Here is a 144,179-nt window from a genome sequence, read left to right on the forward strand (position 1 = left end):
GAGAAACAGATGGACTACAGTCTGTAACTGTAGAACTACAAAGTGCTCCTATATAGTAAGTGGAGCTGATAAAATGGACAATGAGCATAGAAACAAGGAGGTGTTATGCCTGATCGGTGTATATACACACACTACCATATATATATATATATATATATATATATATATATATATATATATATATATATGTCCTCATTTAGGCGTGTATGTGTACACTTCAGGGGGCGGTGCTCGCTCACATCACCACGCGCTCACAGCCACAGCGAGCAAGCAATTAACCTTGATGCACAAACTCGGAGAGAGGGAGATAGAGAGAGAGAGAGCGAGTGCCCGCGTGCAGGTGTACAGGGGGACCCATAGCTCATTTTGGAGGACGAATACGACACGCACGCGCGCCGCTCAACATGGAGTGAGTGAGCGAGCGCTGGGCTGCAGCTTGCTCCGCTGTGGAAGAGTCCGGAGCGCGGTCTGAAGCTGTGAAGGCGTAGTGGTCTCAGTGGTGTCAGTGGGGGGATCTGGAGCTGGAGGCGGGGGGGTTAGAAACGCAGGCATGCAGAAGTGAGGGGAGCTCGCGTGCTGCTGCTGCTTTTGGGCTTCTGTCATTTCTCTCCCCCAATATTCGGCGATGAGGACCGCGCGCTGAAGCCCACGAGCACATCCGTCCACGAGCGCACACGACAGCAGCAGCAGCGGCAGCAGCATCATGACCGTCTCGAAGAAAACCGTCATCACGAGGCTCTTCAAAGTTCGCAAGAGGCGCGAGCTGCTGCTGGCGCAGGCGGGCTGTGTGTGCAGCGTGCTGTGTGTGGCGTGGTGCATGTCAGCCTTGCTGACCGAGGCAGGTGAGTCCGGAGAGAAAGAGAGAGGACAGAAAGAGGGTGCATGCTGGTAGTGGTGGTGGTTGGCTGGTTGCACGGGTTCTGCAGTGCAGCTCTGCATGCATGCACGAGACACCGGTGTTGTAAAAACCCAGCTGTCTCGGCAGTGCAATGCAATGCAATGCAATAGCTCGTGCGTTTCAAGGACACGCACGCACACGGACCGAATGCACGCAACGCGCTCTTGAGATTGGAGCACACGCAGAGCTGTCACGTTTTTAAACCTAACGTGCGTGTATATATATATATATATATATATATATATATATATATATATATATATATATATATATATATGTTTGCTCTGGTTGATTGAATGCCTCTGCACACCTTTGATGGCCTTGACTCTGGAGATATGGGTCAGGGTTTGGTGTGTCCCCCCATTACCCATCCCCTTGCCCACCTCCTTGCCCCCCCCACCTCCGTTTGCGTTAAACCCTTCATGCCCCTGTATGTCTGTCTGTGCATGCCGCAGTGTGCAAAAGGTTTTTATGCACCTATTTGAACATGGCACATGGTGAGAATTGCATCTCTGCAGGAGAGAGATTTCTTGTTTGTTTTTTCCCCCTATGTTTGTTTTTGCCTGTTTGTTTGTTGCTATATACACACGTGTATATTTTAAAGGGTTCATATCATGGAAAACCCTATTTCTCCTCACATTTTCGGAATAAGCCCTTAAAGAAGTATGAGAACATGCTGTGCCGGTTACTCCCCACTCCTTAGAGCTCATAAAGGGAAAATGAGCCTGTTTTGAACTGACTGATTTTGTGATGTCACAACACCTTGATACAACTCCACCTATTCTACAGCACTTTAGCCCCGCCCAAGAGTGTTTTAATGCCAAATTGCTTTTTGCATGAAGCACAACAGAGGGCAGCCAATCACAATAGAGGTCATTTAAATATATCAGTCTTAAAGGCAGAGTAACAAAAACAGCCAGATTAATGCTGAGGGATAAAGAGGGGTTAAGATATTATTTATGACTATAGAATGAAATGCAAGAAAGAATAAAGGCCCTTTAAGATAATGCTGTTCATGTTACATTACCACCAAATGTACGACTGTATTGCTTGTCATTTTGTAATTGCATTGGCTGTGTTGCATGTAAAGCAGCCGAGATGTGCCAATAAAGCCTAGAGAACTGAACTGAACTGAACTGAACTGAGAGATTAGGTTCCGTGACTGGGCCACTGTACCGGCATCACCAGCTCTCTCTTGTGGGCTTCATGCTGTTATTCAGCCATAGCATGACCACACTGAGCAACAGAGCTGCCCGTTTTCTTTCTTTCTGTTATTTAGGACAAAGTATTAGTTGATCAAACCCAGCTTTGGTTGACTAGCATCTGCCTGCAGCAGGACTCACTGCTCAGCATTAGTTCTTTATAGTACAGTGTTTTTCATGTGGGCTGCACGATATGGATGAAATGGCATATTGTGATTATATTGCAATTGGCTTCTACATGCTCCGCACACAGATGTGTTATGTCATAGCAGATGTGGTGTGGTTGGCCAAGCTTTACAGAACGCTGTTCAAACAAATGAAATTAGATTGGAGTTTAGAGTCACAATGTAACACTGAGTTTCTAGTAATGAGGAGTCAGAACTTTCAAATAGTCATTAAAGTTTTAAAAAGGTGTAATTTTTATTTATTTATAATTTTATATACAATATTTCTAATATAATGTATAATAAGATAAGATAATCCTTTGTTACTCCCACAGCACGGAAATTCACAGAGCTACAGCAGCAAATGGATAGCAAGGTTAATTACTTAGCAAGGTTACAGTTTGTTACTTATTGCTGTATAGACAATACATATAAAACTAAAGATAAAAAAATCTGAGATAATAATATAAATGCTATCCTTCAGATAAACTCTGTTCATAAAAATTAACAATATAAACATTGTAAATAAAAAAGCAAAAAAAAAATTACATTGTAAGGATATTATATAATAGTATATATATAATATATAATAGTCATGAATTAACAATATAAACATTATAAATGGGAAAAAATATATAATTTAATATAAATGATCAATATTAATATAATTTATCTTATCTCTAATGTTACAGCACAAGAACTATGGGCCTCAATCAGGGCTGAACAATTATGAAAAATATCTAATTTTGATTTTTCTGATCGTTATTGCGACTGCGATGTAAATTGTGATTGTTTGCTGTAAATTAAAGTTTTCTGTAAATTAAAGTCCTGTTATTTTGGTGAGTAAGACTAGAACATCTAGTTTTTCTGGATTGAGACTTGAACACTGAACATGCCAAACTGCCAGTTAGTTGTTTTGTGATGTCACAGCGTTTAGTTGTTTGGTTGCTTCTGATTGGTCTGACTCATCTGCAGGCAGTTTACAGCTCTGATATTAGGTTAATGTTCCCCAATTAAGACATCATTGCTAATAAAAAATGGCTCTAATTAAATTGCACTCTTTTAAATTGCGATTTGCGATGTAAAAATGATTCATCTTTCAGCCCTAGCCTCATTCACCAATATCATCCTAAGTTTTTTCTTAAATGTGTTCTTGACAAGGGTCTTAAGAAAAAGTCTACGTCAGATTCATGACCTGTTCTTAAACCTCAGAACTGTTCTCATCTTTGTGCTCTGAGTATGTAGATTATGTTCATACCTAAGAACAAATCCAAAATAAGAAAACACTGGTAAATGTCAGAATACTCATGAAAAAAGAGCGTTTTAAGAAGAAATTTCTTCGTAGGAATGGTTAGTAGGCCCTATTAGATGTCTGAACTCTCCACCAGAGGGCAGTGTCGAGCCTGCTATGTTTTGGTTTCTTATCTCTTTGGTAGTGATGCACGACACAACTCTCAGCTCTTGCTGCTGGAATCGATGGAGTCGACTCCTCGTAGGGGACAAGATGAAACGATGTATTGAAAAAATCAATACATCAGTCTTAATGCTTTGAAAATGAACATTATTAACCAGAAAACCAGTTTTAAAGTAAAAGTTTTCATTCTGGAGCACGTGAATGTTATCGTCTGTTTCTGTTTTCACAAGACTTCTTGTCCGAGTTTTCTGTTCCATCTTGAACGATGCGGTGGTTCCACAGGTGCCAGAATGTAACTGTAGCACTATTTAAGGTGGGATGGAATATTTGAATAAGAAGCCAACTTTATTCCCTCCAGTGTTCTGTGAAAATATTGTTTATTTTTTGTTTAATTCCTTGAACCAATTCTAGTTGTGTTTTGCGACCCTAATCATGAAGAAAATGAAACTTGGTGATTAAACAAACTCACGCTATTGAAACTCTTTCCTGAATTACGCACACCTCCATCTAAATGCCCCTTGAACCAAATACGAAGAAATACACAGAATTAAAGAGTCAACTTCAAACATTTCAACCCTCCAAGTCATTGGCCAAGAGTTGACCCCGACTACCAGACATTTTGGAGCCAAAGAATCGACTCTCTTGGAATCAACTCCTTGTCACTACTCTTTAGTCCAAAGAAAGGAGTGTAGAAAGACTACTGCAGCCGTGTAAAGGCCAGACAAGCAAGCTCAGGTTCATTTTACGCTCTACTCCTGTAGATTTAATGGAATAAAATTTTCTGCATCATTTAGTGAATTTACATTGTTTGGTATCAGCTAACTAACTCTTCACAAACTCTCTCTTTTCCAGCTAAAATGAGTGAGGTGACTCAGTTAGTAGTGTTAGCTGTGGAATTAGTTGTGCTCTGCTGTTTCTCATTGGGTGTGATGGGATTTTTGCTAGTGTTCTGTAAAGCTTTTCCAGCCTCGCAACAGTAGCTACAAAAGTGCGCTTTCAAACAGATTTTCTCCATAGTTCAGTTACTAAAAGTTACTAAGGTAACTTTTGTTGGATTACATGAAACATTAAAATACTGCACACAGTGAACATTTTTGGGATTTATCAATATGCTCATTTGCATATTGCAGACTTTTGCAAATAATATATATAAAACTTGAACATGTATTCACCTGTCATGCACATGCAGTCAGTCCAGTGACACGAACTGGGTCTGGAAACATGAAGTGTTTTTTTTTGAATGAGCTGTTGGCTATCTTGTGTAAATTTTACTGTATGTGTGGATGAACATATAGATTTGAGGCAGCACACAGACTGATTGACTTTATCGGTCGATTGTCCTCTGGCTTATTGATTTTTATGTTCAGTTGCAAAATAAAAAGTAAAGTGTCTTCTGAAAACTGTAAGAAAAGGGCAATGTTAGATAATCTTTTATTGTTTGTGACTAAGTCCACTCTTTTTTACTTTTCGATGATCCCTGAGTTTTTCGAGTTGGGCAAATAACAGTAAAAAAGTATTGGTGGCCTTGTTGGTTTTATTGTAAGCTGGTTGTATTTCAGACTAGAGCTGATCAGCACATACTCAGCCAGACTGAGAATCAGGGTTAAAATCAGGATAAAAGTGGTAAAGTTGTGGAGTGTTTAAGTGAGGTCCTTGCGTGACATGCATATCAGTTTGTTTCCTGTGGGTGTGTTTTGGTTGCAGCACTGTAATTTTTTTGAGACTCATCTGCCCCCTACAGGTCACACAGTGGTCTGTGTTTGATTATTTTGCGTGTTAGCTGGACGGACCTTTCCCACCTAATGCCGTTACGGTGTGGAAAGCAGGGAATGGTTACAAATCCAAACCCAGAACTAGGGGTGGGCAACATGACAGTATGTTCTCGTGATAAGTTATCTCACAATATGAAGACTGTCCAATTTGAATGTCCCTCAGCTCTTTTCCGGTTGGGCAGGCTTGACTTGGTTTAAGTTATCTAGCTAAACTGAGAAATCCTGCTTTGTGGAATACCCCCCAGTCATTAACCTGTGTCTTTGAGTCTTTGAGTTCTCTCTAGTAGGGTCATGTGAATTTTTCATACAAATCTAGCAAACAACAGAAGCAACAGTGGAGGAGCTTTACATTCTGATTTACCTTTTACTCTGCATTTGGTTTTATGTAAGAGTTACAGACAGTGATTCTGACTGGCTAGTGTTTTTTATTTTAATGGTGCTCAGCCGACTCTTGTGAACATGTGGCAATTCTGTTATTTTGTCCAAACAATCATTGGTTTGCTCCATTACCAGCTCCACCCATATTTTCTAGGGGTGGGAATCTCTAGGCAGCTTACAATTCGATTATGATTCAGAGGGCTGCGGGGTCGCTGTGTCAGCAAAATATCTTCGAGACGGGACGCTGTATCTCGGCTCTAAAGTGGGCAACATAGCGCGAAAGCCTGAGTACAACTCAGTACAGACGCAAATTCTTGGCAGTAAAAGTTGCGATAGAGTTTGTAATTCGCTTCTGAATTGGGGGGAGGTTTTGACATCGCTTCCTCGATGGTCCTCTGGTTGGCAGCAAGTACAACCGGACGGAAAATGGGTGGAAACATGTAATATGGCTCCTCATGTTTGTCGTGTTTCCAAAATATTTTAGTTTAGTATGACACAACTTGCATATAGTATGGCTCCTGTCCAGGTCCCTTTTCCCCTTCAACTCCATAGAAGCCAAAGTGCTTCCATATGTTAGCCCAGGGGTCGGAAACATACGGCTCTTTTACTGCCCTGAGGCAAAGTGAAAGTTTGAAGATGATCATTTGAAGACGAATGAACTTATTTGCATTTAAAAGCACTGCAATTGGTTTCCTGGTTTCCTAAATCTGCAACGAGAGACTGTCAAACTCTAAAAAGTTGCGTAGATGAAGTCTCTTTCGGATTTTCCACCTTAAATGGTGCTGCATTTACATTCTGGCGCCTCAATTTAAGGTGGAACGGGAAAATTCGAACAAGAAGCAGGAGAATAAGATGCGACTTCAGCAAAATGATTGTTGCCCTTGATGATTGCAAAATGGCCCTTCTTAACATTTGGGTTGTCGACTCCTGACCTGGCTTTTGATGCAGAGGGAGCCGGTTGGATTTTTTGCTCATCCATTTGTGTTTTTGTTATGTGCCGTCACAGACTGTCCAGGCGCTGCACTTCCACACTTCCAAGTTCCGCCTTTTGCATCCCATCAACATTACGTTATCAATTAAAATTTAGAAAATCTTTTTTTGACATTTCTCAATCGATTCAGAATCGTCCACGTCCGCATCGTGATGCATCTAAGAACTGATTTTTCCCCCCAACCCTAATATGTTCCCACTCCCACTTGTCAACCCAGCAAGAAGGGGAGCTAAAGTCAGCACAGGTACTCAGGTACAGTACAGCTGACTTGGCTGTAGATGATGACAAAAGGCATGTAACTGTAACTGTAACCACATCACCTGGTGGGAAAACACCATAGGTGGGTGGATCTTTACCATGTTGTGATGAAAGGCATCAGATTTTCTGGCAAGAGGCAGAAGTCTGGCCTGCAAGACAAATTTAAGCCATTCTCTAAGATAAAAAAGAAAAAAAAGGTTCAAGCCTGTATTAGTTTACATTAGTTTAAAGCATTCGTTTGCATTAGTTTCTTTTCCTTTTTTGCTTTAGCTTAAGGTCAATCCAAAGGTCACAAAACTCTGTTGTCTGTTTATCCTGGTTTAAGCCCAAATTGAAGGCCAAAGTTGTTCGTTTAAGTCTGACTCTAAGCTCAAAAACCATATTTTCTCTTTTAAGTTCAAACCCTGTTTTCATGTTGGTGAAAGTCAGACTGAATTTGGGTTTGATAGTTCGAAGTCTGCTTTTAAGGCCTGTTTCAGGTCTGTTTTCTGTTTAGTGTAAACTCAAAATCCCTGCTTTCTCCTATTTAAAGCCCTAACCTCTTTTTTCTAGATATTACAGGATGTGTCCTGTATACCTGATCTTCGTCCCTAAATTGTCTCTGACCTTCAGTTTCCGACTCCCTGCCTCCCTTGGCTTTTCTGCCCTGTGGCCACCACAGTCGAATGTGTAGAGCCATAAGTGGCCTCCCGTATATCACAGAGGCAGCCACAGCAGGGCTTCTATTAATTACATTAAAAACAACAAGAAGCTTAAAAGATTATGCAGGGGATGATATGGCAGAGAGAGAGAGAGAGAGAGAGAGAGAGAGAGAGAGAGAGAGAGCGAGAGAGAGAGAGAGAGAGAGAGAGAGAGAGAATGGTAAATCTGCTATCTCGCAGGAGGAAGCGGAGGCAAAGCTTTTATTGTCAGTAATGGCCCCCTCTCTTTTGTCTAATGACGGTGGTGACATGATGAAAGACCCTGTTGGTGTGTGAGCAGTGCTGATGGCGCTCTGCCGCTCTCCTGACCGCACCCGTAATGATCCGAGAGAGGATGATCAAAGGCAGGAGAAACCACCATCACTTCTCTCTCTCTCTCAATCAATCCAGTCCTGTCTGGATGGTCTTTTTTGTATCTGGACAAAAGGGAATAACTCTAAATCATCCATGTACCCTCCGTGACTTCCATCTGATTGATGGCTGTGTGAAGGGCACCGCCAGCAAAGAGCTAAATCAAACACAACTGCCGCACAACAGCTGGACGAGTATTTCTGCCTCAGACAGGCGGAGATGGGTCCTGCTATAGGCTTTATGGATTTGTGCACAGCTCTCCAGGCCACTAGGGGGCCCATGTTAGCATCTGACAAAATATCATAACTGCATTTTCAGGTTATGCATAGCCAAACAGAAAACAAACTCTTGTTGTTTGACACTAAACAGCAAAATGAGTGGTGAAATACAGTAGTAGGTGGGTTTATGTGCTAACTATAAACTAGAAATTGCAGAACATAAAACAGGACAGGACAAGGTGTTGCTGCTATTGCAGATTGATTTCCAAAGTTCCAAAATTTCATACTGTAGTTTTTTTTTATTTAGTGAGTAAGTATTCCAAAGTATTCTCCTAAAAATATAAATAGTAACTGTATTCTGAATACTGCCTTTAAAAAATGTAAATTGGACTGAATATAGATGCTTAATTTCTGTATTTTGAGTACACATTCCCAATATTTGTATTCTGTTACATCCCAACCGCGGTGGTCCACCATTGTGGCAGGCTTAGGTGGTTTAGGCTGCTTCAGACTTGTTGAATGAATCTTTCTTTCGCACTTACTTTCCTTGATCTTGGCTGACCTGAAGCCCAAGGTCTCACTAAATATGTTTGGAGAGCTGATTAACATGTGGATCTACACAACTACCAGATTACCAGAAGTTTTACTTTTCATGCTAAAGTGTACTATGTGAAGTAAGTTACACTGTGACTGGGCTAGCCCTGTTAACTAAGCAGTTAACTGTCAGATGATTCAAGTTTATTTACACCGATCAGGCATAACATTATGACCTTACATTATGACCTATATATCCTTGTTTCTATGCTCATTGTCCATTTTATCAGCTCCACTTACTATATAGGAGCACTTTGTAGTTCTACAGTTACAGACTGTAGTCCATCTGTTTCTTCGCATACTTTGTTAGCCCCCTTTTACCCTGTTCTTCAGTGGTCAGGACCCCCATGGACCCTCACAGAGCAGGTACTATTTGGGTAGTGGATCATTCTCAGTAACACTGATGTGGTGGTGTGTTAGTGTGTGTTGTGCTGGTGTAAGTGGATCAGACACAGCAGTGCTGCTGGAGTTTTTAAACACTGTGTCCACTCACTGTCCACTCTATTAGACACTCCTACCTTGTCAGTCCACAGACGATAGCTCATCTGCTGTTGCACAGTTTGTGTTGGTCATCCTCTAGGCCTTCATCAGTGGTCACAAGACGCTGCCCACAGGACACTGTTGGCTGGACATTTTTGGTTGGTGGACTATTCTCAGTCCAGCAGTGACACTGAGGTGTTTAAACACTTTAGCAGCACTGCTGTGTCTGATCTACTCAGACCAGCACAACACACACTAACACACCACCACCACATCAGAGTTAATGCAGTGCTGAGAATAATCCACCACCCAAATAGTACCTGCTCTATGGGGGTCCATGGGGGTCCTGACTACTGAACAGGGTAAAAGGGGGCTAACAAAGTATGCAGAGAAACAGATGGACTACAGTCTGTAACTGTAGAACTACAAAGTGCTCCTATATAGTAAGTGGAGCTGATAAAATGGACAGTGAGCGTAGAAACAAGAAGGTGGTTATAATGTTATGCCTGATCGGTGTATCTGTCCTTGAAAGACTTTAGATTGACTGCCTCTTCTACATAAATTTTGTGGGTGATTAAAATTGTGCAGTACAGTAACAGTCTCATTAGTTTGCTAACTAGCCAGACAAACAGCATTTGCTAAAAGTCTACCTGCCAGTGGACCAGACCAAAACTGAGCGAAATGCGCCATTAACTGAGTTAAATCAAAGAGTGTATGAATCCTCTCTGGTTAAATATGCTAGTGGATGAAACAAAAGACATTTGTAAACTGTATATGGGCTTAGAGTGATTTGAAAATCTTAAAAGAACAGACATGTCATCACCCTTTACATTTGTTTCAATTTTAAGCATGACAAGCCTGAAAAAACTGGAATAAAACATCTCTTTAGGCTGTCACACTGTACGTAAGTATTAAGAATGAAGCCTGCCAATATGGCGGAACGATACCATAATGCAGTGCAATGTGACATACATTACAAAGCTTATAAAAAGGACTTGTCCTTAAATAACTTGTGACACGACTCTTCAGTGTTTGGGAAAAAATTATAAGAGAATAAGACTCTAAATATTTGAAAAATACATTTCTATACTTACACGTATTCTTTATCAAAGCTTTCAGTTACTAAAACTTCAGCTGAATTAGCTGTTATGCTAGCTAGCTAGCACATATGCTATACAGACCATTCAACCATTTCAAGTTGTTCAGTGTCTTTGCTTTAAATGCAGGTTTCACTGCATGTAGTGCTTCAGTTTTGTCTTTCAGACTCATGTTTTTTTTCTACAATGAAAGGTTCAATATTTGAAACTGTGTTGAAGCTGACAGGTTTTTAGTTGTGTTTACTTTTGTACAGTGCAGTCCCTGTTGAAAAAAATAACAGACAGACAGAGAAAAATTCTGTGCTGGTCTAAACTGGTTTATGCTGGTCTAGTGCTGATTTGGTGCTGGTTTAGCTGGTGACCCAGCATGGTCATACTGATTGACCAGCATGCTGACATCCAAAACACAACATAAACTGAATTTGCTGGTGACTAGCCATGCTGGTCTATGCTGCTTTTTCTAGCAGGGGTGTGTGGAGCTAAAAGTCTCACTACTAAAGACTCGAGTCTCGACTCTGACTCTCACCACAGAGACTCAAGAGTGGACTTGGACTTGGATGAAGCAGCTTGTCGCTGTTGTCAGAAGAAAACCTTGTATCTCCAAAATGATAACTTTAAAGGAGAAGGAAAAAACCTACTTTACTTTTAATGTAAGTCAATGGAACCAGACTTTTCTTTCCCAGTAATTTTGGGTCATTTCTTTTGGTCCATTCTTCGTGAAATTTACATACAATGTAAAGAGCAACAGGCATTTTCAAAATATCTCAAAAACTGAAAAACGACAAAAATGGAGATACGAGGTTTTCTTCCGACAGCAGTGTTAGCTAACCAGCTAACATTACTGTGAGGGTGAGCAGTACCGTTAGCAGCAGCTCATGGGCTTGTTTTTTTTTTCATTATGTGAAATATATTATAATATATTGGTTTATTGTATTAATGTATTTCAAACACTGTGTGAAGTAGAAAAAAATGTTCATTTTCTTATCATAATGTATTTTGTAAATACTTTTTAGATGTATTTATTCTCTGTATGGGGATCTAGCAGCCTGAAATCACAGTGTATAGCAGCTATACTGACCAGAAAAGTTAGCCAGGTAGGGAACCTAAAACTTGGTATCTCTGGCTAGGCCATAAGTGGAGTTCGGGCTTTATAGAGAGAAAAAATGTTTATTACTATTTTTTATGCACTCAATGCAGACACTGACAGCAAACACTGAGACTAACATTACATTTAAAACATTTCACATTGCACTTTTGCTTTATATAATGTAACAAATTACTGCCATTATTCCAAATATAATACTGTAGTCCATGTTTATACATAATAGTGTGTTATACAGTATCAGAAACCACATATGCAAGTCTGTTAGAGATACTGAACAGCTCCACACAGTTTGAGGCAGCTGTGTGATGATTTAGACATGCAGTTAGCACCATGAAAATTGGTGGAGTATGAGCATTACTTGCCATTACTTGTTAGCTACATCAGCACACTTGTTAGCTGCAACCCAGCTTGGGAGTGTTCTCTTGCTCTTGCTAAGGTGATGAGGGAGGGGAAGGGCATCAGGAAGTGAAGGTTATGACACACAAAATAGCACTGAGTGATTGATGGGCGTCTGCAGAGCAGCCGTTCGTTGTACCTGTCATCGTTTAATTGCCCCATTAAGGCTGATCCATATTCCGTGCCTGTGTCTGAGGGTGTTGAGGCTGCTGGATTGAGACTGCAAACGTCACATTGGTCATTAGCACATACGGTTCACAAGAACACAGGCCATATCGTTGGCCTCCGGGGCATATCGGAAGTATTCCAGTCAGCATAATTCTCATTTTCACTGCTCCTTGTCCGTCTTGATTACACTGATAATATGGATGAATTGTTTGATTTTCGTTTGCCATTCACTAATAAATTCAAATAGCGATGAAATTTTAGTAGCACATAGTGAGTTTATTTGAATTATTTGGAGATGGTGATGAGATACAGCTGAACACAGATAACAACACAGCAACCACAGGAACTTTTTATGTAGTGTGCTGACCAGTTAGGTTGTGGAAAAATGGACGAGAGGGAGATAATTCTGTTGGTTAAAAAATGTACGTTTTTAAAAACATTTTAGGCCTCTTTAGGGGACAGAACTAACCTAGAACTGCTACCAGGGGGGGAAGCATCAAATTGTGAATATTTCAACACTGCTGTCCATATTTTTGAACGCTCTTCAGCTCCTGGCTTTCTAACAGTTCTTCATGTACAGTCATATTGTCAGTGAATGTGAACCTCTTTACTTAGCCAGTGAGCATTTTCTCATGAAAGCTCCATTTACCCCCCATATATTTAAGAATCGCTCATGGACGCCCTCTAGCATTTTGACAGTGTGTGATTGTTTTGATAGGCATCTGAAGTCATGGTGTCATTGCCCATTTAAGGAACTCTTGCGTCTGTCATTTTTCTCTATGGGGGAAAATGAAAGACGTCCTTGAAAATTGCAGCTTTAGGCTTCTACAGGGGGCAGAACTAACCTATAACTGCTGCCAGGGACATAGCACCAAATTTTGGGCCCCGGGTGCAGTAGTGTGACCAGCGCCCCCCCCACTCACAAGAAAACAAAGGAAAGGGGAAAAACATAGTTCATTTATTTATTATGCTGTATTTCTTTTATGAAGTTGGATGATATGCATTTAAGGGTTAAACCGCTGATGGTCAGTAAGGTAAATTTGCTTTGAATCATGAATCTTCCAGCAGTTCAGTAAGAGTCAGAATAAAGTTTATTTCCTGTTCAAGAGTAATCTTAGGGATATTTGTAGGAAAGGAAGGAAAGAAGGAAAACATTTACTGTCGATTTTGCTGAAACTGCTCAGTAAATGGTTTCTAGGATGTTGGAAAACATATTAGCTGACCTGCCTACTTTAGTGTCTCATGTATTCAGTGGCATCAGAAGAAAGTCACATTCCCAGTCCTGTTGGACAATAAAGTTGTATTCCAGTACATTAACATCAGTTTTTCTTACTGGGCCTTTAAAACGAATACAGTCATGCACAAAAGTTTGAAAACTACTAGTAAAAAAAAGGAAACATGCAAATAAGTTAACACATCTGCTACAAGAAAACTAAATGTAAATATATCATTTTTCTGCTAATTGTAGTGCCCAATTCAGCTTATTTGTTGAGATAAACAAATTGAAAAAAAAATAAAGGTATGGTAATTATGCATTATAATATGTGGAAGTGTTTTCTCTGTAGAGAATTTTCACTTAGAAAAACAACAAAAACATACTTTGACCATTTGCATATGTAAATGAGCTCTGTTCTGATTGGCTGACCTGTAGTGCACCTCGTTAAAAAAATCATGCATTCACGCATATGTGTTCATGGTTGTTTTCCCTGTTTTTCCAGGTCATGGCATGATCGTGGATGGAGGATCACAGAATCATGAACACTGGGGGAGGAGACTGATGGCCTCCAGAGCGGACAATGACACAGAGGAGAAAAACTGCACTGAGCCCGGTAGGAGAGGGGAGGTCTTTACTATGTCATGCTAAAATTTCTCAAAATTACAGTCTAGATGACTTGTCATGGAGAATTTGTAGTGAGGAGATCTGCCACTCAGTAGTGTTTTCCGAATTGGTCAGACTCTAGAGGGCGCTCCTGAGAGAAGGTCCAAAAAAAATGGGTTCCTGTGGAGCTTTTGTGCAAAACTGTAGTGTGAATGGTTCATCATTTTTATACAGACACATGGACTTGTTTTCTCAACACAGAACAGCATAAATATTTCAACGCTGCTGTAAGTGTTTTTGAACCCTCTTCAGCTCCAGGCTTTCTAACAGCACCTCATGTACATTCATGATGTCAGTGAATGTGAACCTCTTTACTCAGCCAGTGAGCATTTCCTCATGAAAGCCTATAAATGTATTTAACGGTCATTTATATTTTTAGCCATTTAGCTCTATTCACCTCCACTGCGTTCACAAATCGCTCATGGGTGCCCTCTGGCATTTTGACGTTGTGTGATGTTTTTGGTGTAATACACCTCTGAAGTCGTGGTGTCATTGCCCATTTTAGGAACTCTGAGTCATTTTTCTCTATGAGAAAAATGAAAGATGTCCTTGAAAATTGCAGCTTTTGCGCCAGATTGTAAACAAACATGCAAGCTAATGCTTGTGTGTGGTGACTTGACATCATAAAACTGGCAGCCTCACCAACATCCCCCACAAAAACCAGCAAACTTTTTGAAATATGGTTGTCAGTTGGCTGTACTGGTTTTAGGCCCAATCCCATTTCTTATTTTGACCCCTACCCATTGTTTTTCGAGTGTCACCTTGCCTCTTGGAATGGAGTTACAAGTAGTAGTGGTTGAAATCTTCCCCTACGTACTGGAACAACCCTCAAATAAAAAGAACATTACTTCATTAACAGGCTATTAATGGTGCTCTGTAGGCGACCCTGCTATTCTGCAGTGACAGCAGAGGAGGGTAAAGTTCAGCAACCTCACTGCTGGGCTTCAGTTACCTTCAGGGAATCATATGCCTTCAAAGAGGGGGGATGACAATTATTCATTATCACCCACCCCTAATTCTTGAGTGATATGAAGCTAAAGTCACCTATTCTCCAGCCTCTCTCCCATTTAAGGTGGAACATGAAATATATCTAGCTGGCTACCAAGACATCAGCATATTAGTATAACTATTTTTATGCTTATTTTGAAGAAAAGGATCATAATACATCGAAACGACATTAAAGATAATACAATGGTTATTGTAATTTTTAATGGAGAAAATACTTAAATTTGTGGGTTTCTTTGGTCACTTGCATAGCCGTCTTGCCGGTTTTTCTTTTTTGTCCTCATAACACTCTGTTTGGAGTGTGTTTCTGAAAAACCTCCATTTGGAGGGCCATGTAGCCCTAACACTTCACGCTGCCCCTCTATCTTAACAAAAATCAGGACACCCTACCCCTAGATGTGAATGCACAAAACAGAGGGCTAAATACTAAATGGTAGGAACAAGGGGTGTAATGGGATTGGGCCTTAGTCTTCAGATTGAATAGCTAGTGTTATATAATAGAGCTATTATAACATCTATATCTCTGTAAGCATAGTGTTCCTAAAATGCGCATAAGCCAACAATAGATGCATGACTTCAGGTCTTTGGGAAACTCCCCCTCTAGACACTGTTGAGATGCTGGCTGAGGCGCTTGGTTAGCGTGAGGGAGGTACATTTTGGTGTGAATAGGAAATCATAACACGTTTATCTTCTGTACTCTGACGTATTTGTGAGTGATACATGGTATCAGGGAGGGTCTCTGAGCTAGCTGAGTGTTTTCTTGCTATGATGGGTGGGGGAGTTGTGGGGGAGCTGGGGGAGGGGGAGTAAAAATGATCAGAATGCTGCAAAAAATTATTACTTGGCAAGTGAAAGCTTCTGAAATGCAGGCGACACAAGCCATCTTACATATCTTATTCTTATCGCTGCTGTCGGAACAAAACCTTGTATCTCCATTTTTGTCATAATTTGAAAACGCTTTACATTGTGTGAAAATTTTAGGTTGAATGAACCAAAAGAAACAGCCCAAAATGACATGGAAAAAAGTCTGGTTAAATTGACTTACATTAAAAGTAGAGTATGTTTTTTTCCTTCTACTGTAAAGTTACCATCTCAGACATACGAGGTTTTGTTCCGACAGCAGCGATGTATATCTTATGTTGCTTATTTCAAGTGTTATTTCTTGATACGAGCAAAATTGTCAGTCTTTGTCACACCCATAATCCATTATTTCCTCAGATAAGCAAAATTCTCTTCATTATTTCTCAAAACAAGTATAATCGTCACTAGATAAAATTACTTAAATAAGTAAAAATGTACAGAAATAGGTGCAATAATCTTGTATTATTACCACAATCTCATAATGAGAAATATTGGCTATATTGACTATATTTAAGTTGCTTTAACATACCAAGATATCATGTTTATGCAGTGTAGAAATAAGTTAAAACACTCTTATACAATTAAACAATTGTAACAACAATCTAATGATGAGAAATATTATATATATATATATATATATATATATAGACTGAACTTAGAAATAAAGATACTCCGCAGGTATATTTTTGTTCGTAAAGGTACAGACAGTGTAAATGTTCCCTAAAAGGTACAACAGTGTTTTTATGGCCTGATTGTGAACCTTAAATAAGTGTTTCCAGGTGAAAAGTTCGTATTTGTACCTTTTGATAACCCAATATTTTAAAACAGAACAATAAAATAAAAAGCCTGGAGACGAGACGGGGTGTGTGGAGTCAGTACAGCTTAGAAAATATCATTTCAATAGATAATGATACAATTATGTTCCCTGACTAAAGGTACTGAGAGGTACCTTTGAGGGTACTACCTCAGTGACAAGAGGGGTTCTGCCCCAGTGACAGTTTAGTACCTTTATTTCTGAGAGTGTATGAACTTGGTGGCTGCAATATAATTATATATCTATATGTATCTGTGTTGAGTCTGTTGTTAGTTTTGGGTAGGTGTTCTCTAACAGTGCGAGAAAAGATGACCACACTGTTGAGGGGAAACCGCACTGGACTGTGAGGAAAGCTGACCCTCTCTGCATGAGCTCAGATTGATTTAGTAATACATGCGTAACAGCAGCTGTGGCGTGGATCTGAGGGGACACATGGTGAGCGTGGTTCAAACTGAGGTAAAAGCATTTGGAGTAATTTGGAGTTAGTGACGCTGACCGTTATGCTTATGCGTACGTGAATGCATACGCCTCACGGCAGTACATTACAGGCTGTGCAGAGAAACAGGGGATTTTTCATTAGGACTGAAGTTTGTTTTGCTGCTTGTCAGGCCTTTCGCTGTTGCCTAAAGCTGCTGGCTTGTGAATTCGAACAGAAAGTTTCAGGCAGCCAGTTTGATGTGTCCTGCAGTAACTTCGCTGTGCTCTTGAAGCATTTTTAATCCAGCTTAAGTCCAGCCAGGAGACGGCTGATGTGCTGGCGCTCTTTTAGCCTCTCTGGAGTTACATCGATGTTAATTTGGGCTGCGGAAGCATTTGCATTGATTTCAGCTGCTTGCATTAGGGACGTTTTTAACTTTGCTGATATCATTTTCCAGTTTAAATCGTAGGCAAATTTGTTTTCTGAACCGTTTGAGAGTAAAGAGTTGATATGCTACATTTTTCTCGTTTATGTTTTCCCTCTGAGGTCCCCTTTTACTGTTTATGGTACAATATTATGCACAAAAAAAGGTTATTCATTTTTACATGACCATTTTCCAACCTCTAATTATCTCTTTGAATTAAACAGGCTGTTTTTGTTACTGTGCCTTTAAGACTGATATGCAATGAAGCACTGTTCAGAGGAGTCTAAGCTGAAACACTTCTTAGAACTTCAGTGTGAGTGGGTGGAGCTAAATTGCTGTAGGCTGAATAGATGGATACAGATATTTGTGATGATAATAATAATAATAATAATAATAAGAATAATAATGTGTTTTATTTATAGAGCATCTTTCATACACAAAGCAGCTCAAAGTTTTTTCAGTTGAAGAGTAAAATTAGTTAAAAACAAAAACACAACAAAGTAAAAATAGCAACAGAAAAACTAAAACTAAAAAATAAAAAATAAAATGAGGTAAAATGACAAGTAAATAAAATGAATGACAACAATATTTTAATTAATAACTAGTTTAAAAAGATACATTTTTAAGTGATTATTAAAAATGTGAACTAAATGTTTTGGTTTGTTAAGTAAATGTGTTTGGGTTGTGACATCACAAAAACAAGGACTTTAAAATAGGCTGTTTTTGCCACTTAATCTCCACATATTGACTGGAAAGTGAATATTTTTTAAACTTTAACAATGTTTACATACTACATTACATTATTTTATTTAAAGGGCCCATATGACGTCATAGAAAACTGATTTTCCTCATTTTTAAAGATTTTGACGTAGCAAATAAAAATTGTTAAAGTTTCCAAATGTACTGTCCACTTCTCAGTCCATTCAGTTCATAAATGGGAACTTAGCTAAAATTACAGCCAGTTTTAAATTCATTGTTTTTGTGATGTCATGAACATTAGTGCGTTTGTGTGCCCGCCAGTTCAGCCTACAGTAGTTTAGCCCACTGATGCTCGAGTTATACAGAATGTTTCAGCCTGTTTTTTCAACACAGTACAGAACAGCCAATCAGAACAGAGCTAATTTATTTATATCAGTCTTAAAGGTGCACCTGTTTAATTTTAGGGGGTAATAAGGTTGAAAAAAGGTCATGTAAAAGGTCATCTTTTTTGGGTACATAAATCCACACAAATGTCATAAAAGGACCTAAAAGGGAAAGAAAAATAAAATATAAGGAAGTGTAGGGTATAGACCTTTAAAAAAACAAGGAAAATAAGTAAGTTTTCCATGATGTGGATCCTTTAAAAGTGGAATTCAACAAATTCAACATTCAAATTCAATGTGAATTCAAAATAATCAAATACTAAGAAAGTCGTTTGAATTTATTGTATTGAAGTCATAACTAAAAGTTAGTACTAAATGTGCTGCATATTAAAAACCTTCTTTTCAGTTTTTGGACTTCTCGCGGTTTGTTAGCGTTCGTATGAAATGCCTGTGAAGTAAAACTTGGATTCTAACACTGCGGAGATATTCTCATCATTTTCTTCTTTCATGTTTGTGCATTTGGTCTCAGCATTAGGCCACAGATGATTTTAGCTCTCCGCTGCGTCTGGCTTTGCTGCTCAGAGTTACTCTGTGTACCCCATTAACTTTTCAAGCTCTCCTGAAGAGTGCCAGTTGACAAGATTACACAATCGAAATCTTGCCTGTAATCTCTTGGGATAACCTTTTTTTCCTCTCTCTCTCTCTCTTTCTCTCCCTCTCTCTCTCTCTCCCTGCTGAGAAGTCATGCAGAGTGCAGGCTGCACTTCTTCTCTACGCTCCTTTTCTTTCTCTGCCTTATGCCGCCTACTTCTGCTGTATAGGCAAGATACGATTCATGGCTTAAATCATGCCTTTTCCATAATGACTGGCTCATTAGTGAAAGCTCTTTTTCCAGGAATAGACTCTGAATTGCCTCCTACCTTTGCATTTTTTCTCTCAATGTTGCATCTGATGCAGGGTCATGGCCAGAAATTTATTATAGGGCATCCTGATTACAAACTGTAGGGGCTAGCTGGCTAGCTGACAAGCAGTGTGTCCCAGAGATGTTGCTATATTGCTGTAGTGAGGATGCAAACCACCCGCTAGCCTACTGATTTCTAGCTCATTAGAGTAAAAAATGTGCACTGATTTTTTTAATGGCTGATTTTGATTTAGTCCACTAGCTGATCAGTCATTTTTTTAGCTTATGTGCAAAATCGCTACTCAAAACGGTTCTGAAGGCAGCGTTGCCATCGAGGTAGAACGAACATAATTGGTTACCAGCCAGCAGGCGGGGATGAATGTGATTGGTTAAGCAGAGCAAATTGGAATGAGAGATATACTACGAGGTTTGGACAAATATAGAGGCCCCTGTGTACTTTGATGTGTTCATAATTCACGTCACGCTGAAAGCTTATTATTACTATTACTTTTATTACTAGTTCATCACAAAAACATTGAATATATGCTGGTGCCATGAACGCACAATGTGCATGTACTACAATAATACGCTTAAAATTTAAACAGATATGATTTAGGCACGGAGAACTTGACCACAGCACAGTTTGCTAGAGGTATGTCTACAGTTCCAACATGTAAACGCAGCATTAGTAAAGAAACTGCTGACGCTCATGTTTAATAGCTAGCATTCTTACTAGTCTACTTACATTACTTTGCTAGCTAACGAGCAAGCAGTTAAAGAAGAAGCTGCTTTAGAAGCTCGCTAGTTTTCCAGGCAGGTTTCTGAGAAACCAACACCATGTAAAAAGAATTTCCTGAAAAACAAACACCAGAGACTAAATTCCATACCTTTTAATGCACTGCATCCACGTTAGCAGCACTGAGCAACAGAGAGATGGTAGAAGTCCCGCCTGTTGGGTATTTTAATTGGTTGTTCTCTGAACCAATTACGTTCGTTCTGCCTCAGCGCTGCCTTCAGAACTGTTTTGAGTAGTGATTTTGCACATGAACTTTTGTTTAACCTCAAAGCTCACACTGTGTGGGCTAAATGAACACAAAAACTCCAGCACATTTCCATTACTTTCTATTAGTCAACATGCCAAAATAAATACGATTTTATTTGCTTTTTAATGAGCCAAAATGTCATTTTAAAGCTGTGCTATGTAAGGTTTGGCGATCTGGAGACCTCTCTGGTAGAAATGTGTAATTGCACATAATTTTGTGGAAGAACATTTTGTAATGTGAGTTGTTAAGACTAGGGGTGGGCAATATGAAATAATCTTTAATATCTTTTTCGGACTTTCAAAATTCTCTGGCATAAGCATGAACCTTTGGTGCTCTTATTGAATCCCAGCACTTCCATCACTCATCATTTTTGCACTGCGAATAAAGCAAAGGACATTTTGAAATCCTATTTCAGCAGTCAAAGCATAAACTGAGACACATCTGTAAAAGGGTAAAACTATCAAAAGTCTGTCCAGACTATCAAAAAACTCTGGATATGCCAAAAATCAGATTTGGCCTGGCAGTCTGAACAAGGCAGCTCAGTGGTTCAGGCCTGCTAAGAGTTGAGTTTATCATATTAAGTTTACCCCGAGCCTGTTGGACGAGTATTACTTTAATTTTAACTTTAAATTCGTAAATGAAAAATTTGTTTAAATAACATGAATCAAATAAAGCACTGCACTGACAGTAAGGGGTGAGTGGCTGTTTAGCACAATGAGTTGGTTATAGTTATGCTGCAACATTTTAGTTCGGGTGTATCAGCAGCATTCCAATACAGTGTGAGTGCTCTGACCTCACTCACCTTATTTACCTCATAAAACTGCAGTACAGATCGAACAAAATCAAAATAAAGTGGTTGATTGCACATCGCATGCACCCCTTAAATTTGAAATATGGCTAAAATTAATATTTAACAATGTTAGATCAGAGGTCAGCACCATACGTCTCTGTTAGATTTTAAGGTAAAAATAAAATAACCCCTCTTTTAAGTAAAATAAAGCTCCACTGATCATTTTAACACAGTTTTAACAATAAATGGTCTTAAACGCTGGAGTTAATGAATAACTGCTAATTCACCCTTTAACCCTGAAGACTGGTGCACAGACTGCTGGTCACCATAGCAACGCAGACAACAGTCTTGCCTAGCTAGTAGCTAACAAAACAGCAAAGACAAAGATTTAAGACGAACATCAGTGATTAAGAGATGAATGGACTTATTCATGTTTAAAATCACTCCAGCTTGTTTCCTGATACGTTTAATCTGCAACAAAAAAACTGTGAAACACTAAAAAGTTGCGAAGCTTAAGTCAGCTTCTTGCTCGCCAGCTTCCTGCTGCACCATTTGAGGTGGAACGGAAAAATTAGAACAAGAAGCTGACTTCAGCCTCGTAAAAAATCAAAAGTTGAGAGATTTTACAAGAAACTGTTCTACTTTTGGAAACGTTTCCTGCCGGAGATGTGAGAAAAGTGGCTATAGCTGGGCTGAAGCTTAAAGCTGAGCAAAGTCTGCGTTTTTGTTTATATTATATTTTTCAGCCTATACTAGCACATTAGTACATACTGAGACATGTTTACAGCCAAGATGGTGAAATGGACATAAAATGATCCCAAGGTGGTTTGATTTTTATTGAAAGGACAAAAAGGCTTTTCTTAACATTTGGGTTGCCGACCTCTGTTTTGATTAATTTAGTAGTTGGAATATCAGCAACTGGTAAATGCTTGTTAACCACTATAATAAAGCACACATGGAATTCGTGCTGGTCTGCTGCAAATTAATTTCACTAGTAAGATCACCTGACAAGCTCATATTTTGCATGTGTTCATTGGCAGCTGAACAACGTGTAGCAGCCAGTTTATTTCTTTTCTGAGATTATTTATTTTTTATTTGTTTTGAAGCAGAAATCTAGGGTTAGCTATGCTTCTGATCCGCTGCCTAACAGCTGATATAAAGCTCAAATGGGAGCTTTTCCAACGTTAACCTTATCAAACAAGTCATCCAGGGCCAACCAATTCCCCAGCATGCAAATGTGCTGTTTATCATACACCACATGCAAATACAGTAGACTGTATTACAGAGTCCGCCGATGAGAACGCTCACTTTGATTCGGTTTCCTTACGCAGTAACAAAACCAAAAAGCTAACTACAGCCCGGGTCCAGTGTTTCACACTTTTTGGAACACACAATGTGTGTGGAATTGTTCCCGGGTGCTGTGCGTTCGGGTGTACGGGTGGTATTACGTAAGGCTTTTCTTCCGCCATGTGTTCCTCACGTCCCTAATGGTTCTAAATGAGGCCAGATTTTAACAGGCAAACAGACAGCAGTGGTGGCTCTGCGTAACGGGGCCTCCGCTGTTCGGCGCTTTTAGCTTTGTTTGTTGTGTACGCAAGTTTTTTGCCCTCATTACATAAAAGATCACATTTTGGAGCAGTTTCATTTATTTATTCATTTATTTACTACACTTAAATGAAGGCAGGCGGTTTATTTGAAATAATATTAACATCACACAGTTTGCTGACATGCAATAGATGATGTTCCGTTTGTTCATGTTGAAGAAAAAGAAGGAGTGCTGCTGGGATGCAGGCAAAATCGCTTCATGACTCCGAAGGACTGTTTATGTTCCTTATTGATCCGTTCTCTTCAGAGGAGTAAACCGCCTCCACATTGACTGCAGTGAAATAACAGCTTCTTTTTTGTTATTAAGGACAAAATGTGATGCAAAAGCTGCTGAACAAGGCCTGCTTTAAATTCTGCAGTGCATTTATGTGCAGGAAGCAGTTTAAAAAAACTGAGAGCATTTAAAGGGCCTGGAAAAATGACTTTTCCTGACTTTTTTTTAAATGAAAGTTTCAAAATATGCTGTTCCCTCTCCGGTTTATATATGGAAACTAAGCTAAACCAGCCTGGTTTGAATACATTGTTTTTGTGATGTCAATAAAGACATTTACATATACGCACCTGTTCAGCCTACAGCAGTTTAGCTCCGCCCACTCACTCTGAATTCATAAGGAGTGTTTCAGCCTGGACTGCTTTTTGAACGAGGTGTAATACATGACAGCCAATCAGAACAGAGCTCATTTACATATATCAGCCTTGAAGGCACAGTAACAAAACAGATACAGAGAAGTTGGATAATGGTCATGATTTACACATTATTTACAATTCTAAATGATATAATTGTTAAATAAATGAATAATTCAAGATTTTGAATCTATATTATTACTATTATTATTATTAAGAATAATAATTTGTTTATTTTTACAATGATCATTTTCAGAAAGTAGTAACTTAACTGCAGACTGACTGGGAAAGTCCTGGGGTGATCATGTTTATGTTTCTATGTTCCCAGGGTCCCTATGTTCCCAAGTCCCTATGTTCCCAGGGCCCCTATGTTTCCATGGCATCTATGTTCCTAGGATCCTGTTTTCCCAAGCACTACATTTGCTTACCTCTTTAACATGATTGAAACTGTACGTTACTCTGGATAAACGTATTTGCCAAAATGTAATGTCAGCATAAAAGGAGAAAAGTTGGTATGATTAATGTATGTTTATGGATTGTACTTCTTTGTTAGCTTAACTAAATATTTATTTTAAGGCTGACAACAGAATGTCAGTCAGTGTAACTAATTAGTTACTTAATATTACTCTACTATGACATTATTTATATGTTCAAACTGGGCTTTATGTAGTAAACCACTCCATCTGTTGCTGATGTAAGGTTGTTACTTTACACTGCTAGCTTGCTATTTAGCAAGCTAAGGTCTACACAGCTGGTAACCACAGAAAAGGACAGTGCAACCTGCTTAAACCACACAAAGCAATTATTGACAATATTGTTTATGAATACTACAGTCAGACTTCTCAGAATACTGTTAGTATTACAAAGTTGGCTAAGCTAGCTAATTAGCTCACTGCGACTAACAATGACCTAAAGAACCTTTTTATGGGTTTTCTTAATGCTGGGGTGTCTGATTCTGGTCCTGGAGATCTACCACCCTGCAGAGTTTAGCTACAGCCCTGATTTAACACACTTGATCAGGGTAAAAAAGGCTTTCATGGGCATCTGAATATTAAAGGCCAGTGTGTTGGATCTGAACTCTACAGGGTGGTAGATTTCCAGGATCAAGACTAAGCACCCCTTAATGTGTTACAGTGAAGTAAGATGTATCATATATAGAGCTGAGAGAGCATAGGGCCCTGAGAATGTAGAGCACTGGGAATACAGGACCCTGGAAACTTAGACGTCAGGGAACTTAGGTCCCTGAGAATGTAGAGCTCTAGGAATGCAGGACCTAGGGAATGCAGAGCTCTGGGAATGTAGGGCCCTGGGAACACAGAGCTCAGGGAGCATAAAGCACTAGGAATACAGGGCTCTGGAAATGTACAGCCCTGGGAATGTAGAGTCCTGGGAATGTAGAGCTCTAGGAACGCAGGTCCCTGGGAATGTAATACCCTGAGAATGTAGAGCTCTAGGAATGCAGTGCCCTGGGAATGTAATACCCTGAGAATGTAGAGCTTTAGGAATGCAGTGCCCTGGGAATGTAATACCCTGAGAATGTAGAGCTCTAGGAATGCAAGGCCCAGGGAATGTAGGGCCATGGGAATCTAGAGCTCTAGGAATGCAGGGCCCTGGGAATGTCAAGCTCTGGGTATGTAGGGCCCTAGGAACACAAAACTGGGAATACAGGGCCCTTTAAATGTAGAGCCCTAGGATTGTAGGGCCTTGAGAATGTAGAGTTCTAGGAATGCAGGGCCAATGGAAGTGTAGAGCTCTGGGAATGTAGGGCCCTGGGAATGTAATGCCCTGGGAAAGTAGAGCTCTGGGAACGTAGAGCTCTAGAAACATAGGGCCCTGGAAACATATGTACGCTTATGTCTTAGAGACTGGTCTGAGAACCTAAGGCCTAAGAAATTAGCCATCTAACTTCGATTAGCATTTACGTTCAGTGTTCCAGCGTTGCTCTGCCACATCATCATTATAAACTGTGTCTTTAGCTTTGATTTGTTTTTAGCTGTGTCATTTCCATTGATCAGTCGGGCCAAGCCTTTTGAAAGATTTCCAGCTCACTAAGCTTTCTTTTCCAGGCCTCGCTCATATTTCATTCCCCTGCTGCCCCGCATGACTCCGACCGCTTGTGGGTCTGAGTATACTTTGTAAAGTGCGGTTATGGTGGACCTTGTAATAGCTCTTTTTTAGCAATCGACTTTCTTTTGTTGCCTTCTTCTTGGCAGAGATGTAGCATTCTGCAAAAGCACAAAGAGTTCGTTTTTGGCTCAGGAGGGCATGGTGATGATATTGAACATTCAGACTATAGCTGTATAAATGATATGCTTATGTGCTATTAGGGCAGACACTTTTCACAATAAGGCAAAGGTTTAAGCAGAGCTGTGCTGGTTTGTGTGGAGTGCTAATCCTCAGGGATTTCTACCCTACCACACCGGGGCTGAGATACTGCATCTCAGTAATCTGATGAAGGCAGAGGATGTGCATTTCTGTCCTCATGCCTGTGGAAGACCAGAGTGGTAACTAGTTCCGTTTACATGTCCTTGAGTAAAACTATGCAGGATTTGTACTTTACTGATTATTCTTAAATACTCAAGGATCAGGCTGTCATGACTACTTGATTAAAATTATGCAGTTTTCATGATGGTGATGCATATTTTGAAATCTCCTGTTACTCTCCCTTACAGTAAGAAACAGTCATTATTTTATTGAAGTACTTAAGGACAGGATTAGGCTACTCTAGGTCCATCGAAAATTGTCACGTCATCACAATGTCTCAACCAGCTCTGCTTAAGTGCACATAAAGCAGCTTATCCTACTCAGCGTATTATCATGCTACACACACTCACTGGCTGCTTTATCAGAAACCTCTCTCTTGTAGCTCCACCATGCTGGTGTTCAATGAGAGACTATAGCTCATCTGTAGATGTACAGTTTGTGTTGTCCATTCTCTAATCCTTAATCAGTGGTCAATTTCTGACCACAGAGCTGCTCTTGTCTGGATATTTTTGGGTGGTGGGTCACTCAACCTAGCAGTGACACAGACGTGTGTATAAACTCCAGCAGCACTGCTGTGTCTGATACACCGCACACACTAACATATCAGTGTCACTGCTGTGCTGAGAGTGGAGCACCACTCAACCAATATCTGGACATCAGCATTCATGTGGTCACAAACTGACCAATGATGTCCTTCTACACTGTGAAGTGCCATCCAAGCATTTGGCTGAATCTGAGAAGATAATGTAGTCCTATACATAGGGCTGGATGATAAGACATTAACGATTATTATTGCAATATAACTTTTCTCGATAGAAATATAAGAAATGGTTGATAATTGTTTGATATAATAAACCATTCTCACACTTCCACATTCTAGTGACAGCCCTGGTAACGTTTTCTACTGCAAGGAAAGCACCACTACTTCCAAGGTTTTCGACATGGTCGGGGGGGTGTCAAAGAGTGAAATGATTCGCCAAATATACTCTGAAACGAGGAGTTATATATTGCCTGTTTGAGTGGAGCGATCTGCGATCTGTTCTCCTGTGACCAAGTGTGAGATGATATAAGTGGTGTAACTGTACTGTGCTAGAGTGAACTTACCTCTTTCCTTACATCCAGCTTTAGCAGCGCTAAATCGTGTTTGCTTCTCACAACTGAAGTGCTGTAACAGTGCTCAGACAGTCATATTTTAGTATTAGTGCATTCCCAAGCAACAAAATTGAAATAAAGAAGTGGGTTAATGCAGTTACAGCCCTGATTTAAACGAAAGTAAACTGAGGATGCTGTGTGGCACTGGAGAGCGGGCTAGCTGTTTTTGGCAGCTGGCTAACTTTAAGAAGTGCTCTGTCACTCGCACAACGCGGCGAATTGATGTTACTGTATATTGAACAAGACAAAAAAGTGCTGATTTCAATTTAAACAAACCTAAATGGAGCACTCTGTTTGCCTAGTGTTAGAGAATCACACTGCAGTTAATGCTTTTACACAGCGACCGTCAGATGTATCGCAGTTCACCCCTCAAACTACTATAGAGAAATCCAGATGTCTGCTACGGATGCAATAGGAGTGATGGCAGTAAGGCGGTGTGATCCATCACTGACGTACCAAGCCTGCTAATGTTTGCTGTTCGTATTACGCTGACGCTGTTGAGAAACTAAACAGTTTAACACTTGTAACCAAATAGCCTAGCACTCGTCACCAGACAGCTAAAAACAATGTTTTCTTTCTTGAATTAGGAATATTACAAAAACTGCAGCTGTGCTTTTCCAGCTGGTAAAAACAGTTCACCAGAAACTTTCTCCTACTCTCCACTGACAGATTTGTGAAATGTTCCACTGTTTGACAAGTGTTTGTCATGTTCCGACCATAAAGGATGGTTTAAAATAGCTATTGACCACTCACTGAGCAAAACTCATTTTTTATAATTTATCGCGATATGTATCGACTGATATGAAATTTGTTTATTGTGATTTTGGCCATATCGCCCGGCTCTACCTATACACTTCAGAATTCATCAGCAGCTAAATGATCAATAAATACAAGGGAATCAGTTCTATTGCCAACTGTACATGCACATGCTATAATACTACCTCCACCATGCTTGACAGATGAGGTGGTATGCTTTGGATGATGGGCAGTGCCTTCCCTTCTCCATATTAATCCATCATTCTTGTGCAAGTTGATCTGTCAAAAAGATGTTATTCAAGAACTGAACAGGCTTTTTTGGCAGACTCTAATCTGGTCTTCTTATTTTTGAGGCGTACCAATGGTTTGCAGCTCTGTATGAACCCTCTAGTGAAGTCTTCGTGATTGTTGACTTTGACACAGATTGGCTCATCTCCTGGAGGGTGTTCTTGGTCTGGCCAACTGTTGTGAAGGGGATTTTCTTCAGCAGGGAAGGAATTCTTCCGTCATCCATCACAGTTGTTTTCTGTGGTCTTCTGGGCCTTTTGGTGTTTCTGAGCTCAACACTGCATTCTTTATTTCTAAGAATGTACCAAATAGTACACCTGGCTACACCTAATGTTATTACTGTCTCTCTGATAGGTTTTTCTTGATTTTTCTCTCCCAAAACGTGCCCTAAGCCTTGTGGTCCTATTCAAAGTCCACACTTTGGTGATGTCATGTGTGGTAGAGAGAAAAAGAAACCTTGGGGCTGCAGGTAGGGCTGAACAATTGATTGTTTTTTTTTTTAAATAGCAATTTGAAAAATTCTGAAACTGTGATTTTATCCTATATAATTCTGCATGGTGATAAGTTTTAGTGTTGCACAGATATGATATCGTAGTATTGTATCAGCGATGGAAGTACATAAACGTGACTTTCACCACAAAGCAATTTCTGGAAATCTGTAACAGCAGTATTTCATGGCAAAAACACACTAATGGGAACCCCTTACCTGAATGGCTAAACGAGGCTGCCATTGTGTAGTCAGTCACTTACAGTCTGAGATAATGCAGAGATATTAGTGTTAGAAAGTTAGAGAGTTAAGGTTAGTCCAGGTTGATATTGAGGGAGTGGAAGGATCTGCCAGACTCTTGGCATAATGATAGCATTTAGCCTTGATTTAGGCTTTATTATAGCAGTCTGCTATCCAGGCTTGTGTGTCCACTAGCCCCACCTGTGCCACTGCTGGTCAGCTGTATCACTCATCAGTGGGGTCTCGCTGCCTGTTGCTTCAACCAAGCCAGAAAGACTGCTGAAAGTTGCTGCTAATGACACATGAACAATGATGATTTTTACAGAACTCCAGTAGAGTCTGATGCTCTGACATGTAGCACACGTGAACGTGACCCATGTATGAGACAAATGACTGAAATTTGGACGTGAAACAACACATTTCGCACCATTTTTGCTGAGCTAGAGAAGCTGCTCTGTACTTTTGTGTACAGACCACAGGTTTATCTATATATTGTTCACTTCTGTTTTGAACTTTTTTGCACAATAAAGATATTTTACATTTCCTTCAGTTGTTAAACATAGTTCTTTACTTATTACATAACAGTAAGTACTACATATATATAAGAAATAACCAAAAATAGGGTTTCTTAAGCATCTAATATATATAATCCAACAAGTAGTATGTTTTATTTGTGACAGAGCATAGATTTTACCAAAATAAAATATTTAAAAAATGTATATTGTATAAATATCAGGATTTATAGGTAAGTTAGGTTAAGTATTAAGTAGAGTGAGTGTAAGTGTTCTGTATCGGCCCATATTTAAGGATCAGGTATCGGTATTGGAAGGGAATAAGTGGTATCAGTGCATCTCTAGTAAGTTTTAAGTGGGGAAATTCAACCCTACAGAGCTCATAAACAGGCATTCTGGCACACTACATTCAGCTTTTTCAAAATGAGCTGTAGTTTATAGAAAATTTAATTTGAATTGCAATTACAATATTAGTCAGAAAAATCGCAATTAAATATTTTTCCTAAATCTTTCAGACCTAAGTTCTGGGTTTAAAAGCATGCATTTGGGACAGACTCATGCATCACAGGCTATACATGTACTGTACACAGTGAGCTACTTTGCTTATCTAGAGTGGCTCAGAACAGTTTACAAGCATGATGCAGCTCAATGACAAGGTAAATTAATAAACAAGTGCAAAAGTTTACACTTATGTTGATCAGACTGCCATGTTGATCAGACACCTGTAAACAAACCCCTCCACGATGATCGCTCCTCACCTGTATCGCAAGCAATTTTGGGTATAAGGGGCCTCGAGTGAGTTTGCATCAATGCAGTCCTCACCTAAAAGCACAAGTGCCCCTTTAAATGCCAAACCCCATCCAGCCTTGCAGGCCTGTGCAAATGAGCACCTCCGGATCACAAATAAATCAAATAATAAATCTAATAGTGTTTGATCTATAGAAATAACCGCAGCCCTAGAAGGCTGATAGTTGAGGGCTGACTGAGCCAGATGTCAGCGGGTGGGTGCGGGACGCAGTAATGGTGGGACGCAGGTTTGTCAACTCTGTGTAAATGGCAGAAGGAACCTTTTTAAAAGGGATTTACACGGATTAAAGTTGCTGTGCATTATGGAGGCTGACCTTGCACTAAGGCTGCTGCACACTCTGCACACTCACTCAGGCCTCAGGGACTCTCATACTAAACTCTACATCCTCACACCTCTCACTCTCCCTCCATCAGAGACTTTATCAGAGGAGCAGGCGGTTCACTGCTGGAAACCTGAATGCAGCAGCTTGTAATGCTCAGCGTGGTGGTTCTATTCAGGCCCATCCTCCAATAAAAAGAGCAGCCTTGTTGGTAAAGACGTAAACCTAGCTTTTTCTCTGATTACCACATTCTTACATTGATGTAAGCACAGACTTAGAGTGCTGCTGTTTTTACGACAGCTGTGAATATAGTGATGAATATAGTGGAAACATCTTCAGAGCTGTAACCATAGAAACAACCAAAAAGAAGCTTTTCTTGGTTATTTGAGCTCAAGATCATAAACTATACCATTATTTGTCCAATTTTATCCATTAACTTAGTACAGCCATATGACACATTTTGTTATCCATGGTATTGGCCTTTGTGATACTAATATCTCTAACCTCCAACCAGTCACAGTGTTTTTCTCTCTGTGCTGTGAGCATCCTGACAAGTCACAGTACTAGATGAGTTTCTGTGGGTGTTTACATGATTCAAGGTATTAGTGTTATTCAGCAAATGTAAATGATTTTAGTCAACAATCTTGAACCATGTCACATTATTGATTCACCCATGCATACATGTATATATTTATTTACCAGTTAATAACATAAAGTTTTTGGTTAAGTATGAGCCTTCATAGTATGACCCTTTAAACAATCTATAGTAGTGCAGGCTGAATCCCAGCTGCTATAATAGAAACTGCAATTGCTGCTCTCTTGTTTAGAGCTTTGAAATGGCAGGATGGCGCTTGCAGGAGAACTATAGATAAATCAGTGAGCAGCAAACTAACAAAAGCAACAGCAGAGTGTAAAGCTTCGGTTCCCCTCATGTATGTATATGTATATGTATATGTATGTATGTATATCTTTGTGTGTGTATATATATATATATACACACGTATGTGTGGGTGTGTATAAGTGTATATATATATATATATATATATATATATATATATATATATATATATATATATATATATATATATACACACACAATGAGTGTAGAATCAAGGAGGTGGTCATAATGTTATGCCTACATATATATATATATATATATATATATATATATATATATATATATATATATATATATAGGCATAACATTATGACCACCTCCTTGTTTCTACACTCATTGTCATTTTATCAGCTCCACTTATTATATAGGTGCACTTTGTAGTTCTACAATTACAGACTGTAGTCCATCTGTTTCTCTGCATACTTTGTTAGCCCCCTTTTACCCTGTAGATGTAAAGACAGAGACGAAAGCTCATCTGCTGCTGCAGAGTTTGGATTTGTCATCCTCTAGTCCTTCATCAGTGGTCACAGGACAAAGTGCAACTATATATTAAGTAGAGCTGATAAAATGGACAATGAGCATAGAAACAACGAGGTGGTCATAATTTCATGCCTGATCAGTGTGTACATGTATATATATATATATATATATATATATATATATATATATATATATATGTGTGTGTGTGTGTGTGTGTGTGTGTGTGTGTTTGATAGCTTGGCTCTCAGTGTGGGGTTTATAGATTTGTCTCCACTCAGATAAATGGATCCTGGTCTGGTATCAGTGAATGATAACTGCCTGGGGGCGATTCAGAGACAGCCACAGAGTGGACAGATGTGCCTGTAAGGACTTCTCTCCATCCTCACACTTCTCTCTCTCTGATTCATCCCTCCTTTTGTGTAGTAGGGCATTGTGTGTTGACAAACTCCTGCAGTTTTACACCCACTAACGAGCCACAGAGCCCAGATTCAGACTGAATATTTGAAGGTCACAGGTCGTGTTCCTGTTTGGGATAGGTATAGCTGTAGATATTAGTGTGCGGTTCTCTGTGTTTGATTATGCTGTCACAGTTGAAAAGGCACCTTTCAGTAGTGTTTAGTGTCCGTCTGCTGTACAGCTCTTAATGTAGGGTGTAATTGTGGTGATGCTGTGTAGCACCTCTTCTCTTTTTCCCTCTATGTTGACGTATTTATGAGGAAACTAATGTTCGTTTAGTTGAGTTTGATGAGTTCAGCTGCTCTTTTATTATATTATTATATTATTTGTCTTTCTGTTTTCCTATCTCTCTCTCTCTCTTTCTTTCTTTCTCTCTCTCTTTCTTTCTCTCTCTCTCTCTCTCTACCTCATCTCTCTCTGTCTTTCTCACTTTATCTATCTCTGTCTCTCTCTCACACTCTATCTCTCTGTTTCTCTCTGTCTCACTTTCTCTGTCTCTCTCTCACTATCTGTCTCTGTTTCTTTCTCTCGCAATCGTTCTCTCTTTTTCTCTCCGCCTCATCTCTCTCTCACTCTTTCTCTATCTCTGTCTGTCTCACTCTGTTTCTCTCTGTCTCTCTCACACTTTCTCTCTTTTTTCTTTTTCTTACTCTGTCTCTCTCTTTCTCCACCTAATCTTTTTCTTGCTCTTTGTCTCTCAGTTTATCTCTGCCTCTGTCTCTCTCTCTCTCTCTCTCTCTCTCTCTCTCTTGCTCTCTCTCTCTCTCTCCCTCTCTCTCGCTCTCTCTCTGTGCCTCTGTCGCTCTCTCTCTGCAGGCTGTAATCTGGCTGTAATTCTTCATTATTCACTCATCCAGTGTAAGCTGCACTCACTGAGCAGAACTCAGCCTCCTCTCTTCAGCCGCTGTATTCAGTGTTCAGTCACTGTCTGCTGCTTTGTTTGGGTTTAAACTGTCGTCAGTGTCTCACACCTGATAAAGCCTAACTGTGCACACAGGGTCGGTAGGTGACAGCTGTATTGATAAAGCTGACTGTCTCACTCTGGCCAGACTTTGGACACATCACTGGCCAAGAGTTTGTACATCTGCATCAAGGCAGAAGGAGGACGCACTTCTGAAATAACCTAAAATCTGAGATTTGTTTAACACTTTACAGTCTTTTTTTCTAAAATCAGTCTTTTATTCTAAAATTTTGAAAAAAAAACTTTGGAGCAGGTGTGTCCAAACTTTGGTACTGTACTTGCGCGCAGGGTCTGAAGACATGTGATAGTGTGCTATATAGTGTATTACAGTGTGGTGAACATTGGTATGATGATAATGATGATGATGCTAGGCTATTGCACAGACACAGCCTGTGTGCTGTTGATCTGTAGAGTTTATGGGCTGCAGTGAAGGAGGTGATGGTTCGGGCTAATGAAGCTAAGCTGGCGTAATCGGTTGTTTGTACAACTGCATGATATGGACAAATTACCACTACAGCAATTACATTGACTCATATTGGCCCTTATTTTATCAAAGTTGCATAGATAAATCTCATCATAAAATGAGCACACCCAAAATTGATTTTATCTTTGGCATCTCTGTACAGTCAATCTCATATCTGGTAAAAGTGCATGTAAATTTGAGTGTAAACTTATAACAACCTGGTAAAATGCTTGATTTGTGGTTAACTCACCAAAACTATTGACAGTATCATCTATAACAACAATGGCAGGAATAAAAACAGAAAATAACAATAATACTAATTATTTATGCTTATGGCCAGCCAGTACAAAAGTGAATGTACTTATTTTACATGCACATTGATATAAATAAATATACCACATTCCATTTAAAGATGTTTTACACTGGATCACACCACAATCACATCTTTCTACTCTCTTATTTGTTTATTTCACATTTTTCTTCATTCTTTCAAGCAATTGTAATTTTAACACTATAAAGTTTGATCAGTAGGGGGTGCAGTGCACTCACTGACCTCAAACTCCGCCTACGAGCCCAGCTATTGGCTCACGAGCTGCAGAATGCTGTTGTTTTATTGGCTCCTTACTAAAACATCTGCATGAATTTGGGCGGGATTCATGTAAATGATATGTAAATCAGGTGATGGTAGGCTGGCACTTGATTTCACGCGCTGAAGCTGATTCATCATTTGTGCTCAAATCTCTGCTTGTTTCATTTGAAGCGTTCATAAATCAGACGCAGAGTAGTTCATACATTGTTAAAGGTGATCAAATCTGCACTCTTTTTTTAAGCAACTTTGATGAATAAGGGCCAAAACTGATTAGTAAGTCTTAAAATATATATCAGTAATTTTGAACTGTTAAAGACGTAATTTTGACCAAAAATTATTTTATTTACATAAACATTTTGATTCATTTAAAACACCCAAAGAAACATTTTGATTCATTTAAAACACCCAAAGAAACTCTGCAGGAACTGTGACCGGTCAGGATACTCACTGCACACAGTAAAACATTTACATGTTGAGTTTTACAAAAGCCAGTGCTGTGGTAGCATTTATCAGTCAACATACTGTACAGCTCTGCTCTGTTCCGCCGCTCTCAAACTGTGAATGAGTGAGCTGATATGGTCTGATTCATGACTAACGTCACTGTAAGGACATTGTTGCTGCTGTGATGGAGCAGAGAGAGTGAGCTGAAAACAGTTGGTGTGGTCTATTGTCCATGTGGAGGGGTTAAAGGTCAGTGTTGTGTGGCAGCTTGTGCTGCAATAAAAATATTTGACAAATTCAATAAAATATAAGGAAATGGAAAATACATTTGAATAACTGACACGTTTACCACCTTTATTAATCCAGCCACTTCTGTGTGGAAACAAACGTTTATCAAGCCCAATACTTGCTTCCTACCAGCAGCACACAGTTGCAGCCCTGCACACCATGTGGACTCAGTGTGGATTCCTTGATTTGGCACAGCTTGTGAGACTCTCTCAGTTCCAGGTGACAGTATCAATTTAAGTCTAGGTTCAGTCCAAATATGTTTCCTGCTTCTTCAGATATAGCTAGCTAGCGGGCTCTCAGTCTGTTTGTTACCAGTGAGAACATGCAGACTAGCTGGCTGTTCAGACCAGCTGCTTTACCAGAAAGTTGTTTTTATTTTTAAGATGCTGTTTCTATTTTTCAGTGCCGCTCACTGCTGTTCAGAGCCAGATCAAGGTTGAAACAAATGAATAAAATAAACAAATGTAGTTTGTGCAAAAGTAAAAACAATAAGGACTTTTCTGTTCAGTTATGTCTTTTGTTATTGTTCTAGTATATTCAGATATTTGTAGAAGGTGAATTTTTTATTCATTTTTATTGAATGGAATTGAGTTTGTATTTAAGCTTTGCAAATATTACAATACTGCTCTTGTTTCAATGTTAGATTTTATAAAGAAACAAGAGTCAATTTCTTGAAACACCGTTCAGAACATTGGCCAGTCAGGAATTGTTATTCTCGTGGTATCTATGTAGATTGTAGCAAAGCGAGCTCTGCTATTGGTTAGAACTTCAGGACCTGAACCAAAGGCCAAACGCATTAGATTATCCACCAGCATAATTATAAAGTAACAGAAGAATCACGTTTCGATCTCCAGTAGGCAGGATCTAGTCTGGGAGGAAAGACATCACTTCAGGCCTTCTGGAAGTTCTAGATACATCACTGTGAATCTGCTACAAGGTACAATATATGCTAATATGTCTGTCAGCTTCAAGTAAAATATAGACTCTGTAGTCAGTGTTTAATCTAGAGCAGCCAAAAAATGTTCATATGAATCGCCATTAGCTTGGCACTAACGAACTACTAGAAAGTTACGATTATCGTAGAAGTATGTGGGGTTTTTCCCTACATGTTTAGGCCATGTTTTGTGAGTTACGGTCCAAATTGTAGGTCAAGCTCTAAAAGTCACGGTTCACCACTGAATATTTGAGATTGTGCTCAATAGAATGATGGAAACTGATAGTTGACACCCCTGTTAGCATGAAATGGATGATACAGTTCATTGGAGAACATTTCTCAATTCACAATTCTCAATTCACATTTCTCATAGCACAATACAGCCTTCAACATACGTGCTCCCCATTGTGTAGTTCGAACTCATAGCTCATTCAAACAGAAATTCTGTGGAAGTCCGATTCTGCCCTCTGATTTTGCCCTCTCTGTTTCTGACAGGAGTATGACTTTATCTCAGAATAATTTGACCATATCTCAAAATGAAAGTTATTTTCTGTAAACTTTGACTTCCTTTGTCATTTCCACCTATGCTGAAACTTTCTGAACATTTTAGAACTTCAAGTCAAAATTTCATTTTCACATACGTCTTCATAACATCACACCCCAAACAGTGAACTTCCATAGCTTCAGGCTTTACTTTATGTCCACTTTATCTTCCCTGCAGTTCTTTGGAGTGCTACCTCTGTTCCTAATCCTAATTCTAGTTTTTTAATAACAGATGCCATTCTATATTCTGCTCTGTTAAGTAATGGCTCACATACATTTGAAAGATTATCAGATTACAGATTAATTATGCTGCATTATGTGCTGGGACAGAATGAGGAGAACAGAGTGATGAGTGTAGTTTATCTGACCGTCTGCTGTGTGAGCAGCAAACCCAACAGATATATTTTTCCTGGTATTATACTGAAAATATCAGAATAACCAGGAAACTGGAATCACTTGTCATATGGATGATAATTTGATTCAACAAAAATGTTAACAGTGTATGATATACATTGTTAAGTATTTTTAGATTAAATAATATATTGCAATTATATACACTATTTGTAGTCATTGCTTGTCAGATCATTTCCTCTAAGGTAAACATGAGCCGATCTGGATATAAATTTTATTAGATTGGATCTTATTTTATTAGATTTCTCTGTCATTTTAGGATCAGCAGGACACAACGTATCTTAATTATTTACAGATTCCTATTAATTTTATAAGACCAGTACTGATGTTGAGTAACAACATCATATTAGAATCATTTTATCATCTGCAACCAAATTCGTTTTATATTATTGAAAACATGAATTTGAAACTTTTGAATGGCTTACATATAGAATATCTCTCAGATGTCTGAATATAATCTTCGGTTCTGACCATGGATGTCTACATATCTGACCTGTGTGTGTGCATTCAGAGAGATCAGTGATGTAATCAGTAGTTATGTTCTTGACTTTTGCACAAAGCAGTTTCTACACAAAGAACCAAGCTGTTGTCTTATTGCTCCTGAGGGTTTCAGTGTGAAACATCAAGGGGTTGCCCCCTTTATCTTCTCACTGACCAAGTTGGAAGATAAAGAGGGGCAAAAGGGGGCTAGCACAGTATGCAAAAAAACAGATACACTACAATTTGTAATTGTAGAACTACAAAGTGTTCCTATATGATGAGTGGAGTTGATAAAATAGACAATGACTGTAGATACAAAATAGGTGGACCTAATAAAGTGACCACTGAGGATAACATACTTCATGCAGGAGACAACGAGTCCTCATCAGCTTTCAGTGTCAGACTGGTTAGCTCTCTTAGCTCATCTGAAGAGGCAGCATCCATTACTCCTCCATTACCAAAGCTTACTCATTTCCCTTGGCTAATTTTAAATAAAACACATGCTTTAGATGAAAAGCTGCATTTACATTATTTTTGTCTTTTTTTATTTTCTCAGTTGTTTTTCCTTCCTGCGGCTAACTGCGTATCCGTCCGTCCGTCCATGAACTCTTACTGATACCTGAATATCAAAATTAGTCAGAAAGTGCATCACTAGTGTGATTGTTCTGTTAGTGCAAGTGAGATCGCTGCCGCCTGAACCCTCATGTGAACCAAATAAGCTGACAGAGACTCCCTAAGGAGATCTATCTCAGCCCGCTTTCAAAAGAACCATAGTTTCCTTGCTGCATACCTTCTTTGGTATGTGTTTTGATACATGGATGTGTTTTATCTTTTCTTCATGAGCTCTGAATTATAGAGCATAAAGTTTTATTTAGTTAAAATGAGCTTGAGGCGCCTTCAGTGCATTATAAAATGCTTGATATATGCACATTGCACCACATACATCAGTTACATTATGTATTAATGTATGTTTGATAAAAGGAGTAAGACACTTGAGGCTGTATGTTACAGTGATTTCACTCTGCTTGGCATTGTAGGAAAACTGTGGTAACACACAGCCTCTTATGGCAGATTGCTTTAAGATGGCAGATTTGCAATCCAGTAATTTTTCCAGGATTTGTCCATAATTGAATAGTTAAGAAGTAAATGGTCATTCAGAGAGGTTTGGTTCTGTTCTGAAGAAACCTACAGAGACAGAATTGTTCACAGTGGTGGTGATAAGAACCAGACGTCCACCTCTAAATGCTCCCTCACAGAAAGTTATTACATGAAACTTGTTTTATGATAAAGATTTTAAAAAATAATTTAAAAAATCCATTCATGGTGGAGGGGTACATGCAGCGTGTTGTGAGGCAAAATAGTCCCCAAAGAAAACTTATTCTTTCATGTTCATATTAAAACTCGTTCCATATTAAGACACGTGTAGGTTCACTGGTGGTTTTGGATAGTAAATAAAATGTCTATATTTGTGTTGTAGTCATGGGTAACCCCTGGTTCCTATCACCACCACTGTAAAGAAATCTGAGTCTCAATAATTACCCAATTCACACCTAACCAGCTCAATTAAATTGAATTTTGCAGAAAGTTAAAAAAAACAATATAAATTCCCCTTTAAAATCTCATAAGAAACATTAGACAGTAAGTTCAGTTAGATCAGAGTCAGCATAAAAATCATAATATTTGCCCAACTTTTGTAAACTGTTTGCATCTTTTGATTTAGTGCCAAATGTGTCACTGGAAATGATAAGCGAACTAGAACTGAAATACAACAATATATTATTTTCTACTTTGGTCTGGACAAAAGAACAACAGATAAAAACACACTCTTAGTTTTGGATTTGGGTTTATTGGGAAATGTTCCTGAAGCCCCATCCAGTCAGCAGAAGCTGCAGGTGCTGTGATGTACACTGACTCTGAGGATGGATTAGCAGGCAAAGAAAGGAGATGCAGGACAGAGGGAAGAGACAGATGAACAAACATGCCAGCAGTAATTTCCTCTGTGATCATCTCAGTCAGGTGTCCAAACAGAGATGTATTTTTAATCCTTTTACATCTGAGATTCACTTCAGCTGCTTTAGACTTCCTCAAAATTCAGTACAAAACAAATGGCTAATGTAAAACGTTCTGCCTGGACGTAAAGTTGGTCTTTGTTTACAGAGTAGAGATGCAGAGATACTGAGACAGATATCTGGAAAGTCTTCCGAGCTGCTGGGTTACTTTTAATGTATACAGTGCGTTAGAAAATTGGAAGTCAGATTTCTGAAGTAGTCGCTACATGACAGTTCATTATTGAACATGGTTATTTGGCTCTTATCCTGACTCTGAAGGGACCGCAATGAATGCTTTTAGTTCTCTCCCTGAGTTGACCTTTGTCTGAGGAGATGAGGATGGAAATTTGATCATATTTTAATACCAAATGGTTCCTATATGGAAAAGAAGTACATTTTTATAAGCGAGGTACCTTCCAAACTTAGTGTTTTGTTCCAAAGTGCATTTCAATCTCAATACATTTTTGACTATTTTCAAATGTGTTTGGTAAGTACAGTTTACATATACGGTGATGCTTGAAAGTTTGTGAACTCTTTAGAATTTTGTAAATTTCTGCATAAATTTGACCTAAAACTTTTTTTCAGATTTTCACACAAGTCCTAATAGTAGATAAAGAGAAACCATTTAAACAAATCAGACAAAAATATCAGACTTTGTCATGTAATTATTGAGGAAAATGATCCAATATTACACATCTGTGAATGGTGAACCTTTGCTTTCAGTATCTGGTGTGACCCCCTTGTGCAGCAACAACTGCAACTAAGCATTTCCGATAACTGTTGATTAGAGCTGCGTATCAGCTTGGTGGAATTTTAGCCCATTCCTCTGTACAAAACAGCTTTAACTCTGTTATTTTGGTGGGATTCCTCCCATGAACTGCTTGCTTCAGGTCCTTCCACAACATTTCTATAGGATTAAGGTCAGGACTTTGACTTGGAACATTAACTTGATTCTTCTATAACCATTCTTTGGTAGAACGACATGTGTACTTAAGGTCATTGTCTTGCTGCAAGACTCTTGAGCTTCAGCCCACAGACAGATGTCCTGACATTTTCCTGTAGAATTTGCTGGTATAATTCAGAGTTCATGAAGGCAAGTCATCTTGGCCCAGATGCAGCAAAACAGGCCCAGGCCATGATACTACCACCACCGTGTTTCACTGATGGGATAAGGTTTTTATGCTGGAATACAGTGTTTTCTTTCTCCAAACATAACACATTAAAAAAAATCTAGTTTGGTCTCATCCATCCACAAAACACTGTTCCAATAACCTTCTGGTTTGTCCATGTGATCTTAAGCAATCTGCAGACGGGCAGCAATGTTTTATTTTGGAGAGCAGCGGCTCTCCCCCTTCCAACGCTGCCATGCACACCATTGTTGTTCAGAGTTCTCCTGATGGTGGACTCATGAACATTAACATTAGCACTATGAGACGGGCCTTTAGATACTTAGAAGTTACCCTGGGTTCCTTTGTGACCTTGCGGACTATTACACGCCTTGCTTTTGGTGTGATCTTTGTTGGTTGACTGGGGAGTGTAACAATGGTCTTCAATTTCCTCCATTTGTACACAATCTGGCTGTCTGTGGATTGGTGCTTTTGTCACCTTTTTCAGCCTGAAGAGCATCAAGAACTCTTCTTCTGAGGTCCTCAGGAAGCTCCTTTGTTCATGCCACAATACACTCCCACAAACACGTGTTGTGAAGATCAGACTGTGATAGATCCTTGTTCTTTAAATTAAACAGGGTGGTCACTCACACCTGATTGCCATCCCATTGATTGAAAACACCAGACTCTAATTTCACCTTCAAATTAACTGCTAATTCTAAAGGTTCACATTCTTTTGTCACTCACAGATATGTAATACTGGATCATTTTCCTTAATAATTAAATGACCAGGTCTGTATTTTTGTCTCATTTGTTTTATTTAGTTCTCTTTATCTACTATTAGGAGTTCTGAAGTTTTGGGTCTTAATTTACGCAAAAATATAGAAAATTCTAAAGGGCTCACAAACTTTCAAGCACTGTATTTCTCTTCCATTTGGGTTTGAACCAGGAGTGCACAAACTTTTTTCTAGGGGCGGGGCTAAGGGCAGAGGGCCGAAAGACATAACAGTATACAAAGTTTTAAATGCTTTATTACTAAAAATAACCTTTGGTTACTAAAATACTTCAAAATGCAATTTTAAAAGTAAAATAATAATTGAATAAGTATCCATTAATATAAGAGTGTTTGTTTTGCTAGGCTAATAACAAGTCAATTTTACTAGTCCAGTGGCCTCATTTACCCACACCAAATTTCTGCTAATTGTTAGCCGTGTGGCGTTTCAGTTATAAATAAACTTTGAAGCCAACTAAAGGATGTGTCCTAAATCTTGAACTGACCCTGGTGTTTACTGAGTGAAAAAACAAGGCTGCAGAAATGTGTGACTCTGAGTCAAAAGCTAAACGCTAAATGGCTGCTTGTTGGAATGTGTTGAGTAAGGCTGGGCTGACTGGCCTAAACACTGACCTGCTGTGGTCAAACACAGCTAAGCTTCAGTGAAGACAATACCATCAGCTCTAATTCGCCACTCTCACTACATGCCATTCATATTTCTCACGCTGCGTAGAAGCACTGACGCCTCACATGATCAGTGTTGATTTGAGGGTTTCATCATTTAGAGAAGTGTTTGCATGATTTAGATGTGTGTTATAGACAAGTATGCTGAAACAAGGTCAATACTGAGGGTCAAGGTGGTCCTAATTTAATATAATATTATTAAAGTATTAAAAATAATTGCTTTTGTAACATTGGCCCAGTTCTATAACGTCTCTCCAGCTGTGGGCAGCTTTGGAGACGTGTTACTAAAACCAGGTTGAGGTGCAAGGAGGGAAAAGTGTATGCAGAGCTGTTCTGAGCCCCAAAGAAGCCTAAAATTGTTTTTTAAACTTTAAAAATGATCTAACATAATAAAGGCTGGCACTTTATTGTCAATGTTTTTTTCAGCTTAAAATGTTAGTACCCCCAACTTAAAACACCTTCCCACATCCCTGCTTCAGACTTTCAGGCTTTCAGGCTTTCAATTACTAGAAGAAAAAGTGTTACTGTTGTTATGTTGTTATTATTATTATTATTATTATTATTAATATAATTATTCTTATTAGTATTAGTAGTAGTAGTACACAGCACTGTAGGTGGCGTTTTGTACAGGCGTGATATCTGTCTTACGCACTAAGCGTGTTCAGTCAGCACAGTTGCTGCAATTCTAGAACAGTCTCATCTATGTTAGGTTCAATAAACATGATATTACAGTAAGATATGATGTCACAACAAAAGTTGAGTTATTTTTATTTGTGGGAATAGTACTGTTGTAGCTATATTTACGTAAAATAAACCAACTCAACCAACTCGGCTCACTGGTGTTTTCTGTTTTATTTTAGTAAATAATTTCATTTCTAAGATTTTTCGTTTTGTTATTACTTGTTATCTGAGTTGGTTCTTTAAGTTACTTTTATTGTGTCTTCGTTGTGTATTTTATTGCTGTTTTATGTTTTATGTTTATCATGTGAGCTGTTATTCTTATTTCTTTATAAATCTTCTTGTCTTGCTGATTTTCATTTGTTTTAGTTGATTAATTGTAACTTTTTCAATCCCCTTTCAATTTGCTCAGCTACGTTGTAAATGAGGGTCACCCTCAATGCACTTCTGAGTCGAAATAAAGGTTGATTGATTGATTGCTTTTGAAAAGGTGTTAAATGAGTGTTTGCCGGGGTGGTTACCGTGGTAACTTAGTTAGTCATCATTGGACACAGGCCTGTTATACAGCATGAGCTCTAAGGAAATCTGTCTGTGCCAAATGTTAATATTGGCCCATTTTATTGTCCAAACGATATATTGGTTGGGCCCTACTATGAGCTCTGCTGTAAATACTTGGTGAAGTTCTGGAGTCTGTTTCTTGCTTTATTGATTTAGAAATGATTCTCTTTGGTGGCCCAGCACTTGCAGAGTCTCTGCAGTCTTTCCTCTCTGTAACCTGTTACCCGTGCCTGTCTCAGGCTCCAGAGGTGGTGAGACACTCACACAGCATGTATGATGAGCTCTGGTTAACGATGCTGTTGGCTGGACTGGTGCAGAAGTCACCTTGACCTGCTTGATGCATTAATCTATACGGTGCTATTCTTAGAGCAGCGTCAGAGGAGCCGTCACCACCTTCTCACGGTTGTGCATGTGCTGCCCATTTTAGGTTGCTGTGGGGTTTGATTTTTTTTCTTGGTGTTCTAACTTGACACTGACCTTTTGTAGACTGTGCATGAATCTTTCCCTTGCTTTATTTGAAGAGTTTGATGTAGGCATTGTTTCAAAAACATTCAGTTCCCTTTCCATGTGGTCTGTAACCTCCAAAAACAGCCTGTTTTGAATTCATCATGGTTGTGACATCACAAGCCTACCTATTCTGCCTTCAGCAGTTTTAGTGCTGCCCCTTTCCTGTTGAAGTGATGCAGAGTGTTGTTCCTGCAGAGAGTCTGCAGCAGTTACTGGAGTGGAAGATGATTAAACGTTGTGCTGCTTCTGACTGTCAGGAAGTAAACAGGTCATAACAGCGTTCCAAATGAAATGTACATCTAAAAAGGAATGTCTGAAGTAATTATTCCCCCATGGCCTGGAGAATTTCAATCTTGACTTCTTTTGGAATGAGGCACAGTACAGGGCATCCAATCAGAACAGAGCTCATTTACATATATCTGCCTAAAAGCTACAGAAAATTTAAAGTCTAATTATAAGTAGATGTTGTGTGCCAGTCTGTGAGCTCTGCGTTATTAGGCTAAATTTCCTCATTTAAAACTTGAAGGGGAATTCCACCAATTTTTCAAAACTTCTGCATAATTCGCTGGTTGAGTTGTAAATATCACCTTTCAGAGTGGTTTGATGTGAAATGGTTCATTGTAAAGAAACTTACTGTCGCAGATGTCTTTGCTGTGGTGGTGATAGGAACCAGGGGTCGCCAAGTCTACAACACAAATATAGCTATTTTACTTACTATCCAATACCACCAGTGAACCTACATGTGCCTTCTGAGTTTTATATGTAATGTTGATGATGGTAAAATAATGATAAATCTGATAAATTCTTTGGGGACTATTTTATCTGGCCTTACAACGCCCTGTATGTATCCCTCTGCTGTGAATGGATTAAAATAAAGCACATTTTAACCTAATTTAGGCTCAAAGGCAAAACTTTATTGCAAAACTGTAGTGATCCTGTGTCTCAGTCATTAAGCAGTGTATTACTAAACGTATCATGTAATAACTCTCTGTGAGGGAGCTTTTAGAGGTGGATGTCTAGTTCCTATCACCACCACTGTAAACAATTCTGACTCTGTTTCTCTAGAACAGAGCATTTCACACCAAACCACTCTGAATGACTATTTACATCCTAATGATTTAATTATAATTAAGCTTCAGCTGAATATTGTAATATAGCATGTAATTAAAATTTGTGACTTAAAAATTTCACTCGCGAATTGCAATTTTGATATAGAAATTATTAATTGGTTAGTCCTAATTCAAAGAGGTTGGAAGAGGTTTAGAGAGGTTGGAAAACTACACAAATGTTATAAGTGGACTAGAAGTGAACTTAAGTAGGAAAAAAATAAATACAAGAAAAAATCGTGAGACATGGGCTTTTTTGCCACTTGCTTTTATCTTTTATGCTCTGTCTTTTTCCAGGTACTGTTTTGTGGAAATTCCCAGTGGTAGACAGTAACAAAGTAAATGTAATTAGTAGTTTTTTGTGTATCTGTACTTTACTGAAGTATTTTTTTTTACTTTCACTCCACTACATTTCAAAGTTAAATATCTACATTATGCAAAATCTGTCGTTCCTTTTGGCTTATGTGTGTATAAAAACGTAACATGTCAAAACGAAGGAAAGGTGAAGCAAACACACCAATCAGGGTACAGCGGGCACTTTGTTTTGAGCTTGTTTTGACCTGGTGCAAGCATACAGTTCTACGTCAGTGCAACAGCGTAAAATTTTGGGAGTGCCTATTCCTACATAAATGATGGAACTAACCTAACTTTGTGTAAATAGACCACAATATAGAAATATATACACATATGCAGTTGTGACTGGCATGTTTTTGTTTTCTGAATTTATACAAACACTGTTTCATTTTATAGTAAATTTGTTTTGGCTAGTTTAACAACAGTTCTGAGAGAACCTGGTGCAAAACTAGACTTTTCCACCTCATCCAAGCTTAAATGTAGGCTTTTTTTCATATTTTTGGTCTTTCCATCCAGTTTTGTAATGCACCTTTTCAAATTTCACACAGGTGAAAAAACAGAAAGCCTTGTACAGTGGCAACTCCTCAGTCTTATAAATTATGTGCTTTGCTCTTAACCTCTAGACGCCTTTAATAACCTTATAAAGCCACCAAGCAGTTGAGGAGGGGCCAGTTAATAAGTCTGGATCTAGTCCACACACTTTAAAAAGAGCATGCAATGAAAGCAAAACCTCTGTCTCTGCTTATCTCCTCAGAGTCTGTCTGATGTGTTTATTTTTGCTCTGCAGGTTCAAAGTGCTGAGGAGCACGTCTCCTTTTTAAATTCCCATCACTGTCCTTCATTAATAAATCATCAGATCTTTTGCCGCTGACTCTGTTATCTGAAAAGTAAATGCACTAATGGTCTTATTCACATTTTGCTCTTATTCAGAGGCTGTTTGGCATCACCTCACGAAAGTACGACCAAATGACTCGCATAATCATTGAAGGTATTTATAAAGTGACCATTTGGAGAAAAGTCCAATTTACACAGTCCTCTCCCTCACTCTAAATGTAGTCGATCAGCCAAGACATGTTTGGCGTCTGAAAGTTGCTTCTTTGGTTTTAACACTGGAGCTATGAGGCTAATGCAGCTAACAAGTAATGGAAACTTATACCTCGCCAGTTAGTATGGTGCCAACTGCATGCCTAAATCATCAAACACTGGCCTCAAACCGTGTGGAGTTGTAAGGTAATCTCTAATAGACTTGCGTATGTGGTTCCTGATGCTGTATGATGTCTGCAATTATGTACAAAGGTACATTGCATATAGGATGACCAGATGTCCCTATTTTCCAGGGACAGTCCCCATTTTTGCTGGCCTGTCCCAGGCTGGAGCTGTTAAGTGTGAATTAAAAACACACTGGAAAGTCCTAATAAAGACCTGCAGCAGAACAGACAGACAGACGTCTTGTGTTGTGCTTGTTTTGGCCAACAGAGGGGGTCGCTGCTGCTATCAACTAATCACTTCTGTGGCTCGCTCTCCTAGTTTCAGAGCCTATGTGTCTAACACAAGGCCCGTGGCACAATCCTATCAGGCCCACAAAATTTTAAATTCCTATTCATATTAGCCCCTTTTGCGGTGTGCTGCACTACAATCCCCAGCACACGCTGCAACAGGAAGTGTGCTCCATCTCCCTCCCCCCAACAACGATCTATAGGGTAGCAGTTACACCTCAATCCTACTACACTAGTCACATCACCAAACACACCAGCTGCGTTTCAGCTGCAGTCCAACCAACATACACACTTAACCCAGCTAGCTAAAAAACACCTAGTTTGCAAAAAGTGAACAGTGGTGATTTCAAGATGGGTGGGAGCTCGGATACCTTTTTACTTCCATTATCTGTCTCGTTTGTAGAGATCTTGTGGCTGTAATGAAAAAATACCACATTAATTAGCGTAACGAAACACAACACTGAAGAGTTGGATAGACAGCAACAGAAAAATAGCAGTGATGAAGAAGAGCGTTCTCTGGCCCACAGATTTGTTGAGGTTTTTTAGTATGGCCCTTTTAGCGATTGAGTTTGACACCCCTGTTTTAGAGAACACTGCTGTGTAAAACTCAACCAGAAGCTAGCAAGTGTCAAGTGAGTCCACAACATCACCACAAAAGTCTTTTCAAGACACAAGGGAATCCAGAGTTTAAAAGCAGTGGTGGATTACAGGACTTGAAACCAGGAGATAGGTAGCTATCAGATTTGACAGCTTTCTGATTTTTATAGGCATACAATCTACTTGAATGTAGGCAGACATGTGATCTACACACGCATCATTTTTTTAAACTGCGTCACTTTCTCAGCCATCCATACATGACATATAGATAAGGTTCATAGCAGCCATCTCTCTCTCTCTCTCTCTCTCTCTCTCTCTCTCTCTCTCTCTCTCCAGAAGTAGAGCTGCCTAGGTGGGTGTTTAGGGTCTGGTAATTGGGCTAGAGCTACGGGTGTTTTTTCTGCAGCAACGGGTCTCTTTTTAATGCCAAAATATTTAATGGATAAAATGAATATGAATTATGGGCTCATACAACCACTAAATCTTTTGTGGTAAACATACCCTGCCTCATCTCTGCCTGAGCCGCTGGACTTAGTGACTTTTGAGACCATTTTTACTCAGTGACTCTATTTGTAAAAAGCAACTAGTGAGAAATCTCATGAAGGGGGGAGCAAGACGTACATTTTTATAGGGATCTTTTAAATCTTTTATATGATCAGCTATTGTATGATTTTCTGACACTGTTTACAAGGTTACTTAGTTTGTACTCAATTTTATCAGTTGGCCTTCACCATAGTTTATTACAGTACAGCAGTGCTCAAGATACATGAAACTGGAAATGTCCCCGGGTTTTATTTTTCATAAATCTGGTCACCTTAATCACATAGCCAAAAACAGTGGCTGCCATCTTAAAGCCTGTTTTTTCTACCCCTTTTTTACCCCAACCCCTAAATTTACACTTGTGAAAATAATGCTTACATTTTTTAGAGATATTTCTGTTTGCATTTAAAGTGAAGTTGTAAGATTTAGATTTTTCATGAGTAAAATTTTTAAATGAAAAAAAACTTTATTCACAAAACGCTGTCCCACATTTTCGTGTCACTGCTGAAACACAGTGTTTTTTGTCCATGCACAGAGCCTTATTTTAGCCACGACCATGCAATTTAAAGCAGAAAGTGAGACTGCATCCCCACTCTGTATCTGAATAAACTTCAGAATCCATTATGTGTCCCGGTGTGACCAATGAGATAGGGTCTGATTTTACTTAAAAGCACATCAGCATTTGCATTGTTATAATATTATTTTTCCCCGCCCACTGGTGCACAAGGATGTAATCAAAAATTAGAAGGTGTTTCAGAGGCTGGCAAGGTTTACCCCATTTTGATGAAATGTATGGCACCAATCTGATACAAGGCTCAGAATCTGAATCTGAAGAAAAAATGCTGGTTTCAGCATGATGGCCTACTTTTAGATCCTTTAATCTTTGAAAAAAAAAATAGTTGAATAAATTAACAACCACTACATCTGTTCTAAACATGCCCACTCACCTCCCACAGTGCCACAGTATACTCTAGAGTGAGATTTTCCAGTTTAAAGCCAAGGAAAACCCCCTTCTGATAGTGGGAGGAAATTTTGAACAACGGCAAACATTTAAGGTCAGATAGGATGGCTTTGGAATGTTGTTGTTGTTGCTGTTGTTGTTGTTTTCCACTTGCTGGCTGAATATCATGTTTGTATTTGTTAGCCTTAATATCATTGCATTTCTTTATTGCTGTGGTAAGATTCCCAGTGATTGTATAATGTAATTGTGCAATGCATGATGGTATTGTAGTGAGAGAACACTGATGGATGAAAACATAAAAATATATAAATACTGCCTTGAAATCCTCTTTGGAAGTTCTAACTTAAGACTTTGGTGGTCATACGTCTGCCGTGACCAAAATTGTTTTTGGTCAGAATCACGATGGACGTGCTGGGAAAAATGCTTTTTTGCTTTACTTTTGTTCTTCTCTCATGAAGGACGGTAAGTTTGCTTTGCACTGGTGCTGTAAAAGTTGCAAATGCTGTAGCACAAAGTAGTTTTTTCTTTTAGCACTGAGATAAAAATGATTTTACAAAGTATTAACCTCATAAGTGTAACAAATTGTTATTGAACTGTAGAAAGCAGCGTGTAAATAGTTTGTATTTTAATGTTCATTTTGTGAAATATACAGAATTAATTTTCTCCACAATAACTCAGATTTACCACAAAGGGGCACTGTTTACACTGGTAACAAAATAGTTTAATGCCTAAAGGTAAGGCTCAGCGTAATATGGTATTTTTTTAATTGAACCAATTAAAGCAACACCATGTAGGATTTGGGGATTTGGAGACCTCTCTGGTGGAAATATGTATTTGCAGGCAACATGCAGGAGAATATTTTGTACCGTTGGTTGTGCCTTTTACGAGCATGTTGAAAGAGTATTCAGTCAAAACCTGGTGAAGAACGTGTCTTCAGAGAATGTGAGGAAATTATGTACTATTGCCATCATATATATTTACGAGTATAATGTTGATTTTGCATTTGAGACCTAAACATCAAGCTGGCTCTTCTTTTTGAGATTGTTCGTGTGACATTAATACCTAAAGACATATGATGTGGCTCTAAAAACTTCCACCAAATTCGTCCCGATACCTCTGACTTTTAAAAGATTATTTGAGACTTTACAGAACAGCTCACAGCAGTGCACACTCACCGTATTTTAGTTCTTTTTTCCAGTTCTCAGTAATGCTACTTCTTTTAGCTTTAACAAAAAATGGCGTAGTGCTGCTTTAATTCCCTCAAAACAGGCTAAAGATAGAAAGACAGTAGGTGTGGTTTGGGATGCAGCTGAATACAAAGATGCATTTAGGAGTACATTTTCAAACTGTAAACTCTTAAATCATTTCTGGTGACATTACAGTTCTAATCTAATCAGCTTATTCGGTATTTTGTACATTGAGAGGCTCTTTTTTTCCCACAAACATCTAAAATCGGTTTGTATTACCTAATGAACTACAACTACTGTAAACACTAGAACTAAACCTGCATCGCAGCTCACATGACTATGCTAGAGCAGTCGGGATGTGTGGGACACCCAAAATTGAACAGCTCGTATTACTATGATATTGACTATTTGACAAAATATTTGAATGGAGGTGTCTTTGAATTGAGTTTGATTCATGTGGCTGTATTCTTCTGTGTTCAGACTGAATTAATTGTTTTTTGTTGACATGCCCCCAACTCAGAAAGTGATTACAACATTGTGGTCGCAATCGTGTGTGCTCATCTCGCAAATACGATATTTCCGACACAGCCTGATTGCAGTATGTGTCGTGAAACCAATGATACTGAGGGATATAATGTTGCACTACAGAATATTACATAAAAACATGAAAGTTACAGCATTAAATATGAGTTTAAGGCAAAGGAAGCACTTGATAATATTAATAATAATAATAGCTCATTTTAGAGTAGCAGCTTTCAAAGTAAAAATATTGCATCAGTATTGGCAGATACTTAACATTTTCATGTATCAGATTTCAACATATGAGGAAAAGATTGTGACTGGAAGATTACAGGAAGACAAGAACGTTATCTGTTATTGATAGCTGATATGAAGAATGGTGTTGTTACGAGCAGAGACCTGAACTAACATGATAAAAATAAGATCAAGTTGACTATAAGGGTTAAAATGTGTGAATATCTGTAGGGCAAAAATAGAAAACAAATAAAATAATTTTTGGGTTTCACTATCAGGTTCAGACTAAACCAGAATGTTTGTAAACATAACGGTTGTATATTGTTGTTGTTGGAACCTTGTTCCAAAAACAAAGTGTCTCCAAAATGATCACTTTACAGGAGAAGGAAAAATGGACTGTGTTCAGTCAGCATGCAAGTTGCTCCATTATGGTACAATTCATAATAAATTCAAACATAACCGACAAAGCAGTGACAATAATGTAGAAATCCTCTTGTGTTTGAGGCTGTAATGTCAAAAATAGCCAAGTATGTAATGGACTTTACTCACGTTTTTCTGTTTTCCAGCTTTCTAAAGCAGGTAGAGCTGCTATAGATAGTACTAAACCTACTGAGGATTCTTTGTCTTTGCTAACACTTGCAGCTGAAGCTCACAACAATTTAGTGAATCCTTTACTTTTCTGGGTGAAGATGAAGTTGCCAGTCACTATTACGTGACCAGTAAGAGCACCACAGTGTAAATTAGGACAGTATGCTGATGTGCTGATTTGCTATTTTTAGAGTTATTACTGTGTAGATAGTTTGACATAAAGCAACATAATCTATTTGTCAAGGTAACGCTAATAGTATTTATGCTAGCGGCCCCAGAACAATTTTTTTTGCTCATTTTTACGCCTGACAGGGAAAAATATCAGCTTTGTTTCATTTTACACATGATTCTCTGTAACTGTAGACATTTGTGTAAGTGTGTGCACAGAACAGTACACAAATCATCTCATATCAGCCAATAAGTTAAGCTAAAGGTAAGTAAGGTTAGCTAAATTAGACACATTAGGATACTTCAGAGACGTTATAAAGGAGGATACTTGTTGAAATATAAATAGGAAAGCTTGTAACGCTCAACATCTGCTTGTGGAAAAAGCCCTAAAACGAAAAACGCGTTTTTGTGTGTTACTAAACCAAACACTGCAAACTATTTATGAGGTTTTTGTCGGATTTTACCAGTGATAGCAAATATGTTTTTGAAACGCTAATTCAGCCTTCAGTTTTGCGTATTTTGGTCCCCATTCGAAGAGAGAGGAGCCTGGTCTAGTATGGCTGGGAAAAACTGCCTGGTGATGTTGCAAAGATGGCCGCTGAGTGTACAGACTTTGCTATAAGGATTTTTGTATACGTTCACATTAGGAGACAAGAAGTTACTAATGTCGCCTCAAGTTTGTCTCTTGTGGGTGTGTTCGAGGCTACTCTAGTTGTCATGTGAGGGTGGGTACACTGCCAAGCTTCTGAGAGAAAAAGAGAAAAAGTAAAAATGCACTAAATATATATTGTCGTTTTTGTTTAAAATATGAACAGCTGTTGTAAGTTTATAAGGTTAGACAGCAGAGGCTGGGGTCTTTAGACCCCCATATCTACGATAGGGCTGAGGATTTTGTTGTAGCTGATCCTTGCTCCTCCTCATCATAGTTCTTATTGGAAGTTGAGAAAATTTCAACTCTATGTGTCACTTCTGTGTTCTGCCACTTGTTGCCAAATCATGGCTACAAATTGTGTACTCCCATAGGAAATGACTGGTCACCTGTCACTTTGTCATCTGCTAGTATGAACAGAGTGACATAAAACACCAATAAAAAGACCAATAAATCTTAAATTGTGGTTAGTATAAACAGTTCCATTTGTCTTCTGAACATGTGGGAAAGGAACTAGAACCAAGTTCTGTTGAGTCATATTTGGGTCAGTTCTTGTTTTTGAACGTGAAGTGGGAAAAGCTTTACATTTACGTCATTTGGCACATGCTCTTATTGAAAGCGCCTTTTTTTTACACAGATTTTGTTAGAAGTCTTGCCCAAGTGATATAGCATAGGGTGCCTGCCCAGGCGGGGCACTGAACCCCAGTCTACAGCAAGTGTGGTCAAGGTGTTACTCGCTACAATATACCAGCCTTATAAAGTGAATGCTTCTTTATTAAATGACTAAATTTAATCCACACAAAGTTGTGAAGTTATTGACCTGGGAGGCTCTTTTAAAGAAGTGTTTGGTTTTTCCAATATCTTGGTTAAATTCTCGGGATTGGGACAAAATCCTGTTTGATCACTGTAGCACTGCCTGCATCCATCTGAAAGTAAGTTCTTTGCTCTTGTGATGTAATGCCGATTTGATATCAGTGCCGTGAAAGAACAATAGAAACTTCCACAGTCTGCACAGGATCTGACTGCATACTGAACAGTGGCGTATCAGTGGCGCTTTGTATTCATATCACAAAGGGCTTTATTTATGTCACAGGGGACTTAGCTTCTACTTGACCTTTTAAAAGGAGCCTGCATTAAGCAGCCATGCTGAACAGTAAGAGCAGATTGCTGCATGTTCCCCAGCAGGCTTTCTGAGCGTATGTGTGCTGGGGAGCCAGATGCTGTGGAGTGTGTACAGGGTGGTGTGAAGGATCAGGCTGTGGCCCAGCTGGGAGTGCATACGGCTGGGCAGAGCAGATCGACAGAGATAGACTGAGAGAGCTGTGTTCATACACATAGGGCCAGCACAGCATGCTGAATACCGGGGTGGGCGATATGACGGTGTGATATCATTATCGTCATAAATTACTTCACGATACACTTTCCTGAGCATGTCGTAGGTATCATTAGTATCTCCAGAACTCTAGCCAACTTACCCATGTTTGTAGCAACTGTTGCTAGGTTTAGCAAGCTTTACAGAACATTTGCTAAAATCTGATTTTGAAGGGAATCAGTCACGCAATTAAATAGCAACGATCCATTTTCCAGCACTAAATAAACATTGAGAACAAAAATTGACATTTTGCTGTGTAGCTGTAGAACAGAGGTGTTAAAACTGTTTGTCATTGGGGGCCAAAGTGCAATGTTTGTGGTGGGCTGAGGGCCAAAAAGACAAAACAGTAAAGAAAGAACGAAGGTATAAAAGTTTTTTAAAAATGTATTTTGTAACACTAAACTATAGTTACATTAACTATCACCTGATACCTGCTATCACGTTTTTATACTATGTGCTAGGACTGGGCTATGTCTAGAAATAATTTGCACAATATTTTCTTGTTAAAAAAATACAATTATCAATTATAATTCCCCCCAACCCTGCTCCCTCAGCTTATACCCTCAGTCTGCTGCAGCTTAGACACACTTTCTTTTAAAATATATACAGCTGTTATAAGTTTACAAGTGAAGACAGCAGAGGCCCCCATGTCTACGATTGGTCCAAGGATTTTATTTGATCCAATTGTTGCTTCTCCTCATCATAGTTCTTTTGAAAAAAGTTGAGAAAATTTCAACTTGACGTGTTTTGAATGTGCAGATGGGGAAAACTTTTACATTTACAACATTTGGAAGATGCTCTTACTGAGAGCACCTTACAGTTTTTTTATTGATTTTCCTTAGTTAACATACAATCAATATTTTCTGCATACCAAGAACACAAAAAGGAAAAGGACCAGAGTTGGGGCTAAAAAAAGAAAATGTATATATATAAATAAGTAAAAAAAGAAAAAAACTAGATAATATTTAAAAGTATTTAACATAAGCAGGATGTCTGTGATTACAGAGTCTTAACATTGTTAATGGCATCAGTCCAAAATCGAATTGTTGCTGCCTTGGCATTATAGAATCTGTCTGCCACTCGCTCCAGAATAAGAATGTCCAGAAAATATAAAAGCACCTTACAGTTTGATCATTTTTTACACAGGTAGGCGAGGGTAGTGTTAGGAGTCTTGCCCAAGGACTCATACTGGTATAGCATAGGGGACTGACCGAGTGGGGCATCAAACCTCAGTCTACAGCACAGGGAGCAGAGATAACACCTGCTTAACTATACTGCCTTTTAAACATCTTCATTATATTGCCCTATCACCGAGGCTTAACGTGTCCCACGTTATTTGAATAGCCCCACAGAGATTATCTGGTGAAACCTGGTTGGTTCTCAACAGTGTTAGAGTTGGTTTTGAAACCAAGGTTAAGGTTAGGTTTTGGTTTTGGGTTAAGATTGAGATTTAGGCTTAGGCAAAGTAAAGGTGAATGTAATGTGTGGTCAACAGGCCTCAGCTTGTAAAATTTAATCTATCCGTTCTGTAATTACCGATTCACAGCGACTGAAGTGAATGATAGAACGAATGATAAAACACAAACAGCATCAGAAAGATGACGGTTCATTCTGTCTTTTTTCCATTTAGTTGTCTCAGTTCTGTGCAGTGTTCATACTTTAAAGCGAACTACACAAGATGTTTTTTTAAGTGAACCAAGACCACCTGCTCAGAGTGTCTCAGTCCACTTATTTGGTGCACCAGAGTTTGGATGTCAGTGTTCTCACTTGTTCTAATGAACTGCGCTAACGGAACTATCGTATCAGGGTTCGTTTTAATCGATCAAAGTCTGAACACACACTGCAGAAATAAAGATGAATACAGGTTTTATTACTCTTAACCCCCCAAACTACAGTTAACAATGCAAAGTAACCTGTGTGTGTTTGTTTCAGCCGTCCATGAGTTTCCTGACGACTTCTTCACCAACACTGAGAGGAAGAGTGGAGCAGTACTACTGCACATCCTAGCGGTGAGAGAGAAACCTGCTTTATCTCTCTCTCTCTCTCTTTCGCTCTCTCTCTCTTTCACACACACAATCTCTTCACCACATATTTCCCTCATCTCTCCCACTCTCTCCTTTATCTCTCTCTCTCTCGCTCTCCCTCTCTCTCTCACATGCACACACACTATCTCTCCACCACTATCTCCCTCATCTCTCTTACTCTCTCGTTCTCTCCTTTCGTCTCTCTCTCTCTCTCTCTCTCTCTCTCTCTCTCTCACTCACACTCACTCACACGCCTACACACACACACACACACACACACGCACACACACACACACACACACACACACACAATCTCTCCACCTCATATCTCCCTCATCTCTCCTTTCTGTCTCTCTCTCCTTTCTCTCTCTCTCTCTCTCTCTCTCTCTCTCTCTCTATTCCTTCCTCCCCACCTTATTTCTACACCGTTGTCATATCATACCTCTATCTTTCACATCTATGTCTCTTTCACCTCTGGCTGTCTCTCCATCTTTGCCTCATTTCTCATCATTCAAACTTTACACACATGCCTCTCCAAACAGTCCACGTGGACCTTTTAGGTAGACGCCTTAAGACAGGCTTGTAATGTAGGGCTAAAGTAGATCTTCCAAATGAGTGGAAGCTCATGTCTGATGGAATGTCTGTGGTTCTCTGACCATAAGCCTGATTGTTCTGTTAGAACAAGTATTATTCACCAATATTATAAAACTAGTGCTCCAGTGCTAATCCTGTCCTAGTAACACTCCCAGCTTAACCTGATTGACTTGCTCACGTTGGCCATTTGCAGCACAATCAGAATCTGCTCCTGGTTACGTAACGTGTTGTGTGACTCTATAATGTATTGCTATGTATTGCGTTATTTAAACCTCGCTTGTTCCGTCCTTGTCGACTCTAATTCAGACGCGCTGCATCATTTCCAGTCCGATGGCTCCCCCTGTGGACAATTTCTGTTACTGCAGTGGCTGCTTCTGCTGCAACAAGAAGGCCGATCCATAATTTATTCATCAGAGCAGCTTCACAGAGAGCGGAAGTCATTTTTTATGTTGGAGGAGCGCGGAAGTTATTGATTATTAAATCTTCAGGAAAAGTGCTGCCTCCGTTAGAGCCGTACATGAGTCAATCAGCGCTAGTTAAGGAGGAGTTCATTGGCTGGTTTAAGTTTATGGTGGCTATCTTTCTCTCTTATGGCCTTTCTGGTGCTTGAGCACTGACCACTTGAGGTTTATCACCTTTTCTCTGACCAGGCCAGGCTGCTTTTGTTTCTGAGGTGATTTACAAAAGCAATTTTATGTAGCTTGGCTCCTATTTAAAAGCTCTTGTTTTTGGATAGAAAAGCAAGAGATAGGGCTGAACAGTGGAGAGCATCACACTACAGTAGTTTAAGTGATAAATATTACAGTATTTGAAAAACAAACTTAAAATAGCTACATAATTAAATGGTTAAGATGTAATCTGAGTCATTCAGAGTGGCTTGATGTGGAATGCTCTGTTCTTGTGCCATACAGCAAACATGAGTTATGTCATCTTCAGGAATTTCCACAAAACAGTAGATGATACAAAGACAGATTAATTCTCATTTTCTTTTGCCAGCTTTTTGGAGATTCGCTTAAAATTTGCAAAATATTTAAATGGAGACAGAGCATAAAGGAAGTAGGCGGTAAAAGACTTTAAAAAAAGCCCCATATCTCACAATTTTCTTGTATATAATTTATACCCCCTAAAGTCCACTTATAGTCCACTTATGACATTTGTGTACTTTTTCCTACCTCTCTGAATCCCTTAGAATTGGGATTGACCAATTAATTATTTCTATATCAAAATCTCAATTTGAAAGTGGAATTTTTAAGTCACAAAAGTTGCAATTTTAATTTTATTCTACATAACAATACATAGTTCATTTTTGTGATTACATTTTGGCCTAATATGTATTGTAATTTATTTATTATCTCCATTTGCAATGGAGAGGTGCATGAGGGGGAAAAGGAAACTTCATTTTTCAAATTTAGCACTATTTTACGATCAACATTACATATTAAAACTTGTGTAGGTTCACTGGTGGTTTTGGATACTAAATAAAATAGCTAAATTTGTGTTGTAGTCATGGCGAACCCTGGTTTCGTGTTTGATAATCAAACTATAATGAAGTTTAATAGACTTCATTATGTGGTGTCTGGTACTGTATGATGTACTGTTATCTATACACATGGACAAAAGTACATTTTATAGCTAGTAGCCATCTTGAGGCCTCATTTGTCACTTCAGGTTCTCAAATTATTTGTCACAACCAACTTAAACCTTGAAACTCCAGGCCCACAGACTCACAGACGTTAGACCTATGTTCTGTGATGTTCACTGAAGTGCTCAACGCCATCATGTCTAATCTGCGAGGCTGCAAGTGCTAATGTGAGGGCACTTAAGCTCGAGCCACCGCAGTTGTCAATGTTGACACCAAAATCTTGGACTGTGTATCATGCACATTGGGAGACATTCATTTTTCAGCTTCTCATTCGCCAGCTTCTTGTTCAAATTCTCCTGTTCCACCTTAAACGGTACCTGAGGTGCCAGAATGTAACTGCTACACCATTTAAGGTGGAACAGGAAAATTTAAACAAGAAGCTGCCGCATGAGAAGCAACTTCAGCTTTGCGACTTTTTAGTCTTCGTCAGTTTCTCGTTGCAGATTAAACGTATCAGGAAACCATCTGAGTGATTATAAATGCAGTTAAGTCCATTCGTCTCCAAATCATCGATGTTTGTCTTAAATCTTTCTCTTTGCCGTTTCGTTAGCTACTAGCTATGCAGGACTGTTGTTGTTGCTATGGTGACCAGCAGTCTGCGTGCTGACCTTCAGGGTTAAAGGGTGAATTAGCAGTTATACATTAACTGTAAGATAATTTATTGTTAAAACTGTGTTTGAACGATCAGCAGAGCTTTATTTACTGCAAAGGAGGATTATTTTATTTTTACCTACAAATCTAATTCTGCTGTGGAGCCACAACAGGGCTGTAAAAGAGCTGCGTGTTGCCGACCCCAGCCTAGACGAATGCAGAATTAGACGGGCCTCTGGCCCTGTGGATTTTATAAGTAATGCACACTTTAGTTTCTACAAGTCTGGAGAAGACCAGAGTTTTAAATCAGGCCACAGTCTTCAGTTCCCCAAGGTTACGAGGGTCCTTCTGATGATCTCTAAACATGATGAGCTGAATTATTTGAGATGATGTACTTTGCAATTATGTAATTGCTATTTATTGCACTGAAGCTACAAGGCTAACGTAGCTAACAAATAAGGAAGCTTATAGGCCACAAATGAACTTTGTACAAACTGCTAATTGTGTCCTGTTTGTTTCTCTGCTCTGTCCACTGCAGGCTCTCTACATGTTCTTGGCTCTAGCCATCGTGTGTGACGACTACTTTGTGACCTCTCTGGAGAAGATTTGTGAGGTAAAAGCTTACATCTTTTATGCAGACCCCACATCTTGATATTATACACTAGCGTCCACTTTCTGTTCTTTGCTCAGATTAAGTACAACCTGCCCTTAAATTGATTGGAATGGTTTAGCAAAAGCTAATTCTTTGTTTTGTTGCTTTGGTGTTTGTGGATCGTGGGACGTGTCCTGAACTGTTTTTTTGTGGAATGTAAACAGTTACGTGGTTTGTTTGTTGGCTGTAAATCCTGGGTTATGTGTTTCAGTGTTTACTGGTTGTTTGTTTCAGTGTTTGTGGGATGTAAATTGTGTGTGGTGGAATTGTGTTCTGCAGAAGTTGGATCTGAGTGAGGATGTAGCTGGAGCCACCTTCATGGCTGCGGGAAGCTCCGCCCCGGAGCTGTTCGCCTCTGTAATAGGTAAGGCGAGAAACACAGATATGTGCACAGGGGCCAATGCTAAGTATAAGTCTGAATTTTTTTAATTTTCAGATAGTCACAAAAAATTGAAAAACATTTTTTATATGCGAATTATCTTTCCTAAACGCTTTACACTGATGTGCCAAAACATTACACGGGTGATGTGAATAACATAGGTTATACCATAACAACAGGGCATTTCAAGGTCTGGTATATATTAGATGGTAAGCATTGTAGTTGGCATATTGGATGCGGAAGAAGATGGCAAGTATGAAGACCTAAGCGACTTTGACAGGTGCTACAATGGCTGTGTTTACATGAAAAGATTTTTACAAATCTGATTGAATACATTCTGAATACAGATTCAGACTGAGGTGTTTATATGCTCACTCTACTCAGCAGTCTGATGAAGATCTCCGTTTACATGCACATTACAAGTAATCCGATCCAAAATTATGCACATGCATAGAGAACCACTTAGTGTAGACATTACCATGACAATGAGCCTCATGTGTGCAGCAGTAAGCAGTGCTTGTGTTTTTAGTAACTTTAAAATTAAGTCAGACTCAAGAAAACGTACCTCACATGTACTTATTAAAGAAGGCCGAGAGGAAGACGTCATGTTCTGAGACGCATAAGCTGGACGCTCATCCCACCGCCGTCTTTTAAAGCTCAAGTTCAACTTCATCTCCTCTGCAGACCATGTCTGAGCATCTCTGGCTTGTGTGGTGCTCCTGGTCAGCAGTGGTGAGTACAGACAGTGGTCTGAGGAGGGACAAACCACAGACCAGTAGTTAATGAAAAATGAAAAAGTCTACGTGAGATTCATGACGTGTTCTTAAACCACAGAACTGTTCACACCTTTGTGCTCTTGAGTGTGTGTAGATTCTGTTCTTACCTATCAATAAATCCCAAATAAGATAACATTAGTGAATGTCAGAGTTGAAAACTGCATAAGTGGGTTTAAGAAGAAATTCTTCTTAAGACCAGTTGGTGAATGAGGCCCATTCTTGAGGAATGGTTCAAGGAACATGAGGAGTTTCCAAATTCCCCAGATCTCAGTTCGACTCAACTCAAGTCGAGTGTTTGTGGGATTGGCTAGAACAAGGACTCCATTGCATGATGGCCCCACCTCACAGTTTCAGCCCAGACTGCTTTTGAATGCGGCGTAATACACAGCAGCCAATCAGAATAGAGCTCATTTACAGCTGTTGGAACAAAACCTTGTGTCTTCATTTTTGTTCCTTCCTTTTGTTCCTAATCTGAGAACAACAGCTGACCTTTACAGTGTGTGAAAATACAAAAACACAAATTGTCAGAAATGATTTGAAATAAAGTTTTCTTTCATTCATTTGTATTAAAATAACATGTTTTATTTTCCTTTGGAATTACAATTTTGGAGATACAAGGTTTTGTTTTTACAGCAATGATCTTCAATCTTAAAGGCTCAGTAAGAAAAACAACCCATTTTATTCTAAAGAAAGAAGTCATTTGTAAATCCACTTTGACGTGTATTTAAATGAAAGCTTAGTATACTTTCATTCTGAAATTGATGCATGCAGCACATTCCAAAAAGTTGGGACAGGGGTGATATAAGACTAGCAACATTTGTTAAATGTTCTGAAAACATCTTAAAATGTCTAAAAGGAGCATCCAGGGAAGGCTTTATAAGCAAGAATGGGTCAAGGTTTGCCACTTTGCCAAAAACTGTTGTAGGAACTACATTCCTCAATGAGTATTTACAAGGATTTTAGGTATTTTACCCTCCATGGTGCATAATATTATCCAGTTCCAGGGAGTCTAGAAAAATCTCAGTGCGTGAAGGGCAAAGCCAGAAACCACAACTGCATGCCTTCAACCTCTCAGATGGCACTGCATTAAAACCTGGCCTGCTTCTGTGATGGAGATCATCGCATGGACTTGGTAGTAATTTGATGTTGTTGCTGCATTCACAAATGCAAGGACTGTATTGTGTAAAAGTGGAAGCCATATATGAACGCTGTCCAGAAACGCTGTGGACTCAATCAGTCCATTTCAGATGAGTGAAATGCACAGTGGAAATATATATTGTAGTCTGATGAGGCAGCCTTTCAGATTGTTTGTAGAAATAATGGATGTTGTGTTCACCATGCCAGAGAAGTAAAGGACCAGACTCTTACCAGCATAAAGTTCAAAAGCCAGTGTCTGTCATGGTACTGGGGGTCAGTTTACGGGGGAACCTGCACATTTGTGAAGGCACCATTAAAACTGAACACATTTTGGAGCAACATGTGCTGCCTTTTAGATGACATCTTTTTCAGGGATGCCCATGCTTATTTCAACATGACAACACCAAGAAACATTCTGCATGTGTTACGACAGCATGACTGCATAATCAGAGAGTGCAGGTGTGAGACTATTTTGACAACAGAGGCCCCGTACAGTTGCATGGTTGAAGACCTGTATAATAAAAGAATAGTGAAAAATTCCTCTTTCAAAACTGGATAAGTTTGTGTCTTCAGTCCCAAAATGATTAAGGAAAGGTGATGTAGCACAGTGGTAAACATGCTCCTGTCCCAATCTTTTTGGAATGTGTTGCAGGTTTGGTATGAGTGTATATTTACAAAGAAAACACAATATAGTGCTTTTGTACTGTTTTCAATTTAATACGTCAAACAGAATTTACTAATGACTGCTTTCTATTTTAGTTGCCATTTCTAACTTTTTTGAAATATAGACCTTTTAAAAATATATTGAAAAATGTAAGCAAGGGCCACCAGCATACCAGCAAACCTGTTTGAAGGAATTCTCCAGGTTTCCTGCTCTTGTGCAGATATTTGGTGTGTAGAAAGACAAGCGACACAGACACACTATATATGTATTCTTTTCAGAGCTAATATGGGTCACTGTGATTGTATTTTGTAGGTGTGTTTATCACTCATGGCGACGTGGGAGTTGGAACCATCGTCGGTTCTGCAGTCTTCAACATCCTCTGCATTATCGGAGTGTGTGGAATTTTTGCTGGACAGGTGCGTGTTTATGTAGGGGAGAGCAGAGCACAACCTAAAATAAATTGTTTTTTTGATGAATAACTTTAAAAATGTTTAAGTTGGAATAATTATGTTTTTATACAAGCAACACATACAACGCTGCTACAAATGAACACTTAAACTTTGTTTCTAGCTCCTACTGTTCATGTACAATTCCACAAAAAAGACAGGAAGCACAGTGTTACAGTTTACTCCGTGGGTGGGATCACTGTAACAGACAGAGGGTCAGTTTAACACCTGCTAGTAAAGTCTGATAAATTAGTGCAAACACAGTTAATTCACTATATTCTATTGTGTAAAAAGCAAATATATTCTCCAACCGTACTGCATTATATATTATATACCTATAAGACAGACAGCTCAACTGATAGATGCACACACTCTCCAAATTATATATGGAAGCTGACATGAGTCTGTGTGTCAAACAATGACAGATTTATTTTTGTCCAGTGAAGGACAGCAAATAAAAACACCACACATCAGTAAAATATGGAACATTGATTCTGAATAACTACAGCTTTACCAACTGTTAATGTCAATTTCATTAATATACATATTTAAAACCAAAATACTGACATCTGAAAAACACTAATAAAACAGAAGAAAATCTCTGTTTTCAGATGTTTCTCTTTTTCATCTTAAAATCTGTGTAAACATGGAACAAAAACACTAAAATTACTTCATTAGTCTTTGCTTACTAAAGGGGTCTTAGCGGTAACGCCGTGTAGGAACTAACCCCGCTGTACGGAGGCCGAACTTAAGCCCAGCTAGTGCTTGCTTTGAGCTTGCCAGCTGCCTCAAAACGGTGCTACGTTGTAGGAAACAAGATGGTGATTAAAGTAATATAAGGTTGAATTTTGTGATTCACACAAACAGCTCAGTAACCGAAAAAAGACTTGTGTTGAAAAAAATGACTTACATGTCCTTAAAACACTCTGGCACAGATCTCTTTAAAACACTCACAAATCGCTCTGAATTTCGGTGGGAGAACTTGGCTAGGAAATGTGGTAATGTGGCCAGAAGCTCACACTGCTTGACTTTCTTTAACAACTTAAAAAGTTTGTGTTAATTTGTGTCCTGTGTTAGGTTGTTCCCTCTGCTCCCCTACGCGCATACATCTTTCACTCTCTGTAACATCTCCACGTTCATTTATTTATGAATTAGCCTGTCATTTCCAGTGGAAAATGGTTCCAAATACGTTCCATCAGCCAAGTAAGAAAGACAGTTGGTGAATGTTATGCAGCCGATTGTTCTGCAGACTAGTTTAATAGTGCTTGTATTAGTGGGCTATTTGTACACTTTCAGGTTGACTGTAATAGCAGATTGACCATAATAGCAGTATAATCACTCTGTAGCATGTGTACTGTCTGCTCCTCTATTAGGAGTGAAATACTGTTATGTAACAGTTACACAAATACACACAACTGCTGTTTGGCAGTTTTGTCAGCTGAAATAATTTCTGTATGATGAACAGAGGTGGATTAGTCCAAACTTCAGACACCAATGCCACTTTATTTAGTTGATCTGGGGTCTGAAATTTACTTCTTTAGTTTTGTGCTGGTGCTAATAAGTAACAGAAGCTTACAGCCCACATCTGATCAACAAAGCAGCAGTCACACCTAATTTTTCGTCCCTGTATTATTCACAATATAAAGCAAAAACTGCACTGCTGTGTTCAGAGAGAGAAAATGTTGTGTTTGAAATTTGCCTAAAGCAGAGTAACATCTCTGACCTGGGCTGAGGACTTACAAACAACTCAAAGAGACAGGACTACATGGAGGACTACTGAAAGCACAAGATAAGGACGCGCTGCTGTGGCTGATGCAAAGAGAAAAACAGATTGTTTTGTTTACTGTGGATATTGCTGGAGGGTTTTTTGTAGAGGTTTCATTCCTTGTAGGAGGAGGTTTGGATCTGTGCCCTGATGGAAGGAGTAATGAAGGGGTTATGAAGGTTCCTTGTGTATTCAGTGGTCTCTATATGGACAACTGTTTTGGCTGTTCAGTGAGGCTAATGAGTAGATTAGCTGTTAAAAACACTGATTAAGTACAGAGGCCAATGTGTCAGTGCATCATCTACTTAAAAACAAATGCTCTGTGATGATTTGTAATGCTCATATAAGGTGCTCAGTCATTTTGACAGATTGTAATATGCTACAGGAAGGGTAGGGGGCGATATGGCTCTTATTGTTTCATTGAACCATTGAACCAAGTATCAAGGCATGATACTTTGATTAGTTGATTAATCAACTAAGTCATTTGAAAAGAGTGTATTGGTATAACGTAGTGGGTAACACTGAGTAGTTGTAATGGCATATGTGTAACGGTGCTACATAATCAGAATACAAAAAAGCTATTCTGTTACATTTACAGGCAAAAAGACTGTAATGCCATTACAGATACATACTACAAATAGGATAATTATCAGCAGGATTACATTCAAACCGCATACATGCAAACACATCAGCTTTTGTCATAATTTGCCATTTTAATAGTAAATATGTCATGAGTTGTGTTATTTTATTTGGGAAGGACTTACTTTCTACAGGGACTTCAGTGCAAACCAGTACCACAAATGAAGCACACATCACATATATTCTCTATATCATGCAGCCACGGGGTCCACAGGGTAAGTAAAGCTGTAGATTCTGAGCTGAACATGGTGTGCTTCACTGTTAGGTGGTGCTGCTGACCTGGTGGGCTGTTTTCCGTGACTCCGTCTACTACATCGTGTCTGTAGTGGCACTGATTGCAGTAAGTCCTGCATGAAATATGTTTCCACAAACCATCTTAAAAACATGAGTCTGCACAGTGAGTTCATTTCACCTTTAAATGTCGAGAGCAGTGGTCTCCAAACCTGGTCCTGGAGAGATACCTTACTGCAGAGTTCAGTTCCAAACTGTATCTAATTAGCTGACCTGCCCCTTACTTAACTCTAGTACATCTGATCCAGCCAATCAGGGACTTGGGAAGAGGTTGACTAGCTGACAGGTGTGGCAAATTGAGATTCAGATAAGGCTCTGCAAGAATGTAGATTTTCAAGACCAGGGTTGGGGACCACTGCTGTAGATGTGTTATTGTCATTTTGCTGTATTACATGTAATTAAATGATTATAGAATGACTTGCATAGTTAGTTAGTTGCATAGTAGTTTAGAGTCTGTACCTCTGACTTTCTGATGTCAAAAAATGTGGAAAAAAACAAACTTTTCACTCAATTCAAATCATATTAAAGCATCTCCTCTTCGACTTACAAACCCAAATGGGAAGCAGTGAATATAAGGGTTGATCAGATAGATGTGCAAATAGTACTTGTGTTAATACTGTTGAGTCGTTAATTTCTGTGAAGTAGTTTAAAGTATGTGTGATGTCTTCTTGACACTTTGTGCTCTTTATGCGCTCATGATTTTTTCTGCTCATTTTCAGTTCATCATTGATGAAAAGATAGTGTGGTGAGTTTTATTTGGTGTTTTTTTATTGAATTAACTAATTGATTAATTGATTTGTTTTAAAAATTGTGCTTCAGATCCTTGTTATGTTTGGTGGACTTCTGGTTCTGACAGTTTTCCTCTTTTCAGGTGGGAGAGCCTGGTGTTGGTGGTCCTGTATGCAGGATACATTCTAATAATGAAGTGAGTACAGAATTCTCTTTATTAACCAGATGGCCACCTGTAATGAGTCGCCTCTGTGCCATAGGCAGAAAAGCTGGTTACTGTGTGTATAGAGGCCACAGCTGCAAATGATCATAAATTATTATATTAAACAGTTAAATGATCACACTCATTAGGACACGTCACTGACTAGTGGTGATGATGATACATTTTTATCAGTGTATATTAATTTCATACATTTAAAATACAGATCCATGTCCTTTACAGCAAATTAATGAATGAACAAGAAAAGATGAAAAAAAAGAACAAATATAAGGCATTTAGTAGGAATTAACTAATTGTGTACATTTAATCATAAAGTAAATGTATTAACTAAAAGACTGAAATACTTTTGAACGAGCAGTAGTCTGTCTATTTTTAGACTCTTCTGTAAAAGAGGATTTTCAGTTGTCTAAGTGAGACAAGCATCATCATCTTAGCCTTTTATAGGGTAATTCATGCTCCTTCGTTGGATTTATCATTACACAGGTGGTGAAAGACAGTCTTATCAACATTTGTCTTAGATTTATACATGGGAATCAAGAATTACATCAAGATTTTTAATGACTGCAGATTTACTAGTCTGCTTTCAATTTCAATATGCAAGATTCCTACCTTTTTACTTTTATTTCTTTAATGATACTGTGCCTTTAATTATTAGTACTGTATGCACAGCTGTTTCAAAACCTTATCAAGCACTACATAAAACATACATATAATTGCACATCATCTGTATAAATGCTGAAGCTGATTCCATGCTCACTGATAATTTCACCCAAGGCCATATTATACAGCGAGAGTAAAAGTGGTCCAAGAACAGAGCCCTGAGGTACACCACAGATAATGTCATTTATAATGTCACATTAGTATGTCATGTCTTTTGGAGACATGTTCATGTAGATAAACAAGATGTTGCTTTTTTGTTGAACATGCATCAAGCCAAGTACAAGAACTGAAACATTATTTTTATTTATTCTAAGATAATTTACTACTTTCACTAATGCAGTTTAAGTACTGTGATCTGAAAATGGTATGCACTTTTTCGTGAATGTTACTTAAATGGTGGAAGTTTTTTATTTGTGCAAGTACTACGATTTCCTCTTACTTTACTCATGCATGATAAATGAGAGATTGCTCTACAGTTAGCCAAACTCAAGGAACTTAGGTTTTAGGAAATATGGATATCTAAAAAAATTGAATTTATTAAACTAAAGACAGAACCTGTAGTTCACATCAAATATCTTTTATGAATATTCAGCAATATGTTTTTAAAGCAGTATTTAAGGAGTCAGGAGCCAATTTAATACACGTTTTTGATTTCTTTCCAATTTGACATACAGTATGGCAAATCTATCTAGTAAGAGACATGATAAAGTCCTCACCGGGCATTGTACTGAGAGTTGTTTGTGGAATCAGCAGTTAATCCTTTTCAGCTGGGTGCCTGAGAGTGTTGCTAATGTCTGTGGCCAATGTGCAGCATTTCAGCCTCATGCTCTACCATGTCAGAATAATCCCGCCACATGGCCGTGTGCTGTACCCACTCTGACTTTTGAATAAGCATTTGAATAACTTGAATAATTCTCACTCCTGTTATCTCTCCCAGATTCAACTCCAGCATGCAGACCTTTTTCATGGGAAAAGGCAACAAGAATGTGGCCAATGGTAACGCGGCGAGTGGCAATGAGTTGGAGGATGGTAATGATTATCTTGGCTATGCCCCTGATGACCCCACAGTGCCTTTACTGGGTTCAGGTAAAGCTAACCAGACAGGCTGTGTCCAAGGAAAATCACCCTTGGCCAGCATATGATTCATAATTCAGAATTTTTCAGTGGCCAGCTTGGTGAGACATTATAGACAAATTATTAAAAATATTAATTTCTACCATATATTAATCTGTTTATTTGATTAGTTGACTAATTAGCTATAATCCCTTCTTCTGTTTCTCTCAATTTGCCACCATAGTCATTCAAATTTTCATCTATGCAATGAGCAGTTTGATTTATTGTGCATCAAAACAAGCCACATCACCCCCTACACTTCCTGTAGTGTATTACAGTCTGTCAGACTGACTATACAGATCATATTAACATAAGAGTGCTTTTTAAACCAAACAATAGAAGCCATATCGCTGCCTACACTTGCTGTACTGTATTACAATCTGTCAGAGTGATCATGTAGATCATATGAACATTATAGAGCGCTTTTGAAGAATGAACAGTAGAAGCTGTATCGCCCCTACACTTCCTGTGGTGTATTACAATTTGTCAGGATGACCATGTGGATCATCTAAACTTTATAGAGCACTTTTTAAATGAACAGTGGAAGTCATATCGCCCCCTACACTACCTGATCTGTATTACAATCTCAGAGTGACCATGTAGATCATATGAACATTACAGAGCATTATAGAGCGCTTTTTAAATGCACAGTAGAAGCCATATTGCCCCCTACACTTCCTGTTATTATAATCTGTCAGAATGACTGCGTGCATCATATGAACTTTATAGAACGCTTTTTTTAATTAACAGTAGAAGCCATATCACTCCCAACACTTCCTTTAGCCTACCTCAGTCTGTCAGGATGACCATGTGAATCATATAAACTTTATAGAGCATTATAGAGCACTTTTGTTATAGGAAATAATAGAGGCTACACTTCCTGTAGGGTATTACAAACTCTCAAAAAGTGTGGATCATATGAAGGTCAAAGAGCATTATAGAGCTTTTATTTAGTTGATCAGTGTTGTTGACTATCGACTTTGTTGACAAATTGTTGCAGTTAAATGAACTTACACTTCAACCACCAGAGAGTGAGTTAAGGATGACTTGCTAGTGAATTACGTGCTAAAAGAAACCCGAGTTTTAATGAGTATACAGTACCGATAGCCGTTATCCACTAAATTGAAGTAAATATTAGTTCTGTGTGTCTAAGTATCTAATTTGAATGTGTTTTGATGAACTTGTCTGTAGCAGCCTAGATCAGCAGAGAAAGGCTGCAGGGGTTGTGTGCTGAGTTCTGGCTGTGTTTGTGTGTGTTAAGCTCTTCTTGCTTCAGTCCAGTGGTGACCAGGAGGTAAACCCCCTGTGCCCTCTTCTTTCATCTCTATCCTCTCATCCTTCCCCTGTGTGAGTCCCCCACTCCAGCTCACCCTGTTCCTTTTATCATCTTCCTTTTTTTCCTCCTGAAGTCTCAGGCAGACTCTCTAGTGGATTCTGCCTTCTCAAATAAATTCCTCTTGATTCTGGTTCTACTTGCACTCTACTTGCCTGTCTGTTTAGCTGTACTAAAACCCACTCTGCTTCTGCTTTGCAAAGTTTTATGTTCTGCTGTGCAGAAACTTGATTTCTGATGCTTTGTGTTTAGTTTCAGCAGTTTAGGGACACCTAGCTTTTCACATCCCAGCTGTCATTGGGTGGAAGGCCTAGCTTTTCAGAGTACCTTGAATAAATGAGGATGTTTTCTCTTTTGGTCTACAGAAACCTATTAAAAACATATTAAACAAAAGCTATTTAGAGCTTACCATTCTTCTGCACTGACAAAAGTGCTACTTTGGGGAAAAAAGCCATAGGCCAGATATCACATGCCCTTGCTGTGATGTAAGCACTCAAACCTTTCATGTATTTGGATCACTTTTGGATCAATATGTTATTTTACAGTAGTTTGGAAAAGAAACCATTATTTAGAACCAAATCTGCTCCTCATATCAAGTTGATCAGCATGAAGCTGAGTGTATGAAGTAAAATATACACAAAGCATTAGCACACAGTTCCTTTATGCTAACAAAACACTTTGCATTTTTTGTTACTTATAAACAGTAAAATAAAGAAATATGACTTGGGAAATTTCAGTAAAATGGAAGGTGCCCCAAACTTTGATGCTTTGCTGTGGTTGTGTGTGTATAACTGTTTATGCTTTACCTCCAGTCAAGCCCAATAAGGCCTACACCCGAGGTTCTGTGGTCATGGTGGATGAGATTATCAACGCCAGCCCTCCAAATTACCGTTTTCCTGAGGCTGGCCTGCGTGTGATGGTCACCAACCACTTCGGCCCAAAAACCCGTCTGCGTATGGCCAGCCGCCTCATTATAACTGAGGTACTGTCACACGATGTGCATGATGCGTGAATGTGGACAGAAAACTAGATATGCTACATGTTTTGATTGTGAAATGCCCTTAAAATCCTGATTTGACACAGTTAAACATTAGGATCACAGATTTCCTTGATTTGTTAAAATATCTTTAAGTGCTGTTAAGCACTATTTGGACAGGATCAGGTTTACACAAGGAGGCTGGTAATGTAATTATTACCAGTGTTTCTGTGTGATTTTAGTCCTGTCTGAATCCGCCATGTCAGTCATTTTAACCGTCTGCGCGCTCCTGAATCAGTAAATATTCTGACCACTTTTACCTTCTGCTAAACGAGCTATGGAGCCCCAGATTATTAATCCTGTGCAGCTCAACATGTCAGTAAGAAACTTTTGTATTGTGTGGAAAGGAGTTTAAGTCTTCAGGCACTCAAGGAAGCATTTACAATTTATTAGTGTTCTCTGTAGCTAAAGTTAAGCTGATATGTAACATTACTGTCCTGTTTCACGTGTACAACTCAAAACGTAAACATTACAGAAAAATTTGATTTTATGCAGTAAAGTTGACTGTTGGCTGTGAATTCCCAAGCTAATAGCAATGCTAATGATACAAAGACAACAAGTCAGATGTTTAAGGTAAACGGATTAATGGCTAAATGAAATGCTTTGACATGTTTTCTGCTCTTTTATGGAGTAAAGGCAGAGCGTACTCCTGTTGAGTCACTCCCATCTCTGGTATTTATGCTGATATTTTTTATTCCATGCAAACTTGTCATAAACATTAGACGTCCTGTGGTAAACTGCCATTACCCACCTCCCCATGGAAGTCTAATTGCATCTGAACAGGGCTCTAGGAGGTGATTAGTTTTACATGATTACTACCCAAACCTCAATGATTTCTCAATGGTTTTAGTCTCGTCCAAATCTGTCATGTTTGTAATGTTTATAGGCTGCATGCTCAGTAAAGATTCCAACAGCTTTTACTTTACATAAAACAATTATTATATTTAACAATTATTCTAATAGTTACATTAATCTATAAAATAAATATGTTTGTTTATATGAATCATAGGGCGGCACAGTGGCGCAGTGGGTAGCGCTGTCGCCTCACAGCACGAATGGCCTGGGTTCAATTCCTGGCCGGGCGACCAGGGTCATTCAGTCCAAAGACATGCAGTCAGACTAACTGAACCTGCTAAATTGCTCCTAGCTGTGAATGTGTATGTCTGTCTGCCCTACGATGGACTGGCGACCTGTCCAGGGTGTATCCTGCCTTCGGCCCAATGACAGCTGGGATAGACTCCAGTGACCCAGAAGGATAAGTGGTTTACATGGTGTGTGTGTGTGTATGAATCACTTGCTATAAAATTAACTGTAGAAAATAACCTTGGGTTGTATTAATCCTGTCTGCATTGCCATGTTGGTTAATATTCCATCATGTCCTGTGAACAAGGGTTGTTTGCGGTCTTAAGTACGGAGGCACTTGAAGAAGCCCGTACTTCTATTCTCTACGGCCTGAATCCAACTTATATTTATTGTCCCACCTCAATTTTATGAATCCGAACATTCTCTGGGACTGAGACCCACTGATCTGAAACAGTTTTCTGTCTTGCTGAATCCAATTTTTGTCATAAATTTTAAATGTCTTGCTCTCTGATGTTGCGTGCAGCGTCAGAAGCTGGTTCAGGGAGCTAACGGAGTGGAGACAGCAGTGATTGACGGGAAGCCTGACATTGAGAATGGAAACGTGCCAGAGGATAAACCCAGCGAGGAGGAGGACGGAGAACTGACCTCACCATTCAGCCTCCCACGTAAGAGAGAGCGGAGAGGGAGAAACGAACTGTAAATGAGTCAACTAGTTGCATCCTGCTTGCAAGTCAGAAATTTATTTATTTATTTATTTTCTACAGAATTAAATTGTCTCTTAACTTTAATCTCACTTCCATACGTGGCAGTTTGAAGAGACTGTTTATGCTCTCTTTGACTCCCATATTGGATTTCCCAATAATAGGGCCAATGCAGAAACAAAAACCGTAACTCAGATGTATAAGTGTCCTTTAAACAGTGCTGTAGGAAACCAGCTGCAGTAACAGGCACCATTTTACTTGTCAGCCAGAACACAATACTCTGAGCTCAGAATTGGAAAAAAATTGTATTTCTTTCTTTGCACACAGAAGCAATATAACCAACATAACTTTAATTTGCTTCTGATTTCTGGCTTTATGTCATCAGTGTTAATGAGCTGGTTGATGAGTGAGTCACATTCAGAGCTGAATAACTGTACCTTTTATCTAATGCTATCTGACATGTTTGGCTACTTTCATGCTTAAAACAAACTGCGCTTGTATGATTCTAATTCTTAAGTCCAGGTAATGCCCCCACTGCTCCCTCCCCCAAACCTATCTCCAACATGCTGACACAATCACTGCTAATGCAGGATTTGACAAACGCATGCTCATAAACTCGTTAGAAATGTGTAGCTTTAATGCTGAAGAAGGTGCTGAAGAAAGTGGCTGAGGAGCAATGCGGTTATAAGTTAAACTGGGATTCTGATTGGTCAGTGTCAGAAATGGAATATATGAAGTCATATACTTAGCCAGTGTGTTTTTATATGTGTTTTGGTTGATTTATTTTTAAGATTTTAATACTGTGAACTCAAGCAGTCATTTTATATGGGGCAGTGATAAAAATGAATGGCCATAGCCCCAGTGGGCCTACCTAATCATCATAGCGGCTCCACCGGAAACAATTTTTAAACTGATGTAGAATGAGCTTCCTTTACCCAGAAACCCCTCATCCTAACCAGACGACTGGGAATAAAGAGTTGTTTACACATTACGTTTTAGAAAAACTTCTGGCTAAAAGCACCAAAAAAGTCCAGCCATAAAACAGGTGTTTATATTATTTAATCAAAGGTTCAATTTAATCTTTAACAGATTAGAGTAATTACTGTTATTTTTGCTTTACTGTGTAAATGTGATTATGTAATTACATACTTAGTTACATAGTAACATAATGAGTTACATTGACATACAGTTTACATTCTGTATCGACAGGTTTGTCTCTTCACTTCCCACTTTGTTTCATTTTTTCAAAATGACAAATATGACAAAAATGTAAAACATTGATGTAAAGGCTGAAACACAACACTGCACACACAACAAAAACTTCAGCAGATTCAGATCACAAAATCTGTTTATCTACTTACTAACACAAATGTGGTTTGAATTGAAGATTAATAATCTGTATTTTCCTCACAATTTCTCTGCTTGTTTCAATGAGATAAAAGTGAGAAATAATTAATCTAAAACAGCACCATTATTTTGTTATTGTCAGGGATAATGATGAGTTCTCATGGTTGAAGCACTGGTTCACCCAAAAAGCTAAGCAGTAATGGAGGAGAATGGCTGATCTGGTGGTTTGTGTTGTGTTGTAGGAGGGTGTATGAACAAGACTAAGTGGCTGATATCATGGCCATTGCTGCTGCTGCTGTACTTCACCATTCCCAACTGTGCGAAGCCTCGCTGGGAGAAATACTTCATGCTCTCCTTCCTTCTTTCCACCGTCTGGATCGCCATCTTCTCCTACTTCATGGTCTGGATGGTAAGAGTCTCTCTGACTCAGATGGCTATGTTGGCATGATTTCCGAACAATAATAATAATAATTATCATAATAATCATAATAATAATAATAAAATGTCTGTCTATCTTCTCCATTGTTTGTTTTGTTGACTTCCTACTCTACATGTTGGTTTAGGTGACTATAATCGGATACACTCTCGGAATTCCGGATGTTATAATGGGAATCACATTCCTGGCAGCAGGAACCAGCGTCCCTGACTGCATCGCCAGCCTGATCGTAGCTCGACAAGGTTTATGTCTCTTGAATCTCAGTTCAAATTGAAAAATCACATTTATGTTTGTTTACGTTCGTTTTTGATCTGCAAACGAAACGGATGTATTTAAAATTCTAAGTACATTACATGTTCAAAAGTTTGTGGACACCTGATTCTCCAGTATTTCTTCAGAAATTAAGGGTATTAATAGTGAGTTTGTCCCTCTTTGCTGCAGTAACAGCCTCTACTCTTCTGAAATGGCTTTACACTAGATATTAAAACATTGCTGTGAGAGTTTGATTGCATTCAAGTAGAAAAGCATTAGTGAGGTCAGGTACTGATGTTGGTTGATTAGGCCTGAACACTTCAACTCATCCCAGCAGCACTGGAGACATTAGGCTCATGTGGGGCTGCTCCCGAATGTCCCATTCTGTTGGTCAGTGCTTTTCTATGGAGATTATACAAACTGTGTGTGAATGCCTTTGTTAGCAAAGGGTGACCCTAAAATAATTGAAATTACTAATTAGAAGGAGATACTATTCTGGATACTTTTTGGACATACAGTGTATTCCTAAAAATGTGTGTGTGTGTGGGAGAAGGTAAAAAAGTAGTAAAAGGACAAATCCAGGCCTGTGGAAGACTATTGTAAAAAATGTACTGTTGTCCATTTTTAAATGGACGAAAAGTTTAAAAGCTATCTATAAAACGCTTCCAGTACTTAGTAGCTACATTAGCCTTGTAGCTCCAGCACAAAACTACAGAAGCAAACGTTATGGCTGATTGACTGCATTTGAAGTAAGGAGGAAAACTGGTAAATTTGATGGCTGAATTGTGAGCTGCATATGCTGTTATTGATGATGCATCTTTGTGCTCCAGGGCTTGGGGACATGGCAGTGTCTAACACCATTGGCAGTAATGTGTTTGACATCTTGGTGGGGCTGGGGGTTCCCTGGGCTCTGCAGACGATGGCCATCAACTATGGATCAGTGGTAAGGGTGTCCAGCCCAGGTCTACCAAGGGCAACTTTAGAACCCATTACTAATTTAAAGACTCATAACTGTGTTTAGACTGTTAGAAATAAAGGTTCTGTGCAGGGACATTTTTTGTTCATCAAGGCACAAACAATGTAAATGTGCCCTCAAAGGTACAACAGTGGTTTTAAGGTCCAGTTGTGCACCTTAAATAAGTTTTTCCAAGGTAAAAGGTACGTGTTTGTACCTTTTCATGATCTATTGTTTTAAAACAGAACAATAAAATAAACAGCCTGGAGACGAGACGGGGTGTTTGGAGTCAATACAACTTAGAAAATATAATTTCAATGGATTGTGGTACAATTATGTTCCCTGACTAAAGGTACTGAAAATGTACCCTTGAGGGAAGCACCCCAGTGACTAGAGGGGTACTGCCCCAGTGACAGTTTCATATCTTTTCTTCTGGGAGTGTATGTGTTATGCTATTTGGCCTAAAAAGTCAATCAGAATCTGTCATTAGCCTTGTTAGCTATGTTTTCACAAACAAGGACTTCATTCTGGCTACTGCTCAAATATACACAATATAAAATGTGCAGTACTGTTAAAGTTCTGGCATGAATATGCTACTGTGTATATGATATGTGTATAATAATGTGTAGGTAATGAATAGCACTGTCTGTTAATAATCTCAGAGCTATTCAGATGCTTTTCTGGCTTCTCCTAACTGGGGCTTTAATGCAGAGTGGATTAAGTGCTGTTGGGTGTTAATAACGTCTTCTTCTCTCCACTCAGGTGATGATAAACAGCCGAGGGCTGGTGTACTCTGTGGTGCTGCTGCTGGGCTCTGTGGCTCTCACTGTGAGTGCGCTGCTCAAATAGCTAATGCACCTTGCCAGCTTGATTTACTGATTGAGCTGAAAATCTTTTGTTTCCCCAATTCTAAAGAACTTGCAGTTTTCTTGTCCAGAAAGAACTCCTTTAAGATCCCTTTAGGGGAACAAGAGGTTGGTTGTCATACAGGTCGTTCCCATTTAAAGTGGGAATTCAGGTGGATACATTTTTAAAGAATCAATTTCTTTCATCCCAAAACTAAATAATCTTAATATGTCCATCACATCTCCTATTATCATTTATGCAAAAAAGAAAGATTAATTCCAAACATATTTTACAGTGTGACACCAGTGACGTTCAAGTTAAAACTGAGAATTTTGTAAATTAGCTGACTCATTGGTGGTCAGGTGACCTTGTGCAACTATTAAAATCAGCAATAAAAATGATATGTGACATTATTTAGACAAAATTTTTAATTACCCAGCTATTAAAGCACATACTACCAGTGACTCATAGAAGTCATGTGCTGCCTGATAAACAAAATTATTTATAAATTAATGAAATATAATAAGCAAGTGTGGACTCAGCTTCTCATGCCTTCCTCTCTGATGAGCCTCGACCCAAAGAAGCAGTTTAATAGAGCTGAAAATATTGTGTTAAAATGTAATATAAGAGTCCTGACAACACCAGTGACCAAAATGTCTGTTACAAATGAATTTTTAAAATAAAATACATATTTTGTAAATGTAGTATAACGTTAATGATATAAAAAGTGAACATGACTCTGTTTTATACAATTTCTTAAGTTAAACCTCTTAAAAATATTGTTTTATATTAAAAATGGTTTCTAAAATGTTGAAAATTGGTTTTGTGACGAGCTCTTTTACAGATGCAGAGTGACTATGAAACAGGATAAAAAAGAAAAATCAGAGAATCATAAGGGAAAAGTATTATTTAATCTTAGGTCAACTTAGGTCACAAATGGAGAATGTTTCACTTTGGCTTTGGATGTCATGCATAAATTGAGCAGAGCAGCTATTGTGTACTTATTCCATTAGTGTGATGAGGTTTTGAATGCTGGAGGGTTTGGTTGTCACAATCATTATTCACAAGTTGAATGTGTTGTGAAATGATTAAGTTTGTCTCATTAAAGAGCAAGAACGTTTAGAGAACATTCAAATGAGCGGAAGCTGAAGTCTGATTTATTGATTCATTAGATTTATTCTTTTATATTCTTTAAAAATACATTTTTAATGAGTCTGCTTCAAGGTGCATTCACATCCCTCACATTAATAACATCAGAATCTAAACCTTTAGTTTATGACAAGCAGAAAACTTGACCTCATTAAAATGAATGGAAGAATATGACCTCTAATCTTAAAGTTTAACATTTCAGTATCAGTATTTCTACACACCTCCTGCAGGTGTGCCAGATAATTGCACTGCGACAACCAACCTCATGTCCCTCTGCTCTTGTCAAGTTCACCAAATTTCTGCACTGGATAACTACTGGTACTGGTCATGTATTTATGTCCTTTCTTATTGGACAGGCTTTGCTTTTGAATTCAATTTTTTAACTGAGTGAGAAATCCTGCTTTCCTAACCCAGATCTGAAGACTGTATATGTATGTATGTATATATACTCATATGTCTCCATGTTTGTATAAAGGCTTTGTTTAAATTAGGGATGTGTATTCCAACTAATTTTGATATTCGAGTGTCCGTACGGGTTAATGAGCAGATAATCCATTAACTGAGGAGAAGGACAAACAACCAAACAAACTGACTTTGGACAACAGAAGGCTAAGAGAGGATGCCTCAGATGAGCTAAAGCTACAGCTAAACACTAGATGCTGATGAGAACTTCTTATCTTCTTACAAGTGGTCTCCTCAGCAATAATAATAACAATAATAATAGTAAAGTTTTTTATATAGCACCTTTCATACATTTATAAGGCAGCAGTAAGTGCTTTCCAGTGTGAACTAAAAACTAAACCAAGCTAAACAGAGTAAGAAAAGAAAGTAGTAGTCTAATAAAATAAGCTCACTATAGGATGCAACAAAAAAGCAGTGGCAAAGTAACAGTAAGAATTTAAAACAAAAAAAGGATTTAAGTACTACCATTAAATGAAAATGAAACTAATATAAAAGTGATATTTTTGTGAAAGATAAATGCTCAAGTGGAACAAAATGAACTGTTTTTACATTCAGTGATTATAGGAGCCTGATGAGTATTCATTGGTAGTGTGTTCCAGATCTTTAGTGCATGAAAAAGGCTGCTTTGTCACTTTTTTTTACATTTTATATGTGTAATATGGAGAAACAGCACTGGGCAATTTTATGGCACAATTTAGAACAGAGTTTATCAGGTATTGAGAGATGTGTGAAGGTCTTATACTTTTGTACAAGTTTGTTTAATAGTTTGTTTGTTGTGCTAACATTTATTAGAGAAATGTATTTTCACTGTTTCTGGGCCTACCTAACATCTGCAAGACCACTGTTCTACCACTGTAGTGTCAAAAACCACCATTACCTCAAGGTTGACTTTCCTTCAGCTGGGGCAAACGGAGCTGCCCTTGTCTTGCAGTAACCAACAGCAGATTACATTTAAACTCTATTGGATTCAATACAAAAATGTATCCACCTGAATTCCCTACCTAACATCTGCTAGAGTGGTTAGCTCCTCAAATCACGTCCTTAACAATGCATTCTTGGCACCAGATTCACACTGAGGCTCGTTTCAGAGTAGCAAAGTGTCAGAACAAAATCCTCTCATGTAATTTAACAGAAAAAGGAAAAACATTCTTAACTTTCAGTGTAAGTTCATGTAAATGGCCTCTGGCATTTTGAAAAAAAATGTATGCATATATATTAAAAACAAAAAAACAAAAATGGAAATATGAGGTTTTGTTTCCAACAGCAACATTGTTGGTCTGTATCTTCTCTCCATCCTTCTGTGATGAAACATAATTTCATTCAAATATAATTATATACTGGCATCTTGAACGGTTGACAGAGTACTCGAGTACCCCTTCATGTCCCTAACTCAAAGTTCCTTTAGTTCACAATATGAATGCCTCTTAACCCTCGAGAGATAATATTGTTAGCAAGCTAAATGTCTTTCTTGATGTGGCTAACACTGTTGTTTGTGCAGACCCTGGGCATCCACATCAATAAGTGGAAGCTGGACTTCAAACTGGGTGTGTACGTGCTGATCCTGTACGCAGTCTTCCTCTGCTTCTCCATCATGATCGAGTACAACGTCTTCACCTTCGTCAACCTTCCCATGTGTCAGGAGGACCATTAGAAGCTCTCAGACCTCCATGCATAAGGCATCTCCAGGTGTTAATAACATCCAAATCTAGATCCAGAATACATCACCACAACATACCCTCATCCCTTCTGAACTTACCCTTAAAGGAGCAGTGCAATCAAACATGGCCAATAGCAACTGGATGAAAACTCATAGCCACCACTTAGCATTAACCCTGTTAACTTTCTGCTCATTTTTGGCTATTCAGTCACTGTTAGCAACATTAGCTCACTGAACTATTCCAATAATAAGCAAGACCACTATTCTACCACTGTAGTGTCAAAACCACCATTACCTCAAAGTTGACTTTCCTTCAGCTGGGGCAAACGGAGCTGCCCTTGTCTTGCAGTAACCAACAGCAGATTACATTTAAACTCTATTGGATTCAATAGAGTCTTCACCAAGTTCCCTCTGTTTGTTTGGAATCTCCAGAGCGAAAGGCTTCAGTGATCTCCTGGAAGTGACCAATTTTTCTGTCCTATTTTAAGAACAGGTCCCTACTAATCTCAACAGTTTAAATCCACCCCCAAAACTACCACAATAATCCCTAATCGACAACCTACATCTACAACCTGCACTTCCTGATCCATGAAGAGGATCTTCTTGTCGGCAGCTCTTCTTTTCCATCCAAAAAAGAAAAAAAGAATAAAAGACATCCATGTCCCAGAGTGGATCACTCGTCTGCCAAATATGGACCATATCCCATCCTACCTGAATTTGAAGAGATACCTACTTTTTTTTTGTACATTGCTTCTTTATTCTTTTGTCAGTATATTTATTCATTTATTTATATTTTATAAACATTTTTCTCTCTTTTTGTCTCTTTTTGTAGGAGACCATGCCAGATGTGCATGCTTTCCTTTTTTTGTGGCACTACATTATGTAAATGTTGTTTGTTTTGTTGTTCAAAGGTGTGCAAATAGAGTGAAAACAGATGTTTGGCCATTGCACTTTCAGGTTGTGTCCTTTGTGTCATACCTCTGGGTGAAATTGCTCTTTTTTAAGGGATGTTCTCTGGCCCTTTGAAGTGGACCGCTGTGTAAATGCATTCTCAGTTCGGAAATGGGACAGTGAGAAATGGGTCATCTCTGTGCACAGCACAAGCAACGTTTCTGTTTGCAGTACGAAGAATTTCTGGGATTTCTGGTGAGGCCTGTGTGAACACACATGGCCATTACATGGTGTTAGAACACATGTATTTATTTTTTTGTGCAGGAACTGGAGAAAGGGTTTGACCCTCACTTTGTCCGTCAGCAGATGGAGGGTCGCGATCACAGCCGTTCTGTATCAGGGAATATTATGGGTTTATAACACCCATCAGTGGCAATGATGGTGTTCTATTGACAATTTAACATGTAGATACATGCACTTTAAAACAAAGCAACCAAGCAAGCAGTCCTCCATCACTGAACAAGAATCAGTGCTTCCTTCTGCTAGGTATGTGTGCGTGTGTGGGTGAGATTAGAGGATGTCCGTGTATCACCGTAACGACTTTGTGAGCACAAGCCCTCGAGAGTGTATTGTCCACAGTGCATCATGGGACGTTTGCTGAGACCATGGCCCAATCACAACCTGGCAGCTATGAGCAAAAACTGCAGTCGAGACAGGGACAACAGGGACTCGGTGGCTTGAAAGGAAAAGCGTCATCATTGAAAAAAATGTGTGTGCTTTTGTGTCAGAAAAGCTGAGAGTTGATGCTAATATATGCAATTTCAATATGAGCATCACTCTTGGGTCCTTATTTCATATCACTGAAGGACAAACATGAACCTCTTCTGCTAGGAGGGTTGTCTGAGTAACTCAAAGTAATTAGGAATTAGCAATACTGGTTTTGGAAGGGGGAGAGGTCTTTTACAAAGCAGGATCTTCTCAGTTAGCTGGACAGCTTAAGTCTAATGTGAGGACTTCCTATTGGGCAGGCTGGATTTAGGCTATATGGCTAAGTGAGAAACTAACTAGAAAGGCTTAAATTTGGGCTGTCTGGCTAGCCAACTGAAGAATCTTGCTAGATAGGCTTGGATTTGGGCTAACTGAAAAACTAACCAGACAGACCTCAATTTGGGCTATCTGGCTACCTTAGAAACAAATTGGTCTGGCATGAATTTGGGCAATCTGGCTAACTAAGAGATCTAGCTAGCTGGCAAATTAACCAGACAGGCTTGAATTTAGACAAACTCTAGACTTTGAATTGAGAAACTAACTGTAAGGGCTTAAATCTGGGCTATCTAGCAAGCTAACTGACTTGAAATGAACTGGCTTGAATTAGGGCTATCCTGCTAACTGAGAGATTTAGCTAACTAAGAATCTTATTGGATTAGCTTGAGGGATTTGGGATATCTGGCTAATTGAGAGATCGAGCTACCTGACAAACTAACCGTTCAGACTTCTGTTTGGACTGGACTTCCTTGAATTTTGGCTCTCTAAGAAATCTAGCTAGCTATTTGACAAACTAACTGAACAGACATCAGTTTTGGCTATATGGCTATCTGAGGGATCTAGCTAACTGAAGAATCTTGCTGGATAGGCTTAAATGTCGGCTATCTGAGAAACTAACCAGGCAGACTTCAGTTTGGGCTATTTAGCTAACCAAGAGATTTAGCTAACTGAGAATCTTATTGGATGAGCCTGACTGGGATGTCTGACCTTAGTTTGAACTGGACTGTCTTGAATTTGGACTGTCTAGCTTCCCCGAGAGATCTAGCTAACTGACAAACTAATCGAACAGACTTAAATTTTGACTGGCTTGAATTTAGCTAACTGAAAAATCTTGCTGGATAGGCTCAATTTTGGGCTAACTGAGATTTAGCTAACTGTAAAATTAATCAGACAGGCTTGAATTCAGGCTAACCGACTAACTAAAAACGTTACTGGACAGGCTTGAATTTTGGCTGACCGATAAACCCTGCTCTGTGAAATATCCCCTGCCCCAGCAGTGAGAGACTGGACAGAATGCTCTGAATGGGGACACTATGCAGGCCGTCTTCCCCAGGGCATTATTTTCCACCTTTCTTAAGTGAGTGTTTGAGAAGACTGGGGCCTGTGCGTACCACCTCCTGCTCCTCTGTGGAGGAAGAAACTCCGCAGGCTGTGACGCGGGCAATTTCGAGACTTTATTTGAAGCTGCTACTGTGACGGGGAGGAAGTGATCACACATTGGACGGCCTGCCCATAAGTCCTGCGCACCATTGAAATGTGTCCTAATCTCTCCCTTTCCACAGACTCTTGGTTCCTCTTGCCTCGGCGCTCAGCTCCACAGTGTCTGTTTTATGTTTGAATGGCATCAAATACTGGACTTGATTTCATGAAGAGAAAAACTCTTCTTTAGTGCCATTTTCAAAACTTTACTGACATTGTTAAAGCTGAATTCTCAGCTATCGATTTTTTTCACTTTTTGTTGTAAGAAGAGCTTACATGTACATACTTTTGTTTGCCATTTAGCAAATTTTTCAATAGCTGAGGATTGTCTCCGTTTATTTTTGGTTTTTGGTGTTTATGGGCGGCGTCTGTGCTGTGGCCCCCTTTCCCCGCCCCTCCACCCCCCCTTCTGAGAGGAACAGCATTGTTGTGGTCTTGTACTGCGTTTCATCCAAGACACATACATGCCAATGTACTATCTCACTGGATCTTTATCGCATATTTGTTAATAATCACATTTCAAAAGGTAGAATTTCAGATGGTGTATATGTTGTAACTGTATTTACAGATTGTATGAATATGAGTACAAATTAAGCGCACATAAAACAGATTTAATATGACTATGAAACACGGTGGGAGCATCTTTAGTACATTGTGAACGAAAGCGACCCTATGCACTGTGAGTTCAATCTGATGTGGGATTTATGTCTATAATAAACACGGTTAAAGAGGTATATGTATATATATTTAATGTAAAGTTAGGTACTATGAACCATAACTGATGACATCTGTATAACTTATTTGAATGTATTGTCTTGCTATAATGGACATATCCAACCAATGCATTTTACTGTAAAGCAATAACATACAAAAAAAATCAAAAGAATTCCTGTACATTTGTCATATAAGTCCTTAGAAATGGGACGTTAGTCACAAATTAAATGTTGCCATTTATACCTGTTTCATAGTTTTTGTGGAATGTTTTAAATGTGCGCACCTGTCTCGATTATGTGTCCGGCCACCAAATGGACAGCCTGTTTTTGGCTACAGTGTGTGTTGATGGGTCCATGGAGTGGAGAACATTTCATTTTCTCGATAAAGGGCTTGAAAATGTATGGTCCAGTGTTTGGGCACCCCTGGTCAAATGATATGTTATGTTGATTGTCTAAGTGAAAATAAGTTAACACATTCTCTATACAGCACACATTTAACATATTGGGAAAGAAAATAGATAAAATGTTGCCTATGCAAACGTGATGGCATATTCTCTCTCTCTCTCTCTCTCTCTCTCTCTCTCTCTCTCTCTCTCCCTATATATATATATATATATATATATATATATATATATATAATTTTGACTCGGGATGTTAAAACTTCTGCATAAGACTGTATATATCATGTCCAAATAACGTTTGATATGACCTACCAGAAAGTTACCCTAACTCCTCCATCACACACTGAATACAGTAAATGTATTTAATTATTTTCTTTTAGCAAACTACAGTGTACTGTTAAAAACAAAATGTTTAAACATTAATTTTGAAACTTATTTCTTTTTTCTATAACGCCTTTTTGGACCTCAGTCCCCAAGATGAAAGTTTGGGCACCCCTTGAATGCAATTTCTGGCTTGTTTATTTATAATTTTCCAAGCTAATTTTGTCTTTTATCCGTTTGTATCTATCTAAATAGTTGTAACAGCCAGCTATAATGACCAGGTTTACTAATTGAAACTTAAATTTTCAACATATTCAACCGCTTATCCTTCTGGGCCACAGGGGGAAGCTGGAGCCTATCCCAGTGGTCAATGGACAGAAGGCAGGAAAAACCCTGGACACCGCCCGCCAGTCTGAAACTTAAAATGATCCTGGTAATTAATTGAATTGAATTACATAAAGTAAGAGTACTGAAACATTACTGGAACAAACATTAGTGTCTCTTTCCTTTATGTAGGTTATCATTTAGTATTTACTGGTTAGTATTTTGTTGCATATCTCTTGTTTTGGAAGACAGTTTTGTCTTCTGTGTAAATAACTTTCAGAATGTTGAAATGTTGAGTCAGTTATGTTGGATAGCAGCTTTTCAGTAGCAGCACTGGTGACGTGCACATTTGTATTGCTGTCCAAGCAAGTAAAACGGGGGTTTGGTAAAAGTTTTTTAGTTTGGACCCAAAGGTGGCCTCCAATGTAGCTGAAATGATGCCCTTTTGCTTATGATAAAGCACAATTTCCATAATACAAGTTAAAGTAATACAAGTTAACTAATACAAGTTAAGTTAAATAATTAAAAAAAAATAAATAAATAATGATAGAGGTGTCCCAAGACTATGTTTGAGCACTGTGGGAATGCTCTGTAGATTCTGAGGAACAGTGTTGATGGCAATGGGTGGGGAAGGAATTCTTTAAGATTAATTTCTTTATTAAATCCAGCACACAGTGTATAAACTCGTATGGCAGTGATTGCTTGAATCGACTCTTCCCTGTCAATATCCCACAGTTTGCTGTCACCCAATTGTGCTGGCTTTGATTAAGTTTTGCTTTGACAAAACAAAGAGAGATGGAACTGATAAAAAGAATTCAGAACATTTCAGTTAGATTTCTACACTAAATGCTGCCTTATGCTGATCTCCATTTAATAATTAATAGCATGTGGGTGAATGTGAGTTTTGACCAGCAGGTGGCATCCTAAGCTCACTATTTGATAAGACAAGTGGCTACTGCTGGCAATAGCACACAAAAGGTTAAGCTCCTTTTTTTCATCACAGCTGGACCTGGTTTTATGTAGATGTGGGAGTTAGTGTCAGTGAAGAGCGAGTGAATTGGAGTTGTCATGTTGTAAGTGTGCCTGTGCTGTGATTGTGCTGTTGATCTCTAAACACCTTTTCTTGGTTATTTATTGTGCAGGAGCCTTTAGTCCTTTTCTTCGAATGGGAGCTGCCTGCTAAACATTAACTCTTCAAAGAGTTGAGTATTTTTGAACATGAAATTCTAAAAGTCTCACATGGCTCTAAAATGTTGACTGTTGTAAAAAATCGTAAAAAATTACTTAATGTAATTGTTGCGTCACTTGTGAAACCCTAGCTTATGGAGCTTTCTAAAGACTGGCTTAATTGAACTGACCCCCCTCCAGCCTCCACCCACAAATGCATTCTTTCACTGTCGTGAGGCTGGACAAGCTTTTATGACCTCGCCCACACATATACTAATATTTTTTAAAACAAAGTTTTTTTCCCGTCCTTTGTCCACGCCAGCAGCGTTTTTGAAAATCTCTCTGTCTACTTGAAATTGCCAACATCTCTCAAAAACACTCATGTGAGCATTCCAGCCCAGTACAAGGCAATAATATATCATAATTTCACGCAGATTCCAAAGATTTCCAGGAAATAAAAGCTAAAAGCAGTAAAAGATGGCCTTTTGGAAGTAGCTCAGGCAGTACACTACATTTAAAATATGGAGTTACGATTTTTTTCAAAATAGACTTTGCTTGATGATCATCAGGTCACATTTAGAATCACTGATACACTGTATAGCCAGAAGCATGTGGACAAACGTCCATGGTTTTGGAATGGGATATTCAAAAAGCTCATAGTGTGTATATTTTCACTATTTCCAATCGAGACGACCAGTCTTATTTGAGAGAGCTGAGTGCAGTACTTTCTCCGCATTATGGTTTAATGAAAAAGTAAAGTCAATTTCAGTTTCATCAAGCCGAAATACTTCCCAAATCGCGGAGCACATAGAAACAACCCTGTCGTCAGTCATATTATAGACAGAGTTGTGCGTGCCTAAATGAAAACAGCTGCAGGCATATGCAAGTTAATAGAATGATGTCAGCTTTTTCAAAAAGCTGTGATTTGCCCATTCACACATTACAAATCTCCACACTGGAGAGCCTTAGTTTTCAGTGACCATAAATGGCTTTTTTGGTGTGGACAGGAGGCCAAAGCACAGACAAAAAAGGCTATGTTTTATATATACTCAGATATATGTGGACGGGACGCAGGGCCGGAGTGGGACTTCAAACCAGCCCATCCCAACACTTTTAATATGACGGTGGCTCACTAGTGATAAGACAAAAAAGCTTCTTTCTTAACGTAAAGTGATCATGACAGTCAATATGCTATCTAAGTAAGTTAAGGTCAGCATTTCTCACTGCTTACCTGCTCGGATAAGTCCTCATCCTCTTTAAGTAGTTGTTCATTCTTATCTTCTCTGTGCCACTTTCTTTTTGTTACAGTTCTTGCCAGTGCTGTCCATCTTCACAGGACACAGGATTCACATTTGAAAACATTGGAAATGCCAAAAAAAAGTAACTGAGTGTTGTCAGCTGGTACCAAATTCAGTTGTGCTAAATTTGATATGCTAATCTCTTAAGCCTGATGTTAGCTTCTTATCCTTTCCACCTCAAGTAGCGCAGCAGTTAGGCTAACACCCATAATGGTGTCTGAATGTTACATCATTTAAGGTGGAGTGGGAAATAAGAATCAGAAGCTAACTTCAGCTTCATCTATTCTCTGTCCACTGCACAAAACTCACAGTTCGCAAACCAGGGCTGTATCACTTGAGGTGGGTGCTGCTGGTTTAACCCTTAAATTACTACAAATATACACTTGGATGTAACATTGAGTGCTTTTACATGCACTTAATAGTCCGATAACTGCAGAAAATCAGATTTTGTCAGTAATCCGATTAGCACATTTACATGCACTTGATTAATCAGATAATGTGAAACTCTAGGTCTACATGGTTCAGGCAGTAATCGTATTTTCATGATCAGTAATCAGATTTCTCAGTGCATGTGAACTCTTACTCAGAATTCTTTCGGATTCCTCAGCCTGCACATGTGCGAAAACCAGCACCGGAAATAAGCAAGCAGCATTGCTGCAAGACGCAGCAAAACACTTTTGGAGTGATGCTGAACTACGTACTTGACGAAATGAAGGATTTTAATATTTTTCATCTTATAGATGATGTATGTTCATATTTTCAGGTAAAGTGGCTCAATGTTTTTAAAAAAGGCTGCAGCATGAAGTTTAAGTTTTACATTACATTTATGTCACGTCTTCTTCTGTGAGTTTATTGGCTTTTTGCAAATGGCAGTAATCGTAATTTTTTCTTTTCAGATTATCTGATTACTCAAGTGCATGAAAACCTGTTGATCAGATTACTGACAAAATCTGATTTTCGGCAGTTATTGGATTATTAAGTGCAAGTTAACACACTGAGAAATCTGAAAGAAATCAGAGTAAGGGTATACGTGTGCTGAGAAATCTGATTGCTGAGCTAAAATCCAGCGCTTTTTATTAGATTTTTTAATCAGATTTCTAGACTTTACTCCGATCTAAGAAATCAGAGTGTGCTATTTACATGACCATTTGAATAATCAGATAACTGCAGAAATCAGATTATGATCGGATTATTAAATGCATGTAAATGCACTCAGTTTACCTGAGAGTTCTTGTGCTTATGTGTGTGAGTTTATTGATCAGCTCACAGTAACCAGCCTAAAATGCTACCAGCTCACCAGGAATTCTCATGACTTTCCTGATTACATTGACAGGGCCTCAGAACATTCCTATTCAATCTAACACTCAACATGAATACCTTTATCAAAATATACAAAGATATTTAGACTGTTAAAACACGCAAATGACATTTGTTTTGTACGTGTATGAAAAGTAGATCTGGTGTAGTCTTTACATACTTTCTAGCTGGTTGCCCTGCTATCTGTCTAAATCAGTTTGAGCTAGTTCAGAATGCAGCAACCTGTTTACACTCCACTGACTACAAGGGCTTGAATGCCATTTAAAGCTGTTAGTGGCCAAGCTCGGCATATATTACTGATCTGATGAAGCACTCTAGTCCAGACCTCTTCACTCAGCTGAGGATCTCTTACATCGCAGTTGGTAAAGGATCATTTTCTTGTAGAGTTCCTAAAATCTGGAATAGCATTCCAGAGAATATTAGAAAAAAAAAACAAAAAAAAACTGCTGCATAAAAAAAGATTATTATTATATTATTATTATTATAATCAGCATTCTAAGGGATAATCATGGCTGAAGTTGCTCTAAGAGAATTACCAACAACGTTTTCCCAGTTGTACCCTCCACATATACCCACACTACAGCAAAAACAGAAAGCGCAGTAAGAAGTCAAGCTACTCAGTGGTGCTGATGTAAGGACACAAATAGAGGCAGAAATGTTTTGATCTCTGCACAAAGCATCTACAAAGTTAGGAGGTGATTCACTCACAGACGCTTTAGACCAGGGGTCAGCAACATGCGGCTGTTTTACTGCCCTGTTGTGGCTCCACAGCAGAATTAGATTTGTAGGTAAAAATAAAATAATCTGCCTTTGCAGTAAAATAAAGCTCTGCTGATCGTTCAACACAGTTTAAACAATAAATGGTCTTAAACACTGGAGTTAACGTATAACTGCTAATTTGCCAACCCTAAAGATTGGCGCATAGACTGCTGGTCACTGTAGCAATGCAGACAACAGTCTCGCCTAGCTAGTAGCTAACAAAAAGGCGACGAGAGACACTTAAGACTACATTGATAATTTGAAGATGAATGGACTAATTTGTGTTTATAAGCACTCAGCTGGTTTCCTGATACATGTGCTAATGTACTAGTATAGGCTAAAAAATACAATATGAACGAAAACACAGACTTACATTGCTCTGCTTTTACCTTTAGCACAGTTATAGCTACTTTTCTCGCATCTCCGGCAGGGAAATTTTCCAAAAGTAGAACAATTTCTTGTAAAATGTTTCTCAGTGTAAAATTTGTTACGAAGCTGAAGTCAGCTTCTTATTTGCCAGCTTCTTGTTCGAGTTTTCCCATTCCACCTTAAATGGTGCAGCAGTTACATTCTGGCGGCTCAGGCACCATTTAAGGTGGAACAGGAAAATTCAAACAAGAAGTTGGTGAATGAGACGCGACTTTAGCCTCGCTTAAAATTTAAAGTTTAGAGACTTTTGACAAGAAACTGTTCTACTTTTGAGGAAATGTTTCCTCCCGGAGATGTGAGAAAAGCAGCCATAGCTGAGCTAAAGCTTGAAGCAGAGCAAAGTAAGTCTGTGTTTTCATTTATATTTTTTATCCTTTACTAGTACATTAGCACAGACTGAGACATATTTACAGCCAAGATGGTAAAATGGACATAAAATGTTGTGGCTCCCATTTGGATTGACTGTCCTAATAGTGTGACATTTCAGATCGATAAATGTCAAAGTTGTTTAAAAAATACACCTGTATCGACCTATTTTGATAAAAATCTGTAGTGCACTTCAATTTCTTGTTAGTCAAATTTTCAAGCCAAGTCAAATTTATTAATATAGCACCTTTTACAACAGATGTTGTCACAAAGCAGCTTTACAGAGAATCCGGGTCCACGCCCCCAGTGAGCAAGCCTTGGCGACAGTGGCAAGGAAAAACTCCCTCAACAGGAGGAAGAAACCTTGAGAGGAACCAGACTCAAAAGGGGAACCCATCCTCCTCTGGTCGACACCGGATAAGAGGACAGACACAAAACAGTATAAGTGGATACAGTTTAACACCACTGTGCAGTGTGCCGGCCGCATCTCAGGTCACACTCTCTTAGGACAGGCAGCCGCTCAGCTCAGGGAAAGAGAGGGGGGAGTGTGTGGGGGGGGGGGATGAGAGGGACATAGTTAGGAAAACAAATTAACCAAAGCCTCTACTAAACAGGTAAGTTTTTAGCCTAGACTTAAAGATGGAGGCTGTGTCTGAGTCCCGAACACAGACTGGTAGGCCATTCCAAAGCTGGGGGGCTTTGTATGAAAAGGCTCTTCCCCCTGATGTAACTTTATTTATTCTGGGTACTAATAATGGTTAGGTTGTAAGAGAAGCTTGTTTCAATATCTATGTAAGAATGCATTTGTGGGCGGAGCATGGATAGATCAGTTAATTGAATAATGTGTAAAATGGTGAGGAAGAGAGTGCTCTGTTGTATGGAAGCTCTCTAGGCCGGGATGATGTGAGGTGAAGTAATTTGATGTATGTAGGGGTGGACATCATTAACATGTCGTTCCTAATCTGCACTCCGTTTCCCTGAGCGCGCCTCAGGTTCAGCTGATTGATTTTCTGTAATGAGCCTCACCTCAGGCCACAGAGTTAACAAGCTGGTCCCCGGCCTCACGGCTGTGGATCTTCTTCTGATGAACTCCTCCTGTAGCCTCTAACAAGCAGAAAGGTGTGGACAGCTCTGTCTTTTGCTACAGTGCTACTCGGGAACACCATGGCACAGATCGTTCTCCATGTGTCACTTTCTAACAGCTTTTCAGAAGCCCCTTTACCTGCTGATTTGGTTTCTTTCTCTGGAAGAACACTGTGACCATTTGATGGGCATTTTAGGGGCATTTGCCTAAATATCTACACTGCAAAAAATGGCATTTTGCCAAGTGAAATGATCTTAAATCTAGTCGGTTTATCTAATATTTACCATATTGAGATGGTTGTGCTCTTATTATAAGATTATATAGCTTATTTCTAGACACTTCTCAATCGTTTTAAGTAATTTGCCACCATAGTGAGATAATTTTACTTAATAAAATGACTTAAAACAAGTACAAATGTCTAGAAATAGCTAGATAATCTTAAATTAGGTTTACAACAATCTAAGAGCAGAAATATTGGATTTTTTGACTGTATTTAAGATAAATTACTTGACAAGATACCATTTTTTGCAGTATATAAAAGAGAAATTGGTCTGATTTTCGGATTTTTTTAAATTGAGACAAAGTAAATAAAGTCATTCAGAGTAGTTTGGTGTGAAATGCTCTGTTCTAGAGAAACAGAGTCAGAATTGTTCACAGTGGTGGTGATAGGAACCAGACATCCACCTCTAAAAGCTCCCTCTCAGAAAGTTGTTACATGAAATGGTTACTAATACTCTGCCTGATGACTGATGCATTGTTTAACAATAGTTTTGAGATGATGTTTTGGCTGGAAACATAATTTTTAAAAAATTTAATTAGGCAAATCAGTCCCCAAAGAAAACTTTTTTTTTTTCAGATTTTCCACTATTTTACCATCTTTAACATTACATATATAAACTGAAAGTAAGTTCATGGCGACCCCTGGCTCCTATCACCACCACTGTGAAATCTGAGTCTGTGCGTTTCTCTACAATGAACCATTTTCAGAAAAATCGCTTCAAATTGAATTCACACACAGTTCTTTCTTAACTCAATGGGTGGCAACAGGCAGCTGCTTCTCCAATAATGCATATTGACCTTGGAGCAGTTCTGTTGGAGGTATTGGTGCACGTTTCCTGGCTCAAAATCCATAATCGTTTTTGGGCTAAGTGATGGGACGGTAATGCACCACAAGGCCCTCCCAATGAAACCGTCCTTGGCAGGCAAAGATCTATTCTTGCTCTGCATGAGCATTTTTTTCTTTCAGTTTCTATCATGACAGTCAGGCTCGTGGTTATTAATGCCTTTTTTGCACCCTGCGATTAAAAATAATCAGTATCAGAGGAAGGTTGTTAAGTCTAATAGTCCCTTGACGTGCCCATCTAGACCGTTACAACAGGCGGAGCGTAATTAACATTCACAACTCATCCAGAGTCCCCAGACTACTTTTTGATGTTAAACAATTAAAGCTGCGGTGAACTAGAAGATTTCATGCTAAAGAGAAGCCACGATTTGTCCTCATCAGCATAATTATGAACATCATCGCTCCTCTAGCCATGAAAATTGTGCAAAATAAGCCAGCAAAAAAAGCTGGAAAATGCCAACAGAGGACAATAACTAGGCACTTTTGCCAGCAGTTACCAAAAAGAATTAAAGGGATAGTTTGGCAAAATTGACACAGTTTTGCCCTCTGATCTCAAATGTAGCCCATCAGCCAAAACATGTTCCTTGTCTGAAGTTAGTTTGTTTACTTTGGCACTGGAGCTATGAGGCTAGCACAGCTTACAAGTGATAGAAGCTTATACCCCTCCAGTTAGCATGGTGCTAACTGCATGCCATCGAGTTGTTAAAGGGACACTACTGCCAAGAAAAATGCATCCCTCGCTACATCTGTTGTAAACATGCTACAGCTGAGCTGCAGTAGCCTCTACAGTAAGATTAAAGATCTTTGATTTGATTAAAGATCTGATTTGCATCCTGAAGGTGTGAGGAAAAACTACACCTGCTTTAGGATGGCTTTTTGCGGCTGTTTGGAAATGCTTTTTTTCTGAAAAAATGCTGGTGAATGCAGAAGGAAGGCAGACAGTCATTTCATGAGACTGGTGCCAAATGGACATGCTAATTAGTATTCGTTTCATTTCAAGAAATCACAGGTTTTTTGTTCTTCCTTGGTTTCAGTTGCATGTTGCTGTTGCATGCAACAGATTTTCCCACATCAGTAAGCATTTTTATATCTTTGTGCAAAATAGTAATCACAATTATAGCTTCATAATAGTGAGCTTGTGATGGAGGAGAATGCGACGTGATGGAATATTTCAGGCCAAACTGTCTGCCATGCACTTTGTTATCAAGCTTAGACCTTTTAACATCAGTTTTTCAAAAGGTAATTACACAAATTGTACATATTGTAATAAAAATCATAAAACACAAGGCAGACATGTTATGCTTGATGGATCCTGTCAAGAATGGAGAAAACAACAAATGGTCAATGTTTGATAAAAGCAGAACTAACTCACTTCCTCTTCATTATGTAGCTTAAAATGATAGTATATTATTTTTGTTGCTAAATAAGTTGGTGTGGAAAGCAAAACTCAAGGACACAGATAAAAGATTACATTTTTCTTCAGATTAATATTTTTTTCTTAAATGTATATGTGCTATTAATGTAAACAAATATACATCTGTTATATACACTAGCATGGCAGAGCTTTTATGTAATACCACTGTTACGACCCCACGTTTTGTCTAGGGTGCTGTGGGATCAGTAACGTGGCATTCAAATATCGAACTGGTGAGCATGAGGAACAGACCAATATAGAGCTTTAGAAGCCATTTTTATTAAAACAAACCTCAATAAAACTGGAGTGCTGTCATACCTAGTACTACACTGGAAGAATCAAACTGGACGGCACTAAAGAAAAGAACAAATCAAAACCGAACCACTCTTGCCTACTCTGAAACAAAAAGTATTTAGCTCATCTAAAAAAAGGAAACCAAAGCTAACTACTCCAAACTTCCCTAGCCAGTAACCAAAAGTACATGTGGCGGTGCCCACCCTCTGACCTAGGGAGCTAGACAGAGTGCAGGTAAAGTACCACCACGGAAGCACTTCCCCCAACATAAAAGACAAAGTCTTGCGAACTAAGTTAAAAGACTTTCTGGTAAAATAGCTAAAACAAAGCACACTCCCAACACAGGAGATTAAAACACAAACTAAAACACAGCACACGTGATCAGTCCTCTCTCTCTTCAGCCATCTTGAAGGCCTCTTTTGAAACATAGCCTCCTCCCCCAACTGCACCAGCTAGGCCTCTGATTGGTTCTCCTCACATGACCGTTTGCAGAGCAGGTACCTGGAGGAAGAGAGAGAGACACAAACACACACAAAAAAATGTGTGCTTACACGTAACACCACATTTATGTAGTAATATTTAAGATGGAACTTTAGTGACTGTCTATATATTTCTAAAAAAAAAAAACTTCAGTAGAAATCCATTTCTTGTGATTTTTATTTTTCCACATAATTTGAGCAACTGCCCATTAAACTGTGTGAAAATTTCACAATGCACAAACCTTGACCTGCAACTGCACCAAAATTGTTTGGAATAAAATCTCTTTACCAGATTTTTGTGAAAAAGACATATTTGCAAATTTGTGCTTCTAATACAAATCATCAAATTTTAATAGAATGACTCAGTTAACGTTACTGCTGGAAGGCTGAATCTCTACTTCCAGCCATATAACTGTAGTGACTGTTTGCAATGGAGAGAATGGATTACTCAAACAACAGAAAAAGACTCCTCAGATAAGGTGGACAAACTAAAAGCTGAAGTTAGTTAGCAGTGTGGCTAGGATAGTTATGTAGATATCTTACCTCAGTTTGGCTTCTTTTCTCTAACTCAAATGGTAAAAAACTTGTCTCTGCTGTCCATTTTGTGTTGAATAAAGATCAAAGTTTTCTTTACAGTTTTGTTCGATGTCTGAGGTGAGAGTTACACTAATGCTAGCTTGGTTGTATTTATAAGCCTGTAGCTCAGAGTCTAGGTTAGCCAGGATTCGTTGAGCACTATATAGATTCCTAATGCACACTGGGTAATTTAGTGTCCAATGTCATATGTACCATTCTCACCATTCACTCCCAATCCATACAGTCCATATCTGGAAACTAAACTGTTTCTTTGATGTCATGAAAAAACCAACACACTTACATATTGCATTTGGAAGAAAAGCTTGTATCTCCGAAATGGTAACTTTACAGGAGAAGGAAAAAACATTCTTTACTTTTAATGTAAATCAATGGAACATAACATTTTCCCAAGTCATTTTGGGCTGTTTCTTTTGGTCCATTCATCATGACATTTATACACAATGTAAAGGCCAACAGGCATTTTCAAATTATGTCACAAACTGAAAAACAACAAAAATGGAGATATGAGTTTTTCTTCCGACAGCAGCGATATGGTCACCTATGCAGCCTACAGCAGCTCAGCCCCGCCCAGTCACATTGAAGTTATAAGGAATGTTTCAGCCTGGGGGGCTTTATCAGTGAGGCACAAACAAGGGTGCCCAATCAGAACAGAGCTCATTTACATACATCAGTCTTAAAGGCACAGCAACAAAACAGCCTGTTTGACTCTAAGGGATAAAGAGAGGTTGGAAAATGGTCCTGGAAAAATTAATTGTACATAAAACCAAACTTGGGCCTTTCAAGGAAAACATAAATATGACAGAAAATTGCAGTTTCTGAGGCTGAGCAATACAACGCTGCACTACTCTAGTTTTTGGCTGGAATGCCCCTTTAATGTAATCTCAAATAGACTTGCTTATGTGCTTCCTGACATACTGTTGTTTATAAAAATGGACAAAAGCATGTCACATAGCTTAATCTTCTGGGGTCCATGAATTTGCCCGTACATCAAATTCAGTGTTTTTGTGTATGTATGTTTGTGTCTCTTTGTGTTCAAACATTTCCTGAATCTGTAGAAATGAAAATGAAATGAACCTTTTTTAGCTAACTGTGTCTGAACACATTGGAATTAAACCTCCACATTTAACCCATCCGTGCAGTGAAACACCACATACACACTAGTGAACACACACACTAGGGGGCAGTGAGCACACTTGCCCGGAGCAGTGGGCAGCCCTATCCACAGCACCCAGGGAGCAGTTGGGGGTTAGGTGCCTTGCTCAAGGGCACTTCAGTCACGTACTGCCAGCTGAGGGGTCGAACCGGGGACCTTCCAGTCACAGGGCTGGTTCCCTAATCTCCAGCCCACGACTGCCCCCACCCTTTCACCCTTTCCCCCTTTCCATTCCATCTTATCACGAGATTGTACGTGACCGGAGTTATGAGGCTGTGAAGAGGGGCTGAGATACACAGCATCTGCCTCTCATCATGTGGAACTGGTGGATTTTTGTGTCCATCTACATTTTGTGCGAAACTGACCAATGGACACTCAGGAAATCACTAAGGACTGACCATCCCTCCGGAAACCCTTCATTCAGTCCACATCGGAGGCACATGTGAAACGGCGTGCAGAGAGTTTACAGCTGCTGAAGTTGCTGAAGCGGAAAAGACGAGAAAATGCCTTCAGAGGGTTAAAAACAGCAGGATAAAACAGTGTAAATGAGATTTTTGGCTGAGCTCTCGCTTTAAAGTTTACGTGCAGGCTGTAATGGAAGGTTCTGTGTGGATGTAGGACATGAGTGCATGCTGGTGATTAATGTTGGAGGCGACGGCACCCAGTAGCATTACTCATGAGCTGAACTGCAGCGTTAGTGTTGGAGATGGTCCAAGACACACATTTGCAGCGCGAAATATAGATTTATGGCATGTGATATGAAGACGCTGGTGCTTTTACTTCATGTGAAGTGCGGTATTACGGTCTGAAGCTAACCGTCTTTAGAATAAATTACTTTTCTGATGCTGCAGAGTTCCATTGTACTGCAATCTATAACTCAGTTATAATGGGACATGCTTAAGATGTTTGATATTTGCCATTGCATTAATCTTAATGTGTGGTAGGCGGCATAGGTCGGTGATTAAGGGAATACGTCCTTTTTTAAACCTAATCTCCATGTGCTGAATCTGTATCGCAGTGTCGTTACCATGTACATTAATTTTGATGTTTCTTTTCTTGTACTTAGAAAAGAACCTAATGCCAGTTGACTCGAAAGTTACTTATAATAGAAGCCAGTGGGCAGTTGCTATGAATAAACGCTTTTTTAATTTTTCAGGAGATATTTCTGAGCACATTAAATATAAAATAATCCACTTGCATAAGGAACGAGAAACTAAAAGGAAAAAAAAACAGAACTCTAAAAAAAGAGATTAGAAAATAGGACTCCTAACAACCACCTGAAAGACCTGGTTGACCACTAAAACTGTCCCCATCAGATAAACAGCACTTAAAGCTTTCATCTGTGAGAGAGAGGAGAAAATCAAGCTGCTTCAGATCTGAAAACATCCACAGGTGTTTCTGTCCATCCTTCCACTGTGAGAAGACGACTCAGCGCTGTGGGTCTGAAAGGATGTGTAGCTGTCAAGAAGAACCTCACTGAGAAGAGGAGACACACATCAAACAAAGAATCTGTGCAATGGACTGACCACCCCAGAGTCCAGACCTCAACATCACTGAATGTGTTTTGATTAGTTAGAAAATGATCAACCAGCTTCTAAGACTGAACTTTGGAGGTGTGTCTGCAGATTTCTTTGAGAAGCTGAAAGTGAGTCTCCTGAAAAGAATGGAAGCTGTAATAAAGGTAAAGAGTGACACACTAATAAAAGTAAAGAGTGACACACTGAACACTGATAAAAGCTGATATATATTTAGTTGTTGAACCTTATGGGTAATTTTCTATTAAATAGTTGTTTTCTGCTTTTTCCTGATGTTTTAATTGGAAATAAGATCAAATGAATGGTGGTCTCTAACATTTGCATAGTACTGTAGATTCAGACTCAGACAAACTAGAACTGTTTCATCATAGACATTGTTTCAGCTGTCTCACAATATACTGAGCTCTTCACATATTCATACTAACAGATCATCATGATGGGCTCTCAACAGCAGTCAGTGGTGTTCATAGCTCTATTTCTTACTCTGATTGGCCTATAACAGTAGTCATTGGTTATCACTGGTTAGTCTAAGTACTTCTGTCCAGTGACAGGATGTTTTTTTTTCTTTTTCTCTATATGCAGTGTTGTATATGAACTGTAAAATCTTGTTCTCTATTCATATTGTTCTTGTTGTGTTTTTGTTTTGTTATCCAGTGTTGACCAGAGGAGAATGGGTTCCCCTTTTGAGACTTGGTTCCTCTCAAGCAGGGGCAGATCTAGGGGTGGGGCCACAGGGCCAATGCCCCCCCCCAAAAATCTGATTGGCCCCTTAAGTGCCCCCCCTCGACACTCGCCACATCCAGTCACATCATTGACCAACATGTCGCCCTTCTGTGAAATTCCTGGATTTGAATGGTGAACATACTACGCACATGAATTGTGTACACACTTAAAAATGATGGTTCTTAAAGAAAAAGTAAAGAAAATAGTTCTATATCCATAAGCTGTAAGCCATACACACTCAAAGAACCCTTTGCATGATTAAAGGGTTTTTTGTATTGTGAAATGGTTCTTCAGATTGATGGAGAATGTGCTGTAGATGGTGCTATATAGAACCTTTTTGAAAAAGGATTCTGTATAGTAGCAAAAAGGGTTCTTCTATTGTTGTGATGTCAAGCTTGTTACAACAGAAGAACCCTTTTTGGTGCTACATAGAACAATTTTTCATCAATCTGAAGACCCATTTCATGCAAAGAACTCTTTAAGCATGCAAAGGGTTTATTTGAGTGTTCATGGTTCTATATTGAACCATTTTCTTTACTAAAGAACCCTTGAAGAACCACAAGTGCTGCTGGATAATATTAACTAAGCTAAAGTTCTGGAAACCCGTTCTTTAAAAGTAAAGACTCTTCTTTGCAATAGAAGTTTTTTGAGCAGTTAGTTTCATTTTCACAAATATATCTCTCTTCAAAAGCTTTAGAATGGTTGTGCAAAAAAGGCTATTATGAGTAAATTATCATTGTTTGCAACCAAGACATCCAGTACCACTTCATTTTTCTCTGAAATTGATGTAGAACATGTTGATCTCTGTGGACTTTACTTCTTATGAGAACCAAATGATTGTCTGCAAATTACATCAGAAGTGGCAATCATAGGGGTCCAAGCAATACATGCCTTATGGCGCCAGTGTAGGCCTTTCAGCAGGTAGAACAGAAATGACACTGAATTTTAGAATGGACTCTTTTTATAATAACTGTTGAGGAGGGATCTTAAAAGGGGAATTCGTACACACTAACATTGGTATGTTAAGCAACAGATTTTTTAAAACAAATATTTCAAAATACCTGGAAAGCAGTTTTTGGCATGATTTGAATTGCCATAGTTGTTGAACTTAATAAACTGAATATTTCTACAGTCTTCTTTCAATCCTGGTCCTGGAGATCTACCAGCCTGCAGAGTTTGGCGCCGGCCCTTATACAACGCACCTGATTACATGTTTCCCTGTATGAGTGCTCCATAATGCTTCATTATCGTTAAAAATAACATAAATTTTCTAAGCTAAATGTTCCAAGCCTCTGGACCCTGTACAGACAAAAAATAAATGTTGACTTGATTTCATGTCAACAGGCTGTCTTTTTTTGTCTTGTCTTTCAGAGGTTAAAGCTAGATTATTCCTTTAAAGCCACTATATATAGAGCAGCAGCACAGGTCTAGGTAGAAATAGCAACCAGAGGCTTTTTCACCTGGACGGACACCATGGGAAATGGAGCTTGTACAGGAGGTTCTGCAGGGCTCCAGGTTTCTGCACGGTAAGCACTGCCATTGTGTCTTTGAGCAATGCACTCTAGCTCAGGTCACTCTTGAGGTGCAATCCATGTTAACCCACACTTCTCTGCTCTGCTGGTGAGAAGGAAATGAATTCCCTTTAACTCTTCTTCTCACAGTCCCCAACATACCTCAAATATAGTAGATTTTCCCGTAGTCAAGCTTCTTTAGTTTTGCACTGGAGCTATGAAGTTTATACCCCACCCAATTAGCATAATGAAAACTGCATGGCTAAATCATCAGACACTTGCGATTAAAGACAGACTTGATTTTTTGTATTTGAAAATGTTTAGAAAATATGCAGTTACACTATTTTAAGATGCACATATGAAGCCCAAGTGAAGCTCTAAATGGTTAATTCACTATACATTAAGCTTTATTCATTACGACCTGTATTAGTACATAATCAGAGGTCTCTTATGTGAAAATCACTAACAAGTGCATAATTAGTTGTAATGATAAAAAAATAAACACTTTATTAAGACGTTGTTGTAAAATAGCTGAGTATGAAGAAATCACCTAACTTCATATTTTATTGAAGCAGCAGAAAACTCAAAGTTGTGTGTTATTACGAAGAACATCACAGCCATGATTGAGTCTTGGGTGAGGTAAGCAGATCACCACAGCCTTGATGTTATTCATGATAACATACAACCTCCAGTGTTCTATTGTTTTTGTACAACAGTTCTGCAAAATAAAGAAAAAAGTAAGCAAAGACACCCTGAACATTGTATCAGATGTGCTTTAATATCAGCAGCTCCTTCTACCAAGAAAGTAGGATCTTTCTGCACTGTGGACAGTGTGGTGTAGTAGGTTTTGTACTGGACATTTTGATTTTTTCGTTAAATAATTTTCCAAAAATCATAAAATCTAAATGTTTTCACTCCTGAAAGACAGAGAACTACAACTAAATATAGTTTTAAAATGTTAAAACTTAATGTTTTGGAAATGCTCTAGTCATATTTTCCATGTATTTAGCCAATTTACATCATTATATCAAATCGGTTGTAGTAAAACAGTGGCTTTTCTTTGATCTAAATCAATGCACATGCTGCCTCTGTTACTCTTGCTCATCCTTGTCTCTTGCTCTCCACCTCCCCCTCACAATTACTGTATTTTTAAGGAGGCTTGGTTTGATGTTTTTCCCCCATTTTGCTCCTCTGAGCGGATTAACCTAATAACGGAAATGACAGTTAATACAAATTCAAAATGTATCTTGTGTCAATTATGATACAGGCTAAAACACAACAGAGCCTACATAAGAAAACAATGAAGATTTTCTTTAAAAAATCATTAAAAATAATTAAGATTATCTAAAGAAAATATTTGAGAAACCAAGTGTTTTTCAAGAATTGCATTTGAGAACATTCTTACGAACTTCTTAGTGTTTGTCTTAAGAACCTTCACAAGTGTTTTCTCAAGAAAGCTTTAGTCAATTTGTTTAACTGAGGGGTTGACAGCTTATTTTCCTAACTAAAACCAGGCTGATTAGCTAGCTAACAGGCTAAAATATTAATACTGTCATTATCAATATTACAAGTACAGTGAGATTCAGTGTGCACTTCACTACAATAGAATAAGATAGCATAAAAGTAGAGATAGACAGCATATTTACAGAGCAAAGTACAATACTGCCTTAGATGCATGTGGACATGCCTGTGGTGTGAGTATGTGCAAGTTCTGGAGAGGGGGGTAGTAGAATAGTTCACGATGGAGGACCATGGCTGGAATGTTGCAGTATAAAGTGACATGTGCAGTTGGTAAACAGTGACCATATAGCAATAGTCAGTAGCAGATGCCATCAGTCAAGTAGTGTAGCAGCTTCACGTTCTATCTAAAGTGGACAATGTGCAAAATTTATACAATACCATACCATATTATGCAATACTATACTGTAATATAATATATACTGCTCTACTATGCATATTATACCTACTATACTATGCATAATATACAAATGAATGATGTGCTATATTAAATAATTAATATTAAATTAATTTAAGAATTAAACATGCTAAATAACTCCATCGTGAATATCATAGGCTTGAATTAAAGTAACTTACAATATGACTCGCTGTAAAACGGCAGTATAAAAGTCTAAAGAATGTCGCTTACATGCTTCAAATGTTCTTCTGCCTTAAATAGCGTCAAACCCAGACTGAATCCCAATTGGCTCTGTACTCCCTAAATAGTGTGCTATGGAAGTTTTCGAAATTCTAGTTTCAACAGCTAAATACTGATATAATCAAGCATCCCTGCATAAAGTTCATCTAGGTGACATCTTGTGACTTCTGAAGTTTATTGCTTCAGAGCTAATGAGTTTGATTGAATTTGTAATGTAAATATACATTTAAACTTGTAGCATTTTTTAGCCTCAAATTAAGGATAAATTTAGAATATAACTGCACTTTAGAATGCATTAGTGATGTAAACTCTTATTAACTCTAAAGCAACAAACATCAGAAGTCACCTGGCACTAGCTAGAACCTGAAAATGTTGCCATTTTTACAACAATAAGACACAAAAGTAGGTGATTACTTAATGTGCAATAATTTGCACAACAAGGCCTGAAATGATTATTGTACAATATTACAACTAATAATGAATTACTTGAGACTTTCACACGACAGACCTCCAGTTACAGGCTGTGAGGAATAAAGCTTAATTTCAGAGTGAACAAACCATTTAGAAGTGTCTGACTTGGGCTTCACTGAACAAAAAACAAGACCCTCATAAACTCCCGATATGTGTTCTTTAATAAAGTGTTATGCATAGGATTGGATGTATTGAAAATACGAATATGGACATCACTGAAGACCTTCCAGCCTGCTCTAAAGGTGTTAATAGCCCGTGAAATGTTGCAGATGGTGTGATACCTCATACCTACAAAGGCGCTTCCATTTAATCCACTGTTCCTCATTTATAAATGGTATAATCCCCTCGGTGGCTCCTGTTGCAATATTGAGAGGGAAGTTATTTCCATTTAAATGGATGAGCTCTGGCTCGCTCTCTGGCGCAGTGACAGTAAGTGAAATTACTGTTCTGTAGGACAGTGGTTATTTAAGTAGATCAGGAAACAGTGGACAAAGTGGCTATTCGGTGTTGCCCGCTGATTGTGGAGGGCAGTGAGTCAACACCCCCCAAAAAACAAGGCTTCGCATTATCCTTGTGGCTCTGAATTATTGCTTTTGGAATTGAATATATGAGGACGTTATAGGGGCCAGGAAGGTGTTTACTAAGGGGGCACTAGGGGGCACTGTGGCTACTAATGGAATATTCTTAGCTCCCCCAGAGCACCCCCAGAAATGTACACTCTTGAAAAAGATGGTTCTTCAAGGGTTTTTGAGTAAAGAAAATGGTTCAGTATCGAACCATGAACACTCAAAGAACCCTTTGCGTGATTAAAGGGTTCTTTTCATCATGAAACAGTTCTTAGGAATGTGCTGTAGATGATTCTATACAGAACCTTTTTGAAAAGGATTCTTCTGTTGTTACAATGTTCAAGCTTGCAATAACAGAAGAACCCTTTTGGGTGCCATATAGAACCCTTTTCAAAATGGTTCTATATAGAACCATCTACAGAACATTCTCCATTAATCTGAAGAATGTTTTCATGATGTAAAGAACACTTTAATCATGCAAAGGGTTCTTTGGGTGTTCATGGTTCTTTATAGCACAATTTTCTTTATTAAAGAATCCTTGAAGAACCATCTTTTTTAAAGTGTGTAGCTAATTTGGTATATTTTTCCAAAAAGGTTCTATATAGCACCAAAAAGGGTTCTTCTATTGATGTCAAGCTTGTAACAATAGAAGAACCCTTTTGGGTGCTATGTAGAGCCCTTTTCAAAAAGGTTCTATATAGAACCATCTACAGCACGTTCTCCATCAATCTGAAGAACCCATTCATGATGAAAAGAACCCTTTAATAATGCAAAGGCTTCTTTGAGTGTTCATGGTTCTTTATAGCACCATTTTCTTTATCATAGAACCCTTGAAGAACCATCTGTTTTAAGTGTGTAGCTAATTTGGTTTGTTATTAACAAACTCATGACTATTTTTAAAAATAGAAACTGGATTTAATAACCAAACATGTTTTTGTGAATGACCCTTGACTTTGACACAGCATGATTTGATTAGACCTCTAAGCTTACATTGTTGAACATCATAATGATTAGCTTGCTAGTTTGGTTGTAGTCATGTAGTGTAGCTGCGTTATTCATTGGGCTGAAATGGAAATGTGGCTGGTTGCATCAGCTGTGCGAAAGCTCAAACGTAGACTAGTTGTAACGTAATTGTTTCCTAAGTACAGGTTTATGCATTACTAAACCAGAATGGGTTGCACCACAAACTAGTTTTAACGTTGAGCTTAGTAGTCACTAATTATTAAAACCTCCCCCTGAGCAGGTGTACGTTTTGGGGAAACCACCAGAAACCTCGTAGAAAGCACAAAAAAGACCAAAAACAACTTTTTTGGCTAACTAAGCTAAAAATTCTAAACGCTGTGTGCTGTGATTTTACTTACAGTTCTAATCGTTGCCCTGGTTTTAACTCTGAATACAAAGCTAAACACACACAGCTGCAGCTCAGTGAGACTCAGCAGCGGCTAAACTGATCTGGTCAGCCAGAAACCGTCATTTAAAAAACCTGTATATTCTGTTGTCTAAGGGAAGTATTAAAGAATAAACAGACAGTGGCTGTAGATAATTAGTTTTATTCCATTTAAGCTGTACACATTGTTCTCTTCTAGGCTGAATATTTTTCCCACGGAGAACTTCCATGGAGCCAACTGCCGCTGCGTTTCCATGGCAGCAGGTTTATAGATCGGTTCTGAACATGTTATCGTCATGTTAAAGTGACATATGCATTGTTAGTTGTTACTTGTTAAGACACGACGTACGGATTTGTGGTGCAACCATTTAGTAAAGTGATTATTTGAAAGTAACTTGTGTAACTAAAGACTCAGTAAAGACTTTAAACACAAACTTAAGTATAAACTTATGCAAACCTGGTACAACCCAGTCCAGATGAACATCTCTAAAGTGACACTGGAAAGGATGGAACTTGCAAGCTAGCTGATGCTTTCTACCAGCGGAGAACTCTCAATGCATTAAGGCCTTTAGAGAAAGACTAATGATTTATCATCATGTTGTTTGTATTCACACTCTGCCAGCATTGGCAAAATACTCTCATTTCATATTCAATATTTGTTAAAAAACAAAAGGGTTAAGATCTTGAAATGCCGAAAGAAAAACTGTCCAACTAGGATTTGTTTCCCACAATATCTAGGTAGATACAGCCAAGCAAGCTCTCCCATTGGTCAGGGTTTCAGAAGCTGAGCTGAAGGCCTTACATGTTGAATTAACAACCAACAAAAACAGGAAGTGACAGAGGAATCAACCAATCACTCAAGGCCTTCTGGAAGTTCTAGATATGTCACGGAATACATGTAACAACGTTAAGTAATCAGAGCACAAAAAAGACAGTAATGAGATTACAGGTACACTCAAATGCAAACTTCTTGTCTTCACTGAAATTTGCTGTCTTAATGATAAATTTGTCACATGAGTTGTGTAGATCTGAAGAGTTTTTAATTTGGTGGGAGGGGGGAGGCGGTGCTGCTGCTAGGAGAGAATTCTGAAGACATTCCCACCCAGGAGCAGTGTTTTATTCAGCCAATCTGTAGATTTTTAATAAATATTTTATTTTTATTGGCAGAACTGAGATCTGCAGTGTTTTACTCAAGGTATATGAACCAGAGGTTTAACCTGGATTTTCACACCACCAGATTCTACAGCAGCAGACTGATCAGATCAGATCAGATCAGGCAGTAAAATCTTTATTGTTACTTGTTGCTCCTGAAAATTGTACAGTTTGACCAGCTATAAATCAAACTTTTGAAAAGCTTGACCTGACAGCTTTAACCAACAGTCTGGCAGATAAAAGAGAAAATTAAGTCTCGTGAGCGGCAGAGTTTCATTTTCACTTGTTTGATTTCTTTCTTGATTTCTTGAATGATGTATGCAAAATGTTAATATCATTATTTGGAACTAAGACACTCCCACTTAATACCTATTTTAATGCCAGTTTAAACTCGTAGGATTTCTGTGGATCGCTGAGAGCTGATTAGGGAGCATCTAAAAATTACCATCATCAAAGTCTACGCATGACGCACCAAAATGGAGTCCTATGATCCTGTACAGCCTTTTAGCAGAGAGAACACACATGATGGCCAGTCAGAGTTTTTAGAATGGCCTCTGTTTATGATTATTGTTGATGAGGGGCCCCAAAAGAAGATTTTAACAAATTGATCTTTTGACGTAAATACGTCAAATCACGACTATTTCCATTTGATCCTATGTACTGGATCATTCTACATTAATTGCTTGTTCCCTGTGTTTTAGTCTCAGAGCTTTTGGTCTTAGTGTACTGATTTTTATTTAGTTATTTTATTTAACAATTTCCCTGTTAAAATCACTACATGTCTAAACTCAGACATATTATACTGTTACACAAATGTGTAATATGTCATTTTTATATTTTTAATATTTTCATATATTACACACTTAAAAATTGTTCGTCAGGGATTCTTAAGTAAAGAAAATGGTTCTATGTAGAACCATGAACACTCGAAGAATGCTTTGCATGATTAAAGGGATCGATGCATTGTTGAATAGTTCTTCAGATTGATGGAGAATGTGTTCTATGTGGGTCTATATAGAACCTTTTTGAAAGGGGTCATATGCAGCACCAAAAACGGTTCTTCTATTGTTACAAGCTTGACATCGTAACAGTAGAGGAGCTTTTTTGGTTCTATACAGAACTCTTTTTAAAAAAGTTCTATATAGAATTATCTACAGCACATTCTTCATCATTTAGAAGAACCATATAACGATGCAAAGAACCCTTTAATCATGTAAAGTGTTCTTTGAGTGTTCATGGTTCAATATAGAATGATTTTCTTTACTCAAGAACCCTTGAAGAACCATCAATTTTAAGAGTGTAGGTTTGGCCGTTTAGCTAAAAGTGAGATCAGTGACTGTTTCTGTGCAGCACAATATTTAAGTCACCTATAATCTATCATTCTGTTTCATAAAACATTTTTGTGTTTGATGTGTGTTAAATTCTTGTCTAAAAAGGCTTGTTGAAATAGTTTTTCTCTTTTCTTTATTTGATTAAACATTTTTAAGACAGGTAATCCAAAGTAATGGAAAGTAGTCAGATTACTTTACTTTAACAAAGGAATCCTTTGGATTAGGTTACAATTACATTTTTAACAGGTAATTATTAATCTGTAACAGAATATTTTTTAAAGTAACCCCCCCCAACCCTGACACCGTATCAGACCAACCAGTTTTCAGTTGTTGTTAGGAATGGAAAACAGTGGCAGCAGCTCTATACCAGACCTCCTCACTGAAAAACTAATTCAAGGCAAACATGTCTGTTTAAGGCATAAAATGGAACATATTTAGACCCTAAGGTCATCCTAGGACCCACTGGAGGGATTATCTCCAAATTGGCCTGGGAGCGGCTCAGGGTCCCCCAGAATGAGCTGGAGGAAGTTGCAGGTGACCACCACGACCCTAGCTGGATTAAGAGGTTTAAAAAAATTAATTAATGATGAATATCATTTACAAGCTTCAGATCTGTTTTTAATCTAGAAGGGCCAAAAAATGTTCATCCGCACCACCATAGCTTAGCACTAACATACTATTAGACGTCATGGAGGGTAGACTAGCAGAAATCAGTATTATCATAGAGGTGTTTTTATTTATTTATTAATTTATTTATTTATTTTTAATCTTTGAAATCTATCAAAGATTGAAAATTGTTATTGTTTGCTATCCAGTGTTGACCAGAGGAGGATGGGTTCCCCTTCTCAGTCTTTTTGGTTCCTCTCAAGGTTTCTTCCTTTTGCTCTCACAGAGTTTTTCCTTGCCACTGTCACCACTGGTGATGCTCATGGGGGCTTAGACCCGGATTTTTTCGTAAAGCTGCTTTGCAACAATGCTTGTTGTAAAAAGTGCTATAGACAGTAAATAAACTTTGATTTGACTTCACTTGACCCAGAACAAAGAGATTTGACATGTACGGGCCAAACTGGAGACTTAATTCTAATAGTCACAGTTCACACTGCATTCTACAATGTTTGTGATAACCTAAATTTGTATGCAGCATTAAAATAGTGCTGTGTAACAGATAGCAGCTGTTTGCAGTCATTTGTCTTTCTAGTCCTGCCAGTTTGTAGTTCATCATTAATGAATTATGTTCACCAGGTTAGGCTAGATCCCTGCTTTTTCTAAACCCAGTTCACATAAATATGGTCTGTGCATTAGCCCCTGCTCTAGATAGTTCAGCTACCCAAAAGCACCCGTCATAAAATATTCCTGCTGCTGCCGCTGACCCTGCTGAGGGAGACACAATTCATTTCCTGATGATTTATGAATGGGTTTCTCGGAAAGCTAGGAAAGGTTAGCTCATGATGTGGCTACAGGTAATTTATTCTGTTTGCCATTTTCTTTCTTTCTGTCTTTTCCCCTACAATATTTTTTTCCCAGCCACGGTTTAATCAAACATGTGCGACATGTACCTTATTTAGCCTGCTTTGACAATAGCAATTTGAATTGAGAACAAGATGACAGTTGCTTTCACAGTGTCCTCCAGTGGATTTCCTTGTAGAGCCTAATTACTAACCATTATCACCTGTACCTGCCAACTAAAGAAAGAACTGCATATCTTTCAGACTCTATCAATCACTTAAACACAAGGATTAAGTGCTCTTTTTATTAAACACCCTCCAACATAAATGTAAAAAGCACACTGGCACATATAATAATAATAATAATAATAATAATAATAATAATAATAATAATAATTTCTTGTTTACTTATGTCTTTTAACCAAATAAAGTCTGCAAGTGCATTCACTGACTTCAAGGCTTTTTGTGAGGGAATGTACAGCAAGATATATCATAATGTTTTAACTGACCAACCTCCCCCCTCTGATTAAGCTCCTATAATCTCCTATAATCCCTCTTTTATATTTTTCTCATTAATAAATCCACATACTGGCCCACTTACACTGTATGTACAAGTGTATGTACGTACATAAACATACACTGCAATACTTTGACTCGGCTGAGAGGACAGTGCTGATTTGGGGTCTTCCTCCAACATTTGGTCATACACACTGACAAAAATGGACATTCAGAATTGTTGCAGCACAAATGACTAGCTCTCCGCTTCCATCTTAGACCTCCCCAAAGTCCATCCACCTCTGCAGAGCTAATTTAGACAGCTGCTAATATCTTCTGGTGAGTCAGGTAGGCAGCAAAAGGAAAAGCAGCATTAGAAAAAAAACATGTTCCCAAGAGTTCTTGAAAGGAAAGCATGTTGAGCTGCTGTCACTCAGCCGTTACTGAGAGAAATTTATTCACGCTGGCAAAACACGGCACCTCAGTCAGTAAAAAAAATCTTTCTTTGAATCTTTGATGTTTTTTTTCAACCTGTGTATGAGATGTTCATGTATATGTGTTTCAAAGTTTTAGTTTACTCCCCTTTTCCTTCATATATTATTAGTCCAAAACTGGAATGAGTAAATCCTCAAAAAAGATACAAGCAAGTCCCACAACACCCAATCATTCAGTTAAAACCCACTACTAGCAAATGCCAAGTCCCTCATGCATTCCTCAGATCTGATGGTAGAACTGTGCCAGGATGGAGCCTTGATGAATTACGACAGGTTACTTGGTCATGTGTCGATAATCTCTTGCACTGGTGTAGGTTCATGTGGAAGGCTTGTCGCGTTTGGTAGAGCCTGCCCGTGTCCCACCGAGTTCTGCTGGATCTCCATGGGAATACCAGTTGTGTTCTCCCGTGCCGCCGGAAATTCCCGGCACTGTTTCCGGTACTCCAGGAAGGTACATGCCTTGGTGGCTATCGCCACCACGTTCTTGCCGACGAAGATAGTAGAGACGCGGCTGTCCTGAAAGAGCACCATGTTGACTCCACGTATCAGGATGGTAACCACGTTGATGGTGACCAGGCTGAGCATGGGGTACAGCATCATCTTCTGGGGTGATACGTGTTCTCCTTGCACACTGATCTCACTCAGTGATACGCAAGGGAGGATCAGCAGAAGTATGTAGCAGTAGAAGAACATTAGTCCTTCTGCCCAAATGGGTAACCCTGTTCGCTGGGGTTCCCAAAGGTTTGCCTGGATGTCTAGAAGGTCCAGCAAGTCCAGGGCCACCCAGAAGAGCCTTCCCCTCATGTCCTCTTTCTTCCGAAACGTCCGAACGTATTCCATGCTGTCCAGCGCCACCAGGACTAGGTAGAGTCCTGGGACACAAACAGATAGGAGCAAAGTCAAAGCCTTCCGCGCAACGGTTTCAAGACTCTTGCGGTCTGCCTTGCAATTCTGGAAGACGAAGTAGAGCTTGATCTCCAGTACAAAGATGTAGAGGAACCAAAGGATCATGGCATAGCCGCGGCGGGCCGTCCGAACTTCGGCCCCCACCCAGACGGCTACGTAGCGGAGGACTATGAGGAAACACACGTCCCCAACCAGGACGATGATGCAGACCCCGATCTTTCGTGGGCCCTGATTCTGCTCCACCAGGTAAGCGTCCATGAAGGCCATACTGGTCATGATGACGATAGTGGTAAGACAGACGTGTCGTTTGTCCGGTGGTGGCAACACCATGGCTAGGGCCACCACCGCTAGCACCAAAGTCACTGTTGCGTCAGCCTTAGCCTTAGGGAGTCCGGTTTCAATTACTTTCCCCAGCTCCTTTTACTCTATTTTGCTTGGCTATGGGCTCTCTCCTTTTGTGCAAAAGCTGTTTCCCATTTCTACAAGGCTGAAATACGTTATGGTAAATTGAGAGACTGCTTTTATATGTCTAATCCTTGTGAGCGAGCATGACTATGAGAGTCATTTGTCTTTCTTGCCTGGCAGAGGACAGAGGCAAATGGATTCTTTTTTCTTGCTGTAGCTACTGTAATTCTGGTAAGGGAAAAGTAAGTCCTAGATTACAACAGACCAAGACATTTAGTGTTTTTTGTGTTACAATGGAGTCTTTGTTTATTGAAGAGATGCAGTAATTCCAGTTTGAAGCAGTACAAAATGAATTTTGAGTTCAGGCAGAGGCCGGAGCTGGAACTGGAACTGTTTTGCAATGGAAATGCGAGTCTGAGAGAGGAAGGCAAAGCTGGGTTTTGGCAGGTGATTCCTCTCTGGCTCACTGAATGGAAGAGGCTATCTGCTCATTACTCACTGAGGTTCCATTGATCCTGCTAGACTACTGAGACTGCAAGCCAACCACGCCTTAGCATTTATGGATAAAATGCCATGATTTTCCTGCATCCGGAGTACATTCTGAGAGCGAGGGGAAATCCGTAGTGGGCACACAGACTGAGTGTGGTTTTCAGATTATAAATGGCTGGCTGTGTCAAACGAGAAGGGAGTCGAGAGCGTGTGCGTGTAAGAAAGATGTCTGCTGAGTCAGTTGCTTGAGTTATCAGACCGTTTCCAGGAAATATTAGGGGACCGTTCAGGCTGTGGGTCCAGCAAAATGACCGAGCAGTCTTTGAATGTCGATGTGTATTAAGTCCAGGGACTTCTGTGTGAAGGATAGGGCAGCAGTGGACAATTGACTTTGTACAGCAGCCATTCATCACCCAGACATTGATACAGCAGCTTCAAGGGCCAGAGTTCATCCATGGCACCCACAAGGGGAGGCTGTCTCACTGGGCTTCACTCGCATCCTCGCCCCCCTCGCCTGACTTGGCCTAAAAGAGAGAGAGAGAGGAAAAAGAAGCATGTCAGCACAAAGCTGTTACTTACGGCTCATTGCCAAAGATCTAGACTGTGTCAGGGTCATTTTGGTAAAACCCAACCTGAAATCAAAACTGGCCATGTTAGTTCATGTTTCTGGTCATATTAAGCATTATCATATTATCATAAAATTATTTCATGTGGTAACAAGTAAATTAACTAGTTTTATTCAACCTAAATAAATACTTTGTATGATTAGAAAATGTGTTTGTTTGATAAATCTGTAGTTCCAAAGTATTTTGCCACATAGGTCACGACTGAGGAAGCTACCTCAAACATTTGTTCTTACATTGAACCTTTTCTATGTAACTGGGTCCTTACATAACTCTGATGTTAAAGCTACTGTTTTGCTGAGTGACTGTTGTTAAAAGTAGTCAAAGGCACACATTTGCGACTAGCTAGTCAGCTGATTCAATTGAGTCAAAATGATTAGTGATGTTAGGTCAGAAGGCTGGGGTTTACAGTAGTTTGAGCTTTCTAATGACTTTCGAAAGAATCAGATCATATTTTAATATTAACTCACTAACAAGTGAAGTTATTTGACCATCAAGCCATTTGGACAAAAAACAGAAAGGCTATTAGTTTAAATCACATTTTTACAATATCAGTAGTGAGAACTCCATATAATTTTTCCAACATTGGAGACAGCCATGGAAAAATAGGGCTCCCTACCTCCAAAATCCTAATTCAACCACTGTTCCCAAGTAATCAAACTCATGAAACATGTATCTGTTCTATATGCTTCCACATATATGCTGCCACATACAGTACAATCAAAAAGTCCCTGTGTAGGTAGCGTTACGGTACTGTATATAACGGCTGTTGCAGGGCTCATTAAGACTTTCCTCCATTTTCTGTGTAGCAATAACACAAAGGCTTAGCCTGAAAGGAGAAGCTAAATATTTGATGCTGACTGTTTGATTATGAATATTATGCATGGGCTGTGGGACTGGTAAATGTTACAACTATTTCAAAGCCAAAGCAAACGTAACTCATCTTCAAAGCTTCAAATATTTTTAGTTATTGACCTTTGGCAGCCGAGAGAGTCTTTATAATCTTTATATTGAATGTCTTAATGTAATTTCGCCTGGCGCTGATTCAGGAGTTTTCAAGAAGACATTTCCTCTTTGCATGTGAGAGTTTTCTTGCAGAGAAAAGTTTTTTTTAAGGCTTTTCGTGACACACTTAACTTTTGAAAAACTACTTTATTGGAAGTCTTCCAACTCGTGCTCCCACACAGTCGTTTACGCTTAGAGTTAAAATGAGGTGTGTGCAGAAAAAAAAGGCCCACAGTCTCCAGAGCACTGATGCATGCCAATACAGTGGCATTAATTATAGCCTGCTTAGCAGGTGGATGGGTAAAAAAAAAAAAACATGCAAAAGCATTGCTCTGGAAGATTATAATACTTTCTGCATATTTTTACAGCCATAAAACAGTCATGCTAGGGCTAAGACATTGAAAGCGTGCATAATTTGTCATAACGTTTAAGTGTTTTTGTATAAAACATTTTAAAATCACAGTTTGCAAAATTTTCTACCCTTGGCTTGCAGTACAGCAGACAAAGAGCACACAACTTTCTTTCCCAAACAGATATCCAGCTGAAAATGCAAATGCGCCATTACCTCCCAATCCACATGAAGCTCCGAATGCTTTACTTTCATGAAGTGAAACAAATACTCCCAAAACTATGTAAAACTTTATAAATTTACACTACCATTCAAAAGTTTGCAGTCACTTGTCATATTAATTAAGTTGGCCTGACAAACTACTGTAGCATTGTGCAGGAGAAGAATCAGGAGACCATAATTTCTGCTCAAAAATATTGTTTATTTAGAACAAGGCAGAAATGCCACTTGAAAAGCTACTGACTATAGAGGCAGGTCACTCCTAGCTGTGCTCTTTCTCTTAACGGTTACATAACAGGCCCAAGATCAACACAATATAGGACAATAAACACATACACACACCCAACCGGTGAATAACAACATTATCACAACACAACAGCAAAAGCAAAAGATGCCTCTGCAACCAAAGTAAGTGGCAGCCACCATAATATTGATTGGATGCATGGTTTTCGTACTGGGCTCGTTCAAGACTATTTTTCCCGTAGGAAATGAGTGGCGGAAGTTCAGAACTTTCAAATCTAACTGCCACAATTGATGCCATAAAACAAAAACTTCTTACTCTGCAACACACATATTAGCAACCACTATGGATACCACAGCAGTGGCATTGCAAAATCTTAGCAACCAACTGGGAACAGCGTAGCAACATCCAAGGAACACCTTAGCAACCACCTGGGATACAATTCCATTGGCCTAGCAACACCTTAGAAACCACCAGAGGTAGCATAGCAATGGCCAGGCAAAGCCTCAGAAATGATCTGGCATAACACAGCAACAGCCTAGCACCACCTTAGCAACCACCTGGTATACCATAGCATCAGCCTAGCAACATCTCAGCAACTGCTTAGCATACCATAGCAACAGCCTAGCAACACCTTAGCACCCACCTGGTATATCATAGCATTAGCCTAGGAGCACATTAGCAACCATCTAAGATACCATAGAATCAGCATAGCAGTACGTTAGCAACCACCTAGGATACCATAGCAATAGTCTAGCAACATGTTAACAACTAACATGTTAGCAACACCTTAGCAACGACCTGGTATGTCATAGCATTAGCCTAGGAGCACATTAGCAACCACCTAGGATACCATAGCAATAGCTTAGCAACACCTTAGCAACCACCTGGTATACCATAGCATCAGCCTAGCAGCACTGTGGCAACTACTTAGGATACCATTGCAACAGCCTACCAACACCTTAGCAACCACCTGGGATACCGCAGCAATAGCCTAGCAACATGTTAACAACTACTTAGAATACCATAGCAACAGCCTAGCAACACCTTAGCAACTACATAGGATAACATAGCATCAGTTAAGCAGCACATTAGCAACCGCCTAGGATGCCATAGCAACACCTTAGCAAACAACTAATGACCACCAAGCAATGCCGTAGCAACACAGCTCATCATTGAAATTGTTAACACTGATAATTGAAACAGCTTCCTAGAAAAAGTTCAAAGTATATAGAATATGAACACCATATTATAATCACTGTATATGTATCTGCAAGAAAATTATCATATTTATAAAAACAGTGATTCCAAGCTTTTAAAACCATAGTATACAAGCCAGAATCTCAGACAGCTTTTCCTATTTCATATTTGAGAGTTACTACATTCATTAAAGCATCAAAAGGCAGCATAGAAAAGTAACTAGAACTCTCCCCGGTCAGAGAAAGTCTTAAATTCCGCTCATTTGCACGGATCAAATTAATTCATGCTGCTAGATCCCTGACTTTAATCACTCAAGCCGCAAATGTATCGAACCTCACTCAAAGGCCCACCAGGACTGACCCTTTTAATATTCAAACAGTATCCTGCTGGAGTTGGTCTGACAGCCAGGGTCTCCAGGCATCTCATCAACGCACCGAACTGACATTTGCAAACATTTAACACAAGTAATGAAGACTAGACACAACACACACAGCCACGCTCACTGGGCCCAATCAACAAATCCCTGAAACCCCCCAGTAGCTAAATAAGACATTTTAACCCTGTTTAAATATAATTTCATGTCACATTCTATCTTTATCTTTATCATACTGGACTGTGCAATAGCCTTTAACTTATTATTAAGTTTATACAAGTAAATACGAGTGTAAGAATGAAAAAAATCAAAAGTACTGTTTTTGAAAACTTGCAGAATTTAAGTGTTTATGTTCTTTCAGCTTTAACAAAAGCACTAGAATAAATAATTAATGGTTGATGATAAAAATCTAAGAATGCAAGGGTTATTTTAATGTATAATTCTATGTGAAAATGCAGCAGAAACACATTTTAGGATGTGTTTTTCCTACAAAAAGCCAAACCAAAACAAAACAAAAAAAAACTAAGGTTCCTCCAGTAAAATCTGCCTATGTCCACCCCTGCCTATCACTGACCTGTATGGTATCACATGGCCCTCTTGCATGACATCACAGATAACTTTCATGGACACGGAATGGCAGAGAATTGTGGTTGGTCGGCACATATTTAATTTTAACAGCATTTAATTGCATCTTCTTTCTTTAAACAAGTACCATGTGTTCAGAAATGACCCAAGTGGGTTTAATACGCTGTCAAAATTAAAATTAATGAGACACAACTTAAGATTTTTCTGTGCTCTCCCTGTAGTGCCCCCTGTGGCCCCCAGTTTGAGAGGCGCTGGTCTAAAGGGAGGTGACTGCACTGCAGCAGTTTCTGAACAAGTAAGCATACAAGTAAATTTCATGTGCTTGCTTTAAATGCTAATTAACAACCAAACCTCCCTATTAAAACTAGATGCGATGACAGCATTCAGAGATTGGGTTACTTAATAATAGGAGTAAATTAAAAGCAGAGTTAATTAATTTCCTGCTGCCTATAGGGGTTAAAAGTGCTAACTGTGTATAATGGCTTATTTGAGCTTTACAGTGTGTGTGCTGTCAGCTGTACAGCAGAGGAGGGAAGTTTTCCTTCGTGTCTGACTCGTAGTCTTATTAACAGTGAGTGGAGGAAGCAGATGGGCGGCTTAAATCTCATTTCTGCGCCTGTCAACTAAGTCATGTCAGAACATGGTCGGAAACAAATTAATGAAACATAGACTAATACAGACCACCGCATCAGTGGAGTGACAGCAGCCCACATGCAGCTATTGAGCTATTGATATATCATTTAACTGCTAAAGTTCTTATTGAGTCTGGTGTTTCTTCTAGTATAAAACAGGCCAAAATCACATGCTGGCTGGTTTCGATGAGATACAGACATGTTGTTGATGTAACTGGCAGGCTAAGATTTGGTTCTGTTTGGTTTTTATATGGTATGTGCTCAGATTTTGTCCAGAGTAAATTTATTTTCAGATGTAAATATCAGTACTGTCCAAACGAAACATATGTATCTCTAAAAGAGTAAGTTTTCAGGAGAAGGCAAAAACTTCACCCTTTAATTTAAATTAAATCTGCACTATGTGAGGTTTGGGGATTTGGAGACCTCTGTGGTGGAAGTGTGTAATTGCATGCAACATATGGAAAAACATTTTGTAAAATGGGTTGTGCTTCATTTCCTTTCCCTGAGTGGATGAATCTGATCCCTCAAAGGTACAACAGTGGTTTTAAGGTCCAACTGTGCACCTTAAATTAGTTTTTGTCCAGGTGAAGTATGAACCTTTTCATAACCTAATGTTTTAAAACAGAACAAAAAAATGAAAAGCCTGGGTGTGTGGGGTCAATACAGCTTAGAAAATATAATTTAAATGGATTATGGTACAGGTATGTTCCCTGACTAAAGGTACTGAGATGTACCCCTGAGGGTACCATAATCCATTTAAATTATATTCAAGTGTTCATAGAAGCTGTAGTCGATTATTCATAGTCAGTTATCCTGAGCTGTTCTGAGCTGAAACGCAGGTTCTAATGTCTAAAGTTCTAATGTTTCTAGTAACTGTAGTCTATCAACTAATACAAACACAAAAACTAGAGAGCAAATCTATAAGTTTGTAAACAAAGGGTCTAGTGATATATAAAATGCCCAGAAGATGTTTAGTTTGGGGCAGTAATGTCATATTTAAGTTGTTTAAAAATCACATATTAAACAACAGTAATTCCCCACAAGGGAATTATTATCCTTAGGTAAAAAAAAACGATTTCCCTTTCCATTTTGAAATTCCTGCGCTCCTGCTGGTGTGAGTTTGCTTGCGCTCAAAGATGCAAATAACAGGCTACTTAATGGCTAATAGCGCCCCCTTTGGAACAATTCTTTAGCACAAAATATGATGGCAGCAATAAAAAAACAAATTTAGTGCAGTGATGCTACTCCAGCCCTGCACGTGTTTGATGACACCACGCTCACACAACAACTCTGGTACCTGACCTGAAAAAACATGTTGCAGATTCTAACCAATATTTTATTCTGAAGCTACCAGGAATTTTCATTTATATTACATTGCTGTTCTACTGCACCCTCCACAAACCTCTCCCAGCAGAGCTAACAATTCAGATCATTTTTTTATACATAATAATAATTTCAGAAATTGATTGCAAGGGAGAAAAAACAAGTTCCGCTTTCTTTTTCTTTGCTGTGCCGCTGAAATTTAGGCGAGCGATCATTCATATTTCGCACGCACCTGTTGAAGGAAAAAAGGAGGCACAAGCCAACAGTTGGAGAATAATTGATGTTTCTGTTTGTTTTCTATTGTTTCTTTTTTCACTCAGGCCATTCAGAGAGGAGACAAAAGCGCTTTTTTTATCTCGACTCAAGGGCACTGCTTAGCCGCCGAATTCTTTGGCAGTGTGTGCTTTTCACACTCTTTTTCTTTCCTTTGGACAAGTAAAGTCCCTCAGAGAGGTTGAATACAAAACCCACATCCAGCCCGCGGCAAAGATCGGCTTTAAAAGAGGAAGCAGCCCTGCTGCGCTCTGCGTTCTGCTGGAATCTCAAATACAGCAAGGTCTCCAAAAGCGTTCAGAGACAGCGAGGGATTGGATGAGATGCAGGTGTTTGCCAGCAGGGACACCCGCTTTCACCTGTTGTTTTCGTGTTTTCTCAGGGACGTTTATATCTCCATTCTTTTTTCACTATTAGCCACCTGCTTTTTCTCATTTGAAAGAAATTGTTTGGCACACAATCAAATCTCTTACCATCAATGTAGTTGATCAGCCAAGACTAGACAAACAAAACAAAGTACAGGCAAAATTCAGGCTTCAGCATGGCTGCTTTTACTGTGTTTAGCTATGCGACATCCTTTAGTCCATGTTTATAGATAGCAGCACGTCACACGGTGCCAGAAGATACATAAGCAAACCTATTTGGCCTTGTTCACACCTGGTACTAACATCAGAATCAGAATCACTTTACTTCTCAGAGTATGTTACACATACAAGGAATTTATCTTGGTGAGCACATACATACACTATATGGCCAAAAGTATTGGGACACCTACACATTACACCAACAGGAGCTTTTATGACATCCCAGTCTAAATCCATAGCCATTAGTATGAAGTTGTTCCCTCTTTGCAGCTCTAACAGCTTCCACTCTTCTGGGAAGCTTTCTACAAGATTTTGGAGAGTGTCTGTGGGAATTTTTGCCCATTCATCCAGAAGAGTGTTTGTGACGTCAGACACTGATGTAGGACGAGAGGGCCTGGCTCATAATCTCCATTCTAGTTCATCCCAAAGGTGTTTAATAGGGTTGAGGTCAGGGCTCTGAGAGGGCCAGTCGAATTCTTCCACACCAAACTCACCCAGCCATGCCTTTATGGTCTTTGCTTTGTACACTGGGGCTCAGTCATGCTGGAACAGAAAAGGGCCTTCCCCAAACTGTTCCCTCAAAGTTGAAAATATCTTGGCACACTGAAGCATTAAGATTTCTCTTCTCTGGAACTGAAGGGCAGAGGCCAACCCCTGAAAAACAACCCCATAGCATTATCCCTCCTCCATTCGCCAAACCCATACTGATCCATCAGACTGCCAGATAGAGAAGCGTGATTCATCGCTCCACAGAACACGTTTCCACTGCTCCAGAGTCCAGTGGTGGCGTGCATCACTCCACTCCTTCCCGATGCTTGGCATTGTGCATTTTGATATTAAGCTTGTGTGTAGCAGCTCAGCCATGGAAACCCATTTCACAAAGTTCCTCATGTGTGGATCTTTTTTTTTGTGTTGCTTCCAGAGGCATTTTCGAACTCTTTACTGAGTGATTCAACAGAGGATAGGTACTCTACGCTTCAGCACTCGGCGGCCCCACTCTGTGAATTTGCCTGGTCTACTGCTTTGTGGCTGAGCTGTTGTTGCTCCTAGACGCTTCCATTTCACAATAATAGCACTTACAGTTGACAGGGGCAGATCTAGCAGGACAGAAATTTCACAAACTGACTTGTGGCAGAGGTGGCATCCTATGACCGTGCCATGTTTAAGGTCACTGTGCTCATCATATGATTCATTTTAATGCAAGTGTTTGTCTATCGAGGCTGCAAGGCTATGTGCTTAATTTTATCCACTTGTTAGCAAAGGGTGTGGCTGAGACACCTGAACTCAGTAATTTAAAAGCGTGTCCCAAAACATTTGTCCATATATAACAATACATAACAAACATACTAATCCAGACAAGCATACAGACTATTACCAAATATTTAACTAATATTTAATCTTTGCTACTATTAACATAAAGGACAAAAAATAAACACACAATAAATAGAATTAAGAATAATAAAGAACAATAACGAGCCAATGTGAAAGGAGCGAAAGAAATATGTGAATATCTGTACAAATGCGATTTGAATGTCTACAAATGCCAGTTTGAAGAGACATATTAAAATTTGTACAGTTGGGCAAATCAGCATTATGTTACAGAGGAGCTACTGTAATACAGTAAGGAGGTTTGTTGGTTCCAGTTTAAGTTCAAAGTTCACTGTCCACTGTGGTTAATTAGAGCTACCACTGTGGTTAAAAAGCTGTTAGCATGTCTGGTTGTTCTGGCTTTGATGGCCCTGCATCTTCCAGAGGGGAGTGTCTGGAGGAGGTGATGTCCAGGATGTGAAGAGTCAGCTGTAATGTTTCCAGAGCGCTTCATCACTCTGCTGCTGTAGATGTCAGACTACACCCGATGATCCTCTCCACTGTCCTGACTTTGCCTTGGACTTTGGCTCATTAATGTGAGGTGGAGGATCCAAATCAGATGGTTATGAACGATGTGAGGATGAACTTGATGACCGCTGTGTGGAACTGGATCATCAGGCTCTGCAGCAGGTTGAATTTCTTCTGCTGTCTCAGGAAGAACATTTTCTGCTGAGCTGTCTTGGCGATGTGTGTTCCTCTCCCACTTCAGATCCTGGTGGTGACCAGGAACTTGAGTGACTCTACAGTAGAAACTGCAGAGTCATTGGTGTTGGGGGAGTTAGGGAGGGAGGGTTGTGTCTGAAGTCCACCATCATCTCTACAGTGTCGGTGTTCTAGAGCAGCAGGTGGTTGCTGCCGCACCAGAACCCCAGCAGCTCGACTCCCTTTTGTAGGTAGATTAATCAATGTTGGGTATGAGGCCCACCATGGTAGAGTCATCTGCAAATTTCAGGATCTTCACAGCTGCTTCCATGGGGATGCAATCATTGGTGTGGACCAACCACAGAGTTTAATAGGGATGCTTTGTGATCCATTCATTCAAACCACCTTCAGAAGTGGGACGCATATGTGCACACACTGATGCACCCAGAAACCAACGAAGGACCATCTAATCAACTGCACTTCCATATATGCAAAAAAAAATCTGACAGGACCAAATTCATCATTTCTGCCTGCAAAGTTTTGCTTTAAGATTACTCAAACAGTTATGTTAAACATTAAATCAATGTTAAGTAGAACTGCAAAGCAGTTTTCCATTTTTTAAAATAACTGCTTGGTACAATACGCAAATGCATCGACAAACAAAATCCCAAAGCCACCCAGAAGTTATTGTAGCACTGTTTCAAATCCATATTATTAAACAGAGCCTTGAATAATGATTAAACTCATCCAACGCAGATTAATCGACTGATTAGCCGATTGCTGCAGCTCATTTGCATGCTAACAACACAGCTCGCATATGTATCACATCTTAATTTGACTGTTATTAATTAATCCTAGTGAGAACTCATTTCCAAATGGAAGGCTAATACAGTCTGTCGTGACTTATTATTAATATAAGCCATTTAAATAGTTCTTCAGTGGAGAAATGATGATGATATCCCCTCTTGGATTCCATTTAAAATACGTCCTTCATTGCCTCGCAGTACTGGAATTCAGAGCAAGATGAACTTTGACAATGATGGATAAGTGTTAATCCAGTACGTCTCCCAGCTTGGCGGGTTGTCTTCGCCTGCAGGAGCCCGCTGCTGCAATGCTTTACATATCAATGATATTAAAGTGGTGAAACGTGTCACCTAGCTTTCTCTGATACTCCACAGGGGGTCCAGAGCAGTGCTTATATGCGGAACCCAAAAGTACAATGTGACTCTGAGGCTCAGCCAAAGAAAGTTTGGACTAAAGTGCAAAGCAAGTTATGCCTTTACATGAGGAGTCAGGGAACTAATGCATGAAAGTTCTCCAATTCATGTTTATTACAGGCCACTGAAGTCATTTTGTGGCGCCCATCATGCCCAAATAAGCTGTTTTCTCCAAGGAAAATTTGAAAGATGTTTTCAAAAATCTCCACCATCGCATCCATTTGCAAACAAAAATGTTCCAAAGCAGAAACATTTTATGCTGAAGTTCTTTAGCAGTAAAAATACACATAACGTTACTGTAGCACGCCCTGTGCTACCCCAGGCTCAGGAAGGACGCTGGAGGCAGGGTTCACGGATGCAGCAGCCATTTCACTTTATTTGCCCTCCGAACATCAAAAAACAAAACCAACAACCAAAACATATGCTGGCCACTTTTCAGTGGCTTCGAACTAGACCTTTCAGTCCTTTTCTCCAAAACCAATACATACGCTGGCCAATTTTCAGTGCCCTTTAAAGCTAGACAGTCCTTTGTTCCAAACTAAGCTTTTCAGCTCTTTAGTCTTCAGTCTCTCGCTGCTGCTCCTCATCCTTCTCTCTCTCTCTCTGTTCCCTCTCTGCTCTTTTTAAAAGGCGCTCACGCTGCCAACCAGATCAGCCTCAGCTGGTTCTCATTTAGGGCAGCACCTGAGCTGAGAGGGCCTGGGCGGCAGAATTCTGGACTTGCATCCTGCCTTTGTGCCTCTCGTGGCTGTCATTGTTGTTGTCCCCTCTCTGGTGGCTGCCATCCTCCTCCCTCCATCACTTGGTAGTGTTCAGGATTTGGGCCCTGCCTTCCTGCCGGCTCTTGCGGCTGTCATCAGGGCCCGGGGGATGGGTGCACGGCATGGTTACATGCAAGCTAATAGTTAGGCCCACTGAAATGACATGAAAGCAAGACTAATATGAAGCTTCACAACCTTTACATACTAACACTAGCTATTCAAATTGTAGGCTGCTATTGCCTAAGGCCTAATTCGTTTATGCTACAGCTTGAACGCACTTGAGCTGCAGAGCGGCAAGAAAGTCATACAAACATTCCTTTTTCCAGACGGATAAATAGTCACACCAGTCACTCTGCTCAAACAAAACATAATTTATAAAAGTGCACGGCATGTTTTTTTCTCCTTGACAGCATTCTGACTTGTGATTTGGAAAACGTTTCAAGCCTGTTACACCAGCTGGGAAATCTGTTTGCAGCACATGTATAACTAGTATTTTGTCATGAATTAAATAATTTTTTTTAAATTGCATTGTTTGTATATGGTTTTCTGTTTAATTTTAATTGACTTTCATGGCTTATTTCAGTGTATTTTGCTGCGTGGCACGTGCAGAAAAAATCGGCGCCGGGTCTATTCTCTAAAAACCGCACCGCTTTAGTGCGCCATCTGGGACGCTCTGCCGCTTTGCATGCACAGCCTCTGTGAAAGCGCTCACCAGTTAACATGGACGCCGAAATTAATAGCAAGACTTTCCGTGCCACTCACGCCACACAGAAGCAGTATGTGTGAATCAGGTCTAAGCCTCTAAACTACCACATTTAACAAAGCCTGCTGGTTTGTGTGGGCTAGTTTGGTGAGGCTGCCAGTCTTATATGGCAATTCAATGTGTAGCAGTATTAGCTCACATGTAGCAGTGTTCATATTTCAGCTTCTGAACAACCTTGTCATTTAGAGAATACATTATGTGAGGAAAAATGTATGTAGCACAAAATGTCTTGGCTTTGAAACATTTTTGCAGTGGGCACATTTTTGTTATGTGAAAGCAACAATTTAGCAAACCACCTTTTTTTCCATTGAGAAAACTAGATAACAAAATGGTGACTTCAGAGCTCTACTGAGTACTGCGAAAAAGGAAATTTACACCAAATGCACTTACTGAAATACTGGTAATCAGCCAAGACATGTTTGGTGTCCAAAGTTTGCCTTTTTAGTTTTGCACTAGAGCTACAAGGCTAATGTAGCTAATAAGTGACTGGAGCTTATAATTAGCATTGTGCTAACTGCAGACCTAAATCATCACACACACTTGCCTCAAACAACATACAGTTGCTAATTAATCTCAAACAGGCTTGCTTATGTGGTTTTTAACATTGCATGGCACATTGTTACCTATAAGCACAAACAAAAGCTTGTCACATTGTTAAAACAATAGCAGCAGCCATGTAGAAGCCTGAATTTTGTCTGTACTTTTGTCAGTCACTTAAAAAGTGTACTGTAAATTACACTACATTAAAAGAGAATTTCCATTTTAATTTTAACATTGTTACACTGACAGTAAATTGGTAAACAAAGTCATTCAGAGTGGTTTGGTGTGAAATGTTCTGTTTTAGAGAAACTTTCCGAGCCAGAATCATGTCAAGAATTTAATGTCTCTCAAATCTCCCTCTTTTACATCCCTTATTACATTAAATGATTACAAATACATTGCTTGATGCCTGAGACATTGTTTTACAATAGTTTTGAGATAAGTGCCTGGCATACAGAACAATGTAATAGCCCATTAAGAAAACATATCTTTATCACTATTTTACCATCATCAACACCCCATACATAAACTCAGAAGACTTGTGTAGGTTCACTGGTGGTTTTGGATAGTAAATAAAATGGCTATATTTGTGTTGTGGACATGGCAACCCCTGGTTCCTATCACCACCACTGTGTCTCTACTCTGAGTACTCTGACCAATCTGAGTCTCTACAATGAACCATTTCACAACAAACCACTCTGAATCACTCTGTTTACATCTCAGCGATGGCAGTGGAATCCACCCACACACACTTATGCAGCATGTCATGATATCATAATCATAAAAATAATTAATTTTCATTTCTCCAGTAAACAAAAGGACAAACTGGCAGCAGTGAATAATAGTGTTGTAGTACTTGAGTCTGGTCTCAGCCTTGAGACCATAAACGGTCTCAACCTCATTTGGACTCTGTCTTGTCTCGGTCTCGAGGTAAGGTGGACTCGGATATTGTTGTCGAGACCAGCCAAGTCCCATGCCTGTTTCTGAGGTAGCTGGAAGCTGAATTATTATTGAGCATCAATAAAACCAGAATAAAACAGTCCTTTATCTGCATCCTGGCATCATGGATGGACCCTTTGCACATGCACTTGACTACTAAAGCTCCACTTTAGGTTGTTTTCATCTGACTGACCTAATGAGAAGGCTGATTTTGGCAGCTGCCGAGTGCTGGATGTCAGGCTGGAGAGAGAAAAGCTGCAAACCGTGTTCTCGCTCAGTTAAACAGGTTTACATACATATTCAATATGTTTAGTCTTTGAGTGATGGTGCAAATTGTTCGGTTTCAAAACTTTATTTGAAAAGACCCCTGAGCAGACAGAGCTGTAGCCCAGAGCTATGTATTCACTGCTGGAGTTCCTTCATTTGTGCTTTGCTTGCACTGAAAATATAAACATAACTTTTTTCAGCACAATCAAAGAGATCAATATAAAACGATGTTTTATTTTTGAAAATAATCAACATATTTGGTTAACTGTCTATACTGTAGTGAAACTGATGGCCAACTGCCCCTAGCAGTACCACCATGGTCCACTGGGGGCCACGGCACACAGGTTGAAAACCACTGCTGTATATGTTTAAATAAAATCTGTCAGTTCAGCATCTAATTGATCTCTCCATTATGGCTAAACCATTTTAAAAACCATTTTTTAATATTTTTGACTCTATTAACTACTTTGTGCTGGTGATAACAATACACAATACACTAACTCATTCGTCAGTAGCCTGCTAGCGCTACTAGCTAACCGAAGCACCCAATCAGTACATTATGTGCTGAAACGTGATGACCATATTACTCAGAGAGTACTACTGCACGTCTTGCTCACTGTAGCTGTTAGTAAAGCTATTGGGCTATGTTTGATGTACCAGCTTAAAATACACCTCGTACAAGGTTTAATTAAGTGTTGCTGTCACTGCTATTCTGTCCGCTGAAGAGTTTACAGCGGGTGGGCTGTCTGCTTTGTCAGGGACTTCTGCTGTATTGTCTTCATTACCTCAAAATGGCTTCCATATGTTACCCTGGCGTGGAGCCATGGCTGCTAATACAGCAGGTGCGTCCTGCGTCCTTTTGTGTTTGGGCCAGCAGTCAACGCTTTGTCTGACTGACTCTCTTAATTGACTTACACTCCAGTACACAGGCAGAACATATTCTGAGGTAAACATATGGACACGTTTATACAACATTACAGCAATTTAGTTCTGACTGCAGAGTCTGACGTTCTAGCCTTCTTGTCGTATCTGACAACGACATGGTTTTTTCACCATACCTGCATCATTCCACTGACCGCTGGCCAGGGCTGGCCCTAGCCTTTTGGGGGCCTTAAGCAGGATTTGTTTTGTTGTGCTCATCTTGCTACATGAACACCAGCCCCAGAAGAAATCTGATGGGCCCCTTAAGTCCGCCCCAAGGTCATTCACCACCTCCAGGCACACTGTGATTGCTATACAAACTAATCACCTTTCATGTCAATTGAGTTTCAGGAGTGCTGATGGATAATATTAACTTAGCTAAAGTTAGTGGAAATCAGTGCCTTAATGGTGGTTACTGATAATAGAACCTTTGTGCAACAGATGTTTCTTGAGCAGTTGGTTTTATTTTCACGTACATGACATCTTTCTTTAATAGCTTTAGAACACTGCAAAAGACCAAAGCTGAGTGTAAATGTTCATCGTCTGCAAGCAAGATAATCAGCTCCCACTCTGTTCTTGTCAGAAACTGATGTAAACCTTGAGTTCTGTGGACTGTTGTAACCACTATAAAAGCTAAGCAACTGCCATCACCATTGGCAACCATAGGGGTCCAAGCACCTCACGCCTTAAGGCAACAGTATAGGCTACTCTGAGATTATAGACTTGTGTAATAAACTTATGGGCCTGTCGGCAGATCCTGGCATTGTAAGGGGCTAAAATATGCAGAAGTGTGCTAACTTATTTTCACTTAGATTATCAACCAAATACAGCTGTACATTAAAATTCCAAACATTTTTTTCCTCTTGCAAAGTTACTGTTTTAAAGATAATAAGTTTGGTTTGATAAGGTTGAAGTAACAGGTATAGTGAGGTAAAGTAACAAAATGCATCAGTAATGCCACCTTAAAACAATGTTAGATATGTTATTATTACAACCCCATTTCCAAAAAAGTTGGGATGCTGTTCAAAATGTAAATAAAAACAAAATGCAATGATGTGCAAATCATTTAAATCCTATATTTCATTGAAAATAGTACTGAGAAATTTTATTGTTTTTTGAAAAATATTTGCCCATTTTGAATTTGATGCCAACAACATGTTCCAAAAAAGTTGGGACAGGGGCAACAAAAGGCTGGTAAAGTTGTGTAATGTTAAAAAAAAACACCTGGTGGTTAATTGGCAACAAGTCAGTAAGATGAGTGGGTATAAAAAAGCATCTCAGAGAGGCTGAGTCTTTCAGAAGTAGAGATGAGGAGGGGTTCACCATTCTGTGAAAGACTGCTCAAATAGTGCAACAATTCAAGAATAATGTTTCTCAACATAAAATATCAAAGAACTTTTGCTTTTCATCATCTACGGTACATAATAAAAAAGATTAAAAGATTCTGGAAGAAATCTCTGTATGCAAGGGACAAGGCCAAAAACCAGTATTTGCTGGCCGTGATCTTCAGGCCCTCAGGCGGCACTGGATTAAAAACAGACACAGTTCTGTTGTGGAAATCACTGCATGGGCTCTGGAACACTTCTGAAAACCACTGTCTGTGAAAACAGCTTACCGATGCACCCACAAATGCAAGTTAAAACTCTAAAATGCAAAGAAGAAACTGTACATAAACAGGATCCAGAAACGCTGCCAACTTCTCTGGGCCTGAGTTCATTTAAAAAGGACTGAGGGGAAGTGCAAAAGTGTCCTGTGGTCCAACGAATCAACATTTGAAATTCTTTTTGGAAATCATGGACACTGTGTTTTCTGGACTAAAGACCACTCAGCTTGTAATCAGTGCACAGTTCACATGCCAGTATTCATGAAGGTATAGGGGTGCATTAGTGCACATGGCATGGGTGATGGCACATGGCACATCTGTGAAGGCACCATTAATGCTGAATGATATATACATGTTTTGGGAACATATGCTGCCATCCAGACGATATCTTTTTCATGAAGACAATGTCAAACCACATTCTGCCTGTATTATAACAACATGGCTCTGTATTAAAAGGGTCTGGGTGCTAAACTGACATGCCTGCAGTCCAGACCTGTCGCCACTGAAAACATTTGGCGCATTATGAAATGAAAAATACAACAAAAGAGACCCCGAACTGATGAGCAGCTGAAATCCAATACCAAACAAGAATGAGAAAACATTTCACTTTCAAAACTACAGCAGTGTCTCCTCAGTTCCCAAACACTTACAGAGTGTTGTTAAAAGAAGAGGTGATGAAACACAGTGGTGAACATGCCCCTGTCCCAACTTTTTTGGAACGTGTTGTTGGCATCAAATTCAAAATGTGCACATATTTTTCAAAAACCAATAAAATTTCTCAGGTTCAACATTTGATATGTTGCCTTTGAATTACTTTTCTTTACAAGTATGGTTTGCATGATTTGCATATCATTGCATTCTATTTTTATATACATTCTACACAGTATCCCAACTTTTTTGAAAATGGAGTTGTATTTTTATTCTACATTTCACATATATTCAGTTGGATACCCTCAGGGCATGTCTTTAACAGGTTTTAAACATTTGTGTGTAATCTAGAATGGTGCTAACATACTTCTGGAAGCAGAAATTATTATTATAGACGTCTTTTTTAAAGATTTTTTTTAGAGTATAGTTTTGAGATCTATGTCTCTAATAGTCACAGTTTAACAATGCATATATTGTGCATCAGTTGTTCAGTGTACTAGAAGTACTAACCATACCCATCATATTCTCAGAAAAGCGCTGCCTATTGCCCGTTGCCAACTGCTTTCCCCCTCCTGCATGCGATCCAGAGCACATTTGGTTGGACACAGAACTAACGGCATCAAATCAGATTTGGAATTCGGCAAGTGACAACTTCTTTCTAGAACTTGCCGTGTTTCTTCGTGATGGCTGGGTTATTAAAATATGGCTTTGCTGCCAGTGGCAGTGCTGACAATGAAAAAGAATCAGATAACAATGATGACTGAAAGCAAAAGCGAATTAGAACGTTCAGAGTCGAGTGGAAGGATGGGATGCTTTGCTGGGGATGGCATCAGTTTCTCTGACAGGTAGACACTGCAAGATATTGTGAAAAATGAAGATCCTCTCACGTCATTCTCTGGATTGACTGGCATAATGAAATAAAACTGGACTGGATGTGAAGGATTCGTAGCTACACCCCACTGGGTTCTTGGCACTGAAGCATGTCTGTTTGTTTTAAATACGATGCAAATATGTGATAAACATGTTTCCATTATTGTCTCCAAAAAATTCTAATTTTTGTCACAAGACTTACTCAGGGTGGGCTGAGTGACCACTTCAAATTTATGGCTATATTGACTCAAGCAAATAAATTGAGTAGAAAGTGAAAATACTAAACTTTTAATTTGTGTAAGTTTGATTAAGGTTAGGCTTTGCTTAATTGAAGTACCATATTAAGTCTACTTCATGTAACACCTAAACAACACATCTAGTTAATGTCAGTAATGTATCAACAGCACATCTCCAAGATATTTACCCCTGTGTTCAGATACTTCACTACTTCTACTTCACTGATATGTCGTTGATGTGTTCTTGATACTCTGTTAAGAGTTTATTAATCATCTACAAAGGACCACTACAAAAAAACTGTTCCCAATTTTTCATTTTTTGCAAAAAGACGTATTGACTTGGTGGCCTGAGTGACAAGTGCAGAATTGTATATCTGTCTCACTTTCGAAAAGAGTATTGTGATTTTATCGTGATAATGACAACATATCTTCACATCTCCTTGTTTTTTTTCTCTATTTCTTTGCTTGTAAATTCCCAAAAGCAAAGCCAGACTGGAGCTCCCTGCTTCAAAAGTCATTTCAAACGTGTATTAATGCAATGCCTTTGGGGGAAAAAGTCTCGAAATTGCCTGCAGACCCTTTCATTTTTTCCCCGCGTTACTATTCAGGTCACACTCTTATTCTGCCATTTGAAAAGGGACCACAGTCTGAGCATGAAATTAAATTACAAAAAAAAAACAGCCTCATTGTTGTACTGCTATATTGAGTGTTTAGCTGTAATGACCCACTGAGAGAAATTCCTCTCTTCCTGACATTGACCCACAGTCATTGGAGAATGAGAAAGATAATTTGGTCAAACTGGACATGAACTGGTATCAGGTGTGGACTGTGTAATAGCTCAGGGCCATTTCGAATGGACTAGGAATGGTCATTTTTTAACATATTTTTAGTAGCATATTGCTTTCTTTAAAAACGCTCCAGGCATCAGATATTAGAGTGTAATTAACTATAGATCACCATGAGCTCCAAACATGAAGTGTTCAAGGTTAGAAAGTTGATGCAAAGTCATCATGTGACGTTTACAAACTACTCTGTGAAGCCGTGATGGGAATCAATTCATATCTAATTTGTATTCCCTGTTGTTTTCAGCCCTGTGGGAGCTTGTTTTTAATGAACAAAAGCAAAAATGCAAACTATTAAACCCTTCATTTACACAGTTTATATCTAATTATTTAATCAACATCCCAGCCCATATGGAAAAAAAATATATGGACATGTATTTTTATATATTTGAAATACATTTTAAATACATTGCAGCCCATGCAAAAATATATTCCAAACACTAAAATGTATTTCTGAACATACTGCCACATTAACTAAATATATTTTAAAATACATTCAATGTAAAATGAATGGGGATGTATTACACATAGAAATGTACCGTACAAAAATAAAATTATATAAATGTATTTATCAAACACATTTGAAAATGTATGAAAACAGCTTGCACTTTACTATTAGGATAAACATGATAAAGGCAAGTGTTGTAGGTATTGATACTCTGTGAAAATGCAGTTGTGATTTGATATCTTTTTTATTTGAAATACATTTTGTGAGTGTTTTACTGCATACGTACATAGTTAATGTAAAGTACTGTTCATTCAGTTCATGTATATTTAGTTATATCTATAACCCTTGTTAAAACTACATACAGTTAAAATATATATAATAACAAATACAAAGAAACGCATTTAAAAAAATGTATTTAACAGATACATTTCTGGGCCATTTTTCTACATTACAAAAATCATTTGATAAACATATAAATAATAAATAAATATACATATGTAAATATTAAAATGTTTTCACATTGTACATAATTTGACACTTTACATTGTGTGTAAATTCATGAGGAATGGACCAAAAGAAACAGCCCAAAATTACTTGTAAAAAAAGTCTGGTTCCAATAACTTACATTTAACATAAAGTATGTTTTTCTTCTCCTGTAAAGTTACCATTTTGGAGATACATCATTTTGTGTATGTTCACATGGATATATATATGCGCCACTTGTGGCAAATTTAAGTTTTTTATTCCACACTGCACAAAAACTATACATGTGATGAGTCCCAAAAGCACAAGCGCCAACTTAGTTACAGTTACCTTTTTGGAGATATATATATGTATGTATATATTAGCAGCTACCTTGGATACCATAGCAGCTTCTTTGTCAAGCCGATAAAGTTCGTTCACAAACTTTCCCTTTACAGTTTGCTGTTCATTATTTCTCAGTCCTATCTCATTGAAAAGAGAGAGAATTCTGTTGAAAATACAGACTCTAAACTTTCAATCTATACCACATTTATGTTTGTAAATAGAAGAAATTTTTTATGATTTATTTATTATGTAATGAAAATTTGTGTGTACAGTCCTGTTCTGCAAAAAGAAAACACTCTTTTTTGCTGACTTTTGACATCAAAACAAGCTGAAAAAAGTCAGAAGAGCAGATATGAACCTGTTTTTAAAGAACGTAAATCAAACATTAATTTACAGCACTGTGCAAAAGTCAGAGACCACCCTGGACTTGAATGAATCCATTTAGGACTGGCTCACTCCAGTTCTAGCTCCTCCCTCCCTTCTAGCTTTGCACTCTTTCATTATTGGTCACAACTGCAGCTAGTTCATAGAAGCTGTAATAAAGGTAAAGAGTGACACACAAAACACTGAAAATGGTTGTTGAGGTATTTTTAATGGATTCAGATTAATGGCTTTCTAAAATTTACAGAATAACTCTTGTAAGTATATAACCAATTATTTTTTTAACTAAATAGTACTGCAAAATACTTCACTTCTAAGTGTTAACTCATCTTAATTCTTTTCCATGCTGTGACACGATGGCCTGACAGATGTTAAATTCACTTGAGGCAGCACTACACAGAGGCGTCTTTCTTTTTCTTGCAGAAGTGCTTTTTTCTGCAGAGAAAATTACGAGAAATGTCAATCCAGATGTATTCTTCATGCACAAAGCCGAACGGAAGATCAAAACGAACATGCATGAATAAGTGGTTGTCAAAGGGGGAAAATGAGACAGAGTGTGCTCTCCTGTCTGTCAAACCCAGAAAAAGAGAGAGACAGAGAAAAAAGCGCTTGGCGGGTCACGCAGAGTCAGATGTGGAGGAGTACTGGTTTAGCAAGTACAGCCGTGCATGGACGTCATGTCTGCAAATAGCCAGAAAAACAGTCCACCATCTGTCTCCTACTGTTAATAATGACCCATAGAGCACCGCGCATTCGTCAACACTGACAACTTGAAGGAATAGATTGGTGAGAAACAAATTTGCATAGTTTTTCCCTTCTTACCCCAAATGTAGCCGATCAGCCAAGACATATTTGGTGTTTTAAGTTTACCCAGTAGGAATTTTGGGCCCCCTGAAAACTTTGTGCATGGACCCCTTGTCGCAGCAGAACCTGCACTGCGATAAATGGTATCTTGTCAAGTGAAATGATCTTAAATCTGGTTGATATATATTATTTTCCATTTTGAAATGGTTGTGCACTTATTATAAGATTATTTCAATTATTTCTAGACACTATTCACTTGTTTTAAGTTATTTTATTAAGTAAAATGATCTCACTATACTGGCAGAAAATTTTGCTGGTTTCAAACACGTTTCTTAATTTCACTTGAAATAATTTTACTTAATAAAATTACTTAAAACAAGTAAAAATGTCTAGAAATGAGCTAGATAATCTTAATTTAAGCCTCCAACAATCTCAACAGGAGGAAAATTATGTTTATTGACTATATGTGAGATAATTTAACTTGACAAGATACCGTTTTTTTTTTGTCTTAACATGTTAAAATTTCTAGACTATTTATTTTGGTGTAGCTACATAGTTCCAAATATTACTGCCTTACCAAGCATGGCTCATTTGTGTGATTTATTTGGATGACAATGCATTAATTCATCATGTGTGTAACTGATGATATCTTGCACATCAAATGCAATTTTTCAGACAGTCAAAATGCAACTTCTTTATTCGCTATCTTCACATTTTTGCAAACTTTTGTCAGAGACATGAGTTCACTAACCAATAACGACACCTCTGATGTTGGCATGGCAACAACCAAGCTGTGCCCCAGCACTTTTTTGCAAATGTCAAAAGGATTAGAAACTCCAAAAGCAGCTGAAACAAGGCTCAAGCTGGGCTACAAACATCTGAGCTACATGTGAAAGCACTCAAAGTTTCAGCTCCTGATAGAAGTGATAAAACTCTTCAGGCTACTCTAACTTTAACTTTTATTTAACTTCAACTGACGGAAGTCCAATGTCACTATTTGCTTGTTCTGTGAGGATCAAAGGAGACCTCATTTGCACATGAAGACATTCAGTCTGTTTGTTTTGTCTTTCATCTCATGTGGAGCTGCAAGCTGAGCTATGGAGATCCGAGCTGTGAGTTAAAGTTTTAGCTCCTGAAATAAGAAACTCCATGTTTTCCTTTTGCATTTCCAAAATGCATCACAGTGTCACAGTTTGGCCATTACGTGATCTTTTGATAGATATTCTACCTGAACAACACAGCAAAATCCCAAAAAAATTGGACTGCATATGTTTTGATGCAAAGAAATCATGTGCAAATATTTCACGTGTGCAACAATCTTACCTTTATCATGCTGTCATCTCTAGCATGCAGTAAGCTGTGAATATGAATACAAGCAATGTATTGACTGTGTTTCAATGTACCATATACGAACAGCTAAAATTGTAATGAGCTGTTTTTGACTAGTATAGGGCACATACATCATTCAAACCCTCTAAACATAAATGATTATCCAGTTATAGATAAGTCCAGTCCTGGAATAACAAAGATATTGCTACAGTCAGAATAATACTTCGTATCTCCAAAATGGTAACTTTACAGGAGAAGGAAAAATCCTACTTTACTTTTAATGTAAGTCAATGGAACCAGACTTTTTTCCAAGTAATTTTGTAACATTTCCTTTGGTCCATTCATTCTGAAATTTACACACAATGTAAAGTGCAACAGGCATTTTGAAATAATGTCAAAAACTGAAAAACGACAAAAATAGAGATAAAAGGTTTTGTTCTGACAACAGCGATATTCTGGTTTTAATCTGTTCTTTACACAGGCTGAAACAAAGAAGAAAAGGCTTGAGATTGTCCTTAATTTCCATGTCATCCTTCACTTTAAAGTTACATGACATCTTCACACAAAAACAGAGAGTATGTTGGACTTCTGATTTATGAGAGAAACACCTTGAAAGCCCTAAAACTTGCAGAAGAATGTTTTTGAAAAGAAATGGAAAAGAAATTTCCATTCGACAGCTACAGTTACTGTACATAACCTTCCTTTCTATTGACAGTTCCACTATATCGTGATAAGCAGTGGTGTAGGCGTTTGTGCATGTATATAGAGTGGACTGATTTTTTCACTGGGCTGTTTTCATACTGACTTCTAAAGATGTGTTTTGTGTAAAACCAAATTTATTTCTAATCTATTTTTAATTCCAAGTCACCTTACATGTCAGGGGAAAGAAAAACACCACATGCGAGTTTCACTTAGAAAAACAATGTGATTGGCTAGTTCCTTAATTTAAATTTTAATAGGTTCATGTTCATTCGTTTCTATGGTTACCACCACAGGATAAACGTGTTCTCCTGCAGTCCGTCACAGACATGCTGATATGATTTGAGGAATAAATAGACACATTGTGATTGAAAACTCCTGTGAACGTTGATTCTGATTAGTATTAGCGTGACGTGCTAGTCTAGCATACAAGTAGCATGATGTGCTAACTAGGCTGGGGTAAGATTCGCTAACATCAGCTGTGTGAAATCATCAGCTTTGTAGGCTATTAGAAATATTAGCAGTGTTAATAAAAGGTATGAGTATGGCTTCAAATATGGCTCTCCCATTGACAACAACTGGAAAAAAGTGCCTCAGGCGTGTGACATAATGCTATCTAGGAACATGCACAAAGCTACATTGCATAGCTGAGAAACAGTAGCAGGCTGTATTTTAGGCTATGCAATGTACATTTGTCCATTTTAATAGCTAACAGTGTGTCATACAGTGTCAGAAACCAGAGAAGCAAGTCTGTTTGAGATTACTCCATATGGAAAAATTTGTTTTGATTTTTCAGTGAACCATTCCTTTAACTCGTCTGCAGAAAACAAAAACTGAAACAGTGGCATTGACACGCTGACACTGGCAACTTGTATCACTAACTTGTCTGTAAAGGTTGAAGGAAAAAAAAAGCAGAGTTTAGTAATTCTTCCAGAGTGGCAAACATATTGATTTGTGCGATGTATAGTGCTTCTCATTTTTCTAATAATGATTTGGACTTCATATTACCTGAGGCCAATAACGATTCCCATCCAGTGGTTACCCAGGGACCTTTATTTAATCTTACAATGTCAATATTTTTTTCTTGTTGCATTGGATTCTGTTTTTGCTGTGCCGAGGATTTTCTCCCCCTCTTCCTCCCCCACTACTCCTCTTGGTCAGGCAGTACCGCTGTGTCAGTGTCTGAATGAGCATCTCCACATGTTGGGCGAGCACTACAGCCTTTGTTTGTCCTCTACCTTTTTAATGCCACTGCCTGACTGACACAATACAGAGAGGGTTTTTTGGAACAGGGTCAATAATAATTGACCTATCCATGCTCCGTCTATAAATGTGTTCATTTGTAGAAAGTGTTGCTACGTTGGACAGAATGCTGGCAAAAATCCCACGCAACAAAGGATGGATGATTTTTACACCTTACATGCTTCAGCACTTGGCTAGCTGGCTTTATGAGTTTGCGTGGTCTACTGCTTTGTGGCTGAGCTGTTGCTGCTCTTAGACACTTCCTTTTCACAATAATAGCAATTATGGTTGACTGTAGCAGATCTAGCATGGCAGAAATTTCACCTTAGTAACTACCTGAAATAACATAGCGGTGGCCTAGCAACACCTTAGCAACCACCTGAGATAACATAGCAATGACATAGCAAAACCTTAGCAACCACCTGAAATAACATAGCAATGACATAGCAACACCTTAGCAACCACCTGAGATAACATAGTAATAACCTAGCAACACCTTAGCAACCACCTGAGATAACATAGCAATGGCCTAGTTACACCTTAGCAACCACAAGAAATAACATAGCAATGATCTAGCAACACCTTAGCAAACACCTGAGATAACATAGCAATAACATAGCAACACCTTAGCAACCACCTGAGATAACATGTTAATGACCAAGCAACACCTAAAAACTAGTCCAAATGTTAATTTGCTAAGCTGGAGTAGTGTGTGTGAAACAACAAACTAGTTAAGTTGGCTTGACAAAGCTAATTTACTGTTCTTCATTTTATTACTCCATGCATTTTTGTACTGCTTGTACAGCCAGGACATCATAATAATGGTCTAGCAACACATTAGCAACCCCTGGGATAACATAGCAATGACATAGCAACATCTTAGCAACCACCTGGGATAACATAGCAATGACCTAGCAACACCTTAGCAACCACCTGGGATAACATAGCAATGACCTAGCAACACCTTAGCAACCACCTGGGATAACATAGCAATGGCCTACATATACCTTAGCAACCACCTGAGATAACATAGCAATGGCCTACATATACCTTAGCAACCACCTGAGATAACATAGCAATGGCCTAGTTACACCTCAGCAACCACAAGAAATAACATGGCAATGACCTAGCAACACTTTAGCAACCATCTGGGATAATATAGCAATGACCTAGCAACACCTTAGCAACCACCTGGGATAATATAGCAATGGCCTAGTTACACGTTAGCAACCACCTGGGATAACATAGCAATGACCTAGCAACACCTTAGCAACCACCTGGGATAACATAGCAGTGACCTAGTTACACCTTAGCAACCACCTGGGATAGCACAGTAACATAGCATGACATAGCAATGGCTTTGTTAAGCCAACTTAAAGTTCGTTCATGAACTTTCCCCTTTCTAGTTAAAGAGTATTGATTTTGGTTTTGTTTCTATAGAACATTATCAGGCTGTAAGGAAACCATGTATGTGTGGTTTAAGGAAATGGTAAAGCCTGAGGAATTTGTGATGTGACTGTTTCTGTTAGCAATGGCCTACATATACCTTAGCAACCACCTGAGATAACATAGCAATGGCCTACATATACCTTAGCAACCACCTGAAATAACATAGCAATGGCCTAGTTACACCTCAGCAACCCAAGAAATAACATAGCAATGACCTAGCAACACTTTAGCAACCATCTGGGATAATATAGCAATGACCTAGCAACACCTTAGCAACCACCTGGGATAATATAGCAATGGCCTAGTTACACGTTAGCAACCACCTGGGATAACATAGCAATGACCTAGCAACACCTTAGCAACCACCTGGGATAACATAGCAGTGACCTAGTTACACCTTAGCAACCACCTGTGATAACAAAGCAATGACCGAGCAACACCTTAGCAACCACCTGGGATAACATAGCAGTGACCTAGTTACACCTTAGCAACCACCTGGGATAACATAGCAGTGACCTAGTTACACCTTAGCAACCACCTGGGATAGCACAGTAACATAGCATGACATAGCAATGGCTTTGTTAAGCCAACTTAAAGTTCGTTCATGAACTTTCCCCTTTCTAGTTAAAGAGTATTGATTTTGGTTTTGTTTCTATAGAACATTATCAGGCTGTAAGGAAACCATGTATGTGTGGTTTAAGGAAATGGTAAAGCCTGAGGAATTTGTGATGTGACTGTTTCTGTTTGCCCTTGTTCAAACAGATTTAATTAGCCTGATTTATCTCTGGCAGTAACGGTAGACGGCTCAATGTGGCTGGGGAGCCTTCCGGAGGCTGAGAGAGGTTTTGATGCTGCACATATGGCTAACCCCCCACCCAGCGGGAGTAAAGACTCTTATCCTCCTCTCAGAGCTGTAAACTCCTGGGTAGAGCATTCTGGGAGGCGGCAGACAGCACACAGTCACTTTCATGGATCATCTGCTGAGAATGCAGGCAACTAGAGCAGCACAACACAGTAGGGGAGCAAGAGGAGAAGATACAGTGAGAAGTCATATGAGGAAGACTTTACAGTAGGGCAGCTTGGCATGACAACTGACATAAACCTACATAAACATTTATTAGGCTGCTTTTGTCAACTTTGAGGTCAAGTTGATTTAACACCCATGTCAGCTGACATTGATTTTTCTGACATTGGAATGTGATGAACGTGTTTGAATTGATATGACAGAGCATGTTATAACACTTGAGTTTGAAATTTAGAGTATTACAATGGCATAATGCTGTGCCATAGCTCAAATCTTATAAAAGATAAAATGAAACTCTAATTAAGTGCCAGGAAAGATGCTTACTTTTGTTCAACCAGCCTGACTTGGCAAGCCAAGTCATATTATCAGTGTTACATCATAAACTGAGCTACAAATTTGGTATCATTTCACCCCAGAAAGTTTCATGGCACTAGAATAATGGCAACTAGTAATAATGATAATGATAATACTACTATTACTACTAACAATAAGGGCTTATGTAGATGTCATGTAACCTTATGAGTGCTGCCTAACAGCAGTGTGTTACCATAATATGCATAAAGTGTGTAGATCATTCTACCAAACTGGTTCAAAGCCAGAGTTCAAAACCCATTTCAAACTTTTACCTTGGACTTTAGACTAAAATCCTTTTGTTTTCAGTGACCCTACTAACCTTAATTTTGTTTATTTTATCAAAACAAATGATTGAACATTCCATTTTGTCACTACCAAAACAATCACAACACTACTGAACCTTTAGCAAATGTTTCAGCAGTGACTGTTTTTGTATTTTGAGCCAAAATCAAAAATGCTAGCTAGTATATGACTAGCAAAGAAGGCTTTGAACAGCTGTACACACATACAATCATTAATTTGTAGTATAACCAATCAAGTATTTGTAGTATGTAAATGAGATTTTTTGCTGAACTTTGAATTAAATGATAGTACAGGAAGAGTTAACAGAAAGAGAGTGATAAGCAGAAGCAGAAAAATGAAGAAGACAAAAACGTGGCAGAAGAGGAACAGTATAATTCTCCGAACTGTTTATCGCTGGAATGAAATGCGATAAAACTCACTCTGTATTCACATCGCACTGTTACAGACTCGCCGAGATGGCTGCCGTGCTCTATCCCGGCAGATGCAAATAAATGCATGGAGTTATTAACACACAGAAATTCCACCATCAGCCCACACCCCGAACGACTAAACCAAGGTGAAGGTAATGTGAGCGGCGGCTCTTTCATCTCCAGAACCTTTATAGGTTATATAAATACATTTCTTATAGTGCTGCATGAATTGGAAGTGTTGACAGGACGCATCCGTATCTCTGAGTGACATGGGAGCAGCTTTTTTTCTGTCCGCAGGCGACACCTGCTCGCTCCGATAATGGGCCAGAGCCGACCCCGAAGGTTCAGCAGGGATTACACATGACACAAGGCATGCTGGGTAAATGACAGATCAACTCCCACTGCAGCCTGGCCTCAAACATCACGAGCAGAACTTTTCATTTGTCTAAGCTTAAACCGACAGGCGTGCTTCACAGCTAAGAGTCTACATCCTAAATGTCAACTCCAGCTGACTCTGGATGTTTCCCAACAATTTTACAGTAACTTGCTGGCAGCAGTGTTGTAATTAATATTTATGGCACTCATGCTGTAATATTTGTCTGCGGTACTAACACATCCTATATTTTTACATGCAGCACAAAACTGCATCTCTACAAGACTACACATTGACAGCAGTATACTACTGTAATCAGTAGTGTCTTCTTTTCTGAATATTATATATATGCAAACAAATATTAGGAAATTAAAAAATTAAAACATCAGTTTTAAAATTGCAGTAAAATTGGACCTAAATCAAAAATGCTAATAAAAAATATTTTTTTTTGTTTCAGTTTTTCACAATCAGATATTCATTTAAATGCTAACAGGCTAACAGTCTCCTCTAATAACACCGTTAGGCTTTAAGTGTGTACAGTTTTTAGGTCAATGTGGGAAGATAAATGTACACAACCATTAGCTTGGCTCTAACCTGACACTGCAAATCCCTCAGAGACAGGATCCCATAGCTGGCTGAAATTAGCATATCGTAGGAGTAGTAAAGCTAGCCCAGAAAAGGATGGCATGCTATCTTGAAGTATGAATATCGCTGTTTATGCTTCAACAGGGCTGCTATACTGTTTTTAGCTATGCTATGTAATTGTATCCATGTTTATAGGTAATGTTGTCATACAGTGCCAGAAACCACATAAATCTGCTTTACCCCTATTTACACCAGATCATTTTTTGTGACTATAATTCAGAGGTTGTATTACAGAAACTTCTTAACTCTGAATTTTTTCTGTTTAGTCATCATCACGACTTCAGACTAAATTTACGACAGAAGCTATTACAGAACAACAGTTCTTAAGTTCATAATCTGATCATTAACTCCAGATAAGGAAACAGTATAACACAAACATCCTAACTAGACTAAATCTCCTAAATACTGTCCTAACTGTAGGGTAACTCCAATAGTGTCTTAACTTCTGTTTTAACTTTTTTATTTTTGTCATTTTCAGGCAACTGTGACAGGCAGCATAACAAGTTCATTGCAACTAGAATAGTGACGTCACTCTGATAGTGGTGAATAATGAGACAGTGGCGAATGTGTGGCTGTGTATTAGGAGAAGTTAGCGTGGCTCACACAGCAGAAGGCTTTGGGTAATGGAAACTGAAACTGCAGAGCGGCGATTGAGTAGTTTAGGATGTCCTAACTTGAGATGATCATGTGAGATATGATATAATTGCTAAATGAAGATCAGATTTGCTTGTAAAAATTTGCACAACAATGCCTGTAGAGGATGTTTCAAATAACAAAATATGCCATTTGTCTGCCATATGCCATTTGTTGAGTGTAATCAAATTTTTCCATACGACTGTACTTGACAGACTGACACTGAGTCAAGTGTGTGATGACTTAGGCATGCAATTAGCACTATGCTAATTACTGGTGTTAGCTACATTAGCTTTGTAGGTACAGTGCAAAGCTAAGGAAGCAAACTTCAGCCACCAAACATGTCTGCTCTACCATATTTTAGGGTAAGAGAGGGAAACTGTACATTTGAGGTTTGGCCAAACTGTGTCTTTGTCTAATGGTCTGTGAATAATAGCAGCGCCATTAAACATGCACTAATTAAGATCTTCCCAGTCTGTCAGGAGTATCATTCAAATGACAACAAGGGAACATTTCAGCATAATCACTCACATTAAAAAGCCCCAAGTTAATGCAGCTCAGGCAAGAAATATTCTGGTGACCAACAACCACCCGCACAGGCAGGGCCTTTATTACAGCATAGCTCAGCATTACAAGCATCATCTTAAAGGGGAATTCCACAGATTTACCTATATTTGTGAATAATACAAACTGGTGTAATAAGCCATTTAGAGTGGTTTAATGTAAAATGTTTACTGTAGAGAAATTTACTGACTTTCTTTACAGTGGTGTTGATAGGAACCAGGGGTCACAATGTCTACAAAACAAATACAGTCATATGCAACAATTTGGACACAACCTGAAAATTAATGAAAAAAAAATATATAGTGTATATATATGTATATATATATATATATATGACCACTGAGAACTATATATATACACACCTCCTAGTATTTATACTCACTGTCCATTTTATCAGCTCCACAGACCATACTGGAGCAGCATTTTGTAGTTCTACAGTTACAGACTGTACTCCATCTGTTTCTCTGCATACTTTGTTCACCCTGTTCTTCAGTGGTCAGGACCCCCACAGGACCACCACAGAGCAGGTATTATTTGGGCGGTGGATGATTCTGAGCAGTGACAGGTGAGTTAGTGTGTGTTGTGCTGGTGCAAGTGGATCAGACACAGCAGTGCTGTTAGAGTGTTTGTCTGTTTTGTCTTATCCACTCGTACCAGCGCAACACACACTAACATGCCACCACCACATCAAAGTCGGCCATGTTTAAGCTGATTCAGCCATATTTAAGATAGTTTTCTGTAAAATCTGTGTAAAAATCAACAAAACATGTCATTTGACTAGAAGTGTTTAAGTTCTGTTCTGTCAGTGTAGAAGCTTTTCTCTCTCATCTCACAATGAAATGCTGATGCTAATCTCTTCTTTTCTCCTAAAAAAGGTGTTTAAGAAAAAGAATTTAGAAATCAGTCATCTTTCAAAATACAATGTTGGGATCTGTGAAGACAATTTTGAGAAAGGCATTTTTTTTTGCATACAACTGTACCTGTTGCTTAAAAGCATATCACCCTGCCTTCCTGTGTCCTTGCTGGGTCATATGCTTCACATACAGAAGTGTGGTTTATACTATGCATATCTTTCAGCCTCAGATGCTCTGCCCACAAAGGTATGAAATCTATTGTATTCTAAGCTGGCCATGACTATCAGGCATGTCCATATGTTTGCACACCAGTCATAATCAGTCTAATGTAAACGGTTTCTTGCTCTGTGTACCATGATAAGCCTTCCGGAGCGAGATAAACTCACTGGATTGAAAAAAAGTTATGTGACAGTTTTCTCTGAAGCGTCTAGTAGCTAGTAAGTGAGATATCTTTACATTTGTCAGTGCACACTGTTACCTACGGGTGTGTTTTAAAAATCTCCTACTGCTATACATCAAACGAAAACAATCTGTGATATGATATTTTGATATTTAACATGTCCTTTCTTCTTGTTCTTCCAGTGTTGAGTGGCAAAACACACCAGACTCTCTGACAGCAGGCATGTGGGGCTAGGACACAGGGAACACTTAGGAAAGTGTACTGTAGCATCAGCACCGAAGAGGCAGGACCAGCAACCCTTTTGAACCAATGGAAATGCTCTGAACATCTGCTTGGTGACTAGTATGAGGACTGACCTTCACGGGGAAACAGCAGTGGGGTGATAACTTCAGCTGCTTTTAATGTGAACAGTAAGGTAATTAAATGCTCCCAGAGTTACTGGCTAATTCAGGCCACGCAGACATCACCACAGTGCATAAAGTAAACACCAACACAGGCTTAATTCGACTAGATTAACAGTTCTAGACCAATACAGCACTATGCAAGGCTTATGGGATATGCAAATGAACTGACCACACACTTACAGGCTCTGTGGCATCACAGTATTGTGCTTCTTTTATACAGGCAGAGCCAAGTCAATATTTCTCACTTTCAGTAAAGAAATCTGCTGACACACCTCCAAAGTTCAGTCTTAGAAGTTGGTTGATCATTTTCTGAAGTAATCAAACACATTCAGTGATGTTGAGGTCTGGACTCTGGGGTGTTCAGTCCATTGTTCAGCTTCTTTGTTTGATGTGTCTCCTTTTCTCAGTGAGGTTCTTCTTGACAGCTACACATCCTTTCAGACCCATAGCGCTGAGTCGTCTTCTCACAGTGGAAGGATGGACAGAAACACCTGTGGATGTTTTCAGATCTGAAGCAGCTTGATTTTCTCCTCTCTCTCAAAGATGAAAGCTTTAAGTGCTGTTTATCTGATGGGGACAGTTTTGTTGTCCATCAGGCCGTCCGGGTGGTTGTTAGGAATCCTGTTTTCTCCAGTATCTGAATGATTTTTTTTGACTTTTTTTTCCTTTTTTTCCAAGTGCATTATCTTATCTAATCTTACTTTATGTACCAGAATTATAATTAAACAGGCGGTCTAATCTTGGAAATTTCTGCAGAAAATGAAAATCTTGTACTTAATGGCCATTTTGGCTAAAAATTGAGCAAATGAAGGGTCCTGTCTGACAAAGAAATATCCTTAGATAACGATTTTAATGTTGTACGTACAAATAATATAACAATTCAGCTGGTAAATCTGCATGTGTGTATATATGTGCATGCCTGCATCAGTAGTAGAACAGTGTAGTGCCGTTTTCTGAGTGACGTTTCCTTCACAGCGCCCCTCGCTCAGCCAGACGCCCACGCTGACACGCTGCCTTTGTTTTTGATAATTACTGAAGGCGTCAGTCAGGAATTAGCCTGTTCACTTCCGCTCACACGTTTGTGCTCCCACTCCGACGAATGGCAGCTTGCAACACCAAACCAAAAACAAGCTACCAGAGTCTCCAAAGCCAGCAAGGACAGATGTACTGCACGCTAATGCAAGGTCAGTGCTAGACGTGCAGTACAGAGGAGCTGAAATCTCCTTTCATCAGCTTGCTTCATCAGTTTGGAATGCATGCATGCAGG

The 144,179-nt window shown here is 38.9% G+C and overlaps 2 protein-coding genes across 3 annotated transcripts; one reads left to right on the top strand and one right to left on the bottom strand.

Annotated features, from left to right (window-relative positions):
• Window positions 1-317: 317 nt before the first annotated feature.
• On the top strand, window positions 318-83,415 carry slc24a4b (solute carrier family 24 member 4b). Of its 2 annotated transcripts, none has more exons than XM_036582195.1 (17): window positions 318-842; window positions 13,906-14,016; window positions 55,680-55,756; window positions 59,137-59,211; window positions 59,530-59,614; window positions 62,519-62,622; window positions 65,322-65,396; window positions 66,067-66,092; window positions 66,219-66,272; window positions 67,894-68,042; window positions 70,215-70,384; window positions 72,045-72,186; window positions 73,812-73,978; window positions 74,133-74,247; window positions 75,088-75,200; window positions 75,975-76,040; window positions 79,168-83,415. In XM_036582195.1, the coding sequence occupies exons 1-17, from the start codon at window positions 704-706 to the stop codon at window positions 79,318-79,320; spliced, it is 1,821 nt and encodes a 606-aa protein (XP_036438088.1). In that variant the 5' UTR covers window positions 318-703; the 3' UTR covers window positions 79,321-83,415. The 2 variants fall into 2 exon arrangements, with proteins under 2 accessions (XP_036438088.1, XP_036438087.1); XM_036582194.1 differs by having other exon boundaries at window positions 67,894-67,985.
• Window positions 83,416-109,196: 25,781 nt separating this feature from the next.
• Window positions 109,197-110,201, bottom strand: tmem121ab (transmembrane protein 121Ab). The gene has a single exon (XM_036582712.1). It carries the CDS (start codon window positions 110,199-110,201, stop codon window positions 109,248-109,250), a length of 954 nt encoding a protein of 317 aa, XP_036438605.1. The 3' UTR covers window positions 109,197-109,247.
• Between the last annotated feature and the right edge of the window lie 33,978 nt (window positions 110,202-144,179).

This window comes from Colossoma macropomum, unplaced genomic scaffold (assembly GCF_904425465.1).
Source record: "Colossoma macropomum unplaced genomic scaffold, Colossoma_macropomum, whole genome shotgun sequence".
Lineage (NCBI taxonomy): Eukaryota > Metazoa > Chordata > Actinopteri > Characiformes > Serrasalmidae > Colossoma > Colossoma macropomum.

Excerpts from the sequence above, each read along its gene's own strand:
- slc24a4b (XM_036582195.1), top strand. The coding sequence starts at position 704 with ATGACCGTCTCGAAGAAAACCGTCATCACGAGGCTCTTCAAAGTTCGC. Across the intron at positions 65,397-66,066 it reads CTGTAGTGGCACTGATTGCA|TTCATCATTGATGAAAAGAT; the intron begins GTAAGTCCTGCA and ends GCTCATTTTCAG. Across the intron at positions 73,979-74,132 it reads CCTACTTCATGGTCTGGATG|GTGACTATAATCGGATACAC; the intron begins GTAAGAGTCTCT and ends ATGTTGGTTTAG.
- tmem121ab (XM_036582712.1), bottom strand. The coding sequence starts at position 110,201 with ATGGTGTTGCCACCACCGGACAAACGACACGTCTGTCTTACCACTATC.